The sequence below is a fragment of the Protopterus annectens genome, chromosome 8.part0 (genome assembly GCF_019279795.1).
Source record: "Protopterus annectens isolate FY-2018-M chromosome 8.part0, PAN1.0, whole genome shotgun sequence".
Classification (NCBI taxonomy): Eukaryota; Metazoa; Chordata; order Ceratodontiformes; family Protopteridae; genus Protopterus; species Protopterus annectens.
The window spans coordinates 958,063,728-958,207,906 of record NC_056741.1 but is presented as its reverse complement, the minus strand read 5'-3'; positions in this window follow the sequence as shown (position 1 = coordinate 958,207,906).

Below are 144,179 nucleotides of genomic sequence, written 5' to 3'. Positions count from 1 at the left end.
ATTTGTCATTGTTTTCAAAGTCTAATTTCTGAAGTCCTGGTAAAGATACATATATAAAACTAAGAGATAAAGGTGTCATCTACAGTCTGATATTATTTGCAAAGCAAGGGAGTGAAATGGTTAGCTTGGGATGAGCAGAGCTGGAGTTATTAAGGAGTGTCTACAAAAAGTTATGAAACAAATAAGAGCTATTTCCATACTTGCGTTAATAATACAGGAATGGAGTGGGATACTGTCATATTCAGGGTGGTGTATTCAAACAGTAAGTGTTAGTAAAAAAATGACATTAAAAGATGGTGGAATGAGAAAACATTTTGAGATATAAAGGATATTTTAATAGAAATGGTATAACTATTTTCTATGTTTTGATAATTGCATTGAATTCATAAAAGATGTGTTACAATCAGGTGAACAAATGGTGCCATCTTACATAAAATATTAAGCACATAATGTTGTTACTGATATTTGCCATCTTAAACAAATGTTTTTGCAGACTAATATTTTTGTGACATTTTATATACACAGTTTGCATACATTTGGCTTGTGATGTGCCCACTCTGGGCCAGTAATCAAGGAGCCTCTATCCTCACCACTAACACTAGAGAGGGACATTCACTTGGAATGCAAATGGATACACTCAGTATTTCCAGATGTAGACCTCTTTGCATCAAGCATGATTTCCCTTAAGATCACACAGGGAAGACAGTCAGTCTGGGGTCTGGAGTTTTCTGTATCTGTCTCTCCCCAGGTCCCCAAAAAGGCTGTCTACTGGCAAAGCTGTGTTCAGCACCATTTCTGTGAAACCAGTATTTTGTGTCCCTGCTCCCTGTAGCTGGCACACAAACTCTTTGAGATTTAATTTTCATACACACACACACACACACACACACACACACACACACACACACACACACACACACATGCACATACACACACCTGGGAAAGGCTGGCACAGATTTTCTAGCTATGCCACCATCTGTCCAGATTATAAGATAGTTTCACTGCCACCAGGTCTTAAAAGGGTATCCAATTATATTGAGTGAAATTAATATTAATAAAAATGGTAATGTTGACCAAACAGACAGGCTTTCAGGAGTGTCCAGAATTATCACCAAATAAATATATGGAAATAGTCTCAAAACTTAAATATTTCCTATAAGGGACCAGCCACAATAAGAAGTTTAAATATATGTAATAACAAGTAATAAAAGAATATGAAAATACTAAATATCTATATACAGTAAACATCAGAGTTTCAGCCACAAGAAAAATTGAAAATAACACAGCTGGAAAGAGTCACACAATTGCAGAAAAAAAAAACAATGCTTAACTATTCTCAGTGTATTTTCCTGATGCCCCTACTTACTCTGGTCATCTGACTCTGTTTCCTGCAGTATCCCCAATCACTAGAAGTTACCAGGGTTTAGCACCTATATGCTACAATACACACTAGACCTTTAGCTAAGTTTTATTAAAGCATCTGGAAGCCATAAAACAATAAAACCATTCCACTCTTCCTACTTGAGCTACAACCTAATCTCTAGCACAAACATTGCTTCTCTGGCTTCCTTCAAAACTGTGGGCTAACATCTTTATGGCTTAACTCATAAAGTAATTTAATTTCAAGAATATTTTTTAAAAGTCAAGTAAATTAACCTCTTTTCATTGCTTTTACAATGTATACATTTAAACAGTGACAATAATGCATGTACAATTCTTTTCTGTCCAGCATGAAACACTGTTGATACATTTTAACACAAACTTTACAAATGCATTGTTAAACGCAAACATCTATACAATTCAGTTTGATATACAAATGACATATAATTCTTTACAAAATTCCAGCTAGCTGTGCATCTACTGCCCTACTTCTCCTGGCATGGCTGGCACTACCTCCTTATTGTCACATGGCTATATCACAAAACTGCTGTATGCTATCACCTCTTATCATATAGCATTGGAAATCTCTTGAAAAGGTGAACAATTCCCTCATAGGTTAGTGCTAGGCTAACTGCCCTTGCGAGCCATTTTAAGCCTAGCCAATTATCCCTTGTGAGATTCAAACCCTGCACCTTGTGTTTGTAAGGCAAACACCTTAACCATTAGGCCACCCTCCCAACCCTGTCTTACACACTTACAAAGATATAACCCTTCATTTAATCATAACACTAGTATTTTTACCAAACAAAATATTTTTTTTTTCAAAATTTTGCAATATAAACTCAGCACCTACAGACCAACCTTGTATACCATCACCAATGTATAGCCCACTATCTACCAAAGAGCTATCATATTTTACATTTTTATAACTCACACCATTTATCAGATATTTTACATTTATTTAGTGTGTTATCAGAAGAAGATTGTGCTGTGGTAGAGTTGTCGCCTCACAGTAAGATGTCCTGTTCGATTCTCATCTAGAGCATCTTCTGTGTGGAGACGTGTGTGAATGGACGTACCTTCATTGAAGGTTGTGTGTCAGGGCTGGCAACTTGGCACATAAAAATTTACTGCCAATCATTAGCAGACCAGAGTTCCGCTGTGGCGACCCCTAACCGGGAAAAGCCGAAAGACACAACATCAGAAGAAAATTTTGTGAAAAAACTTGCAGAAAGCAAGTCATTTCCTTACTTACACAATCTAAGGAAGCAAATGTGTTAATTAGCCTAATACTGTGAAGGCTTCATTGCGATAGACTGGATATGATCTCTGGATCTAGGTCTTCTTTTAGAGCTGCAGTGATCAGAGATGCTTTCCCATAATAACCAGTCAGGTGTCCCGGTTGTTGATGATGACAGTCATATATATACTCATTATGGTTGATCTCTGCTTACCCTTCCATGCTACAAATGATCCAGCACTCTTTGACCTCCTTCACTTAAATAGAACCAGTGTTAAACAAAAGCCTACACTGGAGGTCCAAAGCTATACTGCTATATGTACGACACCAAATGACACAACAGGCATCGAACTCAGCTTTTATGGAATATATAACCATTACACAGTGCTTCACTACCAGCTTTAAAAATCAGTTGAATGATTAAATATGTGATTGAGTTTTCACCTGGAATATTAGGGAAAACTACTTAATATGGAACATTGAAAGTCTCCAGCAAATACTGGGTGAATTGTCTGAACTTTTTTATGGTCTCCTTGGCCACAAGCTTAGTAACAACATATGAAACCATGGAACACAGGGTTTCTTATTCCAGATACAGTCATTATTTGCTTGACATAATGACAAAGCTGGGTGAGAATGCCCATCCTTGTCAATATGATCACCAACTTTCTCCCTGCCTCATGGTAACTATGGTCTGGAGAATTTTTAGTCATCTTTTCTTTTTACTGTGCCCCTCTTTCCAGTAGCATGTCTGAGATCTGGACAGCAAACTCGATGCTGAGTGCAGTGGATATAGGAGAGGAGCTTGTAAACTAAGAACGTTTTAATTGCTGAGATGAATGAAAGGTGATGGTCTTAGCTGTGTTGGTTGATAAGCATAGACCTAGTCATCCAGATATTTCATTTGTTAGTACATAACCTTTATTTCTTACTTAAGAAATGGAGCAGACTAAAGGTCACACCTTAAATTATATATTAGATTCTTGTTTCTTAATTTAAAAGGTGAAAAAATAAATCCCTTCTAAACAAATGCTTTGTGCTTTTAGCACTACAACACCTTAGGTCTTTCTAAAAATGCAAATAGGAATGAATTACCGGCATTATCAAGAAGACTATACTGCTACGGCAAATTATACTAGCTTCATTTTAAGAAAGAAGACACTAGGATGTTGCATGAAAATGTAACTGCAGTAGAATGATGTATATCAAAGTGAACTAATGTCGTGGCTATACAGTACTGAGAAACAAAAATAAATGTTCATCTCCGAGTTGATTCTGAACAGAGGAACCAGACTGGGCTGACATCTTTCCTCTCATTTTTTGTGGTATATTTAGAACCATTGGCAATGAAAATAAGGAAATCAGAAATTCAAGGATATAATTGGTGTGGTGTTCAAGAACACTTGGCTTTATTGGCATATGCTATTATTTTGTACCTGGTAGAACCAGAAAAGGACATCTTAGCGCTGTGGAATATTCTGAGATGGTTATAGTTTTTTAGGATCTAACAGTAACAAAGATAAAACAAAGATTATAGTTATAAACTATGTACCCACACATGAATTCCTCTAGTAATACCCATATTTATGGGAACATGATAAAATTAACTGTTTAGAAGTATGTATAAAAATGATTTAGTTATGGAAGCTAAGGGAATGTGAGAAGAGAATAGATAAAAGATAATACAAAAACTGAGAAACTGAAAGCTCTTGCCTATGGATATGGACAGCAAGATAAAAGCAGTAAAAATCTTTTAGTCCCTTACAGGTCAGGCAAATGTTTATAAACCAAACTAGAAGTTGTAGATAGTAATTAATAAAGAGTTGAGGGATTTTATTTGGGAGGGGAATAGGGCAAGATTCTAGTGTGATAAATTGATCCTCCCAATAGAACAAGGATGGTTAGGATTACCTGATTTTAAGTGATGTTTTAGATCTACACAGTTAAGGCTCTTAAACATAACACAAACAGAAAGCTCAATTCAAAATGGAAAAGGATCCTGATGAAGTGGGGGGGGTGGTAATTCAAAAAATAAGGAAATAATTGGATTTGGATGCATATCTATAAGGAGAATTACAGCAATCATACATAATGTCATATTAAAAAAATAGCAGAAAGTATACTAAGAACTAAGTAAACAAGGGAATGGAGAAAGGGGATTTGGCTGATAAGGATGACTGCAACTATTGGTGCACAGAATAAACAATGGGATCTGGAATTTATTGGAGGAAACAAGGAACCAAGGTATTGGGAATAAATAATTAGAGAAGAAAAGGTAAAAGAATGGGAAGAGGCCAAGAAGACATTTGGTTTGCAAGCTAGAGATTGCCTTTCCTGTTAGGGATTGATATCAGAGTATAGACAAAGAGAAAGCAACAGGGGGATCTAAATGAAAGGCCTGCACTGGCTGAGTTTTTAATTGAATCTACAACAGAAGATGCTGTTAAAAATAATTAGTAGGGCATATAAAATATTGCACAATAACTGTAGGAATCAATCAGAAGAGGTCAGAAAAGATTGGGAAGAGGTATTAGATATGCAATTTATAAATAAGCAAGGGGAGATATATGTATGGCTCCCAAATATGCCACAAAGTCTAGAGGATTTAGGATTTTTGCCTGGAAGTGTTTGCATAGATACTTTTATACCCTCAGGTAGATGGTAAATATTGGAGTTGTGATGGAGAAGAAAGATGTGACTGTGAACATATCTTGTGAGAGTGTAATGATTTGGAAGTTTTCAAAAATTCCCCAGCAGAGTATTCCGTCAGGAATATTGGGAGAACAAATGAGTGTAACTAAGGAAATGATCTTTTTGAACTGGGATACAGGATCTGAATTATCTGGACATAATAAGGCTTTTTTTTAACTTTAGTTCTGGTGGCTGCCAAAAAAGCAATTATGAGAAAATGGAAATCAAAATGTAAAGCAACTATACCTGAAGTAGTGAATATTGTAACAGAAATAAATGAACAGGAAGTGGGATATTTAGAAAAGGGTAGGAACAAATTGGATGGAAAATGTTGGAACAATACATGCAGAAAAATGTTTTGGAGGAGGAATGAGGATTAAGAGAAGGCAGGAATTGAATAATTTATATAATGTTACTTAGATTATATGATATATAAAATATATGTGATGTATAATGCTTGTAAACATGATGTTTTTAATATTGTTTAATTACTTTTACATAAATGCAAGTTTGCCTATGTCATGAGTGATGATAATTCAATAAATATGCTTAAAAAACGAACTCTTGTTGGTCTTTTGAAGCAGATTTTTATATGTAAAGAAGAAGAAGAAGGGACATACCATTATGTCATCATACTTTAACTGCAAGTTGTTGACTTCTGCAAAAAAAAGATCTTTTTAATCAAAGATTTTGCCTTGTTTGGTAGTGGGAAACAAAATATCACTTCTCAGAAAGAACTCTTGTTATTCTTTTGAAGCCAGTGTTACATAGGAAGAAGATAAGGAAATAAATGTCCAGTATGTCATCATGCCTTATTTGCATGTAAGTGGACGCTGACCTGCAATACCCAAAGTTGTTTCCTTATTTGATAGCAAGAAGTAAAATATTGCTTTACTGAAAGAAGTTTTTTTTATGTGAATCGGAAATACTTGTATGGAGGAGGGCCAGAGGGAAAGTAGTAAACAGAAACGTTTACAAAATTTCTCCTTTCCCTCTGAGTGGTTCCTGGTTTCCTCAATATAAAACAAAAATACTTTTAAAATAGAGTTGTGCAAACTGCCTTTAAAACAAAAATGCATTCAACATATCATGAGGAAAACTATTGCCTTGCCTAGCAGATTTACCCTTAATATGTAATACACCACATTATTTATAATACGGTGTATTCCATATATATTTTCTTGAAGCATATGGAAAATAAATCTGAATAAAAATGAGTAGGGGAATTTCCACAACGCCCTGCAAAAATGTCCAGTAGTCAGTATGAATACCACCAAGGGTCTGCTCTGGAAGTAGGGCACATGTCCTTTGGGACTGTCCACATAAAATTATAAATGACAATATCTGTCTAATACTTTACATTGTTTGCACAGCACATCTCTGAATAATTCTGAGAACATTTTAAAGTGATGATACTGAAAGAATCGAACCACAGTCAGCTTTGTTATGCAAACATAACTTGAAACACATATACCTGAAAGATGCAGCATTTTTAATACATTTTCCAAATGTTAGTTATTTAACATTTGTTTACTGGGAAAGTCTGATTGGGGCAGAGTCCATTTTCAGAGGAGGCCCAGGGAGAAACACTCCAGATGCATGGATTTAGAATGGGGGAGGAAACGAGAGCACCTGGAGGGAACCCATGCAAACACAGGGAGGATATGCAGACTCTGCACAGAAGGCACCCCAACAGAGAATCAAATCTCTTACTTTGAGGTGACAACACTAACAACTGCACCACTGCTCCACCCATGCGTTTGTTAAACTCAATATTTACTGAAGTTATGTTTTGTATTCTTCATTCAGGGCAGAAGCCATGGGTGATAACAACTATTTTACTGAAACCTTGAAGATAGGATCTGGCTGTAAGGGGGGAAACAGTGGTCTACTTTGTCATTTCTGTCAAATGATGTGTGGATGAAATATATCAGTAAATGTTTCAACAAACTGGAGCTAAGGTGAAATATTTCAACACAACAAGCTGCTGAAGCTCTTAGACTAACTTCCCATCTCATAAAACTTTTGTGAACTGGCTTCATAACAGAAATTAGGAAGGAATTCATTGTAGTATTTACAATTAAAGGCAGAAAAACAGGACATGTAAATAATTGCAGACCAGTAAGACTAACTAGTTTGCAGTGGTGGCTTGTGACTTCAAATTAAAGGGGGGTTGCAGGAGACAGCTGAATGGGTGGGGCCAATGGTAAAGGGGTATGGCCAACTAGAAAGGGGTGGAACTATACTCAAAAACACAACAGCTGGAACTTTAATTAAATACGCTGCCCTGGGTGCCAAACTGTCATTACGAGAGTCCAATCAAGACAAAATGAAGTGTAGAAGAAAAAAATATTTCAATGCATTGGCTACATGACAGCTTACTTAATATCTAGATGGAAACACAAAGGTTGTGAGGCATGAAAAAATAAATTACTTTTTAAATACATTACTGGAATACTAGTCAAAATCAAGTATAAAAATACTAAGCTTCTCCTTGCACTGCAGTTCTAATTATAATTTATATTCAGCTTTATAAAAGTACCAAGTAACATGCTGAAAGTAGAAATCTCTGTGAGACCCCCACTTGTAAAAATGTTTCTTATCCAAAAAAGACCTGCTGCCTGACAACAACTATCTACTTGTTTCATGAAGAAAACATGACCAAAGTAAAAAATGAACAGCAAACAAGAAACAAGCTCAAGATAAATTGCTTAAAGGATTACTGCACAGGTTATGGACCACACATGATAGATTGGCATTTTGTTTAGTTTACAACTAAAGCCTGCAAAGATGACTGCAAATCTCCAACAAATGTAATGAGCTTCTGAAAATACTGTAATCCTGTCCTTTATTACAAATACTGTCATATGCATTTCAATACCTAAGGCTTGTACATTATCTAGCTATGCAAATATTATCTGCATGGCATCAACAAAAAGGCTTTCAGTGTTGATAACTATTTAACAGTATGCTTACTAAAGGTTACTTGCATCTTACAATCTCCGACAAGCTTACCCGATGGTCATTAAAGCATTGCTACTTAAACACAAAGCAACAGGGCACTGCAACAGCATGCATTTTCTGAATAATAAGATGCATAAATCAACAGTATAAAAATATGACAGAAAACCAGAACATCTGCAAAAATCAAGGACAGATGAAAAGCCACTGTCATACTTGTATCTACCTTGGATGGGGGAATGTTCTGCACACGTACACTGCATAACTGCTCCTTGCCTTGCTTGGACACATCCAGAGTCACTACATGGGGAAGTGGGGTGCAACAAGTATGTCACAATTTGAAATGTCTCTGGCTAATGGTGATGGCTCTGACACTCATACCTCTCAACCTCAGAGCAAGAAATCTGGGCAAAGCCATACATAGAAGTGGGACAAAGGCCCAAAAATAAGGAAAATTTTTAAATATTGCTCTTATAAACTTAGAAAGAGAATAGTACTAGGTATTGCATTAGTATGAATTTTCTGAAGGGTATGAAATCTAAAACTCAAATGTCTGCCATTATTTTCTAACTTCAATCTTTCATGATTTGCCACTAATTTAGCAGAAAACGACAATTTTATGAAAAGCAGACCAAAAATGTTATGCAAAAATATAAAATTGCCACACAATACAGCTGGGAACCTGTCAAAGAAGGGACACCTTTTTAATATTAGTACTGTTAACTTGAGCAGCTGACAAAATAAGAGCATCTAAATGCATTTCTGAAATAAAAGTAATCTATAACTCTGATCATTACAGTTATTTATAATTGTAAACCCTCCATGTTTTCTTCCAACATTGCCATTTTGTGGAGGGGTTATTAGAGGGAGAATAACATTTTGAGCCAAAATTGGAGACAGCTGAGAGGTTTGGATATTCCTAATTCTATAAAGCAATTTATTTGCACATACCTCTCAACCTCTTAATGCTGGAAATTTGGACAAGGCCAAATAAATATATTGGGGGAACATACAAACAGTACTAAAAATTGCTCTTTTATAAACTTAAGACAGTTAATAGAATAACTGGTCTTGCTTTAGCATGCATTTTGCTGAAGGTTATAATGTCTGAAACTCAATGTCTGTCATTATTTAATGACTTCATTCATAAATAATTTGCCAGAAAACCACAAATTGTATGAGGAGCAAACCAAAAATAAAAAGCAAAAATCTATTCATTCTGCGAAAATCTGGGCAGTTGAGAGGTATAGTTCAGCAGGGGCTGTCTGAGTTTGCTGCCCTTCCCCCCTCAAAAAATCATGGTTGAATGAAGCCTTCCCCCTGCAGCCATTCCAATGTCCCATTCCTTGGTTATTTTGCCCCATTTACCGTAAACACTGTAATGTGCATACTGATTTACTTCTGCGATGATTTGAATTTCATTTGAAAGTTTTATTTTGCATTTTACAGCACAAACCCTAATAGATATCTGCTAAACAAAGCAATGCGGTCTCACAATGAAAATAGACTTAGCATTAAAACTTATCTGCCCTTGAAACCTCACATTCATTGAAACAGCATTGAAACCCACATTCAAAGAAAATACATTTTGCCAGTGGCAGATAAAGATGAACTTTTGGCTGTTTTCAAATCATAGGCCCCTTGAACACAAAACAATACACATGTTCCTTGATACACCTTCCTGATTGTATTAAATTATATTCCTTGTACAATACAGTACAGTTGTTAGAGGGCATTGTAAATTTATTGTTTTGAACATTTTTCCAGTAAACAATGAAACAAAATGCATGTACTAATAATGACAAAACTGCCCAATTCAGAACATTTCCATTATAAAAGTCTACTCAAAGTTCTACAGTCCACCAGTATCAGTAAATATGCACAATCTCTGAAGAAGTAAAAGTCATCTAAATAATTCCACATTAAAGAAATCTGTAACTAATGAAGAGGTTGCTACTATCAAACAACTTTATATGTCATTGTTTCATCTACAATGCCTATGTTGCATTAAAAAAAATAAGCTAGTAATATCGCAGTAGGGAATGGATGTCAAACTGATAACAGGTTCATAGTTACTAGGTATCTTCACCAAAAAGGACTGCAGCAGCCACCCCATTTATAACACATTACAGTATCAGCAATGCATCTACTTACTCTGGGAGCAGAATCCACAGCCTTCTGCATTAAAAGCAAGTACATTACCTGTTGTGCTATTAACAATGCAAGTTGACTCACCATAAGCAGTACTAAACTTTTGTTCCCCTGCAGCTCTCAGCTCTTTGTAAAATCTACTCGACACTCCGCTGTCTCTCTGAACTTTGCAGCACAAGAAATCTGGAAAAAGCCAAAATGTTTTGGGGGGGGGGGCAAAAGCCCAAAAACCAGGGACACATTTTAAACATTGCTTGCATAATGTTGGAAAGTTGCTACAATAAAGTGCTGTGTTAGTTTGTTTGGAAACCTGTGAGAAAGTATTTTTATTTTATAGTTTTTTGAGCCATATAAACAATATAACATTGCTTTTTGCCTGGCAATTCTGGTTAGACTAACCTTTTGGATTTTTATTATAATACTTCATTTTCCTATGAATTTGATTTACTTCCTCATTGTCTTTTGTGAATCCTTTAAGATTACCACAGAATAAAATTCTCCAGGTTATGAGTCCCTTGATCTTTAATAACTATAAGTGGCTGCAGCAGTGGTTTGTAAGTAGGAGATATAGGGAGAAAATGAGAAATAGAGTTTCAGAATATAAGGTAGTAAATGTTGATGTTCCTCAGGGTTCCGTTCTAGAGCCTTCCTTGTTTGTTTTATTTAAGTAATCCTTGGTTGTCTAGCATATCCACCCACCCCCATCCCCACCCCATCAACCCACATAGTGCTGTCAGTGTCATTATGACACTTTTGTATATGCTGTTCCTGCTGTCTATTATATCCGCCCATCCCTGACCCCTTCAAGCAAGTGTGCTGATAACATCAAAGGTGGGGCTATTGATGGTAGTTCTGATGAGCAAGGATTGTTGTAAGAATTATTGGATTTATACAGTTGATTTAGTATGATGCATTTTTAATACTGCAAAGTATAATGCTCATCACATAGGTGCTGGTAATAACAGTTATCCATATGTCACTAATGAAGGAATAATTCCGTAACTAAATATTATGAAAGGTGGAGAAATATTAGATGATAATCAGCTTATGCTGGACACTCACATGCTGGCTATAGTTGGATGTTGCAGTGTAATCCTGTATACTAATAGCAGAAGAGATGAACAGTTACTGATCTTCCTTTACAAGTCATTGGTCTGCCTACATATTCAGTACTGTAGGCAAGTCTGTATGTATTATTCAGCTTCTCAAAAAGAATACAAAAACATTTGCTATGCGCCTGTATGGAGTGCAGCATTTTTGTACATGGAAGGGTTGAAAGAAGTGAATTTATTCTCGGTTAGATATAGATTGCTTAGAAGGGGATTACATTTGCTGATTAAATGAATTAAATGAAACATTGCCAACAACACTGAGTATCAACTTCACATCATACACAAAATGTGTTAAAAATAATTTATTGGTTAATCTTCTTGGGGCTAGATCAAAATAGTTGAAGAATAAATTCAGATATAGAGCAGATATGATGCAGAATTATCTTCCCATTGAGATGAAGCAATCTATATTTTTTCATGAATTAAAGTACAGATAGTTGGTGCAAATTCCTAAGTTCTCTCCTAAGTTCCCTCTGTTTGAGATTTTAACTTGCTATATCATGACACTGAAACATTGAAACACTCAACTTACACACCAGATTTTCCCATAAAGCTAACTACCTTATGTATATACCACCACAATATATATAGAGAGATAGATAGGTAGATTGACAGATAAAACTTAAAATAAGTAAGTAAATTAAATAAATACAGTGATGAAACCCTGCTTTACTCTGTGACAACCACCGTCCCACATAAAAATCAGTTTCCTACTACAATGCTCATACGTCAAATTTTTAAGTGAAGTGCTCATTTTTTTTTTTTATAGCCACGGTGGTGCAGTGGTTAGAATTGTCGCTTCACAGCAAGAGATTTGCCAGTTCAATTCTCAGTTGGAGCACCTTCTGTGTGGGGTTTGCATGTCTTCCCCGCAGTCAAGTGAACTTTAGAAGACATGCAGGTAAGTGTGTGAGTGGGTGCGCCTTCTTTGAAGGTTGAGCACTGGGCTGGCAACTCGACACCATAAAAATTCACTGCTAATTGTTAGCAGACCGGAGTTTCCCTGTTGCAACTCCTAACTGGGAAAAGCCGAAAGACATATTTATTTAATATAATCCTATATTGATACTATTACGTATAAAAATTCTTATGAGATCATTAGTTAATTTTAGCTTTATTTGTTAGGATCTAATATGTTGAGTAATTTTAATTGTTTATTAAACATTGTCTAAATGCAGCATATATAATAAAGCTATCACAGTATTACACTAACTTCATCAAAAATACACCTGGGGGCATTCATGAAGGTACAACCATGTGCATACCTCTGTGACTATGTCATGTTAGCGTTATGGAGTTCAAAAATTCTAACATGGTGCTCTAGTATGAAGACACATAACACTGCATAGGTCTGGCACCACAACTGAGCTGAATGCTAATATAGGGATGGCTCCACAACTGAGCTGAATGCTAATATAGGGATGGCTCCACAACTGAATTTTAATATAGGATGTGATGTTGTCAATCTCATCCTAATTCTCACAGATGGGGTCTGATCCGATGCATTGGATCATTTTCAGCCTGTTTGCTAGCTGGAGGACTTTAACCAAGCTCATGGGCTCATACCCTTCCCATGATGCACCTAGAAAATACCTCAGATCTTGTTAGCTATGTGGAGGACATCTATCAGCTCTGGACTAAGTCTTTAACCTCTTTTTTTATTCTCTTTTTACCTTTGAAGTCAAATTTTCTCTATAACATTGCTTTATAACTGTTTTTGAATCTTCTTAGTGTAGTTATAAGTTCCTGTACTTGAGGTCTGTAAGATAGAGGGCCTCTGGCCCATTTAAATTAGAGGGGCATTTTTTCCTTCCCTTCCCTTTTTTAAATGTATAGGGCTTCCCTTAATCTTCCTGCTGTGTTTTTTGTGTACAAAGTGTGTTATTTCCCATTTTTAGTTAGAAGGCTTGTTGTTTCTCAGTTGCTGTTATAGTAAAAATTTTCTACTGCTGTTGTTAATAGTAGAGCCAGTATTTTTTCAAGCCTTCCCCTTTGTTGTGTTTGTTCCTTTTTTTTAAGTAGCTTAGTAGTATGAAACTGATTAGACACTATGTCTCAAAAGGAATACAAACCACTTAGTTTTAAAAAGTGTTCAGAATACAACAAGAAAATGCCTATAAGTGGCTCTCATTCCCTTTGTGTCTATCATCTTGGACCTCTGCATCTCTAAGAAGATTGTTCTATATGCCATGCATTTACTCAAAGGGCATTGATAGAGCATAAAAACAAACTGATTTCAAAAGGTCTTCTTCCATCACTCTTTGCAGAAGCCCTCTCTTCAGCAGACAAGCCAGTTAAGTTTCCAAAAATGCCTTCTTCTGTTGAATGTTCAGAGCCGCCAAAGAATAGATAGCTCTGAAAGCAAACTCTGGTCGGACAACTTTAATCAGATCCAAGTTGTATCAGGCAAGACCTTCCAAATTCTCAATATCTACATCATTAGAATATGCGACCTCCAGACCAACTTCTACCATTTCAGGCAGATCTACATCTCCTAGTCTATCTTCTCGTTCTACCAGATCCCTTTCAGATGATGATGTGGATAAGGTGGTGCAAAGACTATTGAAGACACCTGCTTTGGCCAGACTTATTCTGGATCCGAGCCCAAGAGAGTCGGAGCAAACCCCCAGGGTACCTATTCCTCCTCCGATCCGATCTTCTGCTTCTGACCAAGAAGCTTCTGAGATCCAGTTTGACCTCCTCCTACTTCTTCGCATCTGACATCTGCTCAGAGTGTCTCTGCTTCTTCAGATTATGAGACCTGTAGGATACGACATTCTCTGCTCTGCTCCACAGAGCAGTTTTGGATCTCCCCTGATCTGACTCTGCCTTTTGGGACATTGGTGTGGATGAGTCCGGTTCCTACTTCTGCCTCTGAGCGGCTGTCCTCTGCTCCAGAGGCTCCTTCAGTTTCAACAACTCATTTGCTGGCACCAGGGGGCTCTTCAGAATCAAGCCAGAGTGCTTTTGAGGCTATTTAGAAAGTTATGACGTCTTCCCAGACTACCGAACAAGCTACTTCAGAGCTTCGTCCCTGCACAGGTGTCTCAATCTCATCATCCCCTTCCATGCAATCACTGAGATACCAGACCTCAGGAAACCCCCAAGGGGGTCTACATCTCTTCTGAAACTTCTCCAGAATAACCGTCTGAAGAAGTCCCTCTGAAGAGAACTTGCAAGAGGAAGCACCTAGACTCCCCTGAGGAGTCTGCCACTTCAGACACTGAGTTAGATGACACAGAAGGATCTCCACAATCACCCACTGAGGAGGTCTTATTTGGAGAGATCATGGAGATTCTGAAACAAAGGGGTAATTGGCAGCCCTCCTCCCCTTCTGCCAAAGAGTCAGTCTACCTGAAGGCCTTCGGATCTCACCCTTCAACCTTTTGGGTGACTCCGCCTTCTGATGAGCTCATAGACCTACTCTCTCGCAAGTCATGGGAGACCCCAGATACCATAGACCCCACTCTTCAGAGGCCAAATCAGTACATTACTGCCCCAATGGACAAATCCTTTTGGACAAAGGGAATAGCAGTGGATGCTATGGCTGTGGTGGCAGCCACTAAAAACAACCTTCTGAGACTAGTTTTTCTATCCACCCTCCTAATAAAGATTCTAGGATGATGGATAGATACGGAAAGCATGTGTTCTCTTCAGCAACTCTTTCTCTTCAATCACTGAATTACCTTAGCCACTTTACCAGACTGCAGAGAGATCTGATTAAGGAGTTGTTAGACTCTCTTCAAGGAACAGTTGCTGATACAGTCAAAGAGAAAGTCAATGCACAGCTAGACACCCTCAGTGCAGTTACAAACTCCTCCAGGAGGCTTATATCATATGCTGCAGATGGAGTGAGTAGAGCTACAGGTTCAGGCATCTCCATCAGGAGGCAGGCCTGGATGTGCCTTTGCGACTTTGTGAAACCTTTCAGATCTTCATTTGTTAACACTCCATTTGACAACTCATCACTCTTTGGGCCTAAAATAAAAGAGACACTCACCAGATGTGAAAAGGAAGGCAAGACTTTGTCTGCCATTGGAGTACATTTTTCCGCCATTACCAGACCCTTTCTCAAAGGTCAGAGAGGAAGCTGGAAACTGTGGCTTAGGAGACCCCAAAGATCTTAACAAGACATACAAGGTGAAAGTTCTGACACAGGCAGAAGGGAGGACAACAACGGAAGACACCGCTCACATGGCAGAGGAGGTCCGCAAAACCAGGTCTCCAGAGATACCTTCTTTGGTTGGTCCTTTCAGCTCTCCTAAAGGAGTACCTGATTGTCCACCTCTGGAAGCAGTTCGGGGGTGTTTATCCTTGCACCTAACAACCTGACAAAATGTAACCACAGACAAATGGGTGCTGGGTATAATTTCCAGAGGATATATAATACCCTTTTGTTATCCTGCCTCAGTAAAAAAATCAGTTCCACCCAGTCAGCAGAAACAAGCAATATTAGAGATCCAAAAGTTACTAAGCAAAAGAGTCATCCAAGAAGTCCCCACAGACCAGAGAGGATCTGGAAATTACTCAAGATTCTTTTTAGTTCTAAAGAAAACAGGGGACTGGAGACCCATTTTAGATCTCAACAATTTAATCAAATCTTTAAAGAAGGCGAAGTTCTGGATGGTAACACTGCAGTCAATATTTCCGTTGCTGGAAAAAGACAGTTGGATGTGCTCCATAGACCAGCAAGACACATACTACCATATACTAATGGAAAGACAGTCAAGAAGGTACTTACACTTTTGGCTAGGAGCCAGTCATTATCAGTTTAGAGTCTTGCCCTTTTGTCTCACCACATCTCCCAGGGAGTTCACCAAATGTTTTGCAGCGATAGCGTCTCAGCTGAGGCACTGAGGTTTCCGAGTGTTTAGCAACAAAAGTAAGAGCACTGACAGTAGCACAGCTGGGAAATTTATTACAAAAATAAAGAAAAAAATCAAAAAAGTTACAAAGAATAAATCCTTACATTCTTTGTAACTTTTTGATTTTTTCTTTATTTTTGTAATAAATTTCCCAGCTGTGGTGCTGTCAGTGCTCTTACTGTTGTTGCTTTTCACTTTTCACTGACAATTTTGTGCTTAGATTGAGGATATTTACTTTTATTTTGTTTCTGAGTGTTTCCCTATCTAAACGACTGGCTCATCACAGCCCCAACCAGACGTCTACTGGCACAAGCCAAGGACTACAGAATTCAAACTTGCACCTCCCTAGGTTTCACGATAAATTTCAAAACATCAGTTCTACAACAATCTCAAAACTTAAACTTCATTGGAGCAGAATTAGACACCAATTCCTTGATGGCAAAACTCTCCCAAGAAAGAGTACAAGAGCTTCACTACCATTTTCGGAGACCAGTCAGAAAATCTCATCCAACAGTGAAACAAGTTCTACAAGTGCTAGGGAAGATGGCAGTTTCAATAATTCTTCTTCCCCTAGCATGTCTCCATATGAGAATATTACAATGGCTACTATCAGCTCAATGGTCCTTTCTGGAATACCCATGTCTTACAAGATTCTGATTACAAACACTTGTAAAAGGGACCTACAATGGTGGATTCACTCTCCTCTAATCTGTCAGGGATGACCATTCATCCCACTGAAACCAGTGGCAACTATAACCATGGACGCCTCCCAGACAGGGTGGGAAGGGCATTATTTGGGAAAGAGAGTCCAAGGCATCTGGCAAAATCATGAGGCTCATCTGCAAATATATGTCCTAGAGATGAGAACTGTGCTTTTGGCATTGCAAGCATTTCAGGACTCTCTCCCTCTAGGGACAATAACGATCCAGTCGGACAACATGTCCATAGTGTGGTACATAAACAAGCAAAGAGGAACCAGATCTTACCCCCTATGCTGAAAAACATTAAGATTTTGCAATGGCTGATATCCTCTAACCACTTTCTAGTAGCAATGCACATCATGGGGAAATCCAACATGACTGCAGACAGATTGAGCAAAGCCATTCTTTGGCCATATGAGTGGTCCCTCAATCAGAAAGTAGCGGAGTCTATTTTCCAAAAATGGGGCCAGTCTTGCTGCAATCTCTTTGCTTCCCTAACCAATGCCAAATGCAGCAACTGCTTTACCCTGAACCCCCCAGAGGGGGAGTCATCGAGGGATGCATTTGTTCACGATTGACCTCTGGGATTACTGTATGCCTTTACTCCTATTCCCCTGATTTCCAAACTACTACAGAAGGAAAACTTATTGGAGACCACTATAATACTCATTGCCCTTCATTGAACTTGACTAATTTAGTTCCCCTTCCTACAGCCCCATCTTTTGGAAGAACCATGGATTCTGGATCCAACTCTGGACCTGTTGACACATCCATCAGGAATTGTTCATTCCAACATTCAGAACCTCAGATTGACAGCTTGGCTTCTCCAATTCCTTAAATGCCAGGTCTCCTCTTTTATCAGTGAAGAAAATTATATCTTCTCACAAATCCTTCACATGAAGGCTTTATACCAGTAAGTGGAAAAGATTTGCTATTTGGGCTAAAATAGTCAAATAAACCCAGTTTCTGTGCAAATCAATTTCATCTTTGATTTTCCCTTAAAAATGTTCCACAAAGGAGCAGCTGCTTCCACTATGAGTTTCCTTAGCTGCAATCTCTAATTTTCATATAGGCCTAAATGACTATCCTATTATGGCACACTGGCTTTGCAAGGCATTTTTGAAGGGTGTATTGTCATTAAGATCCCTTAAAAGAATCCCACTCTTCCTTGGGACCTTAATCTTGTTCTTACTAATCTGACCTCCACACCCTTTGAACGTTCAGAAACTTCAGATCTCAAGTTCTTGATATGGAAGACCTTATTTCTAATAGCTATTACATCTGCCAGAAGCAGATTGAGATGAATGCTAATATAGGGATGGCTCCACAACTAAGCTGAATGCTAATATAGGGATGGCTCCACAACTGAGATGAATGCTAATATAGGGATGTCTCCACAACTGAGTTGAATGCTAATATAGGGATGGCTCCACAACTGAGCTGAATGCCAATATAGGGATGGCTCCACAAATTGAGTTGAATACTGGAAGGTAGATAGGTCAAGGACAGGTACATTGACTATGGTGTGTGTGTGTGTGTGTGTGTATGTGTGTGTGTGTGTGTGTGTGTGTGTGTGTGTGTGTGTGTGTGTGTGTGTGTGTGTGTGTGTCTGTGTGTTTGAAGGAGAATGACTGGTAAAAAATGCCAATGCTTACACAAGAAGCAGGTTACTACCACGATGTGCAGATCAGTCGTACAGCAATAACTGAGATTTACAGGCAGGCAAATTTGCCGATAATGAGGCCTTACCTTGCTGCAGCTAACATGTCTCTGAATTGCAAAATGCTGCACTGGGAGAGGAGGACCCTTTAATAAATTATTGGGAGTGTCTACATATCTATTTCTAAATAGATTTTTCTGCCAGAAAAAAATCAACGTGCATAAGTTTATTGCAATGTACATCACTTCATATCTGGACTTTAGCTTGTGTTGTAAACTTTTGTTTTCAGTTAATTAAATGCATGTATGTTTTCACATTCATGTATATATCACATTTATTGTCATCAAAATTCATTCTACAACTTGAGGACCATTTTTGTGATGACTATAATTGGTTAAAAGTATACCTTAAGTGCCAAACTGTCACAGCAGCCCATAGCTGTAGTCCTATGCCAAACTGTCAGAGTACATGTCACAAAACCTAATCTCTACCAATAAGTGACCAGTGACCAAAATATTGTGTACATCGACACAGAAATACAATGCACCATAGTGATAGATCTTATGACCATAAATATTTACTCTCAGCTACTTGACTGCTATTCAATAAGTAAAATAATCTTGTACAAGCATCCATCTTCAGCATGTAAATGCAAATCAAATAATGCTGCTGTAAGCTTTTGTGGAAGTATGGAGGACGAGACCAAGTCTATACTAAAATTTGGGACCACAAATATTATTCATCTTCCTGGAATTCTAGGTCTTCACAAACTGCAACAAAACATGATAAAACAGTACTAATAAAATACATATCAAGTATGAACCTTGTAATATAGTGCAGAAGTCCATGTCCATATGCTGATTATAAGACATACCTTAGAGACTGGGGCTTGAGTCAGTTAATGGACAGGATTCAGAAAAATTATCACTGGTGGTGCTATTTAGACAATGGCTTAGTGTCCAAAAGTATGATGGTGATGATCTGAGATTCAAGCACATGCTAAAGCCACAATGAGTGGGCTCCTTATTATGTCTCATAAATGAGCACTATGCTTTTATACATAACCATTCTAGCAATGCAGTTGTATACATATACATACACATAATGACACTCATGCACAATCAAACACACACACACACACACACACACACACACACACACACACACACAGTTTTGCAGTACTTACCTACTGTGTCAGTAACAGCCTCACTATTGCCACATAAATAAATGGCTACATGCTGTTAAAAGACTATGCACACTTTGCTTCACTGCCCAAATAGCTGTTCTTCAAATCACTATACTATAATATTTTAATTCCTGAAAATTGTCTGTGGAAGAGCATGAAGAGCACAAACCTAATTTGCACTAGCTGCATACCATTGTGTGATGCATTTATGTGAGTTTTGCGAGTGAGACAACTGTAGCACTACACACCAGTGCCTTCCTTCCAATGTAATGGTACAGCACTCTGTGAAGGACTGTGTATATCTGCAGAGGACTTATTAATGCACTTCACTAATCTGCAAAGGACAAATCAATAAAGGATATAATGCCTTTTAGAATTCCAGGGAATATCTGCTTACATAGAGTGGGAATCTAAGCAATCCATGTAGTTAAGCCATGATTCCATATACAGTTTGTCATCTGGTTACTCTTTTAAATTATTAAATTAGGGTAATCAGCTTTCTTAGTTGTAATTTGTAGAGCTTAATTTTTTCCTGACTGGATAATAAAGTAACAGTGGCCCAGTTTTCCATACACACACACACACACACACACACACACACACACACACACACACACACACACACACACACACAAATACATACACACACGCACACACACACATGCACAAAGTTAAGATATCCCTGGACTTTGAATTGGTTGAAAATATTTTATGTCCTAGGAAGACTGTGCCATGTTTGTTGACTAAAATATATTCTCATACTAAGAAATGCCTTACTTTTCTAATGAAATTATAGTGTGAAGTTTAAGTATTTTCCTTAGAAACACACTGCAAATCATATTGCAGTGAATATTTTAATGCTAATCCACTGAAGCATGTTTACCGTTCTCTTGAAATTTTGAGAAGGAATTGTTTGTAGTATATATGTTTTCCAGGCAAACTGGCAGAGATAAAACGATGGTGTGGGAGGGTGGAAGTGAGTTGCTTTTGTCATCTCACCCATCTTTGTGAAATTAAAGAATCAAACGTAGTGTAGTGCTGAAATCCACTGGGAAAAGGACTGCATGGTATACAGGATATTGAATGAGGATTTGTACTTCACTGTCCCAAGTCACATTTGCATTGTAGCCTTTATCATACATGTGTAGAAAGTGTAACAGGCTCTCTGTTCAAAAAGTATGTATGTAAGTTGCCAAAAGATATTGTTAGAGTGGCTCCCTAATGAAATGTCGACACCCACACCAAGTACAGAAGAAAATGCAGGAGAAGAGCATGCATCAAACTTTGATCTTCTCCATTAGACTTGTTAATTGCAGGGGCAAGCCCCCCTGCACCATCCTGCACCCTCTGATGTGAGGGAAGCAAGCTCCCCACACCCTGAACTTATGTATACCAACTCTGATATCACCATACCAAAAGGAAAAGGCAATATTCTGAAAAATGGCCATCTTCAACTTGATATATACAAATCCATTTTTTCAGCCGTTCCGTCTCTGTATTTTGCGACTCACTCATGGGGTTCCCAACATTTCATATAGTTACTGTTAGGGCTCAGAATGAAAAGTGTAATACTGCAAAACCATAATTTTAGGAATTACAGTTTTGTATACATTTGTTATAATATTTACACTACTTTGCAAACTATGTAGTTCTTTTATGTTTAAGAAGCCTGATTACAAAGTTTTTAGCCTACCAATACTTATTTTTTCTACATATTTTGAATTATGTCTACCTTTCTTTCTTATTGGGATGATTGCAGCAATCAGCTGCCATCCTTTCTGTGAGAAAATACATTCTTATCTGTTTTCTAGACAAATTATTTTGTACTATTCATAGGTAATGCCTGCTCTTATATAACTTTTTTTTGTATATAATGCTTTTATATACATACGTGCTATGTTATAGTGAAGTGGCAAAATACATTCTTTGTAATATTAGTCTGATAAAAACACAGAGGCGAGATCAACATAATATTCATCAAATAAAGTATTCATTGTTTGCTACAAGGTAAAGAAATATAGACAAATTTACACTGAGGAGGTGTAAGACTTTGGCAGACATAGTCTGCCCTGTTAAGTACCTGTCATATTACCAACAGCACCTGAGGACCCAGGACTGCATGATTTGTCTTCTCTTTTAAAAATTGTTGCCCTGTAGGTCAAAAGTAGCTCCATATACATCAGATTTCCAGGAGCAATGCGGAATATTGATGCACTTGTTTTTTGGCATAAGTATAAAAACTGAAGTGCTAGACCAACTCATATATAGCAATTCTGAGATTGTAATACTTGCTAGAATCACCATACTGCAAAGAACAATGATTTCAGAGTTGGTTCATAGGTAGGTACTAGACTATCTGCCCAAAGACATTTATAAGCCTAGCCAGAATGTGTTTGCTTTCGCCGCCCCTTTAGATTAGGTCCCTGTGCCTCTGTCAGGCAGAGCCATTGAAGTGATCCCTGGGGTAAACTTTGTGTTTCCCATCCACTCGTCAAAGTTTCTCTTGAAGAGGGTTAGCAAGGTGCTCTGCTTAATGTAGACTGGAATCTTGTTCCAGAGCATGGGAAGTCTCTGAGACAGGAATCTATCCCTCCAGCATGTCCTATTGATTGTTGCGGTGAGGTTTAGATCCCTGGAGCATGTGGCACAAGGGGATATGGTTTTCTTTAGGTGGAGCATGTCCATCAGTTCTGGGTTGGACATAGCCTTGTATGTCAGGCAGAGATCACTTCTGAGTAGGCGGTATGCAACCGAGTATAGCTGGAGATTCTTCAGACGAGCTGCATAGGGCATCTGCTTGAGGCCAGTGATCCTCTTGGTGAGGTATTTCTGTAGTCTTTCCAGTTGTTGCAGGTGTCTTGTAAATTACATCCCAAATGGGGCATTGTACTCTATGATGGGTCTGATGAGTGATGCATAGAGAGGCCCAATGACCTCTCTCGATCTGGAAGCAAACCCTTTTGTGAATAGGTGGGACACATAGAAGGATTTTCTAACCACTTTGGCAATGTGATTATCAAAGGAGAGGTTACTATCTACTTGGGTCCCCAGATCCCTTATTACATTTTCTGCATTTAGGGGGTGACTATCTATGTGGTAGCTTGTGAGTACTTTCTTTTTTCCAAAGGGGATGACTGTGCACTTTTTTTTAGCTTGAGGCCATGATTTTGACACCAGGTATATGTCTCAGTGAGACCCTTTTGGAGGTTGTCTGTGTCAGCCAGAGAGTCAATTATAGGCCCTAGTTTGAATTCATCTGGGAACTTGGTCAGCCATAGCCCTCCTGTGCTTACCTGTACCTCTGAGAAGTATATGCCGTACAGGAGGGGTCCTAGGACTGAGCCCTGGGGATCGCCACTTGTAACTGGATTAGAGTCAGACCTAGCTCCTGCAACTCTTACCATGTGAGCTCTGTCCATGAGCCGGTTGGCAATCCATCTTGTGACATAGGGGTTTATGGTCAGGCTAGTGAGCTTATCTATAATACCGGAGTGGGGAATGGTGTTGAAGGCCTTTGCAAGGTCTAGGTAGGCTGTGTGGACCACCTTTCCCTCGTCTATAGCCTTGGTAACTGTCTCAAAGAAGTCCACCAGGTTTAGGAGACATGATCTACCCTTAACAAAGCCTAACTGGGTAGGGTCCAGTGTTTGGAGGTTTCCAATGTCTCTGTTAATGAGATCCATGATGATGCACTCCATAGCTTTGCAGACCAAGTTAGTCAGGCTTATAGGGAGATAGTTCCCAGGGTCCGTTGTGGCTCCACCTTTGTGGAGTGGAATAACCATTGCTGTGCGCCACTCTGTGGGCATGTAGCCTGTGGAGAGGCTGAGTTTAAACAGTGTGTTTAGGTGAGGGGTTAGTTCATCTTTGAGCTCATGTAGGATGCAGCCTGGGACACCATCCGGTCCCATTGATGCTGTGTTTTTGGCTTTGGAGAGGGCTGTTTTAACCTGAGTGTCTGTGATTTCAGGGGCAGTACATTCTTCTGGTATAGTTATGGGCCCTTTTGGTGGTGAGAGGGGTTAAAATTTGCACTGAACCTATTTGTCAGGATGTTGGCTATATCGGTCGGTTCAATATATTTTGTGCCATTCTGCACTAACTCCGAGCAGATCTGTAAATTGCCACTTAGATTCTTGACATAGCTAAAGAATGCCTTGTGGTTATCTTTGGAATCCATGGCAATTTTTCTTTCGAAGCTAGCCTTGGATGATTTTATGAGGGGAATGTAGTTTCTTGCTGATACTGATCAGAGATGTCTTCCTTTCTTGGGATTTTACTCTTTTCTGTACTAGTCTCCTCCTTCTATTGTATAGCTTGTTTATGGCAGGGGTCCACCAGACTGGTTTCCTTTTCTTGGAGGAGTGAGTCTTGGTTTTGTTTGGGATAGCATGACCCATGCATTCTTGTAAGTGCCCATAGAGTACATTAGTAAAGGATTTTGCAGCTTGGACAGCATTATCCTTTAGCATGGGGGCTTTGAATCTTCCCACCTTAGTCTTAAGTAACGTGAAGTTTACTTTTAAAAAGTTTTTCACAGTGGTTTCTTTGACCGGAGGTGGTGGCAGAATGTGGATATCCAGAGTGATAAGTTCATGGTCAGATCTAACCAGCGAGGGGTTCACCTCCAGTGTGGAACACTGGTCGCCCATGTTGGTTATGACCAGGTCCAATATGTTGTCACCTCTGGTGGGGGTGTTGACCATTTGATCCAGGGCGTTTGAGTTTATAAATTCTAGGAAATGTTGGGCAAGGGAGTTTGTACTTGAGTAGTTCTCCCAGTTAATGTTTGGGTAATCAAAATCACCCAATATCAGGGTGTTTGGTAGGACTTTTATGTTTCCCCGTGTTTCCAGGAATGTGTTGTGGGTTCCTGGGACATGGTGGGTGATCTGTAGCAAGTTATAATTTGAATAGCAGTTTTGCCCATTCTTAGTTGCATGTGGATAATCTCTGAAGCATCGTTCTGTGTCACTAACCTGGAGGTGTGGGTATCCTTGATGAATATGGATACTTCCCTGCCTTTTGTACTTCGGTCCGGGTTTTGTGGTCAAAATGTATGGTATAAGTTGTAGCTTGGTAGTGCCGGGGTGCTCTCTGGAGCTTTAAACCAGGTTTCTGTTACTGCACTTATATCAATTTTCTCCATACGGAGGAGTGCCTCGAGTGCATGCATTTTGAGGTTTAGACTTCTGGCATTGAGCAGCATTACCCTCAGTTTTTTGTTACTTGTGCTATTTACGGTGGTAGGTTTGTCTTTTGAGCCTTGCCTAAAAAAGGCACTATGTGGGTGGCAAGAGCCTTGGCCAGTATTCGAAAGCCTAAGGGTGACAGGTGCAAGCCATCTCTAGCAAAGCAGTGTGGCTTGTCGAGCATGTCATCCCAGGCCGACAGACACTGGATTCCCTTTGAATGACACCAGAAGTTTAGCCAATTATTGAAATTGATAATTTTTTCTCTATACCGTGGTATCATTCTTGGTGAGGGCAGGATGCTACTCAGGGTCAGGGTCATACTGGCCTGGGCTACGTGATCAGAGAGCTCCTCCATGTCTCTTTTCATGTAGTCCAGGGAGGTACGGCTCAGGTCATTCACACCAACATGGACAATGACAGAGTCATATTTGTACTTGTTCTGGAGTGACCTGAGTGATTGTGTTATGTGGCGGATCCTGGCACCCGACAGGCAGCTAACAGTAACCTTCTCCTTGTTCAGCCTAGTGAGTGGGATGTCAGTGTGCCTGACTATAAATTCACCTATTACTAGTGTGTTGGGTATGTTATTTTGCCTTAAGGGCTGTGATTGTGTGGCACACTGGTTTTGTGAAGTATGTGTTTCATGGCTTGTGTTGGGGGGGTGGAGGTTGCTTGGATGTCTGCTTTGGAGGTCTCTGTTGCTTCTGCAGATTTTTATTTAGAGCCTCCAAGTATGTTTTCATGTATTTATGTGTGTTTTTGCCGGTGCTGGTTTCATAGGTCTATGTGAGACTGGTGGTGTGATGCAAGTAATTCCCTTCTCCTCTTGACTGCCTGGTCAAGTCTTGGGTTGAGAGAGCTTAGCCTCCAGTTTGGCTGTATAATTGCATCTGTTGCATGTATTAGTGTTTGGTGGAAGGAGGAGAGGATTGTCTGTGTACATGAGGCAATTGTAACATTGCCTTAAAATGCCCAGATTCACCAGTTGGACCGAAGAGTACAACTGAAACTGCCATTTGGACATGCTTGGATAGGTACAATGAACTGTTTTACTGTTTGGCTGGTAAGGTCGAATAGAGAGCCTTGTCCTTCTTTACAGTATAGGGGGGGGGGTCTAGTGCTAAGGTTTTTTAGTGCTTGCTATGAGTTTTGAGCAAGTGCCGATATGAAAAGTGAATGGTTTGAGTGCTTAAGTTTAAAGTTTGTCTTTTTGCAAGAGAAAAATTGAAGAGTAAACTTTGTGGAGCCGGGAATAGTTATACCCTAGAAAACTGCCACTGCCCGGTGTGCAACACCTTGCAAATGCGGGTTTTATAGCAGAGAAATGAAAGCGATAGAAATTAACCCAAAATGGCCAATAAACAACTAATTTCTGGACTGAAACCACTCCTCCAGGGACAGATAGGCTGCTCAGAGCTCCCTCTCTCACAATGAACAGAGAAACATCCTTCAATCCAAGTAAGGTATGGGCAAACACAGAAACTTGTAACATAGCCCTGAATTCAGCACTAACTTGAAAACTGGACTAGACTAGCTTAGAAAGGTGGGAAAACAAGTATCTCTCTCTCTATATATATATATATATATATATATATATTTTTTTTTTTTATTTTAGAAAATAAAGCAGATGCAATCAAAAAAACACTTTAAATGCACAGAAATGGCTATCACACTTGAGTGTGTAGCCTACAACAGTTAAACAGGTAATTTTAAACACAAAAATGATTTTGTTAAAGTGCAGGCAGTAAAATAAGTACAATATGTAGTTGAAACAAGCTTTTTAAATCACAGAAACTCTAGAAAATTGGTATTTTAGGCGGAATTAGCTAAAGGCAGCAAGAAAATGCAGAAAAATATGCTTAATCACTCCAAAGTCTCTCTGCTGCTGTAGAACTCTGCAGGGCATCAGGTAGGAGCTTGCTGAGCTGTATACTAACACAAAAACCTTGCAAATGTGGGTTTTATAGCAGGGAAATGAAAGAGATAGAAATTAGCCCAAAATGGCCAACAAACTACTAGTTTCTGGGCTGAAACCACTCCTCCAGGGACAGATATGCTGCTCAAAGCTCCCTTTCTCTCACAGTGAACAGAGAAACCTACTTCTATCCAAGTAAGGTATGGGCAAACACAGAAACTTGTAACACAGCCCTAAATTCAGCACTAACCTGGAAATTGGACTATACTAGCTTAGAAAGGCAGTAAAACAATACTTAATCACACCAACGTCCCTCTTCTGTCTCTCTGCTGCTGTAGAATTCTGCAAGGCTCCAGGCAGGAGCTTGCTGAGCTGTATACATGTAATAAACAATGTGTGTTGGATTAAATCACCACCAGCAAACAATGAATTATGTCAAAATTTAGTCAAGCAACCCTGAATTTCTTTACCATTTCAGATACCACTATTACTTCAAGAATATTGTATTGAGCATCTTCTGATATTTCAGTGACAAATAATTCATTGTCCTATATTTGCTGAGTCAGTTTGTTTAGTCAAAGTGCACAGTTTTATTCTTTCATACACCTCTTCTGTTTTCTGCGTGGAGATATGCATGAATGGGCATACCTTCGTTGAAGGTTGTGCGTCAGGGCTGGTAACTCGGCACGTAAAACTTAACTACCAATTAGCGGACTGGAGTTCTGCTGTGTCGACCCCTAACCGGGAAAAGCTGTAAAGTCACAACAACCCTCACATATACTATTGATTTCTTTATATTAGTTAAAAGTTACCCTCCCAGACCCTATTGATTTCCTTATGGTAGTTTAAAATTCCCATCATACCACTTTTGATTATTTAATTGAAAGTCTTGCCCAGGAGCTATGCATTGTAATTTCTGTTGCTCCTTTAACCTGCTTCTGAGGCTGATCTTGCACTTTTTTACTCTCCTTACCCCTACCTATCTTTTGATTTACAAAGACAATGTCCTCATGTACTCGTTTCTTTAGACATGTCACCATCATTCTTTTTTAACTTACAATGACTCTGTGTAGTTCAGCTAAGCATAGCATTGTTCTCCTTACTTACCTTTCAGGAATTCTAATTTGAAATATTTATGAGCAGATCCCTTTCCACTTCTGCTGCATTTTTTTAAACTGTTTCAGCATTTTGTTTTGCATGCATACCTCTCAACCTCTTAAAACAAGAAATCTGAGCAAAGCCTAAAACAATGGAAGACAAAAGCCCACATACAGGTCAAATTAAAAGTATTGCTCTCATAAACTTAGAAAGTTGCTAAAATCGTATAACTTGTGTTAGCATGCAATTTCTGAAGGATATGAAGTCCAAAACTCAAATGTGTGCATTTTTTAGTGACTTTAGTCTTTAATGATTTGTCAGAAAATCACAAATTTTATGAGGAACAGACCAAATATATGAGGCAAAATATCTGAACGTTCTCTGAAAATCTGTATAGCTGAGAGTTGTATTTGCATGGGATATAATTTTGTTTGCAGTGAAATGTTTACATTCAGAGTATCATGCTTTCAGGCTAATAGAAACAGAAAACTGAAAATAAAAATAATTTAAAATAAAATTATAGCAATAAAAAAATCCCAGATGATATTGTGCTCCTCAAGGATAGGGCAATGTGGTTCTGTACCACGGACAGCACATTATGTTAGCAATGGCTGATTACATTTACAGCATTATAGGCCATTGAAACATTGCATTTGCTTATGCAGCTGGTCATTTGTTTCAGAAGAAATGTCCAATTACAGATGAATTCTGCTGTAATATTATTCTTATGTTTGGGAACTGAAATCAAGATAATAGGGCATTTGGAATCTAGTAATAAAATACAGCTCCAGTGATTGCAAAGATTCCAAAGAATTAGTTCTCAGCCTGAAAATGAAACCATTGTGTAATTTCCCAGAAACATTTCTTCATTTTGCAATGGCTTTTCTTTATAAAGTATACTGATGAGTAATAAACATGCCTGGATGATTGTATTTCTTGAAGCACCCCAATTTCACTATATGTCTCTCTCTCTCTTTTAAAAGAGCAGTAATATTTTCCGAAGTGTGAGAAATTCTTCCTATGAAATGTTATAATTAAGCAATTATATGATATAAATTCCTATTAATGATTTTGAGAATAAGGATAAGAAAAATGTATAGGGTTATAGAGCAAGGTGATTAAGGACATGTCAGTGGTCTGAGTATTTTTAATAAAAAAAAAAAAAAAACATTGTAAAGGCACAAGAAATTGCTCCAAATCAGCTTTTACATGTTGAAAATGTATGCAGCATCCCTTGCTCAGTTAGCTAGGTAACAGTGTTAGACACTTTTGCAATACTTCCTAGGCTGCAGTAGCATTGAGAGCATGAGAAAAAGGCAGTGTCTGCCATGAGCCCAGGCTGTCAGTAGGCAAAAGTGGCAGGTGCCATTTGGGTGAGAACACAGAACTGCTATTCATTTATGAAGCCAGTAGAACATTGCAACTTCATAAATGAATGCCATTGCTGCATTTTTGGTTGTGGCGGTGTGTTGAAATGTTAGTGTATGCTACTAACTGACTGAAGCATGAAATGGTGTCTGCTTGTTTTTTCCTTTGTCTTCAGCTCTAGACTTTGAAAAGAGTTTTTTTCCCTTTGAGGATGAGGAAGCTACAGTCAGTGGAAATATCTAGCGTACCAGATAAGATAGTTATGACTATGTTAAATATTAATTGTCTACTAATAGCCAGTAAGAGGAAAATCCAAATGTGACTTTATTTCCAGAAAAGTTGTACCTCACTAATAAACACAGGTACATTATTGTTACTAATGTTAAATAAATCAGTACACTGTTTACACTGATGAAAGAGGAGTATTTTTTTAGACAATTAGAAAAAAACACACAGAAAGATTACAAAAATTGTAACTAATAATAATCAGAAACAAACTCAGTGGTATTTTTTAAACATGATAATGTCCTTTATGATATGCATTGGAAAATAATTGATGTTCCAAGAAAATTACGCTATGCAGTATTCATGGCTTGATGTTTTTTTCTATAGAATGTCCACACTGAACAGAAACGTTACTTACTTAAAGTCTGCCAGCATTTTTCTTTTAATTTTAGAAAAATGTTAATTATTATTCAGATTTGCAAGGGAACTGCATATCAACCAACATAAAGCAAACATAATTAATTTACAGCTTCTTTCTGGAGTCTTTTACTACCTAAACAAAATAATGTGCAAACAAGAGATCCTAATCCTGCAGGAAGGTGAAGATATGGCCTATACAACACACCCCTGACAGTCACCCTCAGATAGGAATAACAAAGTAGAGTACATGCCAAAGAAGATTCTTAAATGAAAAGCAGCAGGTTTAATCTTCAAGTCTCCCAATATAACAACAGTCTGATTTGTCAGTGAGCTAATGTTGAAAGAAGATGGCATGGAAATTGTGACACCCCACCTCTGGGCTAGTAATCAAGGAGCCGCAATCTCACCATTGGTACCTGTGAGGAATGTTTACTAGGAGGATAACAGGTACACCCACAGTATCTCCAGATGCAGATCTCTACATCAAGCACAATCAAGCACAATTTCCCTTAAGAGCACAGAGGGAACACAGTCAGTCCAGGGTTTGGTTTCTCCCTCTTTCTTCAAATCCCCAATACAACTCCCCACTGGCACAGCTATAGAGTTGAGACCTCAGCAGAGTGTTCAAGCCAAGACCTTCAGCACCCTCTCTGTTCAACCAGTGCTTCATGTCCCTGCTCAAGTAGCTGACACCCACAATCTTTGAGGTTTGATTTACACACACAAACACACACACACATGGAAAAGGCTGGCACAGGTTTACTAGCCATGCCCCCTTATGCCCAGACTTTAAAGTAGTTATGACTGTCACCAGGCACTCCTGCCAGCTACCTTACGTCTTTTCCAAGGGTACCCAATATAGTGAGCAAAATTAATATTAATGCAAATATTAGTTTTACAAATAGCAAAGCTATTAGGAGGGGCACACACAGTGTCATCAAATAAATATGCAAAAACTCTCCAAACTTAAATATCTCTACAAAGATCAACCGCAATGAAAGGTTTAAATATATTTAATAATAAATAACAAAAGAACAAGAAAATACTAACTATACATTCACAGTGACATTAGAGTTCAAATCTCAGGAAATATTTAAAATAACATTGAAGGACAGTCTCAGACAAATAAAGAAAAACAATATCTAAACTGAGGTTCACTATATTCCTGACTGAATCTAAGATAATCACTATTCCCTCCTTACTTAATAGAGCAAGGCAAATGATGTGGTGAATGACTCTTCTTGTTGTCAGGCCCAAGCCAAAATACAGAATGCTCAGTCTCACTAAGAGACTTCCAAAAATAATATCCAAAATATTACTTTTGCAGAATGACATCACTTTTGGTCATCTAACTTCTAACTCCCATGCAACTCCTCATTGCTTGAAATTGACAGGATTTAGCACCTACCTGTAAACAAACACACGCAAGGGTTTTGCTCAGATCTGTGGCAGGTGCTGGAAGTCATAAAACAATTTCATACCTCCATGCTTCTAGAGTAGTAATTAGTTCACCCCAAAGGCAATGCAGAAAGCTTCCTAGTACAGACTTTGCATCCCTGGCTGCATTGACACCTGTGAAATAGCATCTTTATGGCCTAGCCCATAAAGTGATTTAATTTCAGATATTTTAAAGTTTGTTGGACTGAGGTTAACCTTCCAGTTTCCTCTGCTAAAACATATACATTTAAACAGTTACTGTAGTGAATGTACATTTCTGTTCTCTCCAGTAGCACACACTGTTGATACATTTCAAACACAAGCACTTTACAAATACCTTTTCAACACAAACATCTGTACAAATCATTTTCATATGCACATGACATACAGTTCTAATACATTTGTAACACAAGCATCTTGTATAAATCGGTTTGATATTCACAAATGACATACAATTATTTACATACTTCCAGCTAGCTATGCAGACAGTACCTCCTATCATCACAGCTCTCCCCACTTTGAAGACTCAAAGGTAGTTTTTCAGGAGCCCCTTGAGAAACGTTGCCTGAGAGGAAAGAGCCTATCTGGGAATACATTACTCCAAACTCTGTCTTGAGATTCCATCTGCCTTGGCATTGCTAACCCCACTATAGTGCTGCACTGTCATATCATAAGCTTGCAACCCTAGGTTCCACCATAGTAACATGAGACTTTGGTGACTGGCTCCCTGTAGCCATGGATCCACCTCAGACTCTTCTTGCCTTCTACTGCAAATACTTATCACAAGGGCCTCCCTATCATGGTTAGGTCTCATCATGTTAACATGGTACAATTTGAGTGCTTGCCTCCTGCCTAGCAGTTCTACCATGTAGTTAACTTCACTGACCTTACTTACCACTTTGAAGGGTCCCTTCCAAGCTGCCTGCAGCTTATTGTGTCTGACAGGAATGAGAACCATATCCTGCTGCCCCACAGCATACTCTCTAGCTCAAAGATTCCTGTCATGCCACACCTTTTTCTGCTGTTGGGTTTCTGAGAGGTTCTCCTGGGCCAAGCCCATGAGTTCTCTTAGCCTTGTCCTGAGGTTTAGGACATATGCCTCATAAGACGCCTTGTGGAATTCCTACTCACCCTTCCCCTCAATAAAAATCAAACCTAGAGGTCCCCTCATCCGATGTCCATACAGCAATTCAAAGGGTGAAAAACCTGTGGAATCCTGGGGTATCTGTCAGTATGCAAATAACAGATGGGCAAATATTTGTCCCACTCCCTCTTAAACTGGTCTGCAAATCCCTGTAGCATGGTCTTTAGTATAGATTTTAACCTCGCCACAAGACCTTTAGTCTGGGGATGGTAGGGGTGGTCTTTAGGTACTTTACCCCACAGTGCTTCCACAGATAAGGTGGCAGGTCTGCCATGAAATTAGGATCTCTGTCAGTCAGTATTTCTTTTGGGAAATCTACCCTGCTGAAAATCTCTAACAAAGCATTTGCCACCTTTCCTTCCTCAATGGAAGGCAGTGCCACCACTTCAGAGTATCTGGTTTCATAATCTAGTGCCACTAGGATATACTTCTTCCCTGTGGGAACTTGAGGTATGCAGAGGACCCACAATATCAATAGCTACCTTCTGAAATGGCTAATTAATCACAGGCATAGGCACCAAAGGAACTTTTACTTTGTCTCCTGCCTTGGCTACTCACAGGTCCTATAGTACCCTGTCACATCTCCTGCAATGCCAGGCCAATAAATGTTCTGCATAATTCATATTTTGGTATGCTTTATACCCATATGACCTGCAAAGAGATTGCCATGAGATATGACTAGAAGTGCCAGATAGTAGGCTCTGGGCACTACTAAATGCTGTATTCTCTCAACTTCTAGCCCTCTCTCAGTAGTCCATTCTCTGTGCAGTAATCCTTTGTTCCAGTATATGGAATCCCCTTTTCCTTGTGAATCAGGTGCCTCCCTAGCTACTCCCTCAAGCCTTGTAATGTAGGGTCTGAGAGCTGGACCTGTCTCAACCCTCTCTTTGTAACCCTTCCCAGTTCCCCTTCCACAGCAAGCTTGGTGTCCTCTGACAGCTGTGCCTACCTGTAAGCTGGGTACTACTACTCAGCTCTGCCCTAGCAGTCACTCTGTCTAAGAGAATATCAGTACCCAATAGCAGCTGTGGCTCACCTTCAGTCTCACTGCTACAGGGTATCTTCCTCCTTGACGTAGCCACCTCACCAGTCCTGGCTTCAAGTGTGTGGTCTGTCTGCCCACCCCCCCCCCCCAGGCTACCAGAACTACATGCCTGGTTCCAAGCCTGACTGCATGCAACTTCATGCAGACAAGGTACTGCATTATCAAAATCATTCCCTATCAGGTCATTTTGCAGGGATATCCTCAAACGCAACTACTTGCTTGCTTGCTTCCTTTTCCACCCTCCCAGTCAATGTAATCCCTAGCCAAAGGTATTTGGACTGGGGCCCTTCCTAAAGCTCTGACCAGAGTACACTGCTCAAGCAAGTAGTTCTCCTCTTTAACCATTGCAGGCATCACAATGGTTAGGTCAGAGGCTGTGTCTCTCTTAGCAGTGGCCTGTTTCCCATATACTAAGATAGGATATAACCTGTTGTGGTAGTTTGGTACCCTTGTTGTATCCAGACAACTTACCACTTTAATTCTGTTATTCCCACTTGCTGGCACCCCACCTTCTGTTCTCCACCTTGCCTCCATGGACATCTATATGATACATGGTCGCACTGGTTACATTTAAAATATTTAACCCCTGATCCTGGCCTTGTACCAGAACTAGTGGCCTCAGCTGTTACTGGTGAACTCTGTTGGGATGGTTTAGGCTGCCAACTATGGGTTCCCTTATATCTATGTGCAGCACTGGGTATCCCTTTCCTGTGCAGTGATGCCCTGCTTGCTATGTAGAAATCCCCTTTTTCCCCAGCTCATCTCCAGTGTTGCATTACCTATCTGCCAACCAGATTCTCATGTCCTCAGGCAAAGTGATAAGAGATTGTTCCCTCAGCACTAGGTCTGTCAGCCATTCAAAAGTGGTGACTTGACAACCACTCACCCACCTATGAAAATAAGTGCTTAGTTCAGCAGTATAATCACACACACTTTCATCTGCCTTGCGTCTATACTCAAAACATTTTTCTACATAATTCAGGTGTTAACTTAAAACACTCTAATAAACATTTCTCTACTTTGTTATAGTCTAAACAATCAATATCAGACAATTTAGAAACAGCAGATACAGCTCTACCATGGAGTAAGGGAGTCATGAACTACACCCAGAGCCTTCATTCAACATTATACTGTTTGCATACTCTTTCATGTATATATGAACAACACTATCAAAATGATCACCTTCTTGGTATTGAGGAAAATGTTCACTGACATTTATTGCTTCTGGGGTACAGTTACTCTCTTCCCTATTACCTCCATGACCCTGCCAGAGAGTCAGCATTTCCTTTTCATGTTGCCTCTGCCTCTCATTTTCTTCAGCCTCCAAATGTCTCAGTCTCTTTTGATTCTGCTTTGACCTCCAAATGCGTCAGTCTCTCTGCCTATTCTAATTCCAAACATTTGGACTCCAGTTCAAGTCTCTTTAACTCTAGATGAATTTTTAAGTCCTCTGAGGAAAAGTTGAACTGTCCTTTTTCTGAGAGTGGTACATCCCGAATGCCAGTCTGGTTATCTTCCTCGTTGCTCATCTGTGATACAGCTGTGACTAAGGCTGCAAGTATTTCACCTTTACTCAGATTGACTCCTTTGACTTGGCACATCTCAGACAACTGGCTCCTTGTCAGCTTGCCATAATCCTCTGTTGATATCTGTGCCTGCTCTCACTGACTAAGCTAACAAAAAATAAAAAAAAACTATTGTGATATGAGACTCTGAATGTTCACCATGTGGCTGTTTGAGAGTACAAACACCTTTACTGACCACAGTTTACAGGCTACAGGAGTTCAATATTCACACCACTGAATTTCAATATGTGATGTGGTAACCCCACCACTGCCAACCAATATGTGACTCTCCACCTCTGGGCCACTAATCAAGGAACCTCAATCCACACCAATGGCACCTGTGAGGGATGTTTACTGGGAAGATAACAGATATACCCACAATATCTCCAGATGCAGCTCTAGATCAAGCAAGATCAAGCACAATTTCCCTTAAGAGCACACGGGGAACACAGTCAGTCTGGGGCTGGTTTCTCCCTCTTTCTCCAGAACACCAATAAGACTCCCCACTGGCACAGTTATAAAGTTGAGACCTCAGCTGAGTGTCCAAGCCAAGCCAAGACCTCCAGCACCCTTTCTGTTCTACCAGTGCTTTGTGTTCCTGCCAAAGTAGCTGACATCAACACTCTTCAAGGTTTGATTTACACACACACACACACACACACACACACACACACACACACACACACACACACACACACACACACACACACACACCTTGAAAAGACTGGTGCGGGTTTTCTAGCTATGCTCCCTTCTATACAGACTATAAGGTAGTTATGACTGCCACCAGACACTCCTGCTATCTATCCTAAGATTGTTCCAAGGGTACCCAATATACTGAGTGAAATTGATATTAATACAAATGGCAGTTTGACCAAGAGCAAGGCTATGAGGAGTAGCCCACACAATGTCACCAAATAAATATGCAAACACTCTCCAAACTTCAATATATCTACAAAGATCAGCCACACTGAAAGGTTTAAATATATTTAATAATAAATAGTAAAAGAACAAGAAAATGCTAAGTATATATTCACAGTGACATCAAAGTTCAAATCACAGTAATATTTAAAATAAAATTGAAGGACAGGCTTAGACAAATAAAGAAAAACAATATCTAAACTAAGGTTCACTATATTCCTGACTGAATCTAAGATAATCACTATTCCCTACTTATTTAACAGAGCAAGGCAGATGATGTGATGAATGGTCCTTCTTGTTGCCTCGCCCAAGAAAGAATATAGAATGCTCAGTCTCACTAAGAGATTTCTAAAAATCATATCTAAAATATTACTTTTACAGAATGGCATCACTTCTGGTCATCTGACTTCTAGTTCCCATGCAAACCCCAATTGCCGGAAACTGGCACGATTTAGCACCTACCTGTAAAAATACACAGACAAGGGCTTTTGCTCGGATATGTGGCGGGTGCTGAAAGTCATAAAACAATTTCATAACTCCATGCTTCCAGAGTACAAATTAGCTCACTCCAAAGACAATGTAGAAAGCTTCCTAGTGCAGACTTTGTGTCTCTGGCTGCATTGACACCTGTGAGATAGCGTCTTTATGGCCTAGCCCATAAGTGATTTAATTTCAGATATTTTAAATTTTGCTGGACTGAGGTTAACATTCCAGTTTCCTCTGCTAAACATATACATTTAAAAAGTTACAATATTGGATGCACATTTCTGTTCTCTGCAGTAAACCACACTATGGATACCTTTCAAACACAAGCACTTTACAAATACCTTTTCAACACAAACATTTGTACATTTCAGTTTCATATACACATCATAGAGTTCTAATACATTTGTAATACAAGCATATTCACAAATGACTTATAATTATTTACAGAATTCCTGCTAGCTGTGCTTGTGGTATCCGCTGTCATCACAGAAATAACTACTGATTGTATACAATTATTTCCTTGATGAGTGAAGTAGATGATGTGCTGGGTGCCAGGCGGAAGTTTAAGGCAACACTAATTAATATTAATCAATATTCAAAAGTACACTAGCAAAGTGTGAGTTCTATGGACTGTGTGCTAAACTTGAAAGAATCTCCGAGAATTCCTTTACTCCATGGCACAACAATCTCACAGTTAGTATACAAATGTAGCAAGAGTTGTTGGGAGGACATCAGGGGTGAAGCTGCCCCTGTAAAACTGATTTGTTAGTGCTTGAGTAAGTTTTGATTTTGATGTTTCTGGGATTATGCTTCTCATCACTAGTCATAGTTTGTCAGAAGTTTGTCATGGAGTCACATGGGCTACAAGTCATTTTTAACTCCATGCATGCAACAGCCATGCCCATAGTATCACAACACACTAATAGACCTGAACTGAATTGAAATGATTTAATCAACAGTGACATGTGCTGGATTCAATCACTCAGTATGACCCATGGGATATGCAGCACAAATGATAAGCTAAGCATTGTCTTCAAAGGTATCATCTTTATGCAAAACATATTGGTCAGGATTCAGAAACAAACAATGTAATGTGTAAAGCAAAATATCATTGCAAATGTCAAGTGCAGATTGGGAGCCATTCAGAGACATTGTTAGCTTGGTCAAAAATGGGACTGAAATACCACAGCTGGCACATTATATGTGTTCATATATTGAGATGAAAATGGCAAAAATGATAATACGGACAACAGTGAATGTAGATGAAGGTAAACAACATGGCAGAGTAATTCAGAAACGCATAAAAGCTACAAGGTGCTCCTTGACCACCAGTGTAGCCATATACCATAACAATCTGTTGGATAGAGACAGAGACTGCATACGATGCTATGGGCAACAGATTGATTAGTAGAAATATACATGATTATAAAGATGTGAATCATAGTTCTCCATGCAACCAAAGTACCTGACCATAAACTAACATTCAATCACCTCTATTAAACAGAAATACTTGTCTGCTGGTGCTACAGTGTGGCCAGGGACACCACAATGGAGCTGGAACCCACATGTTGCCTTCACCTGCAAGCTCATGGGATATGTTGAATATCCCTTCCTTGAAGAACGGGCAGCACTGTCATTTCTTGCTACAGGGCTCTACCAATAACCAGCAGGGACACAGTGGCTATATCTCAGACATCTGCCTCATGGATACTAACCTGTTTTTGATGGTATGCTACAGCACATGGAAGAATTTATTGTGTTTTTTGCATACAGCAAAGTAGAGGAGCAATAACGTGGGCATTCTATGGTCTAGCCCATTGCCCTGAGGTACTGGATACAACTGACTGAACCGCATCAGGATCAAAGTCCCACCAGAAACACAGACACAACAGTAAATCAGCAGTAAGTGACTCCATTTCATCAAGAGGGTGTAATATACAATGTGACAGTGTCAGAGGTAGATGGAAAAGCTCTCTAAGTACAGGGGTATTTATATACCAGTGATATTTAGCTACATATATTTTACCTACAAGCAGAATTGTTTATTCTTAGAGTGTTAAGAATTGTGGAAATCTTTTGTGCCTATGTTAAATGCATTCTAGCGCACATGCACTGTGCATTCAGACTGATCTATTCACTGACCCACCCTACCTCTAAGGAGTGCTAACACTGTCAGGTTATCAATCACTGGCCTGTCTATGAGTGTTCTTCCAGTATGTCATTTGCCATACTATACAACACACTTAAGTGTTTGACCCTTACCTTGGTATGTAGGTGGACTGAACACTATAAATGGGCCATAGGTGTGAGTGTGCATGTGTGTGTGTGTGTGTGTGTGTGTGTGTGTGTGTGTGTGTGTGTGTGTGTATGTGTGTGTGTGTGTTTGATGGAAGAACTAGCATGGCAGGGCCAACCTTGGCTCTAGATGATTGGCACTATTGAAGTGACACCCTGACCCCATTTGCAAAAATGGTAAAAGTGTTGTGGATGGATGGATGGTTAGCTCTTTAGAAGATAACACTGCTGCTCTTCATTTACTAGTTTTCGCATACCCTGATTTCACTGCCCTCACCATGGGTTAGGAAGCTTCATCAATAATACACACTTTCCTCTGGTGCAAATCTAGACCTGGAGCTAAGTTTAAGCTATATGTGCAGAAGTCACACGTGGGTTCTAAAACTTTATATGTAATAATACACTTAGTCAGCTGTAGAATGGGCATACTGCTTAAAGCTATGCAATATCACATGTCTTAGGCCAAGAGCGTGTGCCAGATAACATAGCCTAGGGCACCACTAGAATTCATCCTCTTAGTCCCTGCTCAAAGCTGAAAGAAATGTCATCTACCTGAAAATCTTATGCATATATGTAGGAGATTGCAGAAAATCTAAAGAAAAATTCTTTAACATAGTGTAAAAGCAGATTTTGTAATATTCTGGCATGCTAATATAAGCTATATATAAGCTAATATATGCTAGATATAAAACTGTCTGACTCAGAACTCACAATTTATCATTTTTGATTTATTTTCATATTAACATGCCACAGTGTGTAAATAATAATTTGGTTAGTGTGCAACTGCACTGCTTAAAATGTTTTGTACTTCCCAGTATTGCACTGCTGTTACATCTTTTCCATGCCTCTGTACTCACAATACATACGCTTTTGCTTTGTTGTTTGATTAGTGTTGGTGTTCAGTATCCTTTTTTTCTTTATGAGTTACTATATGTCATTTATAACCTCACATTAAGAAAAAAAATACAAAAAGTACTTTATTTTATTTACCATCCAGGTGCTCCAGTTTCCTCCCATATCCCAAAGACATGCAGTAGGTGGATTGGACACTCTAAATTGGCCCTAGTTGTGAGTCTATGCATGCCTTCTGTGGAAGGTTGGGAGCCGGGCTGTCAACTCAACACTCTAAAACTCCACTGCCAATCATGAGCGGACAGATGATCCCTGTGGCAACCCCTAATCGGGAAATGCCAAAGAAGAAGAAGAAGAAGAAGACACTGGTAGCACTGTCCAATTTTTCCAATTACTGACCATGCTTTTGTATGCAAGATATTCTATCCGATGCCTTTTAGCGTCAAATACAATATCATTGCATATGTATATGCTAACCATTTTGAAAATTTAAAGCACATGCATGTGTTCTTTGATGACTCAGTAAAGGCTTTAGTAATTATAGATGTGAAAAACAACTGTTTTATATAGTATTGATTAACTTAACCAATAATTTGATTCTGCATAAATAAATACTGGTCATGACAGCAAAAGTAACCCTCCACATAAAATGATATGACAGTGCAATCTAAAAATAGGTGCCACTTTTAGACACATGAGTTTCCATTTGACCTCTGAGGGAAACTATTCCCTTATCCAACACTCAAGACATGGAGAAAATAATAAGCATCAGAGCACAGATGTAATTGTGCAAGAAAGGTTAAGCATTAACTATTATTAAAATCTCACAGGATAAACACTGCTATTCAAACACTAGCTGAATAGTAAGCAGATGACAACTACGTTTACTGTTTCAGCAAGACCAAGATAAATCGGTGCAAAATTAAATGGTTTAGCAGGGTAAAGAGACATCCGCAGTCTGAAAGTTTTTTTTTTTTTCACTGCACTACATTATCGGTAATTACACCTTTTTATTTTCTGCGTTTGGGTAAACAATGCATAATTAGGGTAAACAATGCTTAATCAAGTACAGAATGTGCTGTCCTTTTACACTCAAAAAATTCCTTTATCAGCAGTTATTACTTGTGGCAGTATTATATGCATGGAGACACACACACAAATACATGTATATTTAGCTATAATGCATATATTTATTATTATACCTATGTTTCTATTTATCAATAGTTATATATGACAGTGTGCATTTGTGTTTGTGTGTTTTTGGGAAAGATGTTAAAGTTTGGTGTGGTGTGTATGTATGCATGTTTGGGAGGGGTGTTTATGTGTGATGTGTTGTATATATTTATATGTGTCTGTCAAAGTATACAGTGGAAGGATGATAACTATAGCCCAGAAAAATACCTCCCCAGTCAACAGGACAATGAATGATGCCCAGAAATGTGGTTGGGGTCAATATAATAATTAAGGTGTTTATCTCACAATCACAAGGCACAGACAGGATTTGTTTCACACCTTTGGAAGGAAAATTGACTAGGCTTAAAATGGTCCACAAGGACAGCTAGCCTAGTATTTACCTATGAACTTGTCTGCACATTTCATTATGTATTCCTACATAGCACTCTATTTATAGACAGTATACAGAAATTCAGTCAAACTACCCATATGTAAATTATCTATCAAACACACATTTAGACAGATTGTTCACTTTTGTAATTAAATCTTATGTGACAATGTAAGGTATTGCCAGCTATGCAAGGAGAAGTAGGGCAATGGATGTGTAACATATGCCAGCACATCTAGCTGGAATTTTGTGAAGAATTATACGTCATTTGTATATCAAACTGATTTGTACAGATGCTGTGTTAAAAATGTATTTGTAAAGCTGCTTGTATTAAAAAATCTACCAACAGTGTTTCCTGCTGGGCAGAGTAAGAAATACACTTGTATGTCAGACTGTATTATAACTATTGAAATTAATATTGTAACAGACGATACTGGAAAAGAAGAGGTTAAGCTCAGCTCCAGCTAACTTTGAAAAATAGTATAAAATTAATTTACTTAATTTAGGCCATAAAGATTGCATCTTACTGTTCTGATTACAGCCAGAGACAAAATGTCTGTGCCAGAGAATGGTTTATTAGCTCATGTAGGAAGAGTGGGAGTGTTTTATTATTTTATGATTTCCAGAACCTGCAACAGATCTTAGCAAAGCTGTGTGTGTGTGAATTACTGATACATATGTGTGAGATTCTGGGTCAGTTGCTAGGAAAGGGGGTAGTATGGAAACCAGATGTGAGATGACCAGATGTATGCAATGTCATTCTGTAATCCAGAGTAAAAATTATGTTTTCATACCAAGTGAGACTGAAGTCTCAGAGCAGTCTGTTTTTGGAACCTGACAAAGCAGGACCCCTCACCTACTTCATCTTGCCTTGCTCTAATAAGTGAACAAGGGAATAGTAATTATTTAGATCAATCAGGAAAATATAGTGAAATTAGTTAAATATTGTTTTTTTCTGTATCTGTGTGAATGTAGTCCTCTGTGTTATTTTAATTTCTGAAACTCTGGAGTTTATTGTAAATAGATATTCCATATGTTTATGTTCTTTTATTATTTATTATTAAATATATTTAAACTTTTCATTGCGGCTGGTCCTTTAGTGAATATTTTAAACTTTGAGAGTACTCATATCTATTTGGTGACTCTGTGGCCACTCCTGAAAGCCTTACTGCATTGCTCAAACACTTTCCTTTGTAACAATATTAATTTCACTCAGTATAACTGGGTACACTTGTAACAGCCTTAGAGTGAGTGGTTTTGTACCATCTGTTGGCAGTGCAACTACCTTATAGCCTGGACAGAAGGGGCCATAGCAGGTAAATCTGTGCCAGCCTTTCCCAGGTGCTTGATGCAGAGAGCTGCATCTGGAAATACTGTGTCTATCTATTTGTGTTACAAGTGAATGCCCCTCTCCAGTGTCATTGGTGAGGATTTAGGCTCCTTGATTACTGGTCTAGAGAGGGGATGTCACATCTTACACTGCTGGTTCAACCCCTGCTGCCTTCCTAACATTTAAAAATGCACTCTGCCTTCCAAATATTGCCACCAACAGATTATGGAAATTTAGACTTCATTTTATCTGTTCCACTGCAATCATAAAAAGGATATTTCTTGGGGGGGGGGTTATATCACTGCAAGTAAGCTGTGTACACACCTATGTTGCAGAGATTACTTTAGGACATTCAGGGATGATTGAACAATAACTTTCTGGAAAGGTATTTAGAAATGGAATAAACTGAATATGTTAATTATTCCCAACAGCTACATCCACTCTCTCAGATGTGTCTTAGCCAGGATCACTGATCTCTAGTCACAAGCTAAGGTTGTTTAACAACTCTTTCTTAGCAGTACAGTCATGGTACACTTAATGATTTCCTGAAGGCTACCCATTAACAAATAATCCATTTACTTGTGACAATTCTGGATCCTTCCTTGTTTCTACACTGAGAATAGTCTTTATGTGTGGTCTTGCAACATATATCACAAATTAATTTAATCCTTAATATGTTCACTAGCCCTTTCCAAGTGTTATTATTTATTTATTGTCTTATTTTATTAGCCAGGATGTCCAATTATCTACGACCCATTTTCAGTGGCGGTCTAGGAGAACTGCTTGGTTAAATGACTTGATCTGGTTCACACTTCTGTCAAAGGGAGACTAATGGAATCAAACCCAAGACTACATCAAGAAACTCATTAGCAGTTCTTAACCTTATTGCATGCTCTAAACTACTAGACTCATCCTGTTTATGCTGCTCTCCCCATCAGTGAACTGTTTTTGCTTTCCGCTTCTACCTCTTCTGAAACAGAAAATATGCTTTTGAAGTATGTGTATACATTTTGGTACTTAATAAGTTTAGCAGCACTTCATTTCCTTCCCTGCAATATATAATCTGCTATGTAATTTACCTCCACTCTTTCTAATTAAGATGCTTAACATTTTATAGTAGCATTATGCACCTTAATATGCCCTGCAAACATGGGCACATCTGTCCAGAACTTCTTGCCCTTTTTAACTTGTTTACTATTTTCCAGATATTTTCATGTTTTATGTTCCAAGCTGATAATATCAGGTATCTTTCTTTTCCATACTAAAGGCAATAAGTACTGAAAGACACGTTCGGCATTTCCATGCTTCATGACCAGCCAACCCATGATGACTATATGATTATTGACCATCCTTGTAAGTCATCATTTCACTGAGGTAGATTGAAAAATGTTTTTCTAATAAGCACCTCCAGAACAAATATCATGGCGATAAAGATATGAAAATAATCTTCATACATGTTGCACTTATGTCATTTACCACACCTCTTATTACCCTTTTTGGACATGCATATGAAAGAAAATATCAAATAGCACTCTTTTTCTACAAACTGCTCTTTAGCGGAGGTCAAGCCTCTCTGCACCCCACAATCTGGGGAGCAAGACCCTCTCCCCAAACTTATATGTACTAAATCCAAGATCATTATACCCAAGAAAAAAAGACATATTCTAAGAAATACCAGTGTCAGACTTCCTACAGGTAAGTCTGAATTTTTTTTTTTTTTTGCCATTCAGTGTCAGCATTATAGGCTTCACTATAGCAGGTTACGTTTTTTCATATGTTTACCCAGGAATACACTCTGTGCATCCAGATAATCCCTATCAGAAATACAACAGTAGTGGATTTAGGCCTTTGTGCAGGGGCGTGCATCCTTCCCTTTTAAACCACAATACAAACTGGTACCAGAAAAAAAAGAAAGAAAAAACATTCTAAAATGCGTTTGTTTAAATTGGAAAAATTGCCACCAAAAACATACACTATTCAGTGTGTTCCTCATTTTGCAGTACACTTGCTTCTTATTTTTTTACAGTCCCTGTCATAGTCACAGCCAGATCCAGCACTAGCGACCTAGGGTACTTACCTAAGGGCTCTCTGGCTTGGGGAGCCCACTGGGCAGGTGGTTGTCAAAACATTTAATTTAAACAAACAAAAAATATAGTTCTACTTTAAGGATGCACTATAAGTGAGAATTCTTCTTCAAGGATGCACTCATTCTGCGGGTGCGTCTTTGCGTGCATTGCACTAAAGATGCACAAAAAAAAATATGGATTTAAATGTTGGAACTGGCCTGCTTTTACTCTCAATTTTAAACAAGGAATTCGAAAACCAAGTGTGTGATCCAGTGACCTGTTCAGTCGGTGAGTGAAATGAGAAGTGTGTGTTCATCAGTACTGAAATGAGTGAGGTATGTGTGCTCAGTCAGTGGGTGAGTGACATGAGAGCTGTGTGTTTGTGTGTCCGTTCAGAGCATGAGTGTGATGTGAGAGTTTTGTGTGTGTGTGTGTGTGTGTGTGTGTGTGTGTGTGTGTGTGTGTGTGTGTCTCCATTCCGTAGGTGAGATGAAAGGTGTGTGTGTGTGTGTGTGTGTGTGTGTGTGTGTGTGTGTGTGTGTCCATCCATTGATTCAGAAGGTAAGTGAGATGAGAGAGATGTATGTGTATGTGTCCATTTTGGAGATGAGAGAAGAGTGTGTGCATGTCCAATCTGTAGATGAGAGATGAGTATGTGCATCTGTTCAGCAGATGACTGAGATGAGGGAGGTATGTGTGTGTGTGTGTGTGTGTGTGTGTGTGTGTGTGTGTGTGTGTGTGTGTGTGTGTGTGTGTGTGTGTGTGTGTGTGTGTGTGTGTGTGTGTGTCCCTCTGTTCAGTGGATGACTGAGACAAGAATACTGCAAAAATCTGTACCTCTCAACTGTACAGATTTTTGCAGACTGTCCAGGTTTTTTGTCTCATATTTTTGGTCTCATCCTCATAAAAATTGTGTTTTTTTTTGAGAAACCACATTTTTTTTTGAGAAACCACTAAGAGGATCTAAGGATCAAAGCCACTAAATAATGACATGAATTTGAGTTTCAGACTTACAGTCTTCAGAAAATGCATGCTACCACAAATCCTGTTATTCTATCAACTTTCTAAGTATATAAGAGCAATATTTTAAATGTGTCCCTATTTTTCCATCTTTGTCCCACCATTATGCCAGGCTTTGTCCTGATTTCTTGAGCAAAGAGGTAGAGAAGTATAATGTGTGTGTGTGTGTGTGTGTGTGTGTGTGTGTGTGTGTGTGTGTGTGTGTGTGTGTGTGTGTGTGTGTGTGTGTGTGTGTCTGTGAGTGTGTGTGTCTGTGTCTGCTCAGTAGTTGAGTGAGATGAAAGAGGTGTGTGTGTGTGTGTGTGTGTGTGTGTGTGTGTGTGTGTGTGTGTGTGTGTGTGTGTATGTGTATGTGCACAGGCGTGTGTCCGTTCAGTAGGTGAGTAGTGAGATGAGAGGTGTGTGTGTGTGTCCATTCAGTAGGTGAGTGATATGAGAGGTATGTGTTTGTGTGTGTGTGTGTCTGTGTGTGTTCGTTCAGTAGGTGAGTGAGATGAGAGAGGTATGCGTGTCCCTTCCGTAGGTCCGTTAGATGAGCGGTGTGTGTGTGTGTGTGTGTGTGTGTGTGTGTGTGTGTGTGTGTGTGTGTGTGTGTGTGTGTGTGTGTGTGTGTGCGTGTGTGTGTATGTATGTTTGTGTGTCCATTTAGTATGTGAGTGTTCTACTTCCTTACATCTCACCCTCTACTTCCACAATCTACTTTCAAGACGGCACCTGCAAATTCCCGGATCTGCCACTGTGTAATATGTTGCACTAATCAAGTTTGTTTCACAGATATCCGTCTTGATGATGCTTGAGTAAGGATGAAATCATGTGTGATAATTACTCAATGACTGCAACATTACTTCCCTAACAATCCATGCTATTGTGAAAAGAAAATGACCAACTGCCAGCCTGCTTTGAAGTTTTGGAGAAATGCTACTTAAAACAGTCTTCATTACCTCTTTATAGTCCACTGAGTAATCGATGTCAGTGGTCTTGGACAAATATCAACATGAACTAAAATACACATAATTAGTTTACACATCTAGTGACATCATAAATACCTAAAATAGTCAAACATCTAATGACTGTGTTTACCATTTGTCTTGGAATTGATTTAATAGATGTTTTACTAACAATGAAACACACCTATGACCTTGACTGACAGATGTAATCTTGATACATTTGCTAGTATATAATTATTCCTGTCCCATCACAGAGAATGAATGGTTATAGCTCCCAACCCCTGAAGCATTAACATTTACATAAATTTAATTGTGCGTGTGCACATAAATCATACTATTCATTTTACTAACACACTTTTTGCATGTTTTTAAGAAATGTCTCCTACTTGCCTGTTTGTAATAACTGATAATAACAATGTAGCAAACAGCAGTAGAAGGGTCACTGTTCACAAAATATTTACATGTCATTATTTTACTGTGTAAAGATATACATTCACAAATATTTTCCACATGAATAAAAGGCTGACATTGCATAAGTCTACGTATTGCACAATGTAAAGTTTGCATTTTTTTTGTAACCACGAGGAAAAAAACTAGCAAGAAATGGTAATTTTTTAGTCTTAAATCATGCTGGAAGGGCTGTTTACATATTAACTTTGTAAATCTTTATTTCTTTTAACGAGTCTCTAATTGCTTGGGAAATTTCCTAGAGAACAGTCATGTTGCAGTTTATTCCATGAAAAATGCAGTTCTCTTCTTATATCATTAGTGCTTATTGTTCTAACATTATTATCGTCATAATACACACATAAAGCCAATATATCTGTTCTGTTAATTTAAAACATGCTTAAACTCACTGAGAGTTTAGACTTCATAGTCTTGCTTTGTTAATTTATAATCCAGCTTATTCAGACAGCTATTTCACCCAATATTTTTAATAGCATTCTGGGAAATGTTTATATTTGATCTTAATCATTTGTCATTTTGAAGGTATAGTTGATTTAAATCAATTGGCATGAGCCTAAGGAATAAGAGAGTCAGACCATGTTTTGGTAAATAAAGCTTTTCAGCAGCTTATAGCCTTAAAACAACTATGCTATAATACTAGGCTTTCTGAATATAATCTTGTTTTTGCATAATATCATTAGAGTCACATTATAGAACTTACAAACTCTCTTTTTTTTGTCATTAGAAAATTCACTGCAGCAACCAAAAACTCATTAAAGAAGCACACTGAAGCAGCAAACCTTGCACTTCATACCCCTAACTGATACTTATATAACTATGACATTCTTCTTAGTGAGTTGTACATCAGAGAAATTAAAAATTACATTTCAAAGTTTCTAAAGTATATAAAGCCATACTTACTTGGCTTTGCTCCCTGGAATTATAAGAAGTATAAAGAAAATAAGTCTTGGGATTATTTATGCCTTGTTAATACTGAAACGGTCTTGTAGCTATTCATGCCTTTGCAGTACCCACCCTTAAACTATACCTCATTTTGCAAGGAGGGCTAAGCCAGTCTATCCAGGGGTGTATTTGTGAATATCCATCCAGTCATCCATTTCTCGTTTGAAGGAAGATAATGTATCACTCTGTTTGATTTGCAGTGGGAGTTTATTCCAGAAGTGCAGAAGGTGCTGTATAATGAAACTCCCTGTACTCCATGGTTTATTTATTTACTGATGACATTTTTAGATCCCAGCTCTGGTATTTGTGTGGCTATTTAATACGTGTGATACAAAAGATCCAGAATCACTGGCTTCCTAATGGCATAGAAGGCAGGGCATATATCTATCCTTAAAAGTCAATAAGATACTTCACTTCACCATTCAGTGTTAGAAATGAAAAAAAATGTTTCATACAGGTAGTGGAGAAAGCATTGAGGATGTCTTTTGCTTAATTAACATGGGAATTTTTTCAGAATACATGGAACAGACCTCTTAGGATACTTTTCCAAGGTGCTGTTGGAGGGAACTAGGTGATAATAGCTTGCCTGCACCTTAGAGGCATTAAACTTATTTGATATCCATTCATGTTGAATGAGATAACAATTTCCTAGAGGGAAAATGTTTGGATACAATTTCTTTGTTATGTGTTATAGCAGCATAACTCACAAAAAGATAGTCAGGATGAGGAGGCAAGCCAAATAGGAGCATAACAAAGGAGAAAGTCAGACAAGGAAGGGTGAAATTTAGTAGTGGAAAAGTAGGCAGCGGCAGCTGCTAACTAAATAAAGGCATGACTAGATGAAACAAACAGCAATAGATAAAAATATATATATAAGGACAGCATTCAAACAGTGAAAAAACCAAAGGACTAAACCAGAAGAGGAAGGCCACTGAAAGAAGAAATAATAGGACAGAAGAGAGCTGAGGGGGTAAGGTGGTCAGGTGTTTTAATTGTAATGTGGTAAGGGACCTCTCAGGGATAGAGGTGCGCTCAGTGACAACAGGACTGAGATGACAGAAATTAAAGTAGTTGCAAGAGAAAAAAACAAATCACCCTCTTGTCAAACAATGAGGCACTCAGCTGCAGGCAGGGACATGCATGTTTTGTGTAGATGTAGTACAAAGAGATAAAAGGGACAACAGAAAGATAGGACAGGAAAGCAGAGATGGGACAAAGCAGCTAGTGAGACACAAGAGTAAGAACAGAATTAGCTATGATGAAACTCCAGCTTTACGACTCAAAAAACTCCAGCTTTACTCCGTTGCATATCGCCTACTCAGAGGCGATCTCTGCCTAACATACAAAGCTATGTCAAACCTAGAGCTGTTGGACATGCTCCACTTAAAGAAATCTAAATCCCTCCAAGCGACACGCTCTAGGGACATAAGCCTTGTTACCGCAATAAACAGAACTTGCTGGAGAGATAGATTCCTGTCCTAGAGAGTTCCCATACTCTGGAACAGACTACCTATCTATGTCAAACACAGCTCTTCATTAGCACTCTTCATTAAAAATCTTGATGATTGGATGGGTAATAGGAATTTCACCCCAGGGATCACTTCTGTTGTTCTGCTTGACAGGAGCAGAGGAAAATAATTATCTTGGGTGGCAAAAGCCAGGGTACTTTTTTGTCTAGGCTTATATAGGCCCTAGGGCCAATAGCCTAGTACCTACCTATGAACCTATTAGAAATAAACAGGTTAAGACAGAAGGAGGAGAGGTAGAGGGTGTATGTAAAACTGGCCAGGAACAAACACATTTGAAAGTGTATTACAGAAGATACGGGCTATGACACATATATGACGAAGTGAAATAAACAAAAAGAACAAAGCAAGGATTAGAAGAAATAAGCGTAACAGGTACTGGAAATGCAGGAAGGAAGGAAAAGAAAGAAAGAAAGAAAGAAAGAAAGAAAGAAAGAAAGAAAGAAAGAAAGAAAGAAAGAGAAAAAGTAAGGAAGACAAATCTTGTGACTATACCAATGCCAATATTTTAGACAGCTGTGTGATGCATTTCAAAAACACATTAATACATGTTATAACTACTTTTTATTAATTGCTTCAATTAATTTTATGCAGGGATCAATTATGTAGTAACATTGTTATGTGTCGTAACCCCACTAATATTTTAATTATGTAACAATACATTGCTGTGCTGCAGCATTTTTCTTTTTATTTTATTTTTCTATCTTTCTTTAGCTTTCTTTTTTTCCTCTTTTCAAACTGTTACAGCTTTCCTGTTCTGATTATGACCGGTCTTGACTGAAAATGTCACAGGACCAGTTCAGCCATCCAGTTTTCAAGATTAAAGAAATAAATAAAAATATCCCTCTCTCTCTGTATATATATATATGTATATATATATATATATATATATATATATATATATATATCAGCCCTATTAGTAGATTGAGTTTGCACAAACTCAAAATTCATATCGGCAGGACGAAAACTCGAAGCCTTTGCATGGAGATTGCTGTACAGTGAGTATTGGGAAACTTACCTTTTTCCTCAATGTAGTGCAATCTTGGAGCAGTGGGGGGCACAGGGGGATACAGGAGAGGGGGACATAAAATAAAAAAAAGATTTCCGTGTTTTTTTTTTTTTTTTGTTAATATTTGGGTTCTCAGAAATTTGCTCATATAATCTCAACAATTTGAATTTTGAGTTTCTGAAAACTGGACAACTGACACAGATCCATATATATATATATATATATATATATATATATATATATATATATATATATATTATCTTGTTGCAAACTAACTTCAGCAAATGGCCATTTATAGAACATAAATCAATGAATGGCTGTTCATCGAACATTGACATCAGAGAAAGTTTTTCACACAGCAGTGAGTTACTTGGCTAGCATTAGGATATTTTTCCTTTTCCCCACAGTAGTGCGATCTTGGAGTTGATATAAGTAGGGATGTCGGGTTCACAGCCCCTCACCATGGTGGGTTTGATATACTGTAGTGTGTGTGATGGTCAGTATGTTGGTCCTGTGAACAAATGTTTTCGGATGTGAATCTTCAATAAACAGACATTTGCTGAAGTTGGTTTTCGACAGACTAATATAAACCCTAGATATATATATATATATATATATATATATATATATATATACATACAAACATACCCTTGTGTGTGTATTATATCGCTATATCTATATTTTTATAATAATATGTATATATCTAGCTATATTTGTGTATGTATGTATATATATATAGATATATATATATATATATATATATATATATATATATATATATATATATATAGCTAGATATAGATATAGATATAGATAGATATAGATATATAGACATAGCTATAGATATAGATATATATCTGGATCTATCTGACTTTGTCAACTCTCAGTTCTTTGAGATGAAAATACTGAAATCCCACTTCATCAAAGCAACAGAACAACAAAGATCTTCCCAGGGTAAGTAACCTGTTGTGAGAGGTTATAAACTTTGCCCTTTTCCCAACTGTAGTGTGATCTTAGAGTAGGTATATTTAGTTAGGGAAGTGGGTTAGGGATGGTGCTGTTTAGGTTTTCTTTGTTTTTGGGTAAGTGGTTACTTACCCTAGGAAGATATTTGCTGTTCTGCTGGTTCGATGAAGTGGGATTTCAATATTCTCATCTCGATGAAGTGAGATTTCATGACATGGGATGTCGATGAAGTCAAGTAGACTCATATATTATGGATATATATGTATATATATATATATATATATATATATATATAGAGAGAGAGAGAGAGAGAGAGAGAGTGATACACATATACACGCACACAGACACACACACACACACACACACACACACACACACACACACACACACACACACACACACACACACACACACACACACACACACACACACAAACATAAAATAAGCAGATTAAGAACTACACATAAAGCATTTCACATGATATGCAGTTTCTGTATCTACCTAATTAGCATGTGAAACTATCCAGTAATATAGGAGTTATGATTTGCAGTAGATACATACATATATATATATATATATATATATATATATATATATATATATATATATATTAATATATTTTCCTTTCTTTTATCCTTTTTAGAAAGGCTACAGATATCAGTGCTAGCATGGTAAGGAAAGAGAAGGTCCAGTACTACAAATACCTGAATCAAAACATTGACTGATGAGCATAGTTTGCTAATTGTTGGCTAGAGTGAGGCATGGAAAAGGATAAATCTCTATACTAGTGGTGGACTTCACCTTTCTATAGGTGGAACAACTTACTTGAATTCTGGAAATCAAAATACTATTGTATTCCTTATGTCATTAAACTGGGGTGAGGGGTAGACTTACAGATGTCCAAAAGAAGGACAGTAGGAGCACTTAGGTAAACAAAGCCTCAGAAAAGGAAGCAGATGAATCATCAGAAAAGACAGATTACACAATTAGAACAGAATACACTAGTAAGATTAAATTAGCTGTGGTTAGATTATCACAAATCATATTAGCTTGGGTGTATTGTTTTAACTTCTTGGCCCCAGATGTTTTTCAATAAGGTAGCAATGCAACTAACAATAATTAAAAACAATATTATAGTGAATACAGCACTGGCACAAGGAACTTCTTAGGATATAAGATTAAATGAACAATTATTAATTAAAACGTATCTAACTCATTTAGAAAGATCACCAAAAAGATGCATTAATTTTAAGTGCACTGTCTGTCAAGAGCTATGATATACTGTTCTAAATTGATGGTACTTAACGTACTCCCAGAGTAAACACACTGAATCACTTGGCAAAAGCTGGTAAAAAAGTAGGTTCCACTGAGGAGGACATGGACATGGGAAGGGCTGATTATACCAGCTACAGCTTGGAAAGCAATAGAATTCCCTCATGAAAAGAGAGAAAGTGACACCCCATAGGACTGGTACCAGCATCTCTTCAGAAAGGCATGGCTCTGGTTATGAAGGAATCAATAAATCATAATCTTAAAGATGTCACTCATGTAGTATAGGGGTCATTTACTGGATATGCAATGCTAAACTACAAGTGTAAAAAGCACTATGATGTAGGGCACAAGTCAAACATTTGAAATGGCAAACATGGTGAGAATTAACAGAAAACAGGGCAGGCATGATAACTAGAAGGGAGTGAAGGTCAGAGTGCATAACGGCAGTTAAAATACAAAAGTGAAGAAGTTTCAGATAGTGATATGACAGCGAAGGAGGCAAGTGACAGAAATGTGGGCAAATGATCAAAGATATGTAGATATCTAGAGCCCTGAAAATTAGTTTTCATGCAGTTGCCAAATTGCATGACAGAGGGAGAAATAGCTTTCCATTTAAATAATACAGTATTGTGGGGAGAGGAACAGAGCATTTATATCACGTCATCAAAAGCCGAAAACACCGAACACCATTTAATCGAACCTAAATAATCTAAAGCACACAATATAGAACATTCAGAACAGCAAATTTTTTCCCAGGGAAAAAATTCGCTATTCCGAAACACATTCACACAACACAGGCACACCAAAAAAACAGCAATCCACACACTTACACTTAAAATCATACATCTAACCTTATACTAAACTATACAAACACTACTATCTATCCACTTATCTTAACCCAACCCTAACCCTAAGGTCCGTCACTATCGCACACTCACCTTACCTGCGCCCTAACCCTAACTCACTTATCCCTCCCCTAACCCTAATCTGTTTCTATCGCACACTCACCTCACCAGCGCCCTAGCCCTAACTCACGTAACCCGCGCCCTAAACCTAACGTCCACACAATCACACACTTACCTGAACCCCCGTAACTTTCCACCACAGTGCTAAAACTAGCGAAGCCACAGAAACAGACAACCAAATTCTTTCCCTAGGAAAGAATTCGATGTTCTGCAGCTTCGCTATTTTTAGCGTTTGATGCATAGGGTTTGACATTGTGGCATTCAACGTTATCGGCTTTCAATAATGTGATATGAACCCAGAACAGAGCAGTGAAGAAAACAGACAATCAAATATTTAAGAGAAGAAAGAGGAACAAGAAATGGACAAGTGCTGCAGCTTAAGGTCTCTAAGTTCAGCAGACATTGGAAAGTATTTCAACAGAGTAACAGAGCTGAGTCATGAAACAAATCATCTGAGAAGATTTTGGAGTGTAAGACCACAGAGTCTTTAAAGAATGCCTGGATTCGACTGTAGAACTTAAAGAAGGTAAACAACAGTGGCAATTAAAATATACTAGCTATATTCATAGGGCAGACTAAATATACAACTTGTCTTTTTCTTCCAGAATAATTAAGTAATATAATGTATCTAGACAATGGATTAGTAGCTGCAGTGTTCTACATTAAATCTGAAAAGATGCTTACATTACGTCAGTATAAAACACCACCGTCTGATAAATGTGATTGATTATTTTATCATGTCAGCTTGTTTCAAAAAGCTATACCTTTTATTCTCAGCGGTGGTACAGTGGTAGTGTTGTTGCCTTACAGCAAGAGGTTCTCCTGTTCGATTCTCAGCTGGAGTGCCTTCTGTGTGGAGTCTGCATGTCCTCCCCATGGTTGAGTGGCATTTGAAAGACATGCGGGAATGGGTGTGCCGTCATTGAAAGGTTTGGCGTTGGGCTGGCAACTCGGCACCATAAAAATCTACTGCCAATCATTAGCGGACTGGAGTTCCACTGTGGCGACCTCTAACCGGGAGAAGCCGAAAAGACAAACATTGTACTGGAGTGCTATGCGGTGCATCACCAGATTTTTTTTTTTGTAACTAGTTTCTGTCTAAAGAAGGACTCATGATCTAGTTAAATATGTGATGTCTCATTGTTCATTCAGGGTTCAGGACTTAATTAATGGTCATGTAATAGTACAGCTCCAGCCTGTCTCACTTTAAAACTATACTTGTAGTATAATAACTGAGCTTATTTTTTTTTTTTAATTCATGCAAAAGCCTACAATTATTACATATTAGGATATTTCATTTTATGGGCATGCAATTTTTTTTTTATGGAAAAGTGCCTCTTTATATTAGCATGGTGTCTATAAGCCACTCGATGTAAATTCATATCTCAAAAAGGCAAAATATTGAATGGCACAATAAAAGAATACATATAAAATAAAAATTGACACATGCAAGAGAATGCCCATGCTTTCTTATATAATGGATTAACAGTGCATATTGTTCATCAGACATATGCTAACAAGTAAGGGTGTACTGAAGGCAGGACACAGTTATTATCATATGCATAGGTGGGCAGGGTCATTTAGTTAAGTGCCAACAAGTGTCACTGTGGAAGTTGGGATGAGGGTGAGGGAACAATACTGTACATGTGTATGTGGCAAACATGGGCAGATGACAAGGGAAAGCTGGGTAGACTGGCCCATGAAGGGATAATATTACTAGTGTTTTGCAAGTGTTTGGTGGTGGGAACCACAGATGTGTGTGTGTTTGTGTGTGTGTGTGTGTGTGTGTGTGTGTGTGTGTGTGTGTGTGTGTGTGTGTGTGTGTGTGTGTGTGTGTGTGTGTGTGTGTGTGTGTGTGTGTGTGTGTGTGTGTGTGTGTGTGTATGCATGTGCAGTGGGAAACAGCTTCAGCACATGATGCAGCAAGTGCTGGAATGTTTTGGAGAACTCCAGGGCAACAGCAGGAAACATATGTGTTAACTGTACATGTCCATGTCCATGGAATGTCTTCTGCTGGAAAAAATCACAAGCATCATCCACACCTTCTGTGTGGAGCCTCCCTATGCCACATGTCCATGATGTTGCAAATGTGACTGATGCCTCCCTAAAGGTTGTCATGCAGACCATATACCTGTCTTCATGGCCTAGGGTGTTGTCCTGAGACTTCTGTGTGGGCTGCACAGACACAGAAGTTGTTTCCATGGAATAGGGGATGTGATCATTCCATAGTTTGAGTCTGCCATTTACAGTATGTGCCCTGATTGTCCTGCAGTGTGGCTGTCATCTTTATCATCATCATCATCATAGTGAAACAGTTTCTCAACTTCCAGCACAGCTATATATATGGTGTGGTACCCCCATAACATAGATGATAACTCCAATAAATTATGCAGACTTAGTAAGAACCCTTCACCAATGCCTGCAGCCTAACAAATATAATACTACTGCTTAATAGAGTGGTACCAGAAAATAATGGGTAGCATTCCTTGGGCAGGCAGCCTCTGCAACTGAATCTTTGCTGTTTCTGCAAAATAAGGAAATCATGTATGTTGAATCAAGTTTCAGTACACTACAATTTCAGATAGTCCATACAGATACACATGGTGCCTTGTTTAACTGGGTCTCAACATCTGTCATTCCATGGTGGATTTCAGATAATGAACTGCCATAGTCAAATTGGTACCTTCTCAAGTGTCAGTCAACCTAGGCTGCTTAACTGTCAGCCAACCTAGACTATAGCAGTGTTTTTACAAACACACATATGGTGTCTGAGGCAGATGCGATACCAATGTTGAACTGAAAGACAATGCCACACAATCTGCAATCATCAGTACTAACACTGACACAGCAGACTCCTATTCACTCTGTGGACAGACAGGCTATGTATAACAGATCACTCTTCAGAAAACACAGCTCTACATACAAGTACACCAAACCACGCATCATAAGCAATAGTGACAGTTATTACACTTGAATGTAAAATGCTCACCTTCCAACCTGTGTGACGCAACAAACTCTCATTTAGATTGTAGATGTATTGTTAAAAATAGATAACGAAATGAATCAAAAATACAGAAAATATCAACACTATAAGTTTTATACACAATTGTAATGAAAGCTTCCGTTTGATGATTTCAATTACCTCACTGATGCATGATGGATATTCCTGCATTCTAATAAATAAAAATATTAATTTGAAAAAAACACAGGCTTGAAAACAGTGGGATATGCATTTCAGCTCATAATATATGTAAAATATTCAAAATACCTCTCTCCGTCTGCTGCTCTTCAACCCTGCGCATCCACTCGCTGCACATCACTCTGTTCCGACTGCAGTCCTCATTGTCTGAAATAAAAAAATATATATTTTTAAAAATGTATTCCTCAAATAATAATGATATACATTTCTCAACACACTTTGTACAATGTTTTTGTTTTCTGAAGAGCATTAGATAAGTACAGTACCCAATCAACCTTTTTACTTTCAGGTGTTGACATCTTTGAGCATGGATTGGAGGACATGAGATTCAAATCTGCAACTGCAATCTAAATCCAAACTCTAACTTGCCTACCTAACACATCTTAACTGTAAAAGCATGTTTTCCAGGCAGGGAAAATAGTTAATGTTATGACATCATCTTGATGGGGGTTGGTCTACTTATAATGTGATCTTGGCTTAGGATTGCAAAGTATGAACCCAACATGTGATCCTCATGTAGCTAAACTGTGTCAAAATTACATTTATGTCAGCACTGTGTTCAGAGAAATTAACAATAATGGAGAGCAGCCATTCCTCATTCAGTGTGACAGTGTCATGTAACATCCAGCTTCTGTGAACAAAGCCAGTCTTGTTGCTGTACATTATGGACACAGAAAGTTTGTGGGAGGACCATTATTCCTTGTTCAATTGCACATCACTAGTTAAATATATACATCTTTACTGGTCTTCATTTCAACTGTCAATGTGGCCGTCACAGTCCCTCAACGTTAGAGGTTGATTTTGTTCATTAATTACCTTCAGTATTTCATGACAAAACAGACCTTCATAGCATTTTTAAAAAGCATACAATATTAACATAAAATTATTCAGACGTAACAGGATTTATCAAGATGTACTGGCCCCACTATTAAATAGCTGATGTTAAAGGAATGTTATGGATTACAGAGATATCAGAAGGAATTTGACAAATAAAAGAGTTCCATTTCCACATGTAAATCATAGCGAAATTCCTAGGGCTGGATCTCATCCGCTGCTCTAATCTGGTGTACACCATCAACATCTGGGTCATCCCCTCATCATTTCAGCTGGGAGCATGGACATGTCTCAGCCTCCTCAAAGCAGCCATCATGATCCTCAAGTAGAAGAAATCTGCAAAACACAAAAACACAGAAATGCTCACTGAGGTACCACTCAGTCTGTAGTTAGCAATGGTCTACTCAGTAAATGTATCAAAATCAGTACTGGAAAGCGGTGCTCATGTCGTGTTCTAAGATTATTGCAAGATAACAAGCATGAGCAATACACGGTCCCATTTATCAATACCTATTGGGTGTTTACACGGTACATATGGGTGTTTCAGTGCAAAATGGCAATTTACGTGGATGTGCATGAATGGGATTTGAAAAACTTGAATTTAATTAACGTCATTAATTATGTATGGTGCAAATAGTACTTAAAGCTGGGTGTACACAAGGTGCCCTTTGCTTCTATGAGTCTGAGTGAGAGGTACATTGGCAACTGGTGGAAGTTCTATAATGGCAATTAGTAAATCTGTTAAGGAATAAATAAAACTATGAAAAGAAAACACACAGAGCCAATACTGACTGCCACGATTTTACTGGTGGCTCCTGATACCTTGGCTACTGCGTTCATGGGATAATTGCTTACACCATTTAAATGTTTTACCCTCTTGTATATTTTACATTTTCCACATGGGTGACAACCTGTAGGGGAACCATTACTACTTGATTTGTTTTTATTTTATGGTTAAAAATTTAAATGGGACAAAATCAATAATAGGACTTCTAGTACATTCAGCAATTTTAATTGTGGCAGTTGTGGGGTGGTTTATGTAAATGGATGTGGTTGTACCCCCATCAGATGGTACATAAGACAAATAAGAAATGCAGTCAAAAAACATATCATGGGACATTAGGCATAAGAGGATTGATAGCCCTGTAGCTCACCATTTTCATGTAGCACATGGGGGATCTGAGGTGAGCCTCTTTTACAGTGTTCTAGTTAAACCCAGTTATGTACAAGGGGATGATTTAATTGCAAATTTATTATGTTTGGAAGCTAGATTTATTTTAATTATGACACCCTGTATCCCAGGGCTATGAATTTAGAATTAAATCTTAATGTTTAAAAGTATGAAATTGTATGATGGGATAGGTTTTCATATCCTGTATGGAAGTTTTTATGCACATGTCTAGCACCTTGCATGTAGACTGGAATTTGCAGTTGAAAGGATTTTTGTATGCGTTTATGCACTTGCACTTTAAGGTTAATTGAATGTAATTAAAGTCTTTGTATATGAATTACTGCAATTGGTGTAAGCGATTATCCCATGAAGGCAGTAGCCGAGGTACCAGGAGGCACCAGTAAAATTGTGGCAGTCAGTATCAGCTCTGTGTGTTTTCTTTTTGTAGTTTTATTTATTCATTTATCATTTCGGTTGGTTATTTATGCATTGTGATGGCAGCAGGAGCCTCAATGGGAACTATGATGTCTAATATGCAGTCTGAACATGGCCAGTTTCATTTCGCTGAGTTCTGGAAGGATAGAGAGAAAAGGTCTGCTGTGGTCAATCCATGGACTGTTAAAGATGGTGAGATGTATGAAACTGACTTTGAGAAACATGAAAAGCTTTTAATAAAAGAGTTAATGCTCTTTTATCATACCCGACTGTTAAAAAAGTATATTGCTTCCAGCTTAACACCACGCGGCCTGAGAGTGGATCGTTTACCTGCTTTCAACTTTGTGGAGGATGACATTGACTTGTTGAAAGAATGGAAAGCAGTATCACTTACTTGTACCCTTGGTTGGCTTAAAACTTTAAGTACAACCTGAGGACAAGTGAAAAGGTGCGAGCAGAGATTTTGCATTTGCAAGAGACTTTGAATGCAGCAATTCTGGAGGATGTGTTTGTCAGTAGAATGAAGGGCATTAAGGCTAAACTGGACAAAATTGAGTTGGAGGTCATGCAACATAAAAAACGAAATCTGGAATGAGATACAAAGGATTATCAGAACAATCTTGTGTTTCTATGGCAACGCAAACCCAGGCATGGAAAAACCAATAAAGGTCAGCCGGCAGTCTGGTCTCAGATCTCGTGAGATTCATCGGTCTCCTCCATAGAAATAGATTCCAACAGTAAGAAAAGTGTCACCTTTGAAAGTTTACATGCATTGGCCATGGAATCCATGCAGGAGCAGTTGTGTTCACAGCAAAACAGGGGACAAGGACAAAAATGGTGAAACAACAGTATTGGCAGCAACAACGGCAGAAGGAGAAGAAAGTGAATTTGCAAGAGCTTCTTGACTCCATAAAACATCTAGGTTCAACTCAGTGTTCCTTTCAGAGGTATGGAGAACATGAATGGTTCAAGATTATTAATTTATCAGATTTGAACTTGACCAATGACATTAAAAATGTATAAAATAAAGGGATGAAGTTTGTACCGACTTGTTTTCTGAGTCTAGCTGACCTCCTTTCAGAAGTTGGTCGTTTTTGTAAAAAATTGCATTACAAGGTACTTTTTATAACAAAGCATTACAAGCAAATGAAGTATGCATTGAAAATGAAATTGATAGTGGAGATTCAATGTTGGAAATGTCTTTGTATAATTATGACTTTTCTGCTTTTGACAGTGTGTATCATGAAGGGGATCGGAATGTTGTGAGGGTGAGCATTTTGTGATGTGCTATGGTAAACTCGAGGTACCTCAGGTTCCTCATGTGAGTCCCCCACTAGAACTTCAAGCACCATTAATACCTTTGAAACAGTTTAGAGTAGGCAAATTAGGAAGGAATATCATAAGTCTATGAAAAAAAAAACAAAGGGATATAATCTTACTAGGAGTAAATGGCAGGCTTTACAAAAAATTGCATTCATTCAATAAGGATTATGCTTTTGCTCAAGCATATAAGGGAGGCAATTGGGTAATCTTATCTAGGGTTGGGTATAATAAACTGGCCCAAGATTTGTTAAGTGAGGAGAAGATTTATCAAAAATTGTGTGATGACCCAGTGTCAGAGTTTAATACATCCCTTCTAGAACTGTGGCAGAGAGGTGAAAGGCTGTGATTGCTCTCCTGTGCTGATGTCAAAAGGTTGTATATTAAAAACTCAAGGGTGGCTAGGTTTTTTACCATTCCCAAAATACATAAAAGTTTGGAACCCTCCCCCAGGAAGGCCGATTATTTTGGGAGTGGGTGGATATCTTCAAAATGTAGGGATTTTTTTGGATGAACAGTTAAAAAATATGTGATAAAAATAGAATCCCATATTAGGAATTGCAGAGATTTTTGTGATATCATAAGGGGAATGGCAAGGAATGATGAATTATTTTGGGCCAGTGTGGATGTAAGAGCACTCTGTACTAGCATTAGCAATACTCAGGGTTTAGAAGCAGTACATAGGCTGTTAGGGGATGGTCCCAGAACTAATTATATTTTGCAATTATAAATTCTCTCTGCCTCTTAATTATTTTAAATTTGAGAAAGATTTTTTTGTACAAAAAGATGGTACAGCTATGCTGTTTCCTAAAACTGTGGTAAAACAGGTGCTTTTGTTGTTATGTATATTTCTTCAGTGATACTTCTAACAAAGGTGTTATCACTACTCTCTCAGTTTACTGTTGATTTATACTGCCTACAGATCCTGAGATATTCTGATGCATTCATTAAGTTGTTTATTGTTAATTTATGTAGTATTTTAATGTAAAATGCAAGCAGACTCTGGTGGCATGATGTTGTTGTCTTTGGACCTCCCGTCAACATATATATAGAGTCAGGGGTTCTAATTCCAATTATGCAGATATTATAACCGATGCTGATTTTACAGATGCTGTATTAAGGCATTGATGATACTTCTTACATGTCATATTAGTATTTATTGCAGACAGTGTTATACAGATCTTTGCATTGTACAGGAATGCAAAGTATTTATTCTGACATATACTGTTAACAGAATCAAATGCATAAATGTGATTATTATTATGTGTGTTTCAAAGTTTTTCAGATGGCCAAGCATCCTAGGGATGACAACTTTCCACTGAGGAAAACAACATCATAATTGATGCTTACCACCAACATGGAAGGAGACTCCTAGTTGATTCAGGAGATACGGTTTGGGGAAATGAAATCTGGATAGACCCCACCAACATGATCAATGCATTTGGAAGGCACATCTAATCCCATGAGGCTTGTAGACAATACTGCTTGGACATGATTCTTCATGCAACCAACAGAGTGACACATTATGAGAGATTGAGGGATGCCATTGGTGGTGGACCATTACTGACTGCCCCCATGACATCACAGTTTTTTGGCCTCACTGCATACATACAGCAAGATAGGAGTGATGCATCCATGATTGTAGGACTGAAACTGGAGTTCTGGGATGGACATGTATGTCTTTATGTCCATTACATGGATGGGTATTGTGACACTCACTGCATATTGCTTCAGCATACATATTCATGTATTGCTATTTAGGAATTACAGCAGCAGGGTTGAGCAGTGAACACAATTCCACACAGGGTGAGGATGAAGAATGTAAGTATAATCCCATGTATTGGTACATCAGAGTTACAGACAGAGCAGTGCAAACAACATATGTAATGTTTATTGCATTTATTCACAGGTCCAGCAACTTCAGGCGTACACTAGGGAGCAGCAGGTGAGTGTCTCTGTACTGTTGCTGTATACACTACCTTGTTAGTTCCTGCACCTCATTTAATGGTACTGCTGTTTACTGTTATAATCTCCAGGATTCAACAAAATCCATGCAAGAATAAGACTATTCTTGCACAAAGTGGTTCATGTCCATTTAGCACAGCAGCGCACCTTAAATATTCATGAAAGTGCACTGCTATACTTGCTATATGGACACAAACCTTGAACAAGTGCAGGGGGCATGTCCAAGTAGTGCACAGACACTGAATATGCCCCCTGCACTCAGAATGTGCCATATGGCAGTTTCTAAGCCAAACTGGCATAATATTAGAGATTTACTCTGATATTATGCCAGTATTTCAGTGTCCGCGAACACTGAAATAAACATTGGCAACAAGAAAGCAATGCAGGGGGTGTATGACAGGTTCCATGACACACCCCCTGCATTGCTAAAGTGCCGTATGACACTTCTGCAACCTGATTAAGCAGGAAATGTGTGCAAATGCACATATAACGGGGCATAAATCCCCCAGAAGTGACAAAATACACATATGGCCCTCACAAACATAGAAAGTTGATAGAGAACAGGTACTGCATTAGCATTAATTATGGAAGGGTAGAAGACTGACAGAAAATGTATGTCAATATTTCTTCACAGCAGTGCATGTTGACAAATGCACAAATGATTGGGGGGATAAATAATACATTAGGGCCATGCCTGAAAAATTGCCCTCACACACTTAAAAAGTTGATAGATAACAGGATATGTATTAGCAGGAGTCCCTGAAGGATAGAAGTCTGAAAGCCAAATTAATGCCATTATTTCATGATTGTAGTCCTCAATGAGTTGTCAGAACACCACAAGACTCACTTATATAACATAATATAAAAATAATATAAGCTGTTTTTTTTTTCAAGCGTAAGGAATGTTTAAGCATAGCTAAGCAGGTGTGCGCGTTATGGCTGTCCACTTAGCATAGCTTAAACATCTCCAAGGAGATAAATGCAAATATAGAGGTGAAGTTTCCCAGCTGAGATAGTGTAGTGGTTAGAATCCCGGCTTTACATGCAGGTGTTCACAGTTCGAGTACCAAGACAGGTAGCTTATTTTTCTATGGGAAAGTAGTGTGAAAATTATTTTTGCAAACTTTAATTATGTAGCAACTGTTTTTTGTCAACCAGGGTAGTGTAGCAGGTCCAAAAGTGAGATGTCAGCCTAGAAAAGAAGTGAAACTCCCATATAAACACAAGTGCCCCATAATCATATAATATAATGAAAGCACATAGGGGGATGTCATGGAAGGTAAACATAAAATTATAATATGTCAATAATGAGGAATCGGTCCCGCTATCCTGATACTTTATAAAATGAAATGTGGGCAATGCTAAGTAGTGCTCAGCGATGCTAAGCTGGTGTAAGCATTGCTTAAATGTAAATGCTAAGCAATAAGTAGCCCAGCTAAGCGGATTTGCTCATTGGTAAGCAGTGTTCAACATCTATCCCTTTAAGTACTGCCAACCTTAGCTAAGTGGGTTTGTCCATCACTTAGCTCAGCATATTCAAAATGGTCCAATGATGGCAAAGGGTGAGAATGTGGCCCTATTTAAACCTTGCAGGTGAAATACAGCCATAACCAGTTGTAGCTCATCCTTACAGGTACTATGTCTGGTGTAGGACAGGGTTCACGCTTTTGGGTGCAATGCTGGGGCATTCAGGAGTCCAGGTCATGGTTGGACCACTAGTGAAAGAACATGAGGAAAGACTGCTGCAGTGCCAGTGCCAGGGCTCCAGAGGCAAAGCGGAGTCCTGGGAGCATCTCACACATGATCTCACCAGTGCTACAGGCATCCCTCAAACTGGTGAACAGGTCCAGCATTCCACCATTTTGCTGAACTCAAGCATAGGAAGAGAGAACTCTTGGACCAGTGGACCCAAGGTGCATGGGCACAGAATGTACAAGAAGTGTATAAGTATCAGTATCAATTAGTGTTCATCAAAGTCCAGCCTGTGTATGTGATCTATATGTATGCATCAATGTTTTGTCATCTCCTGTACAGCTGCAGATGAGAGGGCTGCGAACATAGATGCCCATGCCAGCAGGTTGCTAAGGCTGTGCCAGGAGGCTGCTGAGTACAAATCTAGCTTGCAGTATTCAGGGCAAATAAATAGAGAGGAGTAGAATGTCTGTTGCCAGTAGGTTAAAATGTGTACTGTGTGTAATGAATAAATGAGACATTCACAGAGCAATATTGATGTACAGCATATCTATCAGTAAAAGTGCCAGTACCCTTCAATAAAACTAAAAACCCCAGACTGTTGTGTTTACTTTGGTATGTGATGGTATGAATCTAAATGTGTACAGGTTCTGCACAGCAACTATGGTTCTGACAACATGAATTAATTGAGGCTCATCTGACAAAGGTTGTAGAGGTGTAAAACAGGAGATGAACTATATGAAATATTCCATACACCAAGGTCAGATCCCTGAATAGTAATCTGTAAATTAGTATATTGCATCCCCCCTACAGCAGTGCTTAGTGTTAACCATTGCTTTCCAGATTTTTATATGTCAAAGTATTAATACACGGTAGAAGAACTATCTGCCATGCATAAATGTCAGAATTACAAGGTCAGATTGTCCAACCAAGACAGTATTAGGCAGAAAACAGTCAAGCAACAGACAACAGTTCCCCAATAGGTCATTGTGTTGAAACACAGCCTTGTGGTACCTTTTTGCACAAACAGGCACAAGATGAATCCCAGGAGTGGTAGTAAGCTATGTGTATAATTTCACCCAAGAATATGTGTATATGTGCAGAAACAGTCAGGTAGTGTTAACAAAGATTTTCTACACAGGTCTGCCAGGTAAGTAAATGTTTCTATTATCCATAAGAAGGCTGTACTAATACACTGTGTACAACACTTCCACTGTCTAACCCCAAGGCTGCAAATGGCAGCAAGATAAGTACATACACCAAGTGGTTTCTCCTGATAAATGTCCCTCAAATGTCATGCTGTTATGGCTAGTGGTCACTGCTGACAATACCCAGGGTGACAGATAGAAATCCAGGCAGAGCATGGCAGTAGCACACACACACAACATGAGTGCAGGGCACCCCTGTCTGTGTCACATATGTAGCCCTGAATATGTGATTATGTGTAGAAACAGTCAGGTAGTGTAAACAGATATTCCCTCCGTGGGTCTGCCAGGTAAGGAAATGTATGTGTTAGTTTTAAGAAGGCATTAGTAATACACTGTGTACAAACAATCCACTGCCCAACCCCAAGCAATAGGTAGATGGAAAGTGAGGTCATACCTAGAGAGTAATGAGTACAATAATGATCAGTACAGTTGTGCACAATAGAAGCCTATACAGTTGTTAATTGATATCTCTCTCTCTCTCTCCCACCCTATCTGCACCAATAATTGATACACATAATCAACGGGTATGTTTTTCTCCAAAACTACTGTTGGGACATGAGTCCTATTGTTCTACAAATATTGAATCGTTTGATTATTAATGTCCCCTGTTCAAATGCTATCATTGGTGGCCTGTTGCCATCAATATAACCTGCATGCCAATATGATCCCTACTGCTGTTCCATTTATGCATGTGTTCTGTTTGCTATGCAACTGTTTCAAATATGTCGGTTTGGGATAACTGGAACACCCATGCATGCTGTTAAAACTAATTTTGAAATGTTTTGTTCATGACTAACCAACATATTTTGTAAAACCTCTATACCATAGCACATCTGGGAAGGCAGATCCCGGTAAGTCCACCTGTGTTGCCTCATCTGGCCATAGCACCAGGCCCCAGCACATCTGGGACCAAACCCAGGACCTCCTTGACTGCTGGTCCTGCACCACCATTGGGTGGAACTGTCTCAGGGAATGCCCCCCCCCCCTGGAGCGGGCACGGACAGGAAACTGTCACCCATTGCCAGGTCCAGGGTTTAGTGTGTAGCACCATCCAAAAGGAGTTTGGTGAACAGCTGCACCAGACTGAGAGTTGCCTCGTGCATCTTGAGGGTCAGAATGCCACCTTTAGGGCTGTGAAGATGCAGTGGTGAGTGCCCATGGGTGGAGACCTCAGTCCCACTGTATCCATTTAGTGGCTCATGGGCATCTGATTCCCAACCACCCTCCCCATCCAAGGTGTTTACCTCCCACATGTGTCATATACCACCCCTGTCTGCTATCTTGTCTGTCTTGTCTTTCTTACTACCCAACTTACTTCCCAAAATATACCTACTATCCTTCCCCAACATCCCACTCTCACCTTAAAAAAGGGCATCTGCCCCCCAAAAAAAATTACACCCCTTACATAGCTGTCCATTTCACATGTGTGTCCACTGGACACATGTAATCTGGTCCAATTGGCTTGACAACACATTACTGTTGTCCTCATCCCTCTCTCAGGAGTTTGAGTGTCCAAATTCACCTCCAAATTCTGTAGAAATTCACTGCTGTTGCTATAGAAGAAATGGACAGCTATGGACCTTTCTGACACCTGTCCTGCACATCCCTAGCTACCTTTCATACTGTACTTCTCTATGCATGCCCCCTTTTTCACCACTTTCCTATCACCCCTTTTTTTTTCTTTTAAAGAAATTAGCATGGGGGTAAGTGTGAATAAGCAGTGGTAAGTGAAGCTAAAATGGATTAACCATGTGTTTGCATTGCTTACAATTGAGCAAACCCATGCAAACCTACTTACAACTGCTTAAAAGTGCCTGAATCACTCTGTAACCATCAAACCTTGTTCTGCCCAGATACAAAATAGTCATCCCTGTCACTACACTCTCTGAGCTGTTTTCATTTAACAGTAACGAAAAAAAAAAAAAACAGCAGCCCCATGTCTCAAACCTATGGCCCTGTACACTATAGTCAGAAAAATGTAGCACTAAACCATCTGAGCTGTAGGAACTAATATATTTTTCAAACATATCATGCAATAGAGGAATACAACATTAGTGAGAAAGCTCTGTGGAATCATTCATGTGTTGTATATAGACATACACACACACACACACACACACACACATACATATATATATATATATATATATATATATATATATATGTATATCTGTTGAAACATATATATGAAATAGTGGCTAAATACTATAGATATACATATAAATATATAAAGGAAATATATATATATATATATATATATATATATATATACAGAGATAGAGTGAGACATAAATAAATGTATGTACATAACATGCAGTGCAGTCAGACCTCAGAACTATCCCTCTCAACCTCTTAGTGCAAGATACCTGTACAAAGGCTGTAAAAGTTGGGGGTGGGGGAATGGGCCAGATATAGGGACATATTTCAACTATCTCTGTTAGGAATGAAGGCATTTGCTACAGCAACAGGGTGCATTTCAACAGACAATTACTGAAGGATATGAGGATGGAAACTGAAATGTTATGTGACATAAATCCTTGGATCATCACAGTGATTTACCAGACAAATGCAAATAAATTTTGGAACAGAACAAAAGTATGGGCAAAACATCTGAACATTCTGTGAAAATCCTGGCAGTGGAGCTGTATGCTCAGAACCCCTTAGTGCAATGAATCTGGACCAAGCCTGACAAAGTGAGGGACAAAGACATGAAATTAGGGACATATCCAAAATATGTGAGAAGATAAGCTGAGAAAGTTGATGTAGTAACACTGTATGTCCTAACATATATTCACTGAAATATCACAAGTCTGTGACTCAATTTCTTGTCATTATTTAGTGACCTCAATCCCCACATCATCCCACTGATGTGTCAGGAATACATAATAGTTATGGGGAACAGACCAAAGATATCGGCCAGACAACAGGACATCCTATGAATGTGCAGACATAGTACAACATTATGGAAACTACACTCAGCTAACAAGCAACATCCAAACTACAATCAGACTGACATAACACTACCCATATCTAGCTCTGGGGTTGTACACATGCATTTGCAAATATAACAGGCACTACAGGGATGTAACACTAGTGGAAAACAGACATTGGTGTGAAAGTGCATACCCACAACTAATTGCCCCACAGTCACAGCAATATAAGCAAACTGAACACTAAAGTATATTGACTGTGTGAGCAACAATATCCCATTTGCCACTCACACTTTACCCCTATATATACTGCCCCAAGTCCCAGTGTAGTGGGAATCTTGAGGTGTTAAGGGACATGTCACTGTCTGCCCATACAAACATATACAGGCGAAAGGGAACTAGAAACTGGAGCAGCATGCACAGTCAGATAGAAAGAGCCCATGCTATGTGTACCCTCCCTCCCTACACAGCCCAAATAACATGTACACACTACATTGCTACACAATCCTGACAGTCTGTTAACAATGGCCAGACATACACAGACTTCTCAAATGTAGAGTTTCCCACAGAATGAATAGGCATAGGACTCACATCTATGGCCACTTCCTTGTTACATGTCTAAGGGTCTATGACATCACTGGAATGGTAGCAGGAATGAAGGCAATAAATTATACTACATAACTCTGACCTCTCAGTGCATGACATCTGGACAAAGCCTGACATAACTGGGGGACAGAGGCCCAAACACAGGAGTATACTGGACATATTGCTGTTATAAATTTAGACAGTTGCTGGTATTACTGGGTTTGTTGTCACATATCTTTCCTGAGGGATATTAAGTCAGTAACACCAACGGATGTTAGCATGTACTGACTGCATTCCCCAAAGTATCCTTCTGATTAGCCAAGGATAATGACTGTGTGGGGAACAGACCAAACATATGAGCCATGCATCTGGAGAGTGTCTAGGCCCCTGGTCAGTGTAGAGGTATGACTGCAGTCATGTAACAAAATGGAAATAACTTGACAGCTGCCAAACATGTCACCCAGCACCTTATGAAGCACAGTAAGACCAACATGACACTCCCCCACATCAGCTCTGGGAAATTACCCATGTATACTCAAATATAGCATGCACTACAGGGATGAAACTGTAGTGAAAAGCAGATAGCGGTACAAAAATGTCCACCCAAAACATTTGCACTGCAGTCACAGCAACATACCAGTTCCCATAATGTACTCCAGAGTACAATGACTGTCTGAACAAACATATCCTGATTGCCAGTCACACACTACACTGACATTTACTGGTCACAATCACAGTGTACTAGGAATCCTGTGGTGTTACAGGACATTTCACAGTCTGTCCCCTACAAGCATACAGACCTGAGAGACTGCTAGCAGCCATAGCAGCATGCACAGTCAGATAGGTAAAGGATGTATGGCATTCACATGTGCTACTCTCCCTACCCAGCTCAACAAACATCTACACACAACACTGCTACACAATCCTGGCAGTCTGTTCACAATGGCCAGACATACATTACTGTCATATGTACAGATTTCCACAGAACTTCATGGTGTGGAACCATAATCCTAGCCACTTCCGCATACAATAGTTAGGAGTCTGCTAGGTCACTGGGATGATAACTGGAGTGCAGTTGGTAAATAATGATATACCATACCTCTGCACCTCATAGTGAAGGACATCTGGACAAAGCATAATGTACTCAGTGGACAAGGGGACGGAAAGAGGGGCATATCACACATAATGGCGTTACAAACTGAAACAGTAGCTGGTGTTACATGTGTTGTTGTAACATAACATCCCTGAAGGATATGATGTCTGGAACACCAATGGATGTCAACAGTTACTGACTACAATCCTCACATTATCCTACTGACACCACAAAAAAGTAATTATTCGTGGAACTGACCAAACATAACATGCAAACCTGTGGCCACTCTGTGGACAACATGCCAGTTGAGAGGTATGTCAGAGGTATATCAATGTCAGAAGTCAGGTCATTCAGTAAATGTATGTCCAGATGAACCCTGTCAGTCTAGCAACCCTCCATGTGTATAACAGCACTAATGACATGCAATCTGTGCTGAATCTGGAACTTTGTCCCACATGCTGTTGGACTGTCTCACATGTCCTGTGAGGTATTCTCACCTACTGTCTGTGAAGCTGTAGCCCCCACACCTCCATAATGTCCCCTGAACAGGCAAGGAAAAGTGGCAAGGCTGACATGAAGGATGCCCCATATTTTGGAACTAGCAGCAGTGTCCAGGCCCACACTGCAATACTATGTGGGCACCTACATAACTGTATGACCTCAGCAATACCTGACAGGACAACATCAACCCCCTCAAGGTAGGCTGAAGGCCTGTGGTGGACAGCAGCAATACACAACTACCATCACAGGTGGCAATAATCACAGGACAGGCAAGAAGGAACAGGTACCTCATTGGCAGCCATGCCACCTTCTTCTGCACAAGCAAATACATTCACATGTGATGTACACTAAAACTGTCTTTGAGTGCAAACTGGATACATCCACCAAGACCAATCAGTAGGCCTTCCAGACAAGTGTCAGCAATTCCAGTGGCAACATACATATCTGCTCTGTAGTGGTGGTCAATAACACCACATACACATATGCCATAGATATAGGCAACTTGCTGCAGACAGGTGAAGTGTAAACTTCACCCCTCCTCTCCCCACATAGGTACATATGTTCATGTACAGCACCTGCCCCCTCCCCTCGTGATCAGGAAGCAGGTCTGTAATGCCTCTCAAAGAAAACACACAGAGGTCTACATAGGCCAGATATTATTCCTGGCTGCATCCTATATGAACACAGGCATGGGCTCTCAGACCCATTCTGCAGTTTAGTCAACCACAGCCTGAGCACCAGTGTCATTCCATCTGCACAGAGGACAGACAAAAAGTTGATAGAAAACAGGTCACGAATTAGCATGAATGTTCTGAAGGATACACATCAGAAACTGAAATGCATGCCATTATATCATTACAGCAGTCCTCAATGACATGGCCGAAATCCTCAATCCTCTCCATTCAATATAATAACATAATTTTAATATGCAATAGGAGATAAATAAAAATATACAGGTCAAATCCTCAAACCAAGGTAGTGTAGTGGTCAGAGTCCCAGCTCAGCCTGCAGGTATACTTGGCTTAAGTACTACAACAGGCAATCCAATTTTACAAGGGAATGCAGTGTTAAAAGTAATATTGTCATATTAAAATACGCGGTAAGTTATTTTTGTCAGCCAAGATAGTGTATCTGTTGTAAAATGGAAGTGTGAGTGCATATAACATGTGAAACTATCCATGTATACATGTGTCCCATACAGTATAGCTACACCCATTGCTACTGTAATGGAAGCTCATTGTATATTTTATAAGAAATATAATATATATATATATATATATATATATATATATATATATATATATATATAATATTATAATAATAATATAAAGATATAATATAATATTATTATAATATAATATAATTTATATAGAAATATATATATAAAAGATATGTTAGAAGAATGAACTATGAGCAATGCTTAGGAATGCTCAGCTATGCTTAGCGGGTTTAAGCATTGCTCAAACATGAATGCTAAGCAGCAGGTAACAGAGCTAAGTGGATTTGCGCACTGGTAAATGTCGCTAAGTGAAGCCAACACAGATTAAGCATCTGTAGATTTAACCATGTGTTGGCATCGTTTAGCATCAAGAAAATCCACTTACAATTGCTTTAATCACTCTGTTTCCATAAGCCACTGTTCTGCCTAGAATCAAACTAATCAGGCCTGCCAAGTCTTGAACTCAGGGCCCTGTACACCATAGTTAGAGAAATGCACCACCACACCATTTGTGTTCCAGGGACTGCTGATGCTTTTTTAAACATATCATGCAGTAGAGCCATTCAATAGTAGGGAAAAGATTCCATAGAATCAATCAGGTTTTGTATTTCTGCATACACACGTGTATGGAAATACATATACATATTATAAATATATACATATAAAATATATACACACATATATATATATGTGTGTGTGTGTGTGTGTGTGTGTGTGTGTGTGTGTGTGTGTGTATGTGTGTGTGTGTATGGTCATAACATGTAGTGGTCATATCTCACAACCATACATTTCAACCTCTTAGTGCAAGAAATCTGGCCAAAGGCTGTCCAAATGGGGGGACAATGGGTCCAAACTAGGGATATATTTTAAATATTTCTCTTATAAATGTATAATGTTGCCAGGGTATGTTTCAGCATACATGTTTGGAAGGATATGAGTTCAGAAAATGAAATGTATGTCATAATTTACTGTCAGAACTCTGCAGATCATCACAATGATTTACCAGGGATATAAGAACAATGAATTTGTGGAACAGACCAGAAATATGAGCAATTAAACTGGACATACTGCAACAATCCAGACAGTTGAGAGGTAGGTTCAGAATCTCTGAGTGCAATGAATCTGGACCAAGCCTGACAAAGTGGGGGGAGAAAGGCATGAAAATAGGGCCATATCTGAAATACTGGAGTAGATAAGCTGACACAGTTACTGCAGTAACACCCTCATGTCTGTCATAACATATATTGACCAAAATAGCACAAGTCCAACACTCAAATACTTCTCATTAGTTAGTGACTGAAATCCTTACATCATCCCACTGACGTGTCAGAAATACACAACACTTATGGGGGACAGGCAACAGCACATCCTACAAATATCTGGACATAACATCACATTAGCAAAACTACACTCAGCTGCTAAGCATGTCACCATTCACTGTCCAAACTACAGTCAGACTGACCCAACACTAACTCAAATCCGCTAGAGGGAATTACACATGCATTGGCAAATGTATCAGGCACTACAGGGATGTAAAATCACTCAAAAACAGACACCAGTGTGAAGGTGCATACCCACAACCAATTCCACCACAGTGACATGCTGGTAAGTCAACAGAACAGTACAGTATAAGGACTGTGTGAACAAAAACATCTCAACATGTTTGCCACTCATACAATTCCCCTACATATACTGGCCCAATTCATAGTGTAGTATGATGCCTGACGACGATATGGGGCATGTCTCAGTCTGCCCCTACAAACATATACAGCCAATAGACCATCAGAAACAGGAACAACATGCAGAGGCAGATAGAAAAGGAGCCACAACACATAGATCCACCCGCCTCTCTACACAGGCTAAATAACATTGACGCACTACACTGCTACATAATCCTGACAGTCTGTCAACAACTGCCAGAAATACATATCCTCTCAACTGTACAGAGTCCTACAGAATGTCCAGGCTTTTCCCTCATATATAAGGCCTCTTCCACATAACATGTTTGGCAGTTTAATACATCACTGGGATGATATCAGGAATGTAGGTACTAAATAATCATATACCATGCCTATGAGCCTCTTACTGGATGATATCTGGACAAAGCCTGACATAATTGTGGGACAGAGGGCCAAAAACAGGGACATATTTGAAATATTGCTGTTATAAACTGAGAAAGTTGCTGGTATAACAGGGTTCATTGTAACATATATTTTCTGAGGGATACAAGGTCAGAAACACAAATAGATGTTAGCAGTTACTGCCTGCAATCCCCAGATTATGCTACTGATTTTCCAAATACAAAAAATGTCTGAGGAACACACCAAACATAGGAGTCCAAACTTTGGCTATTCTTTGGATAGCCCAACAGTTGAGAGTTATGTCAAACACATAACACTGTCAGAGTTAAAATCATGCAGAAACTCCATGTCCTCACAAACCTTGTTAGACTAGCATTAATCCAAATGTATAACAGCAATACTTACATTCTGTCCCTATGTCTGGAACATTCTCCCCCATTTTTTTGGCCTGTCTCCACAGTTTTGGTTGTAAGAGGTATTTCCAAATACCATCTGTGATGTTGTGGTTCACACATCTCCATGAAGTCCACCTCACTGACAAGGAATAGGGCCAATGCCCACATGACGTACTCAATTATAGGAGTGTGTTGCCATGCCATTGGCTATATGAATAACAACACAGCTGTTGTGCATGCAATTAGCAAGTGGGAGACACCAATTGGTGCACAGGCCATCATGCTCATGGGCATTACCTACAAAATGGAAGCTGCTGCCTATGCAAAACAGATGTACACCCTACATCCATGAGAGAGAGAAAAAGAGACAGAGAAAAACAGTGAGAAAAAAAAAAACAGCACAATATAACCAACTACACTTGGAAAAAAGGTATATCAAACAATTAAGCATGTAATGGACTGCAGTAGGAGATATGTAAGAATGGGAAATAGGAAGTTTAACATATATGTCTTAACAAGACTTGCTATACTGATATATTGCTGATCAGAACTGATGGTCATAGCATCTGGGTCTGTCTGCAGTGACATAGATCATAGGTCATGCCCCTGAGTCACCCCAGGAAAGGATGGCTCACATATGACTACTACTGGAGTGTGTGTTGAACAATACTGACTGTGACAATGCTAGGGCAGCTACTGGGATGTCATACATATCCATATCTTACTTCTGAATACAGCTATGATATACTTGTTTGTCTCAGAAATGTGAGAGACCTATACATTGTATTTGCATAGTAAAGTATTGTTACAGATATGTGTGTTGAACTCCATGTGATATACTGAGCTCATACCATGTAACTGTCCACTGTTATGTACACTGACCATATGTGTGCCTCATATTTGTAGTCATTTACTCATAGAATTGTGTTATGTCTGACAAATCCTTGGCAAATCTGTGAAGACTGACATTGCAACATCTCATTCTTTTTCCTCTGGCTTTTCCAGTTTGAGGTCGCCACAGTGGATCATCTGTTGCCATTTCTGCCTGTCCTCTGCATCTTGCTCTGTCACACCAACCACCTGCCTGTCCTCTCTCATGACTTCCAAAACCTTATCTGAGACCTTCCTCTTTTCCTATTACCTGCCAGCTACATCCTTACCATCCTTTCTCCAATATACTCAGCATCCCTCCTCAGCACATGTCCAAACCAATGTAAACTTCGACTCTCCGACTTTGCCTCAAAACCTTTCAACATGGGCTGACCCACTCATATACACATTCAAAATCCTGTGCACCCTCATCACACCCAGTGCAAATCATAACATTTGTAACTCTGCCACATCCAGCTCTGACTCCTGCCTTTTTGTCAGTGCCACTGTCTCCAACCCATATAACATAGCTGGTCTCACTACTGTCTTGTAGATTTTCCCTTTCACTTCTACTGGTACTCATTTGTCAGAAGTCATTCTTGACACTCTTCTCCACCCTCTCCATCCTGCCTATACTCTGTTCTTCACCTGTCCTCCACAGTCGTCATTACTCTGAAATGATGATCCCAATCATTTCAACACATCCCCCTTTGCCAACTCTACTCCCTGCATCCTCAACATTCCGTTATCCTCTCCCTCATTCAAACACAAATATTCTGTCATAGTCCTGCTAACCTTCATTTCTCTCCTCTCTAGACCATATCCCCACCTCTCCAGGTTCTCCTAAATTTGTTTCCTGCTCTCAACACAGTTCACAATGTCATCTTCAAACAGCATAGTTAACAGGGACTCCTGTATGATCTTGTCTGTCAACCTGTCCATCACCATCACAAATAAGAAAGGGCTCACAGCTGATCTTTGATGTCATCCCACCTCCACTTTAAATGCATCCATCACTTCCACCGCAGACCTCACCACTGTCACACCACCCTTGTACATATCCTGTTCCACTCTTACATATATCTCTGCCACTCATGACTTCCTCATACAATACCACAACTCCTTTCTAGGCACCCTGTCATATGCTTTCTGTAAGTCCAGAAAGACACAAAGCAACTCCTCCTGACCTCCTCTGTACTTCTCAATCAACACTCTCAGAGCAAACATCACATCTGTAGTGCTCTTTCCTGGCATGAAACCATACTGCTGACCACTACTAATCACCTCCCTGCTTAACCTAGCTACCACTACTCTTTCCCATAACTTCATGCTGTGACTGATCAGTGTTATCCCTCTGTAGTTACTACAGCTCTGCACATCAACCCTATTCTTAAAACGGTACCCAAGCACTTTCTCTCCACTCCTCATGCAACCTCTCACTTTCCAAAATATCGTTAAACAATCTGAATAAAAACACCATTGCCATTTCCCCTAAACACCTTCAGGCTTCTACAGGTATGTCATGTGGACCAACAGGCTTTCCAGTAATCATCTTCTTCATAGCTATTGTTACTTGCTCCTTGTAAGCCATTGCACTTTCTGATTCACCATACACACATCACCCAACCTTCTCTCTCTCATTTTTTTCATTCATCAGTCTCTCAAAGTACTCTGTCTGGTTAACACACTCCCCTCACCTGTGAGCACATTTCCCTCATTATCCTTTATCACCCTTATCTGCTGCATATCTTTCCTAGCTCAGTCCCTCTGTCCAGCTAATCAGTACAAGTCCTTTCATCCCTCCTTAGTGTCCAACCTGTCATACAACTCTTCATATGCCTCATTCTTAGGCTTTTCCACCTCTCACTTTGCCATGCTCCTCATCTCCTTATACTCCTGTCTACTTTCCTCATCTCTCTGACAATCCCACTCCTTCTTCCCCAACCACTTTCTCTGTATACTGTCTTGTACTTCCTCAGTCTGCCACCAGGTCTCCTTGTACTCCATCATCCATCCACATGTAACACCAAATACCTTTCTAGCCATCTCCCTTACTAGCTCTGCTGTACTTACCCAGATATTTGGTAAATTGTCACTGTCACCCAGTGCCTGTCTTAACTCTTCCCTGAGCTCCACCTCACAATCAGCCTTTTCCAGTTCCCATCATTTGATCCTTGGTACTGCCCTCACACTCCTCCTCTTCTTGATCACCATCATCTTACAGGCCAACATTCTATGCTGCCTAAATCCACTTTCCCCTGTCACCACTTTACAGACTCCAATCTACTTCAAACTGACCCTCTTATATTGGATATATTCCACCTGTGTGTAACTCCCTCCACTCTTGTATTTCACCCTATGCTCCTCCCTCATGTTATAGTATGTATTCATAACAGCCACATCCATCTTTTTTGCAAAATCCACTACTATCTCACCATCTGCATTCCTTTGCTTAACACCATACATACCCATCACTTCCTCATCCCATCTGTTCCCTTCACCAACATGTCCATTGAAATCTGCTGCAGTCACCACTCTGTCACCCTTGGGTACACTCATCACCATGTCATCAAACTGACCTCATATTTCTCTTTCTCATCCATTGCACAACCAACTTGCATAGCATATGCACTAACAGCAGTCTTCATTACACCATCAGTTTCCACTTTCATAAACATCACTCTGTCAGATGCTCATTTCATCCTCCATAAACACTCTTATCATACTGTTCCTTCAGGATAACCCCTAACCCCTTTCTGCTCCTATTCCACACCATGATAACACAGTTGTGACCTGCCTCCCATACACCTAGCCATACTCCCCTTCCTTCTGGTCTCTTGCACACACAATATATCAACCTTCCCCTCACCATAATTTCAGCTAGCTCTTTCCCTATACCAGTCGTACTGCCAACATTTAAAGTTCTTACCCTAACTAACACACTCCTAGCCTGGCTCCTCTCTTCCTGCCATATGAGTGTTGTACATCCTCCAGGGTATGCCTGTCAATGCAAAGGCTACTGTGCCATTGAATGACTCAAGTGTGCTACTGTAATATTAAGACAGTGTCGCTAATTTTGTCCCATTGCTCCCCATGTATGTGTGGCATCCTACAGATGTCTTGCTCTAATGGGTTGAGACGGATGACTGGGCAACAAGAGTGTGAATACAGTGTGCCATACTGACATAGAACAGAAATGTATATCAGGTATTACCTGTGCACATGTTAGTATGAGTATGTGTATCTGGCTGCCTCATAACAACAGACATGGAATGCAAAATGTCAGTTAATTAAGTTGTACATGCTGTACACGTGTGTAATCTTAGTTACTGTGCATCCAACAGAGTGACATTTCTACAGCTACTGGTTGTTGCATTTCCCTGACACAGCCATGGGTACTACAATAAGCATGATTATCAGTTTTGAATTGGAGTGGTGTCCATCTGTGTTATGACTTTGTGTCCATGCCTACTACAAGCAGCTATATGAACACCTACATAGCTGTATGGACTTGGCAATACCTTACTTGTAAAACTGCCTGCACCAAAGTAGAGTAATCCCTTTTGCTGGGCGGCAGCAATACACAAACCACAGACTTGGTCCCTATATTGGCTGTACAGGGCAAATTAGGAGCAGGCACCGACCTGGCATCAAGTCAGTCATTGTCTGAACAAGCATATAAGGTCACAGGTGGATTACTGTAAGGCTAACTATGAGTACAAATTGGACACATCCACCAAGGCCAATCACAATGCTGTCTTCCCATATGTCTGCAATCTCAGAGGCAACAAACCAACCCAACCTAAAAACAAACTTCCAGAACTAGTAAAACAAAAAAGGTGACCTGTCATAGTGGTCAATCAGACCACATACACGCACAACATAGCTATAGCCAACCTGCTGCAAATAGGGTTAGGGCAAACATCACCCCACCTAGCTCAGCATCACTATAGGTGGATATGCACAGCACCCGCACCCCTCCTCATCACCAGTGAGCAGGTACATATTGCCTACTGAAAGGCAACAAATGTAAGTATCCATGGGACATGATAACATCCCTGTCTGCATCCTACATGAACTCAGGCATGTGCTCCTAGCTCCATTATACACTGTAGTCACACCAAGCCTTGGCACCACCCACAACCCATCCACATGGAAGATGGCCAATGTCATCTGTCAACACGGACTTGAATGAGGAATAGAGGATTATGCAATTAACTGGCCCTCACTGGGGGGAATATGAGACATCAGGACCAGGAGTGCAATGCAAGCTGATACTGTGCTGATAGATTACAGGGGTACAGGGGTATGGTGTGGTTGTGAATGGTAGCTACTGGTATTAAATGTACAAGTGCAGGTTCTGTACATACTGTTGCCAGATATATGAGGTCCTGTGGTGTGTTTCCCTGTTTATATCTTCCAGGTGCAATATTGCATCAGAAAATGCAACATTTTCAGAGGCTGAGACTACCATTATCATGAAGCCATACTACAGCACCATACAATAATGTTCAGCCAGAGCCAGCAACATATGTGGGAGAGGACCACCCTGTGGGATGACCTTGTCCACAGGGTAAATTATGTCAGCTTGCACGCACGTACATACGAGTAGGTCCAGTATCGTGCAACTGACCTCATACGCCATGCCTGGTAAAGGCTGCTGCTGTGGCCAGGAACCGCACAGCCACAGGTGGGGGCCCAGCCATGCAGCCTCCACAGACACTCACTGATGAGCTCCTCACCAAACTTGGGGCATCCATCCCAGTAAAACATCAGGGTATAGACCCCCACATGCTGGAGGTGGGTGGCACCCAGACAATGGACCAGGAGAGTGCAAGTAAGGCCCCGATGGAGATTACTAGACTAGTGTAGCAGGCATAATTGCATCTGTAGAGTATCTGTGTGCATGTGTCAGGTCAGATTGCAGTTGTAGATGGGGTTTCTAATGCACAGAAGTGCACATCTATGGTGAAGGACAGCAAGTTGTGCTGTAAATGTGCAGACATGTTGCATCCATCCTGTACCAATGCCACATGTGAGTCTGCTGACAATAACTCTCTCCCACCACTACCTAGGTCATTCTGGTCTGCATGTGGGACAGAAGCCTGAAGCTGGTGCATATGGAATTGTTCTGTTTTGGTTTGCCAATACAAAATTAATACCATCGACCACAAGATAGGCAGAATCCAACAATAAGGCACAGACCAGGAATAAAGATAGATGCAGTTTAATCCAATAGTTCACACAGACTGAGCACTTTCTCCAGTACAACTGGCTTCATCAGAGTCATTTAACAAAACACACCCAGTTTTTCCTTCCTTTAAATAACACAATAAAGTTCAATTGATCAATTATCAAAATCAATAAAATAATTATGTGTTAACGTAAAGGAAAATCATCATTAATAAAATTACATTGTAGTATAAAATATACTTGATTACTATTGTACAAAAAAACCTACCAAAACTCATAGTTGTATGAATATTTAAAAATAATAATAACCTTAAAATTTATACAATATAAACAATAATTATAAATATATACACCTAATTAATGCATTTTGTTTTACACAAAATTTTAAAATACCTTTATTCTTTTGTAAAGTTTGTAAATTCATCCTATGGTATGGAATTCATAGTCAGAAATGTGTTTGTAACAAACAAGTATATATAAAAAAGTAATATAAATATTCTATTTGTGTAAATATATAATCTATTAAATTGAAATTCAACTATCAGTGATAATATTAGTGTAATTCTAATATGGATGTTTGCTTATTGAGAACTTAAAAAACCTCTTATATCATGTAAATCTAAAAAATACTTTAAATACTAATGATCATAACAATTATCAAAGCTATTTGATCAAAAGCCACTTCTCAAATAATTTGTGCATGATGTTTTAATACAGGCTTTAAAGAAATACATTCATTTAGCCCAGGAAACTTCGTGGCATTCAGTCTTATCTGCCACTCTGTTTCACGTAGAGCTACACTATTGCTGGCATCACAATTAATGTTTGGTTTCACCCTATCCACTATGAAAAATAGAAACTTTTTAAATACATGACAATTTTTAGAATGTAAGTATAGGGCGTTGTGTTCGTCCATCCTTCTAATGGAGCTACAATGTTCCCTAACTCTTTCTTTTAGACTTCTTGTCGCCATGCCCACATAGAATGCCTCACAAGACATACAAGATGCTATGTAAACACAATTTCTTGTGGTACAATTACATACACCTGGGCATGCGATGGTACGTTTGTAGCCAGCAACACTCAAATAGGTCCCCTCCGCAATATATCTACATATTTTACATCTACCACATTTGTTCATACTTGATCTTTTATATCTATAACTAGTCTTCTCTAATATATCCTTCAAGCTGTATCCCCTAGCATATGTTATGGCTGGTGTTGTACCCAATGTTGCTTTTATATCTCTATTTAAAAAGTGTTCCCAAAGATTCCTAAAATTGGCACATAATTCATGTGCCTTCTCATTATATCTAAGTATGAATCTTGGGGTTTCTTCACCAGCACTAGTGTCAATCTGCCCATACTTCACGTTCACTACCTGTGTTGTTTCACCTTTATTTTTCAAAATAGGTACAAACTTGTCCCTCCTCTTCCTATATATCTCCTTTTTGATCTTCGTCAACATTTCTATGGGATAACCCCTTTCCAGAAACATACCTATGAGTATATATATCTCTGCCCTGAAGGTGTCCTCATCACTAATAAGTCTAGATAAGCGGACCATTTGGCCCTTGACTAACCCTCTCCTTTGATGCATCGGGTGACAACTTGCAAAATGTAACATCGAGTTGGCATAACTCGGTTTCCTATATATGGTGCTAGTGAACTCAGTTCCATTTTTCAAAATTTTAATGTCCAAATAATTAGCTATATCATTATCCCACTTGTAGGTAAATTTAAGAAAATTAGATGTCTCATTAAGATATGAAACAAAGTCAATAGCACTCTGTTCATCACCTCTCCAAACTATTAGCAAATCATCCAGAAATCTGTTGTACAAAATAATGTTACTATAGTATCTGGATCCAAAAATATGTTCTTTTTCCCAAGCTAATAACACTAAATTAGCAAAAACAGGGGCACACCGTGCCCCCATTGCTACACCTGTTAGTTGTTGATATATTTCTCCTTCAAATGAAATATAGTTGTTTTTTAGTATTAATTCCATCAAGTCGTAACATAACTCCAGTTTTCCTACATCAAAACTCGGACTAGTCAACAAACTGTCATAAAATAGATCAAGGCCTTGTTGGTGTGGAATCACTGAAAATAAATTAATGACATCAATTGTCAAAAAACTAAGATAATCCTTGTCCCCAAACTCCACATCCCTTAACCTTTCAAGGCAGTGCCAGGAATCTTTAAGAATGTGACCTGCGTCGATTAGTGCTTTCTTACACTGTTTGTCCACATAAGCCGCCAAAGGTTCGGTTTTAGACCCTTTAGCCAAAACTATTGGCCGGAATTGTAGATGCTCCGTTCCTTTGTGTACCTTGGGTATCCCAAAAAACCTAGCCATCTTAGGATATTTCACCGAAAGATAATCAAATTCTATCTCATTGATAGTCCCTTGGTACAAGGCATCATGTAGATATAGATCAATTTTGTGGTAGGCTCTGTTGACCTCATTTATTGTAACTCTACTGTATGTTTCTTCTTCACTTAAAATTCTCATCATTTGACAACTGTAATCAACATTACTCATTATAACAATCCCCCACCCTTGTCTGGTCTCATAAACCTGTATTGTTTAGATGCAGTTAATTCATTGAGCACATTTCTCTCAACATTAGTTAAGTTGTCCTCATTATTAGCTTTCTGAGAACAGATTTTCCTAAATTCATATTCCACTAAATGTTCAAAAGCATTAAGCTCCAAATTGGGTGGTGGCATGAATGTACTTTTCCTTTTCAGTATCCCAAGTTCCTGTTTAATGTCATGGGGTGTATCCCTTAACTGTCTCCCATTGAAATATAGTTGCAAATTTAGCTTTCTCATGTAAAGTTTCAGATTTACAAGTAATTGTGTAACATCGATGTTGAAATTAGGTACAAATTTGTTACCCCTACTGAATAGTTCAAAATAAACTTCATTAATCACTAAATCAGTATAGTTATAAATAATAAACCCTTTTTCTTTGAGAATTTCATGTTTCATATCAGATGCTGTCTCCAAAATGTCTCCAAACAAGTTATCTAATTCACTGTCATTACCACTACTACATGGGTGACTTACTTCACCCTCATAACAGTCCCTTCCTACTGTTTCGTGTATTTCATCCATTTTTACATTGTGAATATCTAAACTATCAGGCACATAGACCTTATTCATGACTAAACTCTGCCCACTATTGTTATTTTTCGTGACCTCAGTTTCAAGTGTGTTACTCAATTCGACTAGGTCACTTACAGGTAACAAAACATTTTTTGCCATGTTCACATCCTGGTCCAAAATAATTTCACTTTGATCAGTTGTTGTTAAATTTGTTGAAAATTGCACAAATGTGTATTCATTACTATTAGCACTGATATTAACTTGACTATCAAAATTGATGTGATTGTTACTATCAAAATAGAGCGCTTCAATGTCATTGTATAAAGAAAAATCAACAAACAATTCATTACTCAAAAGTCCTCCTGTAGATTCCTCCCTCTCCTCCTGGGGCTTGGATGTAATGTCCTGCCATTTTGCGGCCCCTTGCTCTGTAACCTCTCTGACCGGCGGGGTAGTACTGGTGGGTCTAAAAAAACTTCCTCCACCTGGAGGTTGTCAGTCATATCTTGTCGTAAATTAACAGAATTCATCCTGTGTCCTGTTCTCGTCACAGGGTGTAGTTTATAACGCCCTGGAGGATAAGCAGTCTTATTTTTATATTCCGCACTGTCTCTAACAAGCTTTTTATTTTTACGAGCAATATTTTTGCTAACAAAAACATCAATGTTCTGAATCACCCTTTCATACTGATTCTTATGTTGAAAAAATAGAAGATCAGTAGATATACTATAGTCAAGTTTGGTTATCTCCTCACGTAGACTTTTAATTTTAATTTCATTGTTACGTAAAATTATGTCAATTAATTCCATACCTGTCTTTTGAAAAAGATCCGTTAGTTCCTGACAAGCCTCCGAATCAAGGTCCACACCCATCGGGAGCTTCCAAACGCGTAGGACCTTTGGTATTTGTTGTAATTCTTTAGATTTTCTCAAAAATGCACTGTCTAATTGTATAGCCCTATATTTAATGCACAATTTTTCATAGTTAAAGATTTGCTCCCTGAGCGTTAAACCTGGCTTGTGCGAATGTCTGCTTGGTCCCCCAGTGATCGCGTCAGACTGTACGTCAATCTCCGGGGCCTCAAGCCAGAAAGCTAGGTCCCGTCGCTGAATTGTATTATTTAAAGAAACATGATCATTATTGCCAAAAGTTTGCGTTCCCTCTTTAGGTCTCACACTTCCCACAGCACCACTATATGATTTAGCGTGGTTTGTCCTTTGCCCTGGTGTAATGTCTTCGGGCGAGTGCATTGTGTAAAGCTCCATTTGGGAGTCAGTTAGACTGTTGGTGGGTGTGTTGTTAATACCACATTTTTCTTCATTGTAAGCCTGAACCAGCTTACCCATCACAGCGTTAAGCTCTTTCAAAATGATTTCCATTCTCCAGTCTCACCTCGTCAGCTCCACCAGACACAGGGTCGAAACACACAAAACAGAAATGCAGTCAGCTCCAAGACAGGAATCCACGAGAAGAACATAAAATTAATACCATCGACCACAAGATAGGCAGAATCCAACAATAAGGCACAGACCAGGAATAAAGATAGATGCAGTTTAATCCAATAGTTCACACAGACTGAGCACTTTCTCCAGTACAACTGGCTTCATCAGAGTCGTTTAACAAAACACACCCAGTTTTTCCTTCCTTTAAATAACACAATAAAGTTCAATTGATCAATTATCAAAATCAATAAAATAATAAGTGTTAACTTAAAGGAAAATCATCATTAATAAAATTACATTGTAATATAAAATATACTTGATTACTATTGTACAAAAAAACCTACCAAAACTCATAGTTGTATGAATATTTAAAAATAATAATAACCTTAAAATTTATACAATATAAACAATAAATATAAATATATACACCTAATTAATGCATTTTGTTTTACACAAAATTTTGAAATTCGTTTATTCTTTTGTAAAGTTTGTAAATTCATCCTATAGTATGAATTTCATAGTCAGAAATGTATTTATTTTCTTAAATTTACCTACAAGTGGGATAATGATATAGCTAATTATTTGGACATTAAAATTTTGAAAAATGGAACTGAGTTCACTAGCACCATATATAGGAAACCGAGTTATGCCAACTCGATGTTACATTTTGCAAATTGTCACCCGATGCTTCAAAGGAGAGGGTTAATCAAGGGCCAAATGGTCCGCTTATCTAGACTTATTAGTGATGAGGACACCTTCAGGGCAGAGATATATATACTCATAGGTATGTTTCTGGAAAGGGGTTATCCCATAGAAATGTTGACGAAGATCAAAAAGGAGATATATAGGAAGAGGAGGGACAAGTTTGTACCTATTTTGAAAAATAAAGGTGAAACAACACAGGTAGTGAACGTGAAGTATGGGCAGATTGACACTAGTGCTGGTGAAGAAACCCCAAGATTCATACTTAGATATAATGAGAAGGCACATGAATTATGTGCCAATTTTAGGAGTCTTTGGGAACACTTTTTAAATAGAGATATAAAAGCAACATTGGGTACAACACCAGCCATAACATATGCTAGGGGATACAACTTGAAGGATATATTAGAGAAGACTAGTTATAGATATAAAAGATCAAGTATGAACAAATGTGGTAGATGTAAAATATGTAGATATATTGCGGAGGGGACCTATTTGAGTGTTGCTGGCTACAAACGTACCATCGCATGCCCAGGTGTATGTAATTGTACCACAAGAAATTGTGTTTACATAGCATCTTGTATGTCTTGTGAGGCATTCTATGTGGGCATGATGACAAGAAGTCTAAAAGAAAGAGTTAGGGAACATTGTAGCTCCATTAGAAGGATGGACGAACACAACGCCTTATACTTACATTCTAAAAATTGTCATGTATTTAAAAAGTTTCTATTTTTCATAGAGGATAGGGTGAAACCAAACATTAATTGTGATGCCAGCAATAGTGTAGCTCTACGTGAAACAGAGTGGCAGATAAGATTGAATGCCACAAAGTTTTCTGGGCTAAATGAATGTATTTCTTTAAAGCCTGTATTAAAACATCGTGCACAAATTATTTGAGAAGTGGCTTTTGATCAAATAGCTTTGATAATTGTTATGATCATTAGTATTTAAAGTATTTTTTAGATTTACATGACATAAGAGGTTTTTTAAGTTCTCAATAAGCAAACATCCATATTAGAATTACACTAATATTATCACTGATAGTTGAATTTCAATTTAATAGATTATATATTTACACAAATAGAATATTTATATTACTTTTTTATATATACTTGTTTGTTATAAATACATTTCTGACTATGAAATTCATACTATAGGATGAATTTACAAACTTTACAAAAGAATAAAGGAATTTCAAAATTTTGTGTAAAACAAAATGCATTAATTAGGTGTATATATTTATATTTATTGTTTATATTGTATACATTTTAAGGTTATTATTATTTTTAAATACTCATACAACTATGAGTTTTGGTAGGTTTTTTTGTGCAATAGTAATCAAGTATATTTTATACTACAATGTAATTTTATTAATGATGATTTTCCTTTAAGTTAACACTTATAATTATTTTATTGATTTTGATAATTGATCAATTGAACTTTATTGTGTTATTTAAAGGAAGGAAAAACTGGGTGTGTTTTGTTAAACGACTCTGATGAAGCCAGTTGTACTGGAGAAAGCGCTCAGTCTGTGTGAACTATTGGATTAAACTGCATCTATCTTTATTCCTGGTCTGTGCCTTATTGTTGGATTCTGCCTATCTTGTGGTCGATGGTATTAATTTTATGTTCTTCTCGTGGATTCCTGTCTTGGAGCTGACTGCATTTCTGTTTTGGTTTGCCAATACCCCAGGCATGTGAAGGCATGCATTTTACCATGCACACAACTGTCAGTCATAGCCATATTGCTTTATGTGCATGTTCACTTGTGGTGGGGTTAACTGCATTGCATCACAGGGGTTCACACAGGGGACTCCCTGAAGAGAATGTAGCATTCATGTAGCCTACCTCACAGCCTGTCACTGAAAGAATTCCGGACAGAGACCAGCAAAATGGGGGGAGAAATGGCCTAAGGTAGGGATATGTGTAAAACATTTCTCTTATACATTGGATATAAGTAGTGTACACACTCCTGTTAAGATGCAGGTGTATGTGATATATACAAATTGAAACCACAATATGTCAGTCCACACCTTTTCCAACCTTTAATGTGACTCATAACATAAACAATTTACTTGTAAAACCAACCAATTTGTTGGGCAACAAATATGGAGTATATAAACCTTACAATAAGCTAGATGCATGCGTGTGCACACCCTTCAGATAATATTTCATTGCAGCAGCTTGTGATTTACTGACAGCATTCAGTCTGCTTGGGTACACATCTGCCATCAAGTAAAGGCACTCTGAGTAATACCAAACAACAGTCTGCTGTCCAGGTAGGATATTCATGACATTTTCTCAGGTGCATGCAACAGCAACAGCCATGGCTTGCAGACAGCTTACAAAGCATCAAAGGCATCTCATATTTGAAAGGTGTTACTCAGGAGTAGAGTACAAAAACATTACCTCAGCATTGCATACACCATGGAACACAGTGGAGACAGTCATCAAAAGGGGGATTGAATATGAGAAAATAGTGCTGCTGAAAAGAATCTGACATCACTCCAAAACTGATGAAAAGACATCTCCAAACCTGGTCAGGGAGGCTGCCAGGAGACATACAGCAACACTGAGGGTGTGCAGGAATCTCTTGGAAGTACTTGTGTTGTGTACTACATGTGAGAACAATCTCCCATATTCTGCATAAGTCTGGCCTATGGGGTAGGGTCAGAAGATGGAAGCATTTCCCAACACCAAAAAACATCCAAGGGTGGATACAACTTGAAATTCAGCACATCAAGTCTCCCAAAGGCATGTGCAAAAATGTGTTATGGTGGAATGAGACTATGGAGCAATCTCACAGCCACAATACCAAAACGTACATGTGGTGCACAAGCAACACCTCTCTTCACCTGAAGGTCACCATCCCGATGGTGAATCACGCTGGTGGCTTTGGCCTGCTATGGGGATGCTGTTCTAAAGCCAGAACTGAGCCTGTAGTCATGGTGGTGGGAATTCTAAACAGTTCAAAAATAGCACTCACAGCCAAGGCCTCTGGCAAACCCAGACCACAAACTGTGCATATGATGATACCTGTGCCATATCCCTGCCATCCATAACATCGATGGGTCTGATGTATAGGGTGAATTTAGTGCAGTGAGCTATGTAATACTATGTAAGGTGCTGTCTGCTTGCATTTGTTATGGGTACACATACAGGTGTATGTACCTTATTAGCCAGGACGCATTATTGCTATTAGTACCACTGACTGAATTTAGACTGACATGCTGTATTCTGTGTTCCAGGTGTCTGTGTGTCTGCAGGCTGTTGCCCGGCAGACATTCCCAAGAGGGAGTATGGCAGAGTGGGAATACACCAACCATGTCATAGGCAAGGTACAGCTGTATATGTACATGTACCAGGTGTGTATGCATGCAACAGTGTGTGTGGGACACTGCTGTAAGACAGTGTGACCTTGCATACATACCCCTTGTCACAGACAGATAACCTTCAGACATGTCACCTCAGAGTTGTGTAGTACCACAGGCTCATACATACAGAACAGGTTACTGCAGTACTGTCAGCAGGTCTCTCACAAGCATAGGCATTACATTAACTCTGACAGATTCACCTGTCAACACCTGTTGACCCTGCCATTTCTTTCCCATACACTCAACCCTGATGCAGTTGATGAGTGCATGCATGATACTGTGTATGACAGGTTTGTGGTATGTATTCCTGAGTTTACCAAGTGGAACAGGGAGACAAATTTGTATATCCTTTGCATACACACAGTAAGGACTGACACAGGGGATGTGCATATGGTAACACAAACACAGTTGGTAATAGACAGGTTACTAAGCCTACATTTCTACTTTGATGTACTGTAGTACTACATACACATGACATGCCCCACATAGATTATATGCATGGGACATAACACACTACCTCTTTCAACATGTAATGTTCTGAATGCCTTCATGGATGGTGAGATAACCCACCAGAAATAGCATGTGGAGTCATGTATTGCTCCTACAAGCCTGGACAAGTGATAGTGTAGCAGATGTTGTATTAGCATGATGTTTCAGTCAGGTATGATACCTGATGCTGGCATGTGTGTCACTACACTCACTGTGGCTGATTTGGCAACAATATCACATACACGGGCATTCTTAAGAGACACAAATCACATATAGGTTGCGTTGCAAACATCTGGATATTCCATAGACATCTGTACAGAAGACTGGTATGGCCTAAACAATGGTTTAATATGCTGCATGTGAAGCAGATGCCATTACCATGCTATATGAAGTAATGCCATCGGGAGGTGGTAAACAGGAGCGCGTGGTACACACATCAAAATGGTATCAGCCAAAGAGGATATGATCTTCACCCAAACACACACACACACACACACACACACACACACACACACACACACACACACACACACACACACACACACACACACACACACACACACACACACAGTTGCCAGTATTGAGATTAAATCTTCACCTATCTAGTTATTGTTACTATAGTGTTATGCAGTTATCAGATGCACCACAGAGCTTACATAATTTTACCTACTTCCAAGGTACGTCTAAGGTGAATGGCATCAGCAGGCCAATAAAGTAGGGTAATGGAAAGTTTACAGGGTGGGACACTGCTCAAAATGATGTAACCCAGACAGTATATGATTCTCACACAAACACACAAACAGTTGCCAGTATTGAGATTAGAACCCCTACTTATCTAGCTATTTCTACTATAGTGTTACACAGTTATCAGATGTGTCACGGAGCTTACATAATTTCACCTCATCCCAAGGTATTTCTAAGATGAATGACATCAACAGGCCTAATAAAGTAGGGTGATGGGAAGTTTACAGGGTGGTACACAACTGAAAATGATATAACTCATACAGTAAATGAGTCACACACACACATAAGCACACACACACACACACACACACACACACACACATAAGCACACACACACACACACACACACACACACACAAACAGTTGCCAGTATTGAGATTAGAACTCCTACCTATCTATTTATTTCCACTATAATGTTATGCAGTTATCAGATGCACCACTGAGCCTACATGATTTCACTTATTCCCAAGGTATTTCTAAGAAGAATGACATCAGCAGGCCTAGTTAAGTATGGTGATGAGAAGTCTACAGGGTGATGGGAAGTTTCCAGGGTGGTATACACATACTCACACACACACACACACACACACACACACACACACACACACACACACACACACACACACACACACACACACACACTTGCCAGTATTGAGATTAGAACCCCTGCCTATCTAGTTATTTGTACTATAGTGTTACGCAGTTATATATTAGAACCCCTGCCTATCTAATTATTTGTACTTTAGTGTTACACAGTTATTGCAAGCGCTACAGAGCTTACTGCGCTAATAACTAGCCAAAGGTGCTGATAACTGCAAAGCGGAGGTAAACTATTACAAGTGCCAGAAAGTCTGCCTTCAGTTTTTCCCTTAGATCTTGCTAGTTCTTTCTTTCCTACACTTCAAATAGCCTAATAACTTTGCACTTCAACAGGTTTTTGTATCAGTTGTTCTAGCACACCTGAGAGCCATCAGCAGTAGTCGTTCTTCATGGAATTAACTCCAGTACTTAGTAGTTATGACCACCCCCCTGGCATGATTAAAGTGCAGTTCTGTGGGCTTTTGCCCATTAACCTGCTGAACTTGGGCATTCTGAGGCACTATTGCAACTGCTTCATGTACACAGACATCCCCTTTTCTTCTAAACTCCCAACACTCAGACATATGAGTGATAAACATATATCACTGAATTGAAAGATATGCACTCTCCAGTGAAGGCTGGACTAGCTGGTCAAGAAGAGAAGGGTCAACACCCACATCACACCACATGGAACACATACCCCTCAGAACACCCACTATCACAGTTCTGACATACAAACAAAAAACACACCCACCTTTACAGGGGCACTCAGTAGACATTTACCCAAACAGCAGAGACCCCCAAGACAGACACACACTCGACCACCACAACACAGCACAGACCACAGGACACATATCTCACCTACACAGTGTGCCCCTCAACTTAAGCCCCTAAGGCTAATCACCTTGCCCAATACAGTAATCATAGGTGACTCAATAGTGAGGCACACAGATGTCCCACTCACTAGGTTGAACATGGAGAAGGTAACAATCAGCTGTCTATCAGGTGTCAGAATCCAACACATAACATACCCAGTCAAGTCACTCCACAAGAACTACAATGACTCTATCATTGTCAATGTGTGTGTGAATGACCAGAGATGCACCTCCCTGGACTACATGAAAAGAGACACGATGGAGCTCTCAGATTATGTGGGCCAGGCAGGTATGACAGTAGCCCTGAGCAATATACTACTGTCACGCAGTACAAGCAGCAAATGATTGACTTCAACAATTGGCTTAATTGTCTGGTGTCATTATCAGAGGATCCAGTATCTGCTTGGGATGACATAACTGACAGACTGTGATGGCTTGTCAGAGATAGCCTGCATCTGTCACCCATGTGTTTCCAGGTACTAGATAAGTGTCTTGAAACCCCTATAGTACCTTTTTAGGCAATGTCCCAAATCAAACTACCACAGTAACAGCTATGCATAAATGCAATCTGAGGGACATGCTGCTCAACACTAGGCATTTACAGCTTGAGATGCAGTGACTCGAAGAACTCCTCAAAATGGAGAACGTTAATATTTGTGCTGTAACGGAGAACTAGTTTAAAGCAGCAGACAGCACCCCTGCACTACCAGGCTATAACGCATTCCACACCTGTCAGCCCCAAAACATGGACCATAGCTCCAAAGGTGGTGGTGTCTCCATATTCATAAAGGATATGCACTCCTACAGACTAGTATACCAGCATAATGCATCTGAGATACTTTAGGTACAACTGACATTGGGTAATAGTGCAATCCAGGTCATAGCCTGCTATAGTTCCTCATCCATGTCCTTAGACTCTCAATCCACATTCGTCAACACCCTGGAATCTATCAAGGTCCATCCCAACACTCCCATTCTAGAAGACTTAAACTATCCCTCCATCAACTGGGGAAGATACTCAAGCACCAATACACTGGTCCAACACTTCCAGGAATTCATCAGTTTCAATGCCCTGGACCAGCTCATTCTGACACCCAGTAGAGGAAGCAACATCACTGACCTGTGTTGATTACTAACATATGGAACCATTGCTGGACAACAGTAGTCAATCCCTATCTGGTCAGATCCAACATAGAATAATCACCATGGAAAGCCACATCTCACCCACACACCCCACACCCCTGCAAAGGTAACCACCTTGAATAACTTCTCCAAAGCTGACTTTGGACTCCTAAAAACAGAGGTGGCTAACTTCACAGTACCCATGCCAATGGAAAATACCTGCATGACTGTCGAATCATACACAAATGCACTGTACTAACATGTACATCAATGTATGGAACTAGGCACACTGAAGAGAACCATGACAATCTCTTCCAAACACTGGAAACCAATGTGGTGGTCCCCTGCCATTAATAACGTGTACAACAGAAGGAAGAAACTGTTGTAGAAAAAGGTGGAGTCGCAAGAGTGGTAAAACTCCCTTATTAGCCTCAACAACAACTTGAGATCCCTCATGAAATCATCTAAAGCCAGCTACAATGGCAGAATTGCAGCAGACACTGACAACAATCACAAACCCTTTGATAGTTATAACAAGAACTTCCACGGCAATACCCAGAAGTGCTCTGAGTTACTGCACCATGCTACCTCCTATACTGAGCCAACAGATATTGCCAACATTCTTGCCAATACATTCAGTACTAGCTTTACCCCCCCCCCCTGCTGGGGAACAATCAGAATTCCAGACGAATGCCAGGCACCCAGGATTACTGCTGCTCAGGTCAAACCTGCATTGTCCATGGGCAAGAATACAGCTTCCATGGGTCCCAAAATTAGCTGTGTTCTACATGAACTACAAAGATACCTGGCACCACATCTGTGTGCCCTATTCAGTCACAACCTCACCTCAGGTTTTGTCTCTCCCAAATGGTGCACTGCTACAGTCATCCCTCTCCATAAAGGAGTAGCAACTACAGACCCTGGGAATTTTCAGCCCATTAGCCTGATGAGTCTGATATATACAGCTATGGAGTGCATCATCAGGGACCTGATTGACAAACGTATAGGTAATCCTGTAACTCTGGACCCCACGCAGTTTGGCTTTGTGAAAGGTAGATCATGAATGCATAACCTGGTTGATTTATTTGAGTCAGTCACCAGGGCTGTGTAAGGCACTTTATACAGCCGACATTAATCTAGCCAAGGCTCTTAATACCATTCCTCAGTCAGAAATGATTTATGAACCCACCAAACTAGGCATCAGCTTCTATATCACTAGGGGATTTCAAATTGGCTCACAGATAGAACACACAGTGTGAAAGTAACAAGCTCCAAGTCAGACTGCCAACCAATCATGAGTGGAGTCGCACAGGGATCACTCCTGGGTACTCTCCTGTTCAGCATCTACTTCTCAGGAGCCCATGACAACACAAAGCAACTCTGGCTGACCAAGTTCACAGACAACTGCAAGCTGGGAGCCATCATTAACTCCACAAGTGATGCAGACATCCTACAGAAAGGCCTCACTGAGACCACTAACTGGTGTGGAAACCATGGCCTGAAGCTTAGCACCACAAAATGTATCATCAGCCCCTTTGATAGAAACTCAGTTCCCACTAAGTACTACATTGATGGGAGCCCAGTGAACACTGCAGGCATTATAAAAGATCTGGGGACACAGGTTGACAGCAACCTCTCCTTTAACATTGCCACTGTGGTCAGGAAATCCTTCTATGTGGCACACCTCATTACCAAGGGTTTTGTATCCAGGAAGAAAGAGGTAATTGTCTCTGTGTACTCTTCCCTCATTAGAACAATCATCAAGTATAATGGCCAATTTGGCATGTACCTCACTAGACACCTCCAACAGCTGGAGAGGCCACAGAAGAACCTCACAAAGAGGATCCTAGGCATTAAACACATGTCCTACACAGACAGACTCAAAAGACTCCATCTATTCCCTATTTCATATCACCTACTTAGAGGCAATCTCTGCTTGACTTGCAAAGCCATTTCTGACTCTTTTAGAAATGCTACATCTAAACACATCCCAATCCCTCTGCACCACACATTGCAGGGACTGCGACCTCATTACCACAATCAACACAACATGCTGGAGGAACAGGTTCCTCACCCAAAGACTGCACATGCCCTGGAATAGACTACCCATACATGTCAAGCAAAGCACTTAGATGACCCTGTTCCACTGACTTCTTAATGAGTGTATGGGTAATAGAAAGTCCACTCCAGGCATCACTCCGGTGGCTCTACTTGATGGAAGCAATGGGAACTTACATCGGATGGCGCAATGGCAGGGCACCTCTATGAGCTAGGCTTGTAAAGGCTCCAGGGCCATTAGCCTAGTATACACCTATGAACCTATAAGGGGAGTGACATCAGCATGATAGATAAAGTAGGCCAGTGGGTGGGAAACTTATGAAAATACTTCTTCCTACAAACATACACACTTATACACCCACACACACATTTGCCAGATTTAAGAGTTGAATCTCTGCTAATCTAATTATTTGTACTACACTGTTACACAGTTATCACATGCCCTACAGAGCTTACTGGGCTGACAACTGGCCAAAGTTGCTAATAAAGGGAATGACATCAGCAGAACTGATAAAGTATGGTAGTGGGTGGGAAACTTATCAAAATACTTCTTGCTACAAACACACACTTACACACACATTTGTCAGATCTAAGAGTAGAATCTCTGCCTATCTAGTTATTTGTACTATAGTGTTACACAGTTATTGTACATGCTATAGATCTGCCTGGGCTGACAACTGGCCAAAGGTGCTGATAAGGGGAATGACATCAGCAGGAGTGATAAAGTAGAGCAGTGTGTGGGAGACTTATTAAAATACGTCTTCTTAAAAACATGCACACACACTCATTTGCCAGATCTAAGATTAGAACCCCTGTCTAGCTAGTGATTTGTACTATAGTGTTACACAGTTATCAAATGTGCTACGGAGCTTACTGGGCTGACAACTGGCCAAAGGTGACAATAAGAGGAATGACCTCAGGACTGATAAAGTGGGGCAGTGAGAAGTGTTTGGGTAGGAATGGGCTAAAATTGTTTCACCTACAAATAAACAAACACACACTCCCTCACGCTTGCATACAGAACAGTCACACACACACACATACAGTTGCAGTATTGAGATTAGAACCCCTACCTATTTAGTTATTTATACTATAGTGTTACAGAGTTATCACACATGCTACAGAGCTTATAGGAGTAATTGGTGTCCAATGGTACTTCTAAGGAGAATGACAGTAGCAGATCTTGTGAAGTAGGGCAATGTGAAGTGTACTGAGTGGGAAGAGTCTCCTAATAGACCTAGGGGCACACACACACACACACACACACACACACACACACACACACACACACACACACACACACACACACACACACAGGTGATGTGATATTATAAACCCAACCTCAGTACTGTTACAGAATGGGGCTCACCTTTTATGCTGACACATGCAACTGTTTACAACTAGTATGCCACTGTCCACAGCAGGACATTACTGTATGCCATTCAGGGTATCCGTGTGTGTGACTGACTCTGTTTGTGTCCCAATGAGTCTCTCTCTCTATGACTGTCTGACTCTCACTTCCCCACATCTATGTGTGTGTATGGTTGACATATGTTATCTTTTGCCCATATATATATGTGTGTGTGTGTGTGTGTGTGTGTGTGTGTGTGTGTGTGTGTGTGTGTGTGTGTGTGTGTGTGTGTGTGTGTATCATGCAACAGATGCAGATATATCACAAATGGGCCACCTACAGCTAGCTGAGAGTAATCCTGTCTGATGTGTGTGCATGGAGACAGTTGAAGTGTACATAGCTGTCTGTATGCACAGACATATATACACAATACAGTCATATATTCTGATGTAGGTTCCAACATGTCCTGTGATTCTCTAAGTTTAGGAGCATGCCCAGTGTGATCTTCTATAGTTAGAATGGGACTCCATTCCAAAGATAGGTGTACTCCAGTCCAGGGTTTGTGTACTACAGCCATACCTCTCAGGAGTACACACAACTTTCCTCAGGGTACTTGGTTTGTTCAGCAGACATTTTCAGACATATCTGTAGTCTGAAACTGCAATGTATTGTGTCATTACCTAGTGCCAGAAATCCTCAGATCATCACAGTGATTTACCAGAGGAAATACTAGTTGTATGATGCATACACCAATATTATGAGGGCAGCTATGTAAATTCTTGCCCAACAAGGTCATTTGTGTGGTGTGGTTATAGCCAATTTAGTAATGACTTGGCTGTGTAAACAGTCCAGCAACCTGGTGATATATTGGCTGGGGATCTTTTGCTTGTGTGGTATCTTTCTAACCTGAGATATCATATCCTTGTGTGGGCATACCTCTCATAGGTTCATAGGTACATAATAGGTTATTGGCCCAAGGGCCTACGTAAGCCTAGCCAACAAAGTTCCCTGGCTTACTCCACCCAAGAAAGTTATTTTCCTGTGCCACTGTCAAGCAAAGACACAGAAGTGATCCCCAGGGTGTATTTCCTGTTTCCCATCCACTCATCAAGATTTTTCTTGAAGAGTGCTAACTCTCACTTGTACATTTTTTTGGCAGGTTGTCCAGGTGTTTGGCTAGAGGTTTCATCCTTTCTACATAAACTTCTGTTTTTATGGCAAGTTAGTTACATATAATTGAAGAGTGATGTTACAAAATAACGACAGACATTACTGTTTCAGACTACATAACCTTCAGACAATTCCTGCCACTGCAATCCTCTCACCCTAACAACTTTGTCAGTATGTAAGGGCAATATTTACAACACATGCCAATCATTTTGTCTTTGTACTACTTTTATTTCTGCCCTTGTCCAGACATCTTGCTGTCAGAAGTTGGGAGTTATGAGTGTGGGTATAGAGTGCATTCAGCTGTGCAGGCATGTCCATTTTATTTAAAATCAAACAAAAGAAAAAAGGATTATTGAGAATGACCACTGGCAACAGTACCAAAAAACACTTCTTCCTCTTCTTCTTTTGGCTTTTCGCGGTTAGGGGTCACCACTGCCGATCACCTGTCCGTTCATGATTAGCAGTGGAGTTTTATGGTATTGAGTTGCCAGCCTGGCACCCAACCTTCCATAGAAGGCACAGTACCAAAAACCACTAATATTCACAAAAGCTTTGCAACTCTGCTACACATCCTTCAAGATGTGTACACTAATACGTGTAGTATATTCCACAAAGCACTGTGACTTCCAGGCAGAGCAGTGGGTGTAACTGCCATGCATAACAGATGGCACGGCAGTTATCTGCACATGGACCTGTCAAATGCAGCACTGTCCCTGGGGCACTACAAGACGACTGCCAGGAGAACATGCTGGGCAGATCCAGACAGTATTAACCACACATACACATAGCTCATTGACCCCTGCATATTGTGGACAGGCAACATGTTTTCATGTGTATTGATACAGCCCTGCCAATGTATGCTATGCTGCTATTTCCCTGCAAACATACATGTTATTGCATGTTTCTGGGTATATGGGGGGGCACACCTGTTAACTGTACATATTTGCACATACTGTGTTGATATTTGCTTTATATTTTGGCTCCATTTACAATACTATTGTGCCCTGTCTTGCAGACTAGAGGCATATCAGTAAAGAGCCCAGGTAAGATTGTACTGGCTTACATTTGAGTTGCAGACTTCTTACCCTTCATAGCCTTACTGCACCTGCTGGTCCTGCTGTGCTATCATTGTAAGAGTCTGTGGGGGGGTAATTCACATTGTCGCCATTTGTGTGCCTTTACCAGACATCTCTCTCTGGTTTTCTACATCTGACTTGCTGTGAGGGTGTGAGGGGTAGTTATGGGTCCCCCCGACATCTATGCCTGTGACCTATGATCCCCCCCAGTTAGTTTTCCCCACACATATACTGCAGTGGGATTTGTCACCTTGGGTACTACTGCATAGTATGTAGAAGCCAGTTTTGGCCAGACATTTCCTGGTGTCCCACATAGCTGTCAGTTATGTGCTGCTATCCCAGTAGGCCACCCCATTTCCTGGCATGCATGCAGCATAACTGCAGATATGCTAGAAAAACATACTAATCCATTCATTTATTGTTAAGAAGACTGACTTACCTTGTACTTGCAGAGGTTGTGAGGACAGTGCTTGAGGGCCACCTGTGTTGGACGCACATAGTACACTGCCTGTACATGGCAAGCTACAGTTAATGTGATGTGTGTGTCATCCATTTTACTGTGTGTGCAAGTCACAGAGCAGAGCCAGTCCTTGAGTTCACTACAGTGTCAGTGTGTGTGCTATGTGTTGCCTCTTTGCCAGGGCCTGAGCATACTGGATACACTTCTGTCTGCCTACAGGGGTAGGCTCAAGGGCCTCCTCCTGTGAGTCCCTCTGTGCCTGTGGGGACCCTGGCAATGGTGGTTGGCTGTGTGGTGAGTACTGCAAGGCTCCACCAGATATGTCAAGGCAGTGGAACCGTGAATTGAGCTTCCCAAACACATGCTCTGTAATGATCCTGGTTTGTGCATGTACCTCGTTATGACATTCTTGTGAGGGTGTGTGTGCATTTCTGATGAGTGTCATCATCCATGGCTCTAGTGCATAGCCAGCACCCCCACCAGATGGCCATATGGGATGCCCCCACTGGCAAATGCCTGGTACACCTGTGACGAATGCCAGATGTGAAAGTCGTGATAGTTTCCAGGGCTGCCAGCACACATATTCATGGTAATGGCCTGGGCATGGCACACAACCTGGCAGTTGATGGAGGGAATCCCTTGTGGTATATTTAGACCCTACCCTGTTCACCGGGTGGTGCTTTGATATGGATGTGCGTGCAGTCTATGGCACCCAGTACCTCTGGGTATTCTGTTACATGGTGAAAGAGACACATATTATTGGTCCTCTCTTCACGGGTGTTGAGGAAGTAAATGCGCTCACCAGCATGTGGCAACATGGCATCCAGGAACTGGTGGAGTACCCTGGATGCAGATGCCTGTGAGACCCCCATGATGTCCTCAGTAGGTCTTTGAAAAGTACCTGTAGCTAGAATTTTTAAGGCTGTACATACCTTGGTATTCATTGGGATGCATTCCCTTCTGTTGGTTTTAAGTCTGAGTTGAGGCCAGCACAGCTCTGTGATTTGCTGAAGTATGTTTCTGTCCACCCTTTAGCTCTCTACTATATCCAGATTATGTAGCCCCTGGTAAGTTTCCCTGGGTCTTAACACTCTTCTCCTGTGGCAGCTGGTGACTTCAAATCAAAGGGGGGCTGCAGGAGACAGCTGAATGGGTGGGGACAATGGGAGTTGGTGTGGTCAACCAGAAAGGGGTGGAGCTGTGGTACAGTGGGATAAATGCTGGCCATAGATACATACATACATGCACATATAAATTCATAAATATCACCGCTGCTGTTTGTTTTGACTTAAAATAGGCATACAGCTTGAATCCAAGAAAACAACAGTCATGGGACATTCTGTCTTGTTTTTGAGAAAGATTTAAAAATGCATAGCTCATATGATGATCAACTGAAAGCATAGTTCAAGAATTGCAAACTTTCTCAGATGATAAAAGTATGATATTTTTAATTTTATAAATGTGTAAAAACATTTTTAGCAGAAAAACTGATGCATGAAGTGATGTCCCCTGTGAAGAAGAAATAATATAAAAACTGGAACAATAGAACTGCATAACTACCTAGAAACAGAAGGACCACTGGAATAACATGAGACTGAAGCTAATAATGAAAACCACTTTGACATCTAGGAACAATGTACAAGCTATAAATAAAACTTGCTTTCCCTGTTATGTCATATAGATTTTGTGTGATTACCTAGCCTCTAAAAATATAAAATCATTCAGACAGAAAAAAAAAATAAAACTACTTTAATTTATATCACTTGATGTATAAAATTCAGGGCACGCAGGCATAATTGCATGCCTCCTCAAAATCAATTATATGTGTAAATCTGTTGTTATAGAATGCATACATATATATGCTGACATCATCAAATCCAATCACAGTAAAAGTTTTAAATGATGAAGAAAATAAATGTGATGACATTCATTCTCAGATTTACAAAGATTTCAGGAGAGGGTATAAAAGAAAATTCAGCTAAAATGGTCAACAAACAAGATTAACAGAGCATGCAAGATAGGAGCATGCAAGATAGCAAAAGAAGAAATATAAAAATAAAATTCAGATGTAGAAGACTAAAAAGTAAATTTAATGTTTATAATAATAGGGACAAATGTATAGAATTAGTAGAACAGCCACATTGCTCAAGATCTGACACAATTAAAACTGAAAGAGGAAATGTTGATAACGGCATCTCAAGACAGTGGAATGCATATGAAATGGTTCACAAAATATATAGAGTAATTAGTATATCTTGACCAATTCAGATCATATCCATGTACAACAGGCTTTAAAGCAGATTATATAATGTTAAAAATAAGAAGTTGTACACATTGAGGTTGACTATGTACCTTTGGCTTTGGGTTTATATTCTGAGATACACAGTAATGGGGCAAAAGTGACACACTAGAACTTGAGCAACCATTGCAATGTACAAATAAATGAGAAGCACTGGAAACCTGAAGTTCCAACAAATACTTAAAAATAAAAGAACATTTGTGTGGGATCACGCAATGCTAACTACTACTAAAAAAATGAAAGAACCACTTGTCTCAGAACTACATACCAAAGTTAAAACAAAGTTAATATATAATTTCACCAATGGACTGTTAGCATGCAGTTATAATACTGAAAATGCTACATCTTTGTTGTGGTAGAAAATGTTTTAAGCAAATATAAGTTACTGAAACCGATGCCATGTGGTTATAAGGTACACTAGTTACTAGAAATAACTTGTGCCCATGATCTTATAAAAGGGTACATTCCTGATTTGTGAGATCTGGAATTGAACCATATTACAAAAATACTCAAAAAAATGTTTAGTTCGGTCTTTGATTTTTACTTCATGTGTTTGCTTTTTCCCTCGGCAAATAAGTGGCATTGCAATACACAAAATAGCTCCAGATATGTTATTCTTCCCAATAATGTACATTTAACAACGATTAAAGAATGTTGTGCTATCAACTTTCTAAGTGAACAGCATCAGTCATTGATTCTGAACCTTTCTATCTCCTGTTTAGTTTTAGTTTTGAATTCTTATGGCAACTGGTTTAACTCAAAGACTAAAAAGATGTGAAATAAAAAAAAAACTTGGTAAGAAAAATACGCAGAGTATGAAGAAATGAAATAAGAATACAAGGATATAGCTGCTGGCCTCGAGTTAGTCCTTTGATGTTTTACCACATATAATTTACTGTTTGGTTGTCTGCAATGTTTATCAGAACATTTGTAAAATAACACTTGTGTTTAATTATATCTCTGCAAGACAATAAAATAATCACATACTGTTTAATTAATTGGCTTGGCTTGCCACCAATGCTCATTAAGGCCTCAAGTCCTTCATTAAAGAAAAATAACATGTCCTTATTCCATCCTGCATTTTTTAACATCAGCATTTTAATATCAATAAACTTTATGAAATTACATAAGTAGGCATTTTCAAGTTACATCATCATGCAGAAACATATTATTCTGCATTAAAAAAGCAAGAAAAAAGTTCTAGTAAACATCTTACTTTTTCATGTGAGTATTTCTAAAGTTTTCACACATTAAATTGCCTTTATTGTTACCATGATTCTGCATCAAGTACTTTCCAGCTTACAAAGTGATGACTTACTACTGACTGACCCACACAAAACTCCTCATAGACTCCGACCTTAGCTCCAAGCATCTTTCACAAAAATATCCAATAGGCTAGTACGTAATAAGCTGAATCATTAGAAAACAAATATGTTTTTGCAACACCCCAAAGACTTGCCACAGGCACACCTCTAAACATCCAGAACTCCAGAGGTAATCTAATTCCCAACACATTACATGCAGCAAAGGTACCCATACTTCATTGTATATCCCTCTTTGAATGTTTTCCTACATTACATGCAGCAAAGGTACTCATACTTCACTGTATATCCCTCTTTGAATGTTTTCCTTCACACTGAGAACATTGTTAATAAAATAACTTCTCAACTAAAGCTTTGTTATAGAATCACCCACCTATTATTACCAATTGCACAAACATCCTTGGCTAAATAATTTGCTACCGAAACTTGAATATAAGTTGCTTCTGCCATTCCTAAACTTAACCCAAACAAATGCAAGCATACATTACAAATAAAAGAAAACAAAGTCTGAATATTTCACCTATTGACCCATTCATGCATTCACCATTGTGATATTCTAAAACAATCTAAGTAGTTTATTACACTCTTCTCCTTGGCACATTAATATTTACAATTCTTCAATCAGGTTATTCCCTCCACTAAAAACTGGGGAACAAAGTTACTCCTTAAGAAACAGAACTACTTTCTCATTTAGCCTGAATAAAATTCAAAACTACAGTGGAAGAAAAAGCCTTCTCAAGGTTTGGACCTGCACTGAATCATCTTCCCAGTGAAGTGAAAAAAGAAAAGAAAATAATTTAACACTCAAATCATTGAAAAAACAATGAAAACATCACTACATGAACGGCTACAGAATGAGGCTAAATGCACCTGCTATCTTGAGTCTGGCTAAAATGCCACAGAGAAATGCAAGTAACCAAAACCAACAGTACCTGTCCTGTCCTGTACTGCCTGCTAATACTGATTGTTTCTCGCTGACTTTTTCAGAAAGAGAGTGAGAACCAATCAGTAGTCATCCTGCCATTCACATCACATACGTGACTGCGGACATGGCAGTCCGTCCCCGTCCACTTTACTGTGTGGTTACTGCACAGACTTCTGGGCATCACACACTGATGCAGAACTCTCCATAGTCTGGACTGCCTTTACAGCAGTCTCTGACAGTCCAGCTTTAGAGAAAAAAAAAATGGAACTCGCCGAGCAACGAGCATGCACAGTTTGAGTTCTGGAACTTTGCGAGTCAGTTGGACTCGTGTTTACAGCAAGTCAGCCAGTTTTTTTTTATTTAAAAATATTTTATTGTGCAAATTGTGTCTTTTCTTTTTCTTCACACAGATGGGGGGCTGCAGTCCGATGCCACGAGTCGCCCTTGTTATTCTCCTCCTCCTTGGTCTGTGGCAGTTGTCAGCATTATCCTTCTCTCAGCTGTCAGCCTCCAGCACATACTGATGGATCAAAGCAATGGCAGTCCCTAATATTTTTCCCATTAAAATTCCCCCGCATGTGTACACCAATGGTGCACAGAGATTTTCGGAAAAAACAGACTGTAAGCTGTTTCCATACTTTAAACTTTTGTGCTGCAAATGCTGTCAGGATGATTGGATGACTATGATGCATTCCACCTGCCAGCTATGTTATTTGTACTTAATTGCTTTAATTCTGCTACTTTTTCCTTTTTTTCTTTTTCCCCTTCCCATTTCCTCCCCTTTTACTCCCTGAGGTGTGCTGCACAAACCCAGTGCCCAAATGTAAATAGTCCTATTTCTGTTTTTTGTTTTGTTTAAGACCAGATGTGCACCATGCAAACCTGTTTAGCTAATGTAAACAGTAAGAAATGGCCGTCCTCTGGCCATGAACATGCTTCTCAGTTCATGAAATAAGAAAATACAGCCTCAGACACACACCCTTGCTTAACTGTGCTAAGCTACGGTATTCTCTGCACCTTAGGGCTCCAATGTGCTTACAACATGCCTTACACACCCCCTTTTCATGTCTGTTGCCCCTCCTAGTTACACCATCATGCTAGAGCACCTACAAGATTAGGTGCAGTTTGGGACTTAGAAGATTTCTTTGATTCAGTAAATTTCCCCTCATTTGCATACAGCACTGCCATAGTCCATAGTTACGACACTTACACAGTGCCTTTCCCCTTGACAACCACTGTTCACTATGTGAAGATTGGAGGAAGATGGGTGAAGGCTGCCAGCCTAGTCAAAAATAATTTGATACATAATTCTAGCAATTGTATAAATAAATGTAAAATACAGGTTTGTGTTTTTAAATGAAAGAAAACACTGTAAAATTTGAACTTCAAGATTGTTGCAACACTGCCATCTGTTGTAAGGCAAACCAAGCCAAGTATTTCAAATGTGTCTTTTGAAGTTGAAAAGATCTTATGAATCTCTTTGATGTTTTACAAGTCGGCTCCAGTGAGTCTGGATGAAGGTTTCAGGCCCATTGTTTTAAGGTTAAAGTTAAGGGCCAGAATTTACATGTGGAAGGTGCTTTATTGCTCTGGTTTCTGCTAGAGTGTATATGTGAAATGCCTTTTTTGTTGTAGTGTCCTGAGCAGGTGTTAGCTTGCGAAATAATGCAGTTTGTGGCTTGGCAACTCCAGACTAAGTGTAAAAATGATGTAATTTGGGAGGGTCTTAGAGAGCTGTTGGTTAGTGTTTAAAAACTATTGTTGAGTGAGAGACTAAGAAGCATTTTGATCTTGGACATCTAACCCAGCACTGTTTATGCTTTATGTATTTAAGTAGGATTATAGCACTGTGATTTCTCTTAGGAATAGTTAAACTCAGAAGAAAGTTAGATTAAGTATTTTTCTTTGAAATCAGATCTTTCCTACGATATTATTTTAAGTTTCTGTGTGATCGCTGAACTTGAGTAGCATTATACTGTAGTAGTTTTGTCTTGTGTTTAATAATTTATTATTAAATATTTTCAAACCTTTACCTGTGGCTGGTTTGTGTAGAGATAATTTAACATCTAAAATCCATTACATATTTACAGATTTTACTGTCTAAGTCACTCCAAATTAAGCCTTGACTGTCTAGTCATACTACCATTGGATTATAATATTGCACAGTAATAACTGAACACCATTTTAAGGGCCTTTTAGTAGCTGATAATTATTAGCTGGGTGGTGGCAGGAATTACTACCATACGGTCTGGGTAATAGGGATACAGCTGGAGACCCTGTGCCAGCCTTTTCCCTGGAGGGTCTGTGTGGTTGTATAACCTCTTCTCAAAGTGTGTGTGTGTTGTGTCAGCTACTTGAGCAGGGACACGAAGCACTGGTTGGATAGAGAGGGTACCAGAGGTTTTAGCTTGCCCAACTAGGCTGAAACCTGGACCCTATCACTGCGCCAGTGGGGAGTCTTATTGGGGACCTGATGAGCAAGGGAGCAATCAGCCCCAGACTGACTGTGATCTCTGTGTGCACTTAAGGAAAATTGTACTTTACTGTGTGTATTAGTTATCCTTTCCACTTCTAGGAGTCACCCTCTCTGGTGTCAGTGGTGAGGATTGAGGCTACTTGATTGCTGGGCCAGGGCATGGGCGTCACACATTGGTGGCAGTGGTTAGGATACCCTAGCACATATTGGTTTGCTGTGGTGGGATCCACATCATATATTGATTAGCTGGCAAACACTAATTGGCTTGTAGTGGTGTGGGTAGAGCGAATTCCTGTAGCTTATGTACAGTGTTCTCTAAAAGTGTTTTGTACTCTAAAACAGCCATGCAGTGTATACTCAGAGTTCAGATCACAATTGTTTTATTTCTTTTGTTAGCTCAGTGTTAGTCAGGGTGAGCAGGCATGTCAGCAGAAGAGTATGGAAAGCTGACAAGGAGCCAGCTGACAGAGATGTGCCAGGCTAGGGGACTGGTGCATAGAAACCTGACTAAGGCAGACCCAAATGCAGCCTTGGTTACAGCTGCATCAGAAAACAGCAGCCTGGAGGACAATCAGACTAACAGTGGAGATACAATATCCTCGCAGAATGGACAGCTCAACCTTTCTGTAGTGGATCTAAAAATCCAGCTGGCGCTAAAGAGACTTGAGTTGAAGGCCAGGCATATGGAACTAGAAGCAGCTGAGCAAATTAGGAATCTACAAGCTGAGGAAAATGAATGGCAGAGGAGGCATGAGAGGGAAATGCTGACTCTTTGCCAGAGTCATGGAGGTAATGGGGAAGGGAGTAACCAGACCCCAGAAGCACAAAAGGTTAGTCAATTTCTTCCACAGTTTAAAGAGGAGGATAATTTTGATAGCTTCATTCATATGTTAGAGTGGGTATGTAAGCAGTATGAAGTTGACCAAGGGCTCTGGGTATGGTTCCTGACCCTCTTACTCCATGGTAAAGATGTAACCTCTTTAGCAAAAAATGCATGACACTGTATGTTTTGATCATACTGCTGTAAAAAGACACTTGGAATGTTTTAAGCTAACACCTGAAATATATAGGAAAAAGTTTAGTGAGCATAGACACAAGGCAGATGAAAATGCATGAATATTTTGCTGAACTGAGCACTTATTTTCATAGCTGGGTGAGTGGATGTCAGGTCACCACTTTTGAAGGGCTGGCAGAACTTTTGGTAAGGGAATAAGCCCTTAGCACTTTGCCTAAGGACATGAGGATCTGGTTAGCTGATAGAGAGTGTGCTACTTCAGAGGAAGTGGGGAAGAAGGGAGACCAATACCTAGCAAGCAGAGCAGCCCTGCACAGGAAAGGGACACCTGTACTGCTCATGGGACTAAAGGAACCCTTGGTGGGCAGCACAGTCTGCCCCAACAGAATCTGCCAGTAGCAGGGGAAGCCACTAGTCCAGGTACACGTCCAGGAGCTAAGGTTAAATGTTTTGAATGCAACCAGAGGGGCCATGTGACATACAGATGTGCACAGAGGCAAGGTGGGGAACCAAAGTTGAGGGAGCCAGTAAGTGGGAAAGACAAAATGCCAACAGGGGGTTGTCTTGAGACAACCGGGGTATGGAACTACCATTCTGCAGATGTCCTGAGAGGGAAGGATTTGGATAAGACAGACCCATGTACTTATGCAGTTATACAGAGTGAGGCTAGGAGACAAGCATGTGGGTCTGGTAGCCTGGTGGAAACCCAGACAGACTGCATACTTGCAGCCAGGACTGCTGAGGTGGTTACTTCAGGGAGTGTGCTATGCAGTAGCAGTGAGACTGAATGTGAGCCACTGCTGCTTGTGGGTACTGATGTTCCATTGGACAGGGTAACTGCAAAAGTAGAGGTGAGTAGTAGTGCCCAGGCTGATAGTGAGGCACCACTGTCAGAGGATGTCAGACTTCCAGTGGAAGGGTAGCTGGGAAGGATTTCAAGGAGAAAGCTGAGACAGTCTCAGCTCTCAGACCCTACATTGCAAGGCCTGAGGCAGGTATCTAGGGAGGCACCTGATTCTCAAGGGGAAGGGGGAATCTGTATACTGGAACAAAGGGTTACTGTACAGAGAGTGGAAACCTGAAGACTGGCTAGAAGGTGAGAGAGTACAGCAGTTGGTAGTGCCTAGAGCTTACCATCTGGTGCTTCTAGCCTAGCCCATGATATTCCCTTTGCAGGTCATATGGGCATAAAATGTACAAAGAGGCATATTATGCAAAACTTCTATTGGCCTGGAATTTCTAGAAATGTAACAGGGTATTGCAGGACCTGTGAGCAGTGCCAAAAGGTAGGCAAGGCAGGAGACAAGGTGAGAGCTCCTTTGATGCCTTTGCCTGTGACTGAGGAGCCATTTCAGATGGTAGCTATGGATATTGTGGGTCCTCTGATTACCCTAAGCTGCACAGAGAAAAAGTATATCCTAGTGATTGTAGATTATGCTACACAATACCCTGAGGTAGTGGCTTTGTCCTCCATTGAGGCCGAGAAAGTGGCAAATGCTTTGCTAGAGATTTTCAGCAGGGTAGGTTTCCTAAAGGAAATACTGTCTGACAGAGGTGCCAATTTTATATCAGACCTTCTGGCTTGTCTGTGGAAGTCCTGTGGGGTGAAGCACATGAAGACCAACCCCTACCATCCTCAGACTAATGGTCTTTTTGAGAGGTTAAACTCTACAATCAAGTCCATGCTACGGACATTTTCAGATCAGTTTAAGAGGGAGTGGGACAAATATTTGCCCTATCTGTTGTTTGCTTACAGAGAGGTTCCCCAAGAACCCACAGGTTTTTCACCCTTTCAAATGCTGTATGGGCATGGGGTGAGGGGACCTCTAGATTTATTTTGAGATGAGTGGGAAGGTGAGTGTGAGTCTCACAAGGAGTCTGTTGTGTCATATGTCCTGAACCTCTGGACAAGGCTCAGGAAACTCATGGAACTGGCCCAGGAGAACCTGGCAGAAGCCCAACAACAGAAAAAGGTGTGGTAAAATAGGAATGCTCGAGCTAGAGAGTATGCTGTAGGGCAGCAGGTGATGGTTCTCATTCCTGTCAGGCACAACAAGTCGCAAGCAGCTTGGGAGGGACCCTACAAGGTTGTAAGAAAGGTAAGCGATGTTAACTACATGGTGGAACTGCTAGGCAGAAGGCAGGGGCACAAATTGTACCATGTTAACATGATGAAATCTTACCATGATAGGGAGGCGCTTGTGCTGAGCATTTGCAGTGGATTGCAGGAGGAGTCTGAGAAAGATCTTGTGACTGATGTCCTCAGTGAGGCTTGGGCTGACACCTCGGTGGATTGGGTTGCAATGTCCCAGCAGCTATCTCCTACCCAGGTTCAAGAAATCTGAGCAGTGTCACAGGAGTTTGGGGGCATGTTCACCGGGAAACCAGGGAGCACCCACCTGGTGCAGCATCGGGTGGATACAGGACCCATAAGGCCTATCAGCAGGCCCCTTATAGGGTGCCTGAGAGAGAGTCAAACAGACTCTGAGGGAAGAGGTAGAGGAGATGTTGGAACTATGGGTGATTCAGGACTCCAACAGTCCCTAGGCCTCCCCAGTGGTACTGGTGCCAAAGAAGGATGGATGGTAGCACCAGGTTCTGTGTGGATTACAGGGAATTAAATAGTCACACATAGGCAGATGCTTACCCCATGCCTAGGACAGATGAGGCCCTAGAGCAGCTGAATGGGGCTAAGTATCTTACAACCATTGATCTTACCAAGGGTTACTGGCAGGTGCCTTTGACTCCCAGTACTAGAGAGAAGTTAGCCTTTGTGACTCCTTTTGGCTTGTATGAGTTCACAATGATGCCCTTTGGGATGAAGAATACTCCAGTGACTTTCCAGAGACTGGTAGATCATATCTTAGCAGGAGCAGGAGGGTTTGCCCTTGCTTACATAGATGATACTGCTATCTACAGCCATTCCACCTTCAGCATGTTAGGGAGGTGCTTGGCAGACTACAAAGGGCAGGGTTGACCATCAAGCCGGGTAAATGTCAGGTGGGTATGGCAGAGGTCTCCTACCTATGACATAGAGTGGGGAGTGGTAAGATAAGGCCAGAACCTGGCAAAGTAGAAGCCATTCAAGCATGGCCTGCACCTGTTATCAAAAAGCAGGTGAGGGCATTCTTAGGGACAACAGGGTACTACAGAAAGTTTGCTCCCAATTATGGTACCATAGCTGCTCCCCTCGCAGACCTGACAAAGAAGAACAGGCCAGATAAGGTAGTGTGGACCCCAGCATGTAAGTAGGCATTTCAGAAGCTTAAGGAAGCTTTGGGAGGACCTCCTGTGTTAGCCAGTCCAGACTATAGCAAATAATTTGTTGTGCAGTTGGATGCTTCAAACTATGGGGTTGGGGCTGTACTTAGCCAGATTTCTTCAGAGGGAGAAGAGCACCCAGTGGTTTATCTCAGTCATAGACTCCAACCCAGGGAGGAATGCTATGTAGTGGTAGAAAAGGAATGTCTAGCCATAGTGTGGGCACTACAAAAACTTCAGCCTTATCTGTATGGAAGAAAATTCACTGTGATGACAGATCACAACCCTCTAACAATGTTAAACAGAGCCAGTCACCAAAATGACAAGTTGCTCAGATGGACTCTGCGGTTGCAAGTATATGATATGTCAGTGCAGCACTGCAGTGGGAGTAGCAATGCCAATGCAGATGGGCTCTCAAGACAGGGAATGGGGTGAGATACACCCAGATAGACCTGATACTCTCAAGTGATGTTTCTCAAGGAGCACTTGAAAAACTTGCTTGAGTTCCCCGGGGTGGGGGAAGAGATGTGAAGATTGGAGGAAAATGGGCGAAGGCTGCCAGCCTAGTCAAATAGAATTTGATACATAATTCTAGCAATTGTATAAATAAATGTAAAATACAGGCTTCTGTTTTTAAATGAAAGAAAACAATGTAAAATGTGAACTTTGAGATTGTTGCAACACTGCCATCTGCTGTAAGGAAAACCAAGCCAAGCATTTCAAGTGTGTCTTTTGAAGTTGAAAAGATCTTATGAATCTCTTTGATGTTTTACAAGTCAGCTCCAGTGAGTCTGGATGAAGGTTTCAGGCCCATTGTTTTAAGATTAAAGTTAAGGGCCAGAATTTACATGTGGAAGGTGCTTTATTGCTCTGTTTTCTGCTAGAGTGTGTATGTGAAATGCCTTTTATTGTTGTAGTCTCCTGAGCAGGTGTTAGCTTGCTAAATAATGCAGTTTGTGGCCTGGAAACTACATACTAAGTGTCAAAATGATGTAATTTGGAAGGTCCTTAGAGAGCTGTTGGTTAATGTTTAAAAACCATTGTTGAGTGAGAGACTAAGAAACATTTTGATATTGGACATCTTACACTACTTCTTATGCTTTATGTATTTAAGTAGGATTATAGCACTGTGATTTCTCTTAGGAATAGTTAAACTTAGAAGAAAGTTAGATTAAGTATTTTTCTTTGAAATCAGATCTTTCCTATGATATTGTTTTAAGTTTCTGTGTGATCTCTGAACTTGAGTAGCATTATACTGTAGTAGTTTTGTCTTGTGTTTTAATTATTTATTATTAAATATTTTAAAACCTTTACCCGTGGCTGGTTTATGTAGAGATAATTTAACCTCTGAAATACATTACATATTTACAAATGTTGCTGTCTAAGTCACTCCAAATTAAGCCTTGACTGTCTAGTCATACTACCATTGGATTATAATATTGCACAGTATTAATTGGACACCATTTTAAGGGCCTTTTAGTAGCTGATAACTATTAGCTGGGTGGTGGCAGGAATTACTACAGTATGGTCTGGGTAATAGGGACACAGCTAGAGAACATGTGCCAGACTTTTCCCTGAAGGGTCTGTGTGGTTGTATAACCTCTTCTCAAAGTGTGTGTGTGTTGTGTCAGCTACTTTGGCAGGGACACGAAGCACTGGTATGACAGAGAGGGTACCAGAGGTTTTAGCTTGCCCAGCTAGGCTGATACCTGGACCCTATAGCTCTGCCAGTGGGTAGTCTTATTGAGGACCTGGTGAGCAAGGGAGCAACCAGCCTCAGACTGACTGTGATCTCTGTGTGCACTTAAGGGAAATTGTACTTTACTGTGTGTATTAGTTATCCTTTCCTCTTCTAGGAGTTGCTCTCTCTGGTGTCAGTGGTGAGAATTGAGGCTCCTTGATTGCTGGGTGAGAGCATGGCCATCACACCCTGGTATTGTTTTCATTCTGCATGCCATAGACTATAATGGCAAAATGCAGATTTCCTTTAAAATTAAGTTTTCACCTTTTTTTTCTTATTTTCCACCCAATCCCATATGTGCTCCGCTGCCCTATGCTTAAACGGCCGATACTGGCAAAAAAAAGCTTGATTTTTATAAAAAATAAACAGTTTTCCATGCCAATGGCCATATATTTGGTCATTGGCATGCCAAACCACTGTAATACATGCTTTTTTGGGAGCTGTCATGCCTACATTTTTTGCAGAAATGTATTCGTTTAGTAACCAAATACATTTCTGCAAATAACACTGTTCCTGCATGGATACCCAGCTGCTTGGTGAATTGCTGATTTACCTCATATGCATGGTTTTCAATAGTAAATGAGGTAATTAGCATTTTGCAGCTGTATCCATGCAGGAAAAGTGTATGCACACTCATGCACATCAGATCAGCTGTTCTCTGGATCGGTTGGCGACCATGTTCCGTGCAGGAATGGCTACATTTCATGAACAATGGGAGGAATCACAACCCACACTATGACCGACAACCCCAGAATAGCAACAGGAGGAAAATGAACAAGCACAGGAGGTAATATTAGAATGGAATATTAACAACATAAACTGCACATTGGTGTACAACAAAGACAGAGACAGTAAAGTTTACAATTACTCAACGTTTTCTATAGAAAATGAATTAGTTGAAGGATTATCTAAAGGGTATACATTTGTACCGGATTCACATGCTGATATTGGTACTACATTAATATAGTTAAAATGTTTTATTCGTAAATTGAATTTGTCCATTTTATTTGGAAATAGAGTAAGGGACATTCAGGAACTGAACATACTGAGTGCTTACATTCCACCGTTACACCCTTTGTTGTGTGTTTTTGAAAACGTATGAGTTGGACTTCAGAAATTGTGTAGAAAAGAGTAGAAAAAACTATAATAAGCACCTGAATATGAGCCAAGAAGTGCAGATGTTACTGAAAGAACTGCAGCATTTACCAGTCAGGGTAATGAAACCCGACAAGGGGGGAGGGACTGTTATAATGGACATAATTCACTATAATGAGAAAATGAAAGGAATTATAGAGAGTGATGCATAGACCCCAGTCTCTCTAAATGAAATAAATCGAGCATATGCAATAATGAAATCTTATATAAATGACATACTCATTGAAGGGAGGATTGATATCCATACATTTAATTATTTAATAATGCCTGCACCAAGGACACCAACATTGTTTGGTATACCTAAGGTCCATAAGTGTGTAGGAGACCCCTCCATGCGACCTTTAGTTGTTGCTAGAAATTCAGTAACATATGCATTTGCAAAATATGTAGATGCTATACTTAAAAAAATACATTAAACAAGAGACTCAAATATGGAAGGACTCATGGACTTGCTTGCAAAATACAAATAATTTAGAATCTAAGGATGATTACAACTTTTTAGCGATCAATGTGAAGGGTTTATATACATCAATACCCTACACGGAAGGTATAGAATGGGTACCGAGTATGTTAAAGTGAAAAGGGGCATTAAATAATGAGATCTCATTAGTAGAAGAATTACTTCACATTATTTTAACTAACAATTATATTTTATTTGACAAGGAAATGTACCCACAACAAATTGGAGTTGCAATGGGTTCACCCTGTGGTGGAAGTTTTTCTAATCTTGTGATGGTTTACTGGGAGCATCAATATATTGAGAAAAATACCCAGCTAAAAGAATCAATATATTTTTACACAACATTTTTAGATGATATCCTAATAGTAATAAGAGGAGATGAAAATTCAAGGAAACATTTGGTCGATTATCTTAACAACACAACTCAATTCCTGAAGTTCACATTTAATTACAATGAAGAAAGCATAACATACCTAAACATAGAGTTCAGTAAAGACAGAGGGGTGAAAGGCTATGTTTCAAAGATTTATAGAAAAGAAACATATTCTAATTCATTCTTACATTTCACAAGTAGTCACCTCCTTCAACAGAAACACTCTGTCATTAAAGGTCAATTAGTCTGAGCAGCTAGAATGGTGACCAAAGAAAGTGATTTTATAGAAGAATGTAAGAGTTTACAACAAATGTTTCTAAGAAGGGGTTACCCAAATAATTAGATTAGAGAACTCATAGAAGAAGTTCAGTGTAAATGAAGAAGAGGCATATATACACCAATACTTAATCAATATAAAAATTGTGACAGCACTTGTAATGGAAATGAAGTGCATATATATAACACAGAAAATGGAAATTTAGAATTTAGATATAGTTTTATGCTCACATTTAGCTTCGATGACATAGATTTCAAGAAAATAATATTTAGAAATTGGAATTTATTGACTGGACAGGCTTCAGTAGCTAATAAATTCACCAACATACCCCCAGGTAATATTTAAGAGGGGAAGAATTTAAAATGTCTGTTATAAAATAATAATAACAAAAAACAGTTGGTGAAAAATCCATGTATATCTGTATGCGGAACTCGTAATTATTGTAGAAATATGGAGATAGGGAAATTATTTAGTGTCCGTAACAAGAAATATACGATCAATAAGAGATTTTCATGTAATTCTAGATCCATTGTCTATATTGCATTGTGCCAGTCATGTCCATCATTTTATGTGGGAAAGACAGATTTCAAAATGAAGGAGAGGGTTTATGAACATCTGTATAGTATAAGGAAAAATAAAATAGAGAATGCTTTGTCTAAACACATTTCAGAATGTACAACACATAGTTTTAAATTTAAAGCAATAGACCAAATCACACAAGGTGGAAGGGGAGGCCCTGAGCCACTTTTATTAGAAAGATTAGAGTTATTGTGGCAGTTGAGATTAAACACATGAGCACACCCCGGGTTAAACGAGATGCTGAATTCAGTGCATCTTAAAACTTAAAAGTTTGACTAGATAGTGTCAATATGTGTACAGACACGTAACATATTATAACATGTGTTAATACTATTTTATATTTGGTTTTAGTAAATAATAACTTTCAGCCATCTGGCTAAAATGTGAATGAAGTATGGTTTGGGAACAGTATGGTTAAATAAATAAAAAATGGGGGATGAACTTATTATTGGAAGAAAATGGTCATATGACAGATTTTTAAAGTATTTATATGGAGTGTTTAGTATGGTGATTTTACCTGATGAAGTTTTGATACTTGGCAAAATAAAAAGTGCTTAATAAATGCACTTTTTTGTGGAATTACTGGTTGTCTTGGACTCTCTCCTTCAGTAACTGTTCGTTAGTGGAATTTTTGTAACAGATTATATATTTATGGTACATACATTCTGTGAAACATACATACAGTAGACTGCAAGTGAAGTCATTAGTATTTGCAACATTGAAATTTATATTCCAAGTGTCTTTGATATTCATCTTGTGCTGTAGGCACATTTGTCCTGATCTGTGTCTTTGTATCTTGAGGCACATCAACTGTTTTATCATACAGCAGCCCATCCAGTGATCGTGAAGTTGTTCATGATGTGTCTCAGCAGAGGACCTTGTGTTGTTTGGAGAGTCAATCCATGAGATTGACACTGATGTTACATCAGATGTATCATCAGATGTGGAGGTCCACTTGTCGATGCATTCAGAAGATGATGGAACAGTGGATGTTGAACAAGGTGTGGCCATTGAACAGCACACTCTAGTTGGGAGCACTACTGTTGGCAGATCCTGACAACATCTAGACATAGGAGAGCAGATGATGTATGTGGCCAGGTGTCAGAGGTTATCCACCTCCTGCTCCAGGCAAATGAACAGTCAAAACAATGGCGTTGTTCAGATATCCATGCACTTGCCCATGCCACAGATCATGCGGCACACCAGCTATGTATCATGCATGAAGGACAAGAACACAGACACAATGAGATTATGGCTGAATTGGCCTCTCAGAATGACAATCTGCAGCTGTGGCATGGAGAGTGGAAACCCTGGCCTCAACAGTACTGCAGCAATGTCATACTACAAGCAGGATGTTGCATTCCCTGACTATGTACAGCAGATTGTGACCTGTGAGAGACAGGCCACCTATTCACAGAACCACCATTGCGCATTGTAAATCCCTGTCTGTGGTCCAGCCTACACAGATATCAACTGCTGGCCCATCTGCTGAGGTCCCTTCAATAACAAGGCCTTCAAGTTCCAGTCATGCTTCTTCATCTCAGCATGATGTTGTATACCCATCCATCTTCTCTGTGAAGCAACCAAAGCAGGATGTATCTGTATGTGCTTGTGGCAGAGTGGGCCATGGTGTGAGACATCAGCGAGGTCAACCATGACTATGTTAGAGCATGTCCAACAGCGTGTTTCACATAGCTGGCTCATATCCTTTCAGTACCATTATACTGTGATATGTGTTTCTGAAATAATGTTGTGCATGATTTTTTTTTTTTTTTTTTTTTTTTTTGCTGTTATAATATTGTACAGGTATGTAAGTGTAGCACTGATTTGTGTCCCTTGTTGTTTGCCTTACAATGTTACAACAGTGTGTGTATGTATACCTGTGTCAGTTGTGTCCTGAGATGATGTTTTTTTTTTTTTTAATACAGTTTCAAAAGTTCATGTTGGAATATATTATGCTTATGTTATATGTGATGCTCTGTGTGTACACCTAGTGGGTACTTGTCATTAGATGCAATCTTTGCTGCTGTGGTGGGGCAACACCTGGACATCAGTGTTCAATCTGTGTACTCATGTACATGTGGCTTGTTATGACTCAAATGTTTGGATCAAAAGATGCCATGTAACCCAGGCCTGCACTTGTGGTCATACCCTATATTGTGTGCACCTGTGACTTCTGTCCCCTACGTCGTACTGCTCCTCCTGCAATAACTGTGGGAGATGCCCTTCAGATATTAGTAGTTCTTGGGGTAGTTCACCCACACCTGCAGCTGGAAGACTTCCATGTGCTTGGCTTAGCATATCGTGGAACATGGTACACACTATCATCTGTGCTGCCTTCTCAGGTTTGTATTGCATTGCACCCCTGGATGTGTCCAGACATCTGAATCTAGCTTTCCATTCACCAAACACATGCTCTATGGTGTTTCTTGCTGCATGTGCTCTATTGTAGACTTCCTGTTCAAGGTTGGATGGTTCATGGTATGGGATCATTAACCACTGTTCAAACAGATAAGCACAGTCAACTGGTTTGGGGAATAAAAGCACTTCTGGTCAGAATGGATATGGTTGAGAGGAGGATCCTTAGCCTGCATCCTAGCTGTGTTCCTGTACTTACCCAGAAGCAATCCCTCAGGTATTTCACCTTGCTGAAATGCAGCCTGAGTCCATTTCCTTACAAATTACAGCATCATAGATACTTCTTGGGTCTGCTTCTGGACTGGATATACTAGTGTCTTAATAGGTATGTGTGTGCAATCTATTGCACCAAGTACATGGGGAAGTCTGCTATGTTGTAGAACTGTTGCATTATATTTCTCCTCTCCATGGTTGTAGATGGGAAATGTATGTAGCCATCCATCTTGCTGCACATTGCTTAAAGGAATTTTGCCAGGTTATGACTGGCAGCTGTCTGTGATACTCCCACAGCACCCCCCCTTGTGTCTCTGTAATGTCCCAGATGCAAATACACCCAAGCTGAGACACAATTTGGTTTCAAGGGGATGGGGGTTTCTCACCAAATCTGGAAAAGGGGGTGTGGGGCACACATGTTACAGACAGCCTGGACAATTTGTCTGTTTAGATGATATTTGTTAATTATTTCCTGGTTTGACAACTGGTTAAGTTGCACCCTTGTTCTGACTTTATCTGGCTGCCTTCTAGGATACACAGTCACATCCTCGTTTATGGCTTGGATCACTGCTGCCTGTTGCAGTATATTAACAGCAGGTTGCATTTTTATTTATGTGTTTTCTTTTCTTTTCTTTTGATACTGATTTCACCATAATCCATATTATTTGCTTGAATTCCTTGGGGTCTGTAATGCATGCACTGAGGATTTCAAAAACAGATTCAGATTGACTGTGTGTTGTATTTGGGTTGAGTTGTATGTGCATGATGTGCTTTGGAATCACACTGGCATGAATGGAATCCCTAATTATTCTGCACTAAATGCTTAGGTACTCTTTCTTCCTTCAGCGTGTCTGTCTTCTGGAATTCTGTCTGCAGCAGGTGTGCTAAAGTCTTCCTTCAGCATGCTGCACTGTCCACAAATAGCTTCTGTGAACTTTACAGAATCTGTCCCACTCTACCTTTCTAGGTAAGTAATGTTGCTTGGCATAACTATGCTTCCTACTAGTATAGCAGATGGGGTAGTCTTTGGTTAAGTTTAAAGTAGATAGAAATCTAACCACACACAGTTTCCCCATTCAGTTTGTACACTCCGGCATGGAATATGAATTACATTTTGATATGCTGTTTAGCTTTCAGAAGTCATTGCAACATCTTATAGACCAATCAGGCCTAATGTTCAGTAAAAAGAGATTACTCCACTCACACTGGGATTCTTCTCTAACCCAGGTTTAAGAGATTCCTTGATTTCATCAATGAAAATGCCTTGGACCAGCTAGTTAACATCCCCACAAGAGGTGATAATATCTTGGACTTGGTATTAACCAACATGAATAACCACAGCAGCATCCCTACAGTGTCTCCCTCCCTGGTAAGGTCTGACCACAAAGCAGTCACTTTCAAAGTCACCATCCCCCCCTGTAGCTAGGATCAAACAAAAAGACTTCTCCAAACCTGATTACAACCTCCTGAGGGAAGGTATAAACAGCTTCACAGCCCCCTGCCCTCCATAGGAACTGGCACGTATGTCCAAACCTACTCCAAAGTACTATACAAGCATTTATATAGCTTCATGGAATCAGGAATACCAGACAGGACAAACCATCTTCCTCAAGGAAGAGTAAACATGTCTGGTGGACATCTGCAATAAATAAACTCTATAATAAAAGGGAGAAAAATTGCTGTTCAGGACCAAGAAGGCACAGGTACCTAACTGGATGCAATCTCTCCTTAGCCTGAACAAGCAAATAAGAGCACTAGTGAAATCCCCCAAAGCAAACATCAAGTCCAAACTAGCCACATCTACTAAAGACAATCATAAGGCCTTCTTCACATATGTCTGTAATCTCAAAGGAAACACTCGGATCTGCTCAGAACTGGTGGTCAGGGACACCACATGCACAATTGTCATAGATATAGCCAACCTGCTGACAGACAGGTTCAGTGAAAACTTCACCTCTCTGTCCCCCCATCAGTAAATCAGGACATCCCCAACACCTTTGCCCCTCACCTTATCTCTAGGGAGCAAGTTATCACTGCCCTCTCAAAGGCAAAAAATACAGCCTCCATGGATTCTGATAATATCCCAGGCTGCATCCTACATGAGCTCAGCCAAGAACTTGCAGCACCATTAGGTTCCCTATTCAACCAAAGCCTTAGTACTGGCTTCAACCCAGCTGAGTGGAGGATGGCCACTGTCATCTCTTTGCACAAAGTTGGAGCATCCGCCGAACCAGGAAATTATAGACCCATCAGCCTAGCAAACCTGATTTGCAAGGCCATGAAATGGATTATCATGGACCTCATTAACAGGACATTGGCAACTTCCAAACACTCAATCCCACATAGTTTGGTTTCACCAAGGGGAGGTCATGCCTGTTAAATCTGGTCAACTTCTTTGAGACAGTCACCAAAGCCATGGATGAGGATAAGATGGTACACACCACCTTCCTTGACCTGGCCAAAGCCTTCGATACTATTCCCCACTTGGGTATAATAGATAAACTCTCTCAACTAGACATCAATCTGTATGTTACCAGATGGGTAGTAAACTGGCTCGCTGATAGAACCTACCTAGTCAAAATAGGGAAGCCACCTCAAGCAGTAGACCTGTAAAGAGTGGTGGACCCCAGGGATTGGTCTTGGGGCCTCTGTTGTTTGGGATATACTTTTCTGAAGTACAGCCCAAATCCAGTGGGCTATGGCTGACCAAGTCTTCAGATGACTACAAGATGGGTGCTGTCATCAATTCCCCTAGTGACATGGACATTCTCAAGAGGGTCTCACCCAAACAAATGACTGGTGCCAGAAACAAGTCCTCAAACTGAATGCCAAAAAATGCATCAGCATCCCCTTTGGGGAGAGTGACATCCCCACAAACTATCACATTAATAACAAGGTTGTAAGCATGCAATCAGTCATGAGGGACTTGGGCACACAGGTTCATAGCAAACTGAATTTTAACCACCATATTGCCTTTGTTGTAAGGAAAGCTTTCTACATGGCCCACCTCATTAGAAAAGGTATCTCATCCAGAGACAAGGAGGTCATAACATCCCTGTATTCTTCCCTTATAAGACCCATTATTGAGTACAATGCCCCTTTCGGCATGTACCTCACAAAGCAAATGCAGCAGTTGGAGAGACCACAAAGGTTCCTCACCAGGAGAATCCAGGGCCTCAAACATCTACCCTACACAGATAGGCTAAAAGCCCTGTCCTTCTACTCAGTCTCATACAGACTCCTCATTGGTGACCTCTGTCTGGCATACAAAACAATCTCTGACCCTGTCTTGATGGGACTACTGCATATCCACAAGTCAAGTTCCACTCGAGTAACCCTCACGCACAACCTCAAACTGGTCTGTGACATCAATAGGACTTGGCAGGACAGATTTGTGGCCCAGAGACTTCCCTTCTGTGGAATAGACTCCCTCTCTATGTCAAGCAGAGTACCTCATTAACCCTTTTTAAGTGCAACATAGATAACTGGATGGGGAACAGAAAATACACCCCTGTGATTCCACCTGTGTCCCTGCTGGACATATGCATTGGGTGCTGACCTGTCAAAACACGGGTTAAATTCTTGGCTAGGTTTGTAAGGGTCTCAGAGCCAATAGCCTAGTAACGTCTTCTTTATTATTATTTATTTATTGGCATTTGTTTACCAGAAAAGCCCACTGGGCCTAGAGAACCCATTTTCAGTTGAGGCCTGGGGAAAAAGTCTCCACGATATAACAGTACAAAACATAAAAACAATAAGTACAATATAAGGTGACTTCCAGATAATGTGATGCTGTGATGATCCTGTGATCCTAATTATTTTTGTACTTTGTTGAAAAACAGATTTGTGTTGGAACCCTGGTATTTAATAGGGTTTTAAGTGTACTTTCTCTCTAAACACAGTTTGTATTTTCTGCTGAATTAAACCCGTTTTAATAGTCAACTCTGAGAGCATGTCTTTATTTCTGAGCACAGATTCTTTGATTTCCTGTTTTTGAGACTGATATTTTGACTTCAGGGCATTCTGACGAAACCTTAAATTCCCTTTCAAGCACAATTACTGATACATCAATAGTAGTCTCTCTTCATGGCTTCACAACTTTTGTGTGACTCAACTGATCTGGTTTCCTTTCTCAGTATTCTCTATTTACAATTCACATCCTTACTTTCTCTCTCACTTCAAGAGAGTCTTGCCACTTTGCAAGGAACTTATTTTTGGCAGTGGCGTTAATACAAGTACCTTACCTTCTGCTTTGAACTTTCTCAGATGAACATTTCTTGTATATGTACTGTGTTGTGCCCTCTTCATGTCTTCTCTCACTACTGGTATCACAGTTCTTAACCTGTCATCCAGATTCATAAAATCCCCTATTACACATTTTGGTGGGGGTATTTCATTTTCTCATATTTTTTTGTTGTATCTAGTATATCTTGATGATGACTGCCATACAGAAATTCAAATGGTGTGTGTTCATTTGAGGCTTCTGAGAACTTCTCTTATAGAAAAGAGAAAAGAAAATATGGCAGCAGCTAGTCTCACTTTCTTCTCATATATATCTGTATCACCTTTCATAACATAGTCTTTAAAGTTTTGTTAATACATTCAACTAGCCCATCTGCTAGAAGGTAAAATACAGATATCCTTAGCTATTTCATTTTAAAGCTATGGCAAAGTTCATGCGTCACTCTGGACACAAATGGGATACCTTGGTTAGTAAGAATTTCTCACTGAGTTTCCACCAAAGAAAAGAACATTACTTTTTTTTTCTATGGACTTTGCATTGACTCTTCTCAAATGTATTGTCTCAGGACTTTTTGTTTTGCATAATCAATACTTAATACTTCTTCTTCTTTCGGCTTTTCCCGGTTAGGGGTCGCCACAGAGGAACACCGGTCCGCTAACAATTGGCAGTTGATTGTTACAGTGCTGAGGTGCCAGCCCAATGCCCAAACTTCAACGAAGGCACGCCCATAAAAGCATGTCTTTCGAATACCACTGGACCGCGGGGAGGACATGCAGACTCCATAATCAATGCTTAATACTAATGGCCATTATTTGACTTCACAAATGGACAAATAATGACCACTGTTATGTGTTCCAAAGCAACTTCTACAATGAGGAAAGTTACCAAAGGTTGTTAAATCTTTGCCTGGGTGCTGTTCTTTGGCACTTTAAGCAGGCAGAACAAATGTTCGCCATGTAATTTAAAATACCAGGCTAGTAAAACTGAACATAAACTCAAGCCTTTGTTTTGTTGTTTCCTAAATATGGTTCTATGCTTGTTTTATTACAAGTGTTCTAAATGTTTTGGAATTAATAACTTGGTCAGTGTCTTCTCCTTCTGTTTGGTTACTCTATAGACCAGGCACTTTTTTTAGATTTAATTATGTGTAGGTAGAGGACCTGTTCTGTTCTTTTGGTTCCCTTTCTCACTCTCTCTCTCTCTCTCTCTCTCTAGCTCTACTTATGGTGTTGTTTTTCTGATGAGCTTTCTTGAAATTAACATAACTTGTCTAGAGGTCAAAAAAGTTAGTATTTTCCTCCATTTTTCTGTCATGAAGTGGGAGCAGCAGCCTCTTCTGCAGAATATACAGAAACAGGTTGTTCTACTTCATCGAAATCAACCCTTATAAAACACAACTCGTGAAACTAACATTCTTCCATCTGAGGTTCTATTTCCCTTTTTTATCCTCAAGGGTAGAGCTTGGCTTGATTCTGGCAGGCTGTCTGCATTGGTAGAACAGAGAGAAGTTTATGAATCTGATCAAGTTCTTCTTTTTCTTTTCTTTCAATATGAGACCTGCCTGTGCCTTTCTCAGTTTCTGTTCCAGTTTCACTATGTTATTAGCAAGAGACATTTTTCTGTCAGTCTCTCTGCTGATGCCTTTTATGAGTTTAACTGCTGTAGTGTTTTTTTTTCCCCTACACCAGAGCAATAGCCCCCACCAGCTGCACCCCCTTATTTACCTAGTCTACCAGACACGCCTTAACCTATCATGGGCTCAAACCCACCTCACTCCATAAGGAGATTGAGTACACAGGTGTAGCATCATAATGTTAACAGGAACTGTATCCTAACTCCGTCGATCCACTCAGTGATACTGTAAGCATGGTATCATGTTGTGATGGGAGATGCATACATAATAACGTTAACATGAAGTGTATTCTGACTCCCTCAATCCCCTCAGTAATACTGTTAGCATGCTACGATGTTGTTATGGGAGGTACATGCATTATATTGATATCAGAAAGCGTATTCTAACTCTTTCAGTCCCCTCAGTAACACTGTTAGCATGGTATGATGTTATGATGGGAGATGCATGCATGCTTCCATGCATGCACAACATCCTACTTAGTGGTACACTTTCTTTGTGGCGTAGAGCTCACCAGGCTTGTAACACTTGTATAGCACAGAGAACCTAGTCTGCCTCTTTTCCTCCATGATGGACAAGCTGACATGTCCACTCACTCTCAAAAATAAAAAAATGTTGAGTCCAGTAGCAGAACATTTTCATTTGGTACATGGGGGGATCATTAAGGACATGAAAGTTACAGTTTTAGAACAAATAGAACATCAGTATGGTAATGAAAATTTGTTAAAACATGTTTTAAGGAAAAAAGAAGCTATTCTCATTATGAAATATGAAACTTTACAGCCCAGGGGGCTCAATAAAGAGTGTAATTGGCAGGGTTTTATATGTTGATTGTTTTATTAGTAATTTTGAATAGTTTTATCTAATTGTTTAATTGATTCATTGGAATAAGATGTGTTAAGAATGTATATAATGTGGGATTACAAATGGGAAAAGTTTTTTACTCTGTAAAGGCAACAGCCGAGGCGCTAGAGATTGCAAGGTTTTATTAAATCTATTCCGGTGGAAAGTAGAGCTGTTTTTCACTGGTCTTTCTTCGTAGTTACAATCATAATTTCATGCAGTTTGGAACTAGTAGTTTGATCTGACTCTAACATTAGCACACTACTTTCAAAAGCCTGCATAACATTCTATAAGAAACAGCAGTATAGTCTAGGTATGGACTCACTTTCTTCGTCTCTAAAGGCATCCCAAATTACTTTGTCGCATTTTCCTTTTCCCTGTGAAACAAAGAATACTAGAAGTATTATTTCAAATGCTGGAAGTAATGATAACCACCTCATTGGTACTTGATGAAGAATGTCTCGATACTCAAGTTTGACAAACTTAAAAAATGACTGGAGCTGTGAAGTTCGTTTGGCATATGCGGAAAATTTAGCATAAACTTTGAGAATGAGAATTTCAACATCCATTGACAAAGTTTTGCATGTCTGTTTAACACAGTTATGAAGAATATGGCATTTGCAAGCTGAAATTAATTCAGAATTTCTTTTTTTCAGTTTCTCATACACAGAAATCTTCTTGCCAAAATTCAGTGTGTCATTATTCCCAGAAAATGCAGACATTCGGCTTATGTCCAATCCATTTTTGTCTATCACTTCAACTAATCTACTCATTATCACCTCACTGCTTTCATCTTAATCCTCATAAAAGTCTAGCAAACCATATTTTATTCCTTCTTGTTTTGAAAAATACTGCACTTTAGCTGGAAAATGTTTAATGCTCCCTTCGTTTGAAGAGTCAGTGGCTATTGAAAAGTACTTTGATTTTTGTAAGACAGAGATCAACTGTTCTTGTGAAGCAGGAGTGAGAACATTTTCAATTATATTAGTCGCTTTTGTTCTGCCACAGGAAATATTTTTCACAATAGTAGATTCTGGGAAAATAGTTTGCATTATCTTGTTACCGCAATCTTGACTTGCATAGCTGTGATGATGTTTAACACTGTGGTAAGTTAGAGTTATAAGATCGTCCTCTTTGATATTTGATTATCTGAAGAAGCTCATCATGACTGTATTTTGCTTAATCTGCTTCACATTTTTATGTTTCTCCGATGTTGCATGCATTACTACTGATCTGCGTCCTTCGTACTTTACTGTAAATGTGTGATGGCAAACTTTGCATTCTGCCTTCAGACTTTGTTTTCTTACCCAAACAATCTTTAAAATCATCTTCTTTTAGCCATTCATTATTGATTGAACAGTGATACTTCCTTTTTGCCTTTATACAACTTTCAGATTCAGAATGCGAATGCTTTGATTCAGTCATTGCGACTTGCAAGGTTTTGTTAATCATACACTGTGCAGCCAAGGCAACAAATTAAGTGCAGTAGACTCTAAGTTATCCAGCATCCATGGGTATTGGTACAGTACAGACTCTGCTTCCAGAGCAGTAGGCAGCTATAGGGTTGATCTTAAGATGTCATACGTGGATGATAGTCCAGCCACACCCAAAAACATGTAGACGGAGAGCTGTTACATTTTTTTATGGATAAGGAATTTCTTGTTTGGAAAACCAACCCAAGAAAGTGAAATGCTAATAAAAGTAAGGAAATGGTTAAGCAGCTTTACATTCCCCTATTCTTGGTAGATGCTGGATAAGCGTTGTTTCCGGTTGCTAGAGACTTAACTCTAAGAACAAAAAATCTGGACAAACCTGCAAATAATAGGCAATATTTAAAAACTGTCCCTATTTTTGAGACTTTGTCCCACTTTTATTTATGACTTTGTCCAGATTTTTTGCTCTAAGAGGTTGGGAGGTATGGAGTGTGTGTGTGTGTGTGTGTGTGTGTGTGTGTGTGTGTGTGTGTGTGTGTGTGTGTGTGTGTGTGTGTGTGTGTGTGTAAGAGAGAGAGAGATTGGGAGACTGAGTGTGATGTGTGAATGAATGCGTAAGTCAAGTGTCATACCTCTCAACCTCTTAGAGCAAGAAATCCAGACAAAGGCATAAATAAAAGTGGGACAAAGACCCCAAAATAGGGACAAGTTTTAAATATTGCTCTTACAAACTTAGAAAGTTGATAGAATAACAAGTTTTGCATTAACATGAATTTTCAGAAGCATATGAAGTCTGAAACTCGAATGTCTGTCATTATTTTCTAACTTTGGTCTTTAATTCTTTGCCACTAATGATCAATTCTAGAAGTGTTTAAACTGCCTAATCAGGTGGTATAATTACCAGGATTCAGAATTTCAAGCAATGAGAGCTTTAACCTTGAAAGAACCAGTGATGCGGAGCTTATTCAAGAAACTGTCAGACATGATGCGCATTGATATTGACAAAGACAAGTACTATGACAACTACTGTATTCTGTGTGACATTCAAACAGAGCTGGTGGAAAAAAATGAATCAGTGGTTGATCGATGGAAGGATTATTTTGCAAAATTGACACATAGGAAGTATGACGAGGAACTCCTTAAGGTTGTATCCTTTGCATTTTCTATACCTGTGTCGAATTCTTCATGTGAACAAACTTTCAGTGTGATGAATTCTTTGTGGACCAAAGAAAGAAATCATCTGGGACTTGATGTTTTGCAAGCTGAGCTGCAGGTGTGTGAAAATTTGAGCTACAGTTGTTCTCAGTTTCATGAATTCTTGATGAAGACATTGAAATTATTGGTGGCTGCAAGATCTGATCAGAAATATACTTTTAAGGGCAAGTAGTTTTCATGACTCTACCAAAGCACACAGAATGAACATTTGAATAATTAGTTTACGGTGTATTATTGTTTTGAACTTTTCCTGTACATAGTATTCATTGTACAATCATTATGAATATTAACATAACAAAGAATGATAGTCTCCGAGTTGGACAGCACTTAGGCCAAATAATATGGTTTGTGTTTAACATTAAAATAACATCTCCATGAATTAGCCTTATGTGAGGTGGCAACCCTTCTCACATATTAGTTGTTTTATGCTTGGAAATATATTGTGATTTAAACTGTGTAACCATGCTTCCTTAGAGCAACAATCCCAGTAACATGTTCCCTTGTACTACAATAATGCAGTATAAGTTTGGTGCTAGCACAGTAAAAGATAAATTCTATATTTCAGACAGTTAACTGCTCAGCATTCTCTCTGCTTTGGTGTATTCGCAGGAGCATTTTATCTAGCTGAATGCTGACTAGCTTTATTTTTACAGGCAGAGTATTGCTGTCATTTGTTGTCATTAACTATGCAGTACTTGGTTTGCCTTTTTTTTGAACATTTAAAATAAAATAAAATTTTAGCTTGGTTACAGGTAAAAATTTGTACTTAAATGTGGTTTAGCATCAACAGTTTCATTTAGTAGCAACTGCTTTACCAAACCATAACTGTTCAGATGATTTAATAGCACTCTGTAATAATAACGTCCTAAAGTTATGCCCTATTAAATTTATTTGTGGCCAAAACTCCCCAAAATTTACTTGCATTATTTATATGAGGTTTGTGACACAGTTTTAAAATATGTAAAAAATGCTATTTGTGACCTTACTGGCCTTTAAAATCACATAATGTCCAGTTATGAAATTTATGGGACTGTACTTCATGTAATGCTCCATTGCTTACTAAAAATGTCTTGTTTCAGTTTCTGTTGATCATGTGCATCAGCATCTTTCAGAGCCATGTAAGTTTTCAGTGTCTTTCCAGTTAAGTGGGATGATGAAATTTTGTCCAGTTAAGTGGGATGATGAAATTTTGTCCTAGTCTTTCTGTTACCAGTTTTCAGTAACTCAGTAAGCCTATACATCATCTGTCTGGTCCAAGATTTTTCAGGATTGTGCTGGAGTTGTGGGTTCCCCCTGAGGTAGACAGTTGGTTAGCTAGGGTGGAAGTCAGTTGGAGTTGAGCAGATGATTATTCATGGCAACACATCTCTATAGTTATACTTCTGTTTTTAAGACTTAATATGAGGTGTTCAGTTACTTGTTTAGTGGTTTTATGCCTTTCCTGAAGGATGTTAATTAATGCAACAACCCCCAATTTTTCTACCAGAATCCAGTATCTACAGTCAGTAACTTAAGAACCGGTCTCATCATGCCTGGCTCTGTGACATGAAAGGATGGAGCCTTATCTGCATATCAGGTTATCAGGGTGTGGTTAACTGACCTAGCACTAGAGGTGCCAGGCAGAGGGGTAGAGAAATTAATGGCCTTGACCTGTAATTATTCAGTGTCTCTTTAGTTAGGTGGGATGATGTAATTCTGGCCCATTCTTTGTAAAGCCAGTTATCAGTAATCACAAACCTTAAAAATGTTGCTAGGTAATCCTTCACGTGATTTTGTTGTCCAAGACTCTCTCCTGGGAGTACAAGAGATAGGGAAATAGCAGCACACAGGAATGTAGGAGTTCTCCTTGTGGACATGGGAGAAGCCACCTCCAATGTTTCAAAGAAAGGGAGGATTACTCTGTTTAATGCAACATTCCTTGTTTAAATGGAGGACAACCAGCATGAACACTCTTATTTGTGCAGTTGAGTGTGTTTAGGCAAGATAGGACTCAATTGAAAGTACCCACCCCCTCTCGGCTGCATCAGTGAGGGACTCTCTCAATTGACTCCCACCTTAGTGGTAAAAAACAAAAAGACCAGCAGCTCAAGAGAGGGTCTGCCTGTTATCAGGCAGTGGGAACAAACTATGCAAAAAGAAAAAAGGAATTATTCTCATTAAAGAACTGGCTGTATCCAGAATAATTAGCAGGCTCATTAGTACAGCAAAAGTTTCTTCTGTACTTTGACATTCTACAGATTAATACTAGTTGGAGAATATAACTCAAGCAAAGAGACAGCTTTTGAGAAAGTCACAATACAAGTGGTCTTGCCTGCTGAATTCATCATTGGAGTATACTGTTTTGCTTGTATGGAAATAGTCACTGAAGTCAGTTTTCCAGTATAAAACTTATGTTTATTTACTATAAACAAAGTTCAGAAAACAGAACAATATAGCTCAAATCAAACAGTTCATTCTGCAGTCAAAATAAATGATTTTCTCTAGTTTCTGCTCTGCAGACTTTTTTATTTAACTTTATCATTTGTATTGTTATATGTGTAATACAGATTTTTAACAAAAGCATTTACCATAGACATTTCCTCATATAAAGTTCATTCCACATTTACCTTCCATAGTATACAACATTTTAGTGTAGTACATATGGCACAAGTACCCAGCATTTAGATATTATTTCAATAAACAGAATTTCTTTGCTCTTCTAGCCATTCACATCTGATGCATAGCTACAACCTCCCCCCCTCCATAATATGAGCTCTATCATGTATTCCCCAAAGTTACCACCTTACACATTTTGTGCTGTATTAATCAACATATGAAGAATGTAGGGTATTCCACCCCCCCCCAAGATTCAAAAGGTTACCCCCATGTGAGCAGAGAGTATATTTCCTCTGGTAATCCTTCTATTTGTACTTAGCATTACCATTCCAGCTCCACACAACCACAGTTTCACCCACTGCATCACTCACCCCTGCCATTTTGGTCAGTCTATCCATACCTCTGAAGTACACCTTATTATGAGGAGCATTCTCCGTTTTGAGTCAAAAAAGTCCATGTTCTTTTCAGGTCTACATTGAAGAGTCTGTTACACATTCAGTGTTAAAAATGTTTTTTAATTGATATACATGGTAATTTATTTATTTATTTTACATTTGTTGACCAGAATTTCCGACTGAGCTGAAGAGCCCTTTTTCAGTGGAGGCTGGGGGAGAAAAGCTCCAACATATTATACAATTTTAATTATAAATTAGCATTAAACAGCAATGTTACAGGATTATTACAAGGTATTAAGTAGTAATACAGTGTTATACAGTGTCAATAATCAGGAGTATAGCATAACTATTTCAAGATGTATAAAAAGAAATATGTCATTAAGATGAGTATAGTTTTTGGGGTAAGTGGTTACAGAAACCCAGTTTTATCATGATATAGTTGTATGAAGGTAAGACAATTACAATAGAATGTTTCTCTGAGGCAATTTGCTTAATATATTTTAGAAGACAGTAGAAAGAGTAGTCACAAAAGATTAGAGATAGCTAGTGAGAAGAGTGTGTTAAGGGCAGAAAGTATGTTTGAGCGCTATGGTTCTATCCTTCACTGTACACCCCCCTTATAACCCATCCATAATTTCTGCATCCATACCCTCACTACTCCTTCTGTCTAAGCTCAAAGACCCTCCCCTTTCCAAATATTAGTGAGTAGCTAAAGTTCTAGTCTTTCAGCTCATTACGTCATCTTATATACCATAAAAAGGCATAAACTACAGTTATCCAGTATCTTCTCTTTAATTTATTCCATACGTCTCTTGTCCATTCTTTATTGGCACAACCTCCATGCATGTCAATGTCATCTGCATGCGATCAGTACCCCCCCCCCCACATCTCCAATACTCTGTAGCTGGATACCATCCTTCCCGGTGTATACTTACAATGGTTCTGTACCTTCTTCTATACTGATCCCCAATGGGGCCAACCAATTTCAACATTTTCATCATTGCTAATATTCCATTCCAAACCTATTCATCTGCCCATATAACATCTGTTTCAATCTACTAATTTCTCGGTTTACCAAAAGCACACTCATATACATGTGCCTCAAACTGCTTGTAGATGATTATAGTTGTTCCCCTTTTTACCCGGTTCAATTTTTTTTCATAAAGTTAAGCCTATACCACTGGCACCTGTGGGGAATGTCCATTAGGAGGATAACAGGTACACATGTTATTTCCAGATGCAGGTCTCAGCATCAAGGGCAATTTCTCTTAAGAGCACACAGAGACCACAGTCAGTCCTGGGTTGGTTATTCCTCTTTTTCCAGATCCTCAATAAGACTCCCCACTGACATAGATACTGAGCTGAGATCCAGTACCCTCTTACTGTCCCTGCCCAAGTAGCTGACACATATACTCTTTGAGATTTGATTTGCAAACACACACACACACACACACACACACACACACACACACACACACACACACACACACACACACACACACACACACACACACACATCTGGGAAAGGCTGGCACAGGTTTACTAGCTATGACTCCTTCTGACCAGACTATAAGGTAGTTATGACTGCCACCAGACTCTCAGACACTCCTGCCAGCTACCTTTAGGATCTTCCAAGGGTACCCAATATACTGAGTGAAATTAGTATTAATACAAATGGTAGTTTGACCAAGAGCAAGGCTATTAAGAATGGCCCACACAGTGCCACCAAATAAATACGCAAGTACTCTCAGAACTTAAATATCTCTACAAAGATAAGCCACAATGAAAGGTTTAAATGTATCTAATAATAAATAATAAAAGAACATGAAAATACATTCACAGTGACATCAGAGTTTGAAACCACAGGAAATATTTAAAATAACATTGCAGGCCCAGACAAATAAAGAAAAACAATATCTAAACTAAGCTTCACTATATTCCAGATTGTATCTACACCCTAATAACTTACTTAAAAGAGCAAGGCAGATGATGTGGTGAATGGTTCTTCTTGTTGTTGTCAGGTTGAAGACAGAACACAGAATGCTCTGTCTCTCTCACTAAGAGACTTCCAAAAATAATATCTAAAATATTACTTCTGGAACAGCTTGCAGAATTATATAATTTCTGGTCATCTGACTTCTAGTTCCCATGCAAAACTCCAGTTGCTGGAGCAGGACTTAGCACCTACCTGTAAAAATAAACACACAAGGGCTTTTGCTCAGATCTTTGGTAGGTGCTGGAAGTCATAAAACAGTTCCATATCTCCATGCTTCCAGAGTAGTAATTAGTTCACCCCCAAAGATAATACAGAAAGACTCCCAGTACAGACTTTGTGTCTTTGGCTGCCTTGAAACCTGTGAGATAGCATCTTTATGGCATAGTCTATAAAGTGATTTAATTATAAATATTTTTCTAAAGTTTGCTGGACTGAGGTTAACCCTCCAGTTTCTGCTGTTAAAACATATACATCCAGTTACAATAATGCCAGGGGCGGCTCATGCTATAGGACTGCGAGACTGCAGCCCTCCCACCAGTGAAATAAAGTCCCCAGTCAGTCCCCATAGAAAAAATAAAAATAAAATATGAAAATAAAACATGAAAATAATAAAAAAAAATCTCAGACTGCACACATGCGTGCTTAGTTCCTGGCTGCTGTGTTAGGCAGACCAGAACACCAAGCACGCATGCTCAGGCATTCCTGAGCTCCAGACTGCTCAGTTAGGCAGTCTGGATAGGGAAGGGAGTAAACTCCTCCCTTCCAACCCAAAGATTTATGTGGTATTGACCGCATAAACCAGACGGTCACCAGACTGCATCGCCTGCAGTCTGGACCAATAGCTGGAGGCTCCAGCCTCCTCACATCTCGCGGGAGAGCTAGGATGGGAGTGGAGTTGCAAGATCATGCCAACATGGAGGACCGAGATCGATCGGGGAGCTGCAGGATGGATATGTTGCACGCCAGCATGGAAGACCAAGATCGGGGAGCTGCAGGATGGACCGAGTACAGGTAGGGTGTACGATTGGGAAACACGTGTGTGTGTGTGTGTGTGTGTGTGTGTGTGTGTGTGTGTGTGTGTGTGTGTGTGTGTGTGTGTGTGTGTGTGTGTGTGTGTGTGTGTGTGTGTGTGTGTGTGTGTGTGTGTGTGTGTGTGTGTGTGTGTGTGTGTGTGTGTGTGTTTGTGAGAAAAAAAAAAAGACAGTATGTGTGTGAACTCCTTTCCTCATGAATGGTGGACGATAGTAAAAAATATATTTACTAGAAAAACACCACTTTTTAAATAATAACTTTATTTGTAGACCAAACCAAAGATAAATATATAATAGTTCTTCGCAAGTTGTTTGCAACACATGTAGAAATTAATGGAGGTGTATCGATTGCACAAATATTGAATATTTTGGACTAACCTCAAATTATGGTACACGTATGCTTTAATAATTTATTTGGCAGTGTGTGCAAGTAGTTGTCTAAAGTAGTTTTTTATGAGTTATACTGAGTGACATGGCTCATAAAAAGGCAGTCTGTGCTCCAGCAAACAGCGTAGTTTCTTTTCCTTTCTTCCCATCCCCCTTTCTGACTATGCATTCCATTTCCACCTTGCCATTCTTTCATGCTGCACTCCCCATGCCCATACCATTTTTATTACAGGGGCAATTATACTTTCATCCAGTCTCTGACTTGATTCTTACAACAGCACTTATCTTACATCACTGAATTATTTTACTTTGTTTTATAACATTAATTGAACTTACTGTAGCACTACAATTCTGCTAAAGCTTCCTGCACAGCCTGATTTCAACTGATTGCATACGATTATATTTTCATATGTTTTACTGTATTGTATTTACATGCAGCACTGCTGACTACTGCACTTACTATGTACAGTACTGTTTCAGTAGTTTAAGAGTAGTGTTTTTCTAGTTAAGCCCTGACTTAAAACAGTTAATTAACACACAAATATAAACTGAAAAGCTTAACTTTGCTATGGCATGTCATTTAATTTTTACTGTAACTTTTATTTATTGTATAATAAAAATGTACTTGTATCAGAATTACTGCAGTACTTTCTTTTGAATTTTAAAAGTAATTCTTTCCTGCCTCATTCTGATTAACAACTGAAAAAGCTGCAGACTGTGAGAAAAATGTTTCACTGCACTATTGTGAAATAAATAGATTATGAGAAGCAATTAGAGGTACATTGGAATCAATGCTGTTATCACTGAGGCCTTCAGGCAATGCAGTAGATGAGAGTTGGGGCAGCAGGTGGCCCAGTGGCTCGGAGGCAAGAAGACACACCGCAGAAGACTTAGTGACAGGTTTCACAGATCCAGGGGGTGAAAGATATAAGCCAGAGCCTGCATTTGTAATCCTTACTCATATATAAATGACTATTACACGACTGACTTTATATACTATGTCATACCCTCTGTCTTCCTTTATATGCGCTAAACTATTATTTTCTGTTTTTTAGCAGTTGGTGTACAATGCATTGTGTTTGTTTCATACATTTTGCTTATACTAATAAGATATAAATGTGAATGTTTATATTTTTGCAACTTGACACCTCTTCCATGTCATCCATTGCCTGGATACCAGCTGTGCTCCACCCCAAATAAAAAAAGTTCTGATGAAAATGGCATTTCTCTTACTACAACAGTGTCAAACAGAAAATGAATATGCTGTTCTGTTTTGTTTAAGGTGGGATCTAGCATACAAAAAAGGCATTAACCCTTTTCTTTTCTTATTAAGTTAAAAATTGCACATGTAATATATAAAGGTATTATTTTATCCTTTAGGCATATCAGGTGGTAAGCAATGGGGGCTCCATGAAAGCCTTGGCTCTCTTTCCTTGGGAATTCACATCTATGGTCATTGGACTTAGAATATGGTGACAGATGTTTGAGTTTCAGATTTCATACCCTTCAGAAAATTCATACTAAATGCAAGACCTAGTATTTTATTAACTTTCTAAGTTTGTAAGAGCAATATATAAAAATTGTCCTTATTTTGGGCCTTTGTCACACTTTTATTTATGGCTTTGCCCAGATTTCTTGCCCTGAGGTTGAGAGTATGACGAATGTCAGGGCCATCGCAGTCAGCCAGAGACATTTCATATTGTGACATACTTGTTGTGCCCCACTCCCCCATGTATTGACTTTGGATGTGTTAAAAGCAAGGCAAGGAGCAGTTATGCAGTGCAAGCGTGCAGACAAAGTATCCCCCATCCAAGGCAGACACAAATACACAGTGGCTTTTCATTTATCCTCGATTTTGCAGAATGTTCTAGTTTTCTGTCATATTTTTATACTTCTTATTATTCAGAAAATGCATGTTGTGGGGCGTGGCCAAGGATGAACACAGGATAGCAGCAGATTTCTTCAGCTCCACCAATTTCATTACACTGACAGGAATTAATTACTTAAAAAATTAATTTTTGAAGTAGTTTTCTTTCTAAATATGTTTGTTTTATATAGTTCTTGAACTATATTAAAAAAAGAAAGGAAATCTTAACAATATTCCTGTCAGAAATCACTTTGGAAATTTTCCTGTCAGTTTATCAGTCTGAAATGAGTTCCAGTAAGACAAATTCTCAAGACTCCAGCATCAAGAAAGAACTTCAGTCTCTGATAATTATAATCCAGCAACTTACTGCTAAGATGGATAAAATGGATACTAAAATAGACACCTTCATAGAAAAAACTACAAAACAAATAGACTTGTTACATATAGACCTGCAACAACAGAAGATCCAGATGACAGGCATAGAAGAAGCTGTGAATGACATGGAAAATAGAATACAAGAAGAGGAAATCAACATTGAGTTTCTGCTGAAACAAAATACACATTTACAAACAAAGCTGGATGACCTGGAAAATAGATCTAGGCGCAATAACATTAGGATTTTTGGACTGCCAGAAAATATTGAAGGTAACAATATTACTTCTTTTTAACAACATGGCTCCCTAAAACTTTAGACTTACCAGAAGCATTCTCTTTTGGTATCGAAAGAGCACATAGATCTATAGCTAATACTAACTCTAACAAAAACTATCCTAGATCAGTTATAGTTAGATTTCTATCATCTTTTGATAAAGAGATGGTTCTTAAATCTGCTTGGGCTAAAGCTCCTGTTAAGATTAATGAGACAACTTTGCGTTTTGACAATGACTATTCTTCCATGGTAATAGCTAAAAGAAAAGTTTTTCTGCCACTAATAAGGGAGCTTAAAAAAGCACAGTTTAAAACATACCTTCTGTTTCCTGCCAAGCTTAAAATCTTCCTTCCTGATGGTCCTAAAATTTTCGATGACTTAGACTCTGCCTTACTGTTTATCAAAAAAAATAAGATTTTGGATAAAATAGAAGAAATGGAATGGGCTAGTCCTTCATTAAGGAGACTGGCAACTGAAACTTCGTGGAAGACTTCAGAGAAGAAGAAGAGACTAAAAAACAAATGATCTGTTCTATGTTTTTTTTTTCTCTCATTATTTTATTTCATTATTAATCTTTTTAAATATAGTTCCTGCATTTCCAAGAAGCAACAAATATTTTGAAAAAGATTTAATCAAATTTATTCTCTGTGTGCAAAGAAATGTTTTGTTTCATAACTAGTCAAAATATCTGGAGATTTAATGGCAAGTTGTGATTCAACTTGTTTCTCTTTCTGAAAAGGAGAAGTAAGGTCAATAATTTGATACATTTTTTTCTTTATCTTTTTTTTTCTTCTCCTTTTCTTCTTTTCTTTGTTTAAACAATGACATTTTATTTAGATTATGTAGTGGGTAAAGGGTGGGGGAGGGCAGGGAGAGAAGAGTAATGAAAATATGATTAATAGAATAATAACATATTTATTCCTTGTAAAAAGTTTATATGTTCTTCAAATGCTATTCCTAATTATACTTTCTTGATTACACTGCTTATGCTTGTTTGTAAATAATCTGTCATGCTTTAATTAATAATAATTAGAACTAAATAACAGTAAATAATGTTTTATTTTTAACTCTATTAATATAAACAGTAAGTAATATTCCATTGTATATACTTCTTATAGCTTTCTCTTACATTTTTTTATTTCTGCCTTGCACCCTTTTACTTTCTACTCTTTTTTTTTTCTTTATTAATATATAGAAATGCTTTTGATCATATAGACACAGTAAATAATAAGATTTGCATAAAAATTGAGTTGGGACAAAAATATTGAGTTTTATTACTTATTAATAATTTTGGGCTTAATTTCACTTACATAGAGGCTGTAATAACCTGTAAAATACATTGTGAAGGTTTTGTCATGTTTAGATGCATTTACACTGCTAAATGAATGTTTGTCACTAGTTTTTAATAAGTTTCCCGCCAAAATGTTAAGAGAGACAATCTGGGATGTGGGCTGTCTCATGCACAGTGTCCATGAGCTACTTCAAAAGCTTCAACTCTCAGAATTCTCACAGAGAAGCTGAAAGCAGCTAGTCTCACCTTTGACCTAGACATCACACTGACACATCACAGATTCAGGAATGACACCCTACCAGGAAATAGAAATGATACAAATGCGACTATGTGAAGGAAAATGAACTCTTTAACATCTAAATGTGAGTTATTTTATATAATTACTTAAATATCTATGTTATAATTCATAAAATATGTCAGTTATAATGAGTTTAAATGATACAGTTTCTTGTAGTAAGTAAATGTCTTATTTTAGAAGGCAAAGAAAATGAAACATTTATTCAAGTGTTTTTGAAAATCTACTTAACAGCAGCTTAATAATCTGTGTTAAAAACTTATGTTCCAAACATATACATTACTATAACTCATTTAATTCATCTGATTGACAAGCATAAATAATTTTATAACTCTATACTGGAAGAAATTGTCATGTGATATATTTTAAAGCAGTAGTATAGCATGGTTGTAAAATCTGGTTACTAAAATGTGTTTGCTGTGCATTATTTTGTATAAAGCAGACAGATTTATTGTAGGGACAGCAAGTAAGATGGTGCTCAGTAAGGACACAACTCAGTGAGATCATATATATATATATGTGTGTGTGTGTGTGTGTGTGTGTGTGTGTGTGTGTGTGTGTGTGTGTGTGTGTGTGTGTGTGTGTATGTGTGTGTGTGTGTGTGTGTGTGTGTGTGTATGCATGTGTATATATATATATATATATATATATATATGTATATATATGTGTATGTGTGTGTGTGTATGTATATATATATATATATATATATATATATATATATATATATATATAGATAGATATATGTATAGTGTGTGTGTGTATGTATATATGTATATATGTATATATATATATATATATATATATATATATATATATGTGTGTGTGTGTGTGTGTGTGTGTGTGTGTATATATATATATATATATATATATATATATATATATATATATATGTGTGTGTGTGTGTGTGTGTGTGTGTGTGTGTGTGTGTGTGTGTGTATGTATATATGTATATAACTATTTCTGAGAATCTGCATAACTATGCAGTATGATTTATAACAATTTCTATGAATACAATATTTTATTCTATTGACAATAATGAGTTTGAGTAAATGTGCATATACAAGCAATTCAAGGTTTTTTTGGAAGCTGTTAATTGCATTTACATGACAGAAAATAGATGCATCTTAATATATGTAATGTCTGAATCATATTAGCCAAAGTTTTTGATTTAAATGAATGTTAGAACTTATTTTCTCTCCTCTTGATTTCTAACATCAAGATTATTTGAATGCTATTTGAATACAAGTGTTTTATATTACATGGATGTATATAGTAGTATGAACAGTTTAAAAAAAAAGGTTTATTTTAGTTTATATGATGCTGTTTTACCAAATGTGTAGTCTTGTCTTGCTAGATAATTGAATTGAAAACTGTTAACCTCAGTTAAATATAACTAGTATTAAATTGATAAGGTGGTAGCTGAGGTACTGCTGCTTAGGGTAGGGGTTAACTTGAGTGGTAAATACTACTCTAAGTTGGAGTTTATAACTCCAGGCTGGATGCAAGGTTTAATCCTTACATTATTTTCACTTGTTCATTGTTATTTGTATATAGTTTTGACATCCACAATATATTTTGTACATTCATTGTCACTACAAACAAAATTGAATCCTATACTAAATCCCATAAGAGATTCAATAAATACAGCTATATTTAAAGGTACACCTAAAGGAGGAGATGTAACATTACTTATCTTGTTATTTGTTATTTTGATCATAAGATTCTTAAGTTTTAAAATGCCAAATGACATCTTTAAAAGGAATTTCTTTAAACATTAATGGATTGAATAATCCATGTAAAAGGGCAAGCCTAATAAGATACATTAATTTACATAAGGCCAACTTAGTCTTCCTGCATGAATGCCAACTCTTGAAGACAGATATTGATAGACTAGCCACAAACAAATATACAGTACTGGTTAGTTCAGAGCACACTCAGAAAAAAAGAGGAGTGGCTATTTTATGGAATAAAAGTATGCCCATTCCTAAAACCATTAAGTCTTATCAGGATGACAAAGGAATGTTTTGTATGGTTACAATACAAATTAATGGGAAGACTTACACTTTAATTAATGTGTATTGGATACCTGGAATTGGTATTAATACAGTGAAACATCATCTTGATAAGATCATATCATTCTCTGTAGGAGATATTATTTTAGCTGGTGACTTTAATTGTATACTACATGAAAGTGATACTACCACTATAGGGAAAGAAGAATTACATCTAATGCAAAACATTTAAATGATTTTGCTAATTCTTATCATTTGAATGATATTAATAATCAGATAGATTCAAAATCATTACCATACACCTTTTTTCTAACAGATACAAAACTTATTCAAAAATAGATAGGGTCTTTATTTCTAACCAGATGGTAACAGATTTAATTAATTCCAAAATCATTTCATGTCCTATATCTGATCATAATTCAATTGTTTTTGAATTCATGATAAAAATACTCATAATGTTCAGATCAAAAGGATACCAGCATACTTAACTCAACTAAAAGACTATAAAGAATATATACTTTCAGAAGTAAAACATTTTTAGACATAAATAATACTCCTGAAGTCTCCATTGTTTATGTTTGGGATGCCTTAAAATCATATCTATATGGACAAAGTATCAGATGGTATAATAATAAAAGGAAATCTTGGGATAAGGAATTGTTAGATATTCAAAGTAAATTAGACTCATAAACATAATAATAAAGAAAATATTATGGACAAGAAAGTTATTGAAGAAATAAACAAACTAAATGAGAAATACAAAGAAATTTTAACTCATAAAGTTAAAATAACTTTAGAGAATACAAGTTTTGTCTTATTCAATAAGCCCCAAATACTTACATAGACTTAAAAATAAAACAAAAAGGTTGAATAAACAAAACCATATCAAAGAAATATTTTCTCTAAAGAAAAGAAGAATGTTTCTAGTATACCAGAAATACTAGATGAATTTAGAAATCACTTTCACAAAATTAACCATAATAACATTAACATGGAACCTAAAGATAAAATAAAGGAGTTTATAACCACAAACATGAATAAAAAGCTTAATAAACAACAGATTAAACTATTGGACAAAAGTATTTCATATACAGAGGTTATTACACAAATAAATAAGCTTAAATCAAACAAAGCACCGGGTAATGATGGTATTATACCAGAGATATATAAAATCCTTTCTAAAAGTACATATTCATTAATACATAAGGTTTTTATTTTGGCCCAAACTGAGTTAATAACCCCCCCATCTTGGCAATATACATTTATTTTGCCAATTTTAAAACCTATTAAAGATCCAACTAGATGTTCTTCATATCGGCCCATCTCATTACTTAATGTTGATTATAAAATGTTTATGAGTATCTTTGCTGATAGATTGAAGACAATCATTCCCGGCATTATAGATATAGATCAGACAGGCTTCATTGTAAATAGAAATACTTTTGATAATATAAGAAGAACTTTAACATTAATAGACTTTGCAAATAGGAAAAAGAAAGATTTAACACTTATTAGTCTTGATATAAGTTCAGCATTTGATTCAGTAAGTTGGGACTATCTGTTTACCTTAATGAAGTGCACAAACTTCTCAGATGCATTTGTAAATCTAATTGAGCATTTATACAAAGAAACATTGGCTTATATTAAGGTAGGAACATATGTTTCACAAAAAATACCCATTTTTAAAGGTACAAAACAAGGATGTCCACTTTCTCCACTATTATTCACTTTAGTAATGGAGCCTTGGGCTAATTTGATCAGAAACAGTACTGACATAGAGAGTTTTGAAATAGATAAAAATACAACATCCAAAATTCAACTTTTTGCAGATGATGTTCTAATTACATCAGCAGGATCTAATTCTTCTATGCAGTCTCTATTTGATAACATGATGAATTTTAAATGTATTTCTGGTTTAATATTCAATGAAGTATTAACTAAAATTCTACCTATATATACACGAAAAAATATTCTCATTAGTGATTTTACTAAATATGTACCCAATTCAGGTCAGATAACTTATTTAGGTATAATACTATCTAAAGATATTAAATCTATTATATATAATAATTATAATACCTGTTTTCTTAATATATAAAATCTTTTTAATAGCTGGAATAATATGTTTTTTACTATGGAGGAGAGACTTACAATTATTAAAATGATAATATTCCCCAAGATTTTATGCTTAATACAATCAATAATACTTCCACCTACAAAAATAATTATCAAGAAACTGAATACACTAATGTTAAATTTCCTATGGGCACCTAATAGACCTAGGATTGCATTAAAGAAACATACTAATAGCTGGTCTCAAGGGGTATTTCTTTTCCAGACTTTAATTTATATACTATCTCTTCTATTGTAAAAGTTATTACTTTATTAATAGATCAGTCATATGTCACAAAATGGAAAGATTATTGGGAGCTAATTAGTATGCACTTCATGAAAATCTCCTTAACACATAAAAATATGATTGTAAATAACTTCATGTTATGGTTACTAAAGGAATTTTGTACTTCACCTATTACACCTAAACATATGGTTTGTTACCCATTAAATATTATTATTAGTTATCGTAACTTTATATTCATGCACCCTAAGTATAGGGAATGGAATTTTATTGTATTCCTATAATGTATACTCAGGGTATGCTTTTGTCATCTACTTCTGAAGGAACTCATTTAGCTATAGATAATGATCTAAAGTACTGGTATCAGTTGATATCTGATAATAAAGTTAAAAATCTAGATTTCTTAAAACAAGAATTTGATCTAAGAGAAACTTGCTGGTTAGAGGTTCAGACCTTTAGACAACATCTCATTAATAAAATAGATCTAATGTCTATAACAGTTAAAGAATCTATTCCAACACTGATTGATTACTTGATATTAAATTTACAACATAAAGTTTCTGATAAAGGTAAATTTTCATACATACATAAAATTATCAGACAAGAAACTTTTTACAGTGTAGATTCATACTGGAATTATTTCACTTCTATTAATGGGGACTCACCAAATCAACAAGATAAACAATATATATTGGAATCTGCTTATAGAACTACGTCTTCCATTGTCTGGAGACTTTATACATGGAAATTTTTACATAGATCGTTTTATACACCTTTGATGATGAATAAAATAAATAATAAAGATAATTTATGTAAGAGATGTAATGTAGAAATTAATGCTGACTGGGCTCATATGTTTTATGACTGTATAAAATTGAAAGAATACTGGAAGTCAATTCATGAATTTTTGCAGGCTCTTTTTACAGATAATTTCATTATTTCTAAATCTCTTATATTATTCAACACACCTGTACCTCAAAGTGTTAAAAAGGTTAAGCTTCCCTTGTTATGGTCTATTCTAGCAGTGGCTAGGAAAATAATAACTAGAAATTGGATTTCAGATACACCTCCTTCATTCAATGAATTTAAAAATGTTATGAATATAGTGTGCCATATGGAATTAAACAGAATTAGGACAAGAACAAATAGAAAAACATCTTATTATATTGTATGGGATAATTTACAAAATTTGTTAAAAAAATTTTAATTTCAATAGCATGGTATTTTAGTTTAATTAATTGATCTGATTATAGTGGATGTCTTTGTAAATACTTTAGTTGTTTTCTTGAATATTATAATAATACCTATTTTTAATTACTTGTATAAAATTGTTATGATATTTCTCTTATATGTTAAAACAATAAACCTGTTTTGAAAAAAAAGAAAATGCATGTTGTTGCAGTGCCTGTTGCTCTGTGTTTAAGTAGCAATGCTTTAATGACCATCAGGTAAGCTTGTCTGAGATTGTAAGATGCAAGTAAGCTTTAGTAAGCATACTGTTAAAGAATTATCAACATTGAAAGTCTTTTTGTTGTTGTCATGAAGAGAATATTTACATAAATAGATAATGTATAAGCCCTAGGTATTGAAATGCATATGACAGTATTTGTAATAAAGGACAGAATTACAGTATTTTCAGAAGTTCATTACATTTGTTGGAGACTTGCAGTCATTTTTGCAGGCTTTACCAGTAAACTAAACAGAATGCCAATCTACCATGTGTGGTCCACAACCTGTGCAGTAATCCTTTAAGCAATTTATTTATCTTGAGCTTTTCTTGTTTGCTGTTAATTTTTTACTCTGATCAGGTTTTCCCCATGGAACAAGTAAATAGTTGTTGTCAGGCAGCAGATCTTTTTTGGATAAGAAACATTTTTACAAGTGGGGATATCACAGAGATTGCTACTTTCAGCATGTTACTTGGTACTTTTATAAATCCGAATATAAATTATAATTAGAACTGCAGTGCAAGGAAAAGTGGTTTTAGCTGAGTGCTGCTTGTTTTTTTATACTTGATTTTTACTGATATTTCAGTAATGCATTTAAAAGCAATTTATTTTTTATGCCTCACAACCTTTTTGTTTCCATCTTGATATTAAGTAAGCTGTCATGTAGCCAATGCACTGAAATATATTTTTTTCTCCACTTCATTTTGTCTTAATTGGATGATTGGGCACCCAGGGCAGTGTATT